General features: G+C 41.2%; 4 protein-coding genes and 1 non-coding gene across 7 annotated transcripts; 2 read left to right on the top strand and 3 right to left on the bottom strand.

Moving 5' to 3' along the window:
* Nucleotides 1-5,595: 5,595 nt before the first annotated feature.
* On the top strand, nt 5,596-16,801 carry LOC106676827 (GTPase IMAP family member 8-like). Of its 3 annotated transcripts, none has more exons than XM_076891301.1 (4): nt 5,596-5,722; nt 7,231-7,328; nt 13,344-13,397; nt 14,084-16,801. In XM_076891301.1, exons 2-4 carry the CDS (start codon nt 7,310-7,312, stop codon nt 15,922-15,924), a joined length of 1,914 nt encoding a protein of 637 aa, XP_076747416.1. In that variant the 5' UTR covers nt 5,596-5,722; nt 7,231-7,309; the 3' UTR covers nt 15,925-16,801. The 3 variants fall into 3 exon arrangements, with proteins under 3 accessions (XP_076747416.1, XP_076747417.1, XP_076747418.1); XM_076891302.1 differs by having other exon boundaries at nt 5,718-5,824; XM_076891303.1 differs by lacking the exon at nt 5,596-5,722 and adding an exon at nt 6,338-6,705.
* A 5,801-nt stretch (nt 16,802-22,602) lies between these two features.
* LOC105940583 (phospholipase A and acyltransferase 3) lies at nt 22,603-28,090 on the bottom strand. Its single transcript, XM_076891304.1, has 6 exons — nt 28,035-28,090; nt 26,112-26,202; nt 25,033-25,085; nt 24,787-24,895; nt 24,375-24,622; nt 22,603-23,125 (listed from the first exon to the last, which is right to left on the bottom strand). The coding sequence occupies exons 2-6, from the start codon at nt 26,146-26,148 to the stop codon at nt 22,958-22,960; spliced, it is 615 nt and encodes a 204-aa protein (XP_076747419.1). The 5' UTR covers nt 26,149-26,202; nt 28,035-28,090; the 3' UTR covers nt 22,603-22,957.
* A 9,539-nt stretch (nt 28,091-37,629) lies between these two features.
* LOC101476622 (actin, cytoplasmic) lies at nt 37,630-42,485 on the bottom strand. Its single transcript, XM_014414224.3, has 9 exons — nt 42,328-42,485; nt 40,235-40,359; nt 40,034-40,162; nt 39,645-39,755; nt 39,389-39,473; nt 39,020-39,181; nt 38,698-38,889; nt 38,405-38,586; nt 37,630-38,104 (listed from the first exon to the last, which is right to left on the bottom strand). The coding sequence occupies exons 2-9, from the start codon at nt 40,355-40,357 to the stop codon at nt 37,961-37,963; spliced, it is 1,128 nt and encodes a 375-aa protein (XP_014269710.2). The 5' UTR covers nt 40,358-40,359; nt 42,328-42,485; the 3' UTR covers nt 37,630-37,960.
* A 13,957-nt stretch (nt 42,486-56,442) lies between these two features.
* LOC101466893 (GTPase IMAP family member 4) lies at nt 56,443-58,006 on the top strand. Its single transcript, XR_013100935.1, has 3 exons — nt 56,443-56,677; nt 57,029-57,755; nt 57,859-58,006. It is a non-coding gene; the product is annotated as a GTPase IMAP family member 4 (transcript).
* A 21,812-nt stretch (nt 58,007-79,818) lies between these two features.
* Nucleotides 79,819-82,330, bottom strand: LOC101475749 (GTPase IMAP family member 8). The gene is made up of 3 exons (XM_076890449.1): nt 81,652-82,330; nt 80,789-81,528; nt 79,819-79,824 (listed from the first exon to the last, which is right to left on the bottom strand). Exons 1-3 carry the CDS (start codon nt 82,328-82,330, stop codon nt 79,819-79,821), a joined length of 1,425 nt encoding a protein of 474 aa, XP_076746564.1.
* Nucleotides 82,331-103,262: the final 20,932 nt, after the last annotated feature.

Raw genomic sequence — 103,262 nt, 5'->3', positions numbered from 1 at the left:
GATTTAACATTAATTACATTTTATTATAAGATAAGATAAGATAAGATAACCTTTATTAGTCCCACACGTGGGAAATTTGTTTTGTCACAGCAGGAAGTGGACAGTGCAAAAGTTATGACGCAAAAATTAGAATACAATAAGAATAAATACAGTACACAGCTGTACAGAATAGAATAAAATAATATACTATATACAGTAGAATAAAATAGAATAAAAATATACAATAAGATAAAAATAGAATACGAATGCTATATACAACTGAGTAAAAATACAACGATGCCAGAAAAGATTATTGCACTTAGTGTTATTGCACATGTGTGGATGTGTGTGTTTGTTCAGTTAAAGTCTTTGTTGTGGAGTCTGACAGCAGTGGGGAGGAAAGACCTGCGAAATCTCTCCGTCCCACACCGTGGGTGCCGCAGTCTCCCACTGAAGGAGCTGCTCAGTGCTGTCACAGTCTGCTGCATGGGGTGGGAGACGTTGTCCAACAGGGATGACAGCTTAGCCGCCGTTCTCCTGTCACTCACCACCTCCACTGGGTCCAGAGGGCATCCTAGAACAGAGCTGGCCCTTCGGATCAGCCTGTTCAGTCTCTTCCTGTCCCCAGCAGAGATGCTGCCGCCCCAGCAGACCACGCCATAAAATATAGCAGAAGCCACAACAGAGTCATAGAAGGTCTTCAGGAGTGGGCCCTCCACTCCAAATGACCTGAGTCTCCGCAGCAGGTACAACCTGCTCTGCCCTTTCCTGTAGAGGGCGTCTGAGTTATGAGTCCAGTCCAGTCTGTTGTTCAGATGAACACCAAGGTACCTGTAGCTGTCCACAGCCTCAATGTCCATACCTTGGATGTTCAGTGGTTGCAGTGGAGAATGCTTGTGCCTGCGGAAGTCTACCACCAGCTCCTTGGTTTTACTGGCATTGATCTGGAGGTAGTTCAGCTGGCACCAGTCCACAAAGTCTTGAGTCAGTCCTCTGTACTCCTTGTCGTCCCCATCAGTGATGAGGCCGACTATTGCAGAGTCATCAGAGAACTTCTGCAGGAAGCACTGGGTGGAATTGTGGGAGAAGTCTGCAGTGTAGATGGTGAAGAGGAACGGAGCCAGAACCGTTCCCTGTGGGGCCCCCGTACTGCAGACGACCCTGTCCGACACACAGCCCTGAGTCCTCACATACTGTGGTCGGTCGGTGAGGTAGTCCAGGATCCAGGTAGTGAGGTGATGGTCCACTCCAGAGTTCACCAGCTTGTCCTTTAGAACCGAGGGAAGAATAGTGTTGAAGGCACTGGAGAAATCAAAGAACATGATTCTCACAGTGCTTCCAGCGGTCTCCAGGTGAGCGAGGGAACGATGTAGGAGGTGAATGACGGCATCATCCGCTCCAATGCCAGGCTGGTAGGCAAACTGAAGTGGGTCCAGTGATGAGCTTATTAGGCGCCGAAGCTGAGCCAGGACCAACCGCTCCAGGGTCTTCATCAGGTGGGATGTCAGAGCCACCGGCCTGTAGCTGTTGAGGTCCTTGGGGCGTGAAGTCTTTGGCACTGGTACAACACAGGAGGTTTTCCAGAGCTGTGGGACTCTTCCCAACCTCAGGCTCAGGTTGAAGAGGTGCTCCATCACCCCACACAGTTGGTCCGCGCAGGACCTGACGACCCTCGAGCTGATGCCATCTGGGCCCGCTGCCTTCTTGCCATTAATCCTCATTATCCTGTTTGTACGGTTTTCACCTCATCTGTTGAATGATCCAGAAAAATGTAGTTTTGGCTTTTTTCTGCATTGATAAATACTGACTGAATACTGTGTTCCGTTTGTGTTTACACAATAAAAACAAAGAAAATGAAAACTGAGGATATGTTTTTCAGAATGAAAGTAATGAAATGAAAATAAAGGACAGAAAATATTCAAAAACTATTTAGCAGAGAAAATAGATTGTGGATGATCGTGATCAGCTGAAGAAACACTTTGGGAAGCGTCGTGGGCAGATGTTGTTGCTTTCAGGATTTTACTGCTAGCACACACTAATACCATATAGTAAACAACACAACTACACCCAAACAGGTCTAAATAAAACAGCTAACTGAGGCTTAACAGTGTTGGAATATAACTGGAATAAACCCCCAAATAACAATGTTCATTATTAGAGTCAGGTCTATGAAACAGAAACAAATGGAGTATAGTTTACACTAGGATGTGCCAGAGGGTCAGAGAATATCCATCAGTGTGCAACCATCAAAGGCCCTTATTACAGAAACCGTAGACTAATGAGTCAGTTATGTTACAGTGTGACCAGCTGATGCTGTTAAAATGATCACGATATGTAGGAATGTGACTCAGACATGAAGCTCACATACTGTATGCTCTCTGACTCTCCCACCATCAGAGCCATAAATCCTTTTTTAGACATACTTGTTGGGATCTACTTGCAAAGTTACGCTGTGTGTGATCATGAGCTCAGCTCCAACACAGGCAGTGGAAAAGATTAAAACAGCTGCATTTAGTAGTCATATTGTTGACATATTAATCTAAATATTATCGATTGTAGGATTACTACTGATATATCACACCTACAGAAACAGCCAGATTAAAAATGGTGTGTCAGTCTTTTGGCTCGCAGGCTGCAGAAACTTGTTTCTACTGGAAACTTGGTGGTTTTTGTCTGTTTTTCAGACGTGTATGATTTGACTCACTGTAAGAAAACCTTTGCTAAATGTTTCTGTTTACATGAAGATGCCATTCCAGACCTCAGAAGATGAGGCACATAATAATTCATTTATAAGTGTAATACAGGTAAATAAACTGGTATTTGTGTGTTTGTACGAACTAAGCATTAAGAAGACTTTTACACTGCAAATCTGTTGGTTTCTCTGTGAGTGACATTTAAACTTGGAGCCTTGTGGGCACTGTTCATAGACTGTATATAAAGGATGGACACAGCCACCGTGAACAATGGGTTTCTGAACTCAGAGGCGTTTTAGAACGCATGGCTGCTGCCATGTTGGATTTTTGGATGAGTCAGTGAAGTGCCAAGCTATCAGCAACAGCTGGCAAGCTTAGACCTCATTAGAGCAAAAGATAAAAATAAAATCACAAAATTTCACTCGCCAAAATTAAAGCGCAGACTTTTTAATGACATTTTAATGTTGTAATGAATGAAATCCTGAAACCAAACTAAAGAGAATAAAACTTGAAAGGTGACAAGTTATCAACATTTTATTGTTCATATAATTCTGAATATATAATATCTGACTGTTTCACTGACAGAAAGCTTCAGTATGTACCTCGGTACATTTCTGTGTAGAGTCCCATAAAGAACAAGAAGAAGAAGGGAGAGAGAGCCGCTGTGAGGAGAAGAAGCTCGAGCTGAATGATATTCATGATGAATGAACTGTAAACTGGTTTAACCGATGGACTCAACACCCTCACTTCCTGTTTTCTCTTCTTTCACTTTTATCAGACATGTTGTGTTTTGTCTTTAATAAGATGACCTTTGAACACAGAATACTGACAGCAGGAAGAATTATCAACATGATGATATTTAGTCATTTTTCAGCAACTCTGGATTACTGGGTTTGTTGTATAAAAGACCAGAAACACGTCGTAACTTTGGACATCCAATGCACACATAATTACAAACTATTTCAACACACGTTAAACTATTTTACAAATGCATAACCCAACACTAATCCAATTCAGGGTTGCTGGAGGCTATCCCACGTGTTACACCTATGGTCACTTTAGTAAAACACATGAAGAAAGAAGCAGTGATGAATCTTCATGCACAATAAAGTCCAACACACACGGTTAGTGCAATAATTTACATGCAAGGATGTAAATTGTTTGTAGGATGGATGCTTGTCTGTTTTGAAGAGACTGATCAGTGTCCATTAGTCAAGTTTCATGCTTATTGTGTATTTCTTTCATGGACAGCCAGGCCGACCACATAAAGGGAAAAGACCACCTGCAGTCTCTGGGCAGGTATAAAGCAGTGAGATGTGTGGGTCACACTGTGAAAAGTGGAGAACAAGGCAAAATGTAGGTCTTTGAAATTGATGCGACTGGTGTATCTACGAGGAGGCTGAGGGGTACCAAGGCTGCTGCCAGTATTTTTATATTTACACTTTTCAGCCAAGTAAACAGCTGTTGATATGCTGTATGTACGACCTTCTTCTTCTTCTTTCCCTTTAAAGCTCGCCACAGCAGATCATCTTCCTCTCTCTCCTCCTCTGTCACACCAACACTCTGTTCTTCTTCACTACATCCATGAATCTTCTCTGAGGTCTTCCTCTTTTCCTCCTGGCAGCTCTGCCTTCACATCCTTTCCCAGTCTATCCTCTATCCCTCCTCTGCACACGTGCAGCTTTGTCTCCAAACTGCTGAACCTGAGCTGTCCCTGTGATGCAGTCCTCTCTAATCCTGTCCATCCTGATCATTCCCAGTAAAAATCCTCCCGTCCTCTGCCATCTCCAGCTCAGCCTCCTGTCTTTTTGCATCACAGCAGCTCTCACAGGAGACCATTCTCAAAGTCATCTTGTAAATTTTTCCAATTAAATTTATCAAGAGGTGTAAGACCTTTAGGGTGCTCTGCTTCACACATCTTCACTTGTATTCCTTTCTTCTCCAGTAGCTCCCAACATGTACTCTGAGTGATACAGGTCCTTTTGTGGGCCTCAGCTCCACAGTTATGTCTTCTCTTTGGAGGAAGCTGGGATCCTCAGTTCAGGATTATGCAACCTAAATGATTCTGTTAACGTTACACCTCCTGTGCTGAGAGAGTCCAAAAATCCACTTTGTTCAGTCACGTGTTTGTGGGATCTTCCTGCCAGTTTCGTGTTTCATTGTATAGCAATGTTTGTGTTTCAAGTATGTTTGTGTTCTTGCTTTCAGGTCCTTTCAGTGAACATTTCAAAGCAGTCAATAATACAGACACATCTATGATGGGCACTGACACAAGTCTTCAGTGGTGCTCCTGGAACTGAGATCTTAAACAAAAAACAATCAGGGATGAAGAAGATTCATTTCAGTCTCACAAGCAGTTTTTTAAAGGAATCAGGTTTGTTCCAGTTTGCAGAAAAGACACCAAACATGTTAAAACTACTTGTAATGATGTGGGCACTCCTATCACTGCCTCGACTTCATCTTCATCCTTTTCAAATGCAGATTCATCAAATGTTCCTGATCTAACGGTTTCTTTAAGCTCACGGTTCTCCTCACTTCACTGCATTTCTTTGGTAAACTTTCACTCGTGTCTTTTTTGTTTTGCTCATCATCAACACCTGGAAGTGTCACAGATGATTTAAATCTGAGAGCCGCTGCATCCTGCTACATCTTTTCCTCCATCCTCTTTTCCTGCAGCCTGCTGTGCTGCTCACACCTCCGCACGTCTTCCTCCCTCTTCCTCTTGTTGGTGGCTGTTGTGCTTGAGGAGATGGAAGGAGCTCAGACAGAGGACACATCAGGTGTGTCACCTAAAAAAAACAAAACGCTTTCTGTTCAGTAAATGCTGAAGTATGAACATGTGTGACAGATTTCCTGAACATCTGTTCTCCATCAGAGAGAAATCATCTGATGGAGAGTTTTTACACGGAGTAAGCGCACATCTGAGCGCGCAGTGACGCACTTCTCTTTTTTCTCCTGCGGGTGGGCGTGTCCTCTGACGTCACATGAACCTGAACCGTAGAAACTTCAATCCTGCAGCTCTGAACCTGCGTGACAGCGTCTTCATCCAGGTAACATTTATCACAGACAGCACAGAGAAGCAGGCTCAGACCCGCCGTCAGACTTTAACTGTGAGAAACTTTCTGTGACCTCGAGGTGAATTTTCGGTTCAGGTAATAAACGCGGAACATTTGGACCGGAAGTAAACGATATAGTTCATGTCGTATTTTTGTCTGTAAATCTGTGTGAAAGTAAGATTGAACCGGTGACTTAATTAAAAAACGGGATAAAATACAGAAAAACTGCTCACCTCATGATTACATCATATCTCTGTGACAGTAACGCAGCCGAGGTGCGATGGGAAAACGCGGAAATGGAGCGCCATAACACAAGAACACTTGCTTTCACTTCTCTGCTCGCTCTTCGTCGTTTAAACCTGGTTAAAGTTAAAGCTGAGGAGTGCAGTGCTGTTGTGAAAGGTTTGATCAGGAATCAGGAAAAGTAAAGTCTGTCACTGTGTCCTGATACAGGCCTGTTCTGTGGGCTGTGTTCTTTGGATCAGAGGCTGTAGAACCAGCTTGGACCGTGTTTGGTGGTCCTGATGTGATTCATGGACCTTAATCTGCTCTCTCTATAATCTGCTGTATAATCTCTCTGAAATGATGCGACTCAAGGATTAAACTGAGATAAATATCTCTGTTAACTAGGCCTCCGACACCATTTTAGGTATTAGAGTAGGAGGAGCCAAGGCTTTTTTTTTCTTGAACTTTATTAACATGTATACTTAAACATTATTGTCCATTTTTACCTGCGATAATCAATTTATTATTTATTTTTTCTATATAACTAAGTTCTGTTTTACTTTTGTCTGTTAATATATTTTTCAAATGTGACTACTGAATAAAATAAACAGACTGATGAAGCTCTGACTGTAAACAGCTGCTTTTGGCTCAGTGGGGTCACCACAGGGTCGCTCCACCTGTTTGGCTTGGCAGATCGTGGGGTTGTCCAATGCCTCCCCACAGGAATCACATCAGGCAGGGCTCACACACAGGTTAGAAATAAAGTTTCAGAGAAAAAATAAATGTTCATATAAAAGAGTACTATGAGAAGCAGTCCTGTATAATTATAACCTGTAAGCACACTTGGCCACCTTTACATGATATAAAAGTACAAGTGAAAACAACCTGCTTTAAAACACATCATGAAGCAATATGCATAATTACACAACAATAAGCTCACACTACTCTCACAGAACAACAGTTATAAACTGGTGCTTCAGGGTCTGTCCTTAACAATGATGCTGTGTTTGTGTGAAGGCTGCTTGTGTGCAGCAGCATCTATATTTGAAGCACCATCTGCTGTGATTTCTACAACCTGGTGTTCAGATTCACTTTTACAGCTCAGATGTAAATAGACTTTATACCTTGTGAATAAATTACTTCAAGTTTTCACTCCATATGATACAGAGGTGGAAGTCACCTGCAGCTCGACTGCTTTCTGAAGATACAACATGAGGTGTTGTGTTTGTGAGTTCGACGCATTAACAAATTAACATTTTGAACTTTTCTCTCCTCAGGTTCTTAAACCCGACAGTTTGTCTCCAGATGAGGTAATAAATATCTGCTCATCTCGTCTGTTTCCAGCAGAGCGGCAAAATGGCAACTGCAGAAACAGGTGAGTGAGTGAGTGAGTGAGTGAGTGATGCAGACCCATCCAGAGTCAGCCTGGATGATGTAATGTTTCTCACTGTGCGTATATTCACCGCATCAGTGTCTGATGTTGTGTTCGTTACCTCTAATCACATGTGTAGGCCTTGTTTCTCAGTAGGAAAGTGTTCTTTTACTCTATAATAAATACATCTGGCTTTCTCCAGCTCTCAGCTTCAGTGGCGTGTATTTCAAAATGAAGGAACTGCATATTTGATTTGGCATCGATTTTTGCATCAGATGAAACCTACCTGTGTAACCAGACTTTAGAGCAACAGGGACAGCGTACTAGCTTGTGCACTGCACAAGGTTGGGATTGTGTTGCCTCCTTGTTGGAACTGGGACCTTTTGTAAGGTGTGCATGCTAAACCTACAGTATAGAAATGAACAGTGCATCAGCTAACCTTGAGCTGTGTCCTCTTCTTTTTATTTATCCAGCATTCCTTTGATACTTGCTTTGTAAAAACAAAGTTAAATTTTTCTTTCCATAGTGTAGGGTTAGAATGATTGCCTAACACATGAAAGGTCTCCAGTTTGTATTATTATAGGATCTTTACCTTACACTATAGAGCGTCTTGAGGTGACTGTTGTTGTGATTTGGTGCTATTTAAATTGAATTAAATTGAAAAGTCTGAAATAAACGCTTTATTTTTGAAAGCGTGCCTCTGGGGCAACAATTTTATTGTCAATGTCAATATTGTAGTTAAGTGAACACGAAAATCTAAGTTCCCAGAACTCTGGATCTTAATAAAGTTAACAACAGTCACAAGTGTTGTAGTTGGGAAGAACTATGACCCCAGTGCAGACTGACAGGCAGACTTGAAGCTTAAAACAACCTTTCATTAAAGGTGTAAAAAATTCATGGAACACAAGGGACTAAGATCATGGCAGCAGGCAAACAGTTTGATGTGGCCAAGGGTTAAGGAGAGATAAGGGCTATAAACACACTAAGAGTAATTAGGGAGGTTGGACAAGCCAAGTGAGCACAACTAAAACTCAAAGGAGAACAAGACTGAGGGAAATAAAACTGGACACTAAACACATGAAGCAGGAATTACCAAAATAAAACAGGAAATAAATATTGAAGCAAGGACTCAGCATATGAACTTGACAGAAGGAAAACCATGAAGACGGAGGGCACAGAAAGGAAACACTAAGAAGTCTATCAAACCAAGGTCATCAGTAACTAAAGATTAAAGACCCCAATACTAGGCCATAGAACACCAATATTAAAGGAGCATGCTATAATAATAATAAGTAAGTAAGTAAGTAAAATTTTATTTATATAGCACATTTCTAGATAGAGATCACAAAGTGCTTTACAAGATATAACAGATTAAAAAGACAAAATACAAATAAAGTTAGCAAAAAGCAGTTTTAAAAAGATGTGTTTTTAGCTGTTTTTTAAAAGTAATCAATGAATCAGCGGATCGTAAGTCCTGAGGAAGGGAATTCCACAGTCTGGCAGCCACAGTAGCAAAAGCTCTATCACCCCTAGTTTTCAGTCTCGTATACTGAATGACAAGTAGGCCCTGACTACTCGACCTCAGAGACCTACTAGGGGCATAGGGCTGTAAAAGTTCAATAATATATGGTGGTGCTTGTTGTTGAAGAGCCTTAAAAGTTAAAACCAAAATCTTAAAATGGACTCTAAATTCGACAGGAAGCCAATGTAACTGCATAAGCAACGGTGTTATATGTGAATATTTAGAAGCTTTCGTCAAAAGTCTTGCTGCAGCATTCTGAACGATCTGCAGACGCTCCAAAGAACCTTTGTTTAGACAAGTAAACAGGGAATTGCAATAGTCCAGTCGTGAAGAGATAAAAGCATGAATAACAATCTCCAGTTCGGTATAGGATATTATAGAGCTCAATTTAGAAATATTTCTTAAATGATAAAAGCAAGACCGAACAAGAGATTTAACAAGACTATCTAACGTAAGAGCAGGATCAAGGATAATCCCTAAGTTCCTGACAGATGGTTTTACAAACGCTGAAAGAGGACCAAGAGCATTTATTATACTGGGTATATGTCTATCTGGGGCACATAAGAGGACTTCGGTTTTATTTTCATTTAGTTGGAGGAAGTTTTCAGCCATCCAGCCTTTAATGGTTTCCAAGCACACATTTAAAAGCCGCAGCTTAGAAGCCTCTTCCGGTTTAAAAGATATATAGAGTTGGATATCGTCTGCATAACAATGGTAACAAATATCCTCAAAAGGGCTCAAAATGTGCTGGAGAGGGAGTAAATAAACTAGAAACAGTAATGGCCCTAGCACAGAGCCTTGTGGTACACCAAAAGACAGGGACGCAGAAGATGATCTATACTTAGAAACTGCCACAGAAGAATATCGTTCAGAGAGATACGAGGAGAACCATTTCAATGCAGTCCCAGAGACACCGACCCAGTGTTTCAGCCTGTTAAGTAAAATATAGTGGTCAACAGTATCAAAGGCCGACGTAAGATCCAACATTAAGAGAACAGAACATTTACCTGCATCGCTTTGTAACAAAATGTAATTAGAAACTCTAAGAAGTGCTGTTTCAGTGGAATGAACTTTACGAAAGCCAGATTGAAATTTGTCGAAAATACTATATTTATCTAAAACTGCTGTAAGCTGCTTAGCCACGATCTTCTCTAGAATCTTAGCAATTAACGGAATTTTTGAGATCGGTCTATAATTGCTAGTGAGAGATGGGTCCAGCATAGGCTTTTTTAACAAGGGATGTATAACAGCAGTTTTAAAATAGGCAGGGACTATGCCCGAGGCCAAGGAGGTATTAATTATAGTAAGAATACAGGGACCAGTAGAGTAAAAGACATTTTTGAATAATGATGCAGGTAAAAAATCAAGAGAGCAAGAGGATAATTTTGTTGCACTAACTATTTTTCCCAGCTCTGGTAGTGAAACGGGTGAAAAACCTTCTAAAACAACAGGCCGAGCTGGCGTGGGAACTGACAGCGCAGACGCTGAAAAAGACAGGTTTTTCCTTATGTTGCTAATTTTTTCTAAAAAGAAAGCAAGAAAAGTTTCACAATCTTCAACAGAAGAAATAATAGCAGCAGGTGGAGCAGGAGTAATAATATTAGTAATAGTATCAAATAAAACTTTAGGATTACCTCTGCTCTTTGCAACCAACTGAGAAAAGTAAGCAGCCCTCGCAACTCTAATAGCATTGTTAAAGGAGGCTAAAAGATCCTTTAAATAAAGGAGATGAACATTTAAGTGGGTTTTCCTCCATAACCGCTCAGCTTTACGACAATTACATTTTATAAGACGAATGTTGTCATTTAACCAGGGTACAGACTTGGAAACAGGCACAGGTCTCATTTTAATCGGACAGATTTCATCTAAGATCGAAAGACAATGATAATTGAATAGATCTATAGAAAAATCAACATCGTTTTGTGGGGATAATGTTAAATTAAAAACATCAGAGAACTTCTGTGCTGTGGAGGAGTTTAAAGTGTGGGAAATAACTGTCCGATGAACAGGAGACATAGGCTCATAGAAAGACATATTAAAAAAGACACAATAATGGTCAGAAATAAAAATGTCCTTAGAACAAATATAATCAATATTCAGACCCAAAGAAAAAACAAGGTCCAGTGTATGGCCTTTGTTATGTGTGGGGCCAGATACATGTTGGATAAAATGAAAAGAGTCCATGATGCTGGTAAAACCCCTAGCAAAGAGGTCAGACTCATCATCAACATGTATATTAAAATCTCCCACAAGAAGCAATTTAGACAACCTCATAGTAGAGGACAGAAAATCACTAAACTCGGCTAAAAACGAGCTGTTTGGGCCAGGAGGGCGATAAACCAACGCACAGTAAAAAGGATCCTTCTTTCCGATTTTGATGAGCACATTTCAATAGTCAAAGTCAAGAACACAGGGAAGCATGATTTACCATTTTAAGAAATTAACCATTTTAGGAAAATAAAATGCCCGAGGGCCCGCATCTGGTAGCCGGACCTTAGTCCAGGGGCTCGGCCGGGCACAGCCTGAAAAAGGGACTTGGGCCCATTCTCCTGTAGGCTCAACACCTGCAGGGGGCGCCATAGTGGTTGGGTGCAATGTGTGTCAGGCAGAAGCCAGGAGTGGAGGAACTGGCAGACCGATCCCGGCTACCATGACTAGCAATTGGGACATGGAATGTCACCTCCCTGGTGGGAAAGGAGCCTGAGTTAGTGCGTGAGGTTGAGAGGTATCGTCTAAATATAGTCGGGCTCACCTCAACACACGGCTTGGACTCTGGAACCAGTCTCCTGGAGAGGGGTTGGACTTTGTCTCAGTCTGGAGTTGGCCCTGGTGAGAGGCGGCGGGCTGTGGTGGGTATTCTAGTATCCCCTCAGCTTGCTGCCTGTGCATTGGGGTTGTTCCCAGTGGATGAGAGGGTTTGTTCCCTGCGCCTTCGGGTCAGGGAATGTGTCCGGACTGTCGTCTGCGCTTATGCGACGCTTCAGAGTTGCTTGGGCAGAGTGCTTGAGGGTGCTCCATGTGGGGACTCTGTTGTCTTACTGGGAGACTTTAACGCTCACATGGGCAACAACAGTGAAACCTGGAGGGCCCTGATTGGGAGGAACGGCTTCCCGGATCTGAACCCGAGTGTTTTTTTGTTGTTGGAATTCTGTGCAAATCACATTTTGTCCATATTTAACACCATGTACGAACATAAGGGTGTCAATAAGCACGTGGCACCAGGATACCCTAGGTCACAGGTCGATGAACGATTTTGTAATTGTATCACCAGACCTGTGACCATATATTCTGTACACTCGGGTAAAGAGAGGGGCTGAGCTGTCAACTGATCACCACCTGGTGGTGAGTCGGATCAGGTGGCGGGGGAAGATGCTGGACAGAACTGGCGGACCCTCACTATACATTTATTGTGAGGGTGGTGGTTCCCATCTTTTAGAAGGGGAACAGATGGTGTGTTCCAACTATAGGGGGAATCACACTCCTCAGCATCCCCGGGAACCTAGGGACCAATAAAGTATTCTTAAAGTCTATGCCAGGGTGCTTTAAAGGAGAATTTGTCTGTTAGTTGAACCTTGGATACAGGAGGAACAATGCAGTTTTTGTCCTGGTGGTTGAACACTGGATTAGCTCTTTACCCTCTCGAGAATACTCGAGGGTGCATGGGAGTTTTCCCAACCAGTCTAAATGTGTTTTGTGGATCCGGAGAAGGCATTTGACCGTGTCCCTCGGAGTGTCCTGTGTGAGGTTTTTCGGGAGTATGGGGTGTCTGGCCCATTTCTACGGGCCACTCGATCCTTATACAACCATTGCAAGAGCTTGGTCCACATAGCCAGCAATAAGTCAGACTCATTTTCGGTGGGTGATGGACTCCGCCAGGGCTGCCCTTTGTCACCGATTCTGTTCATAATTCTTATGGACAGAATTGCTAGGGGTAGCCACATCATCTGCAGATGAGAGATTATATCTCTCGGCTGGCCTGGGAACGCCTTGGTGTTCCCCCAGATAAGCTGGAGGAGGTGGCTGGGGAGAGGGAGGTCTGGGCTTCTCTGCTTAGGCTGCTGCCCCCGCAACCCAGCCCCGGATAAAGCGGAAGAAGATGGATGGATGGACAAAAATAACATTGTCAAATCCACAAGAACTATGATTCCACAAAAACTCAAAACTCTGGATCAACAACCGAGGGACCCTGATACAGTAACAAGTTGGGAAAGTTTAAATGTGTTCATTCATATTGCTTTGATAATTAGAATGTTTTTTTTTAGCTGGAGAAAGCCTAAATGTTTGAGACCAAATGTAAGCGATTTACAGAGCACTGCTAACATCTACTACTGAGAAAGAAAAAAAGCCACCACATATGAGTCAAGGCACCAAACACAGGATCAAATACTGACACAAAGAAAAGCTTCACTAGAAAGAGGTCTGATGTGACGATGGTAGTTATTTATGAACCAGTGTGTCTGTGTGTGTGACATCATCATTGTTTTGTTTTATTACAGGAAACCTTCAACCCCTCAGACACAGCAGCAGCAATCCCACCATAAAACCGTCCAGTGAGTTAAGCTGCAGTTATGGTGTTTACGGTTATTTTACCATTCAGGATGCAAAGTTCAGACTCTCACATTGACTTCTTTCTATCCGTGCCCCCTGCTCTGTTAGATCCGTAGAATTTTCCAAACTTTCTCCATCATCTGATCTTCATCTGTCCAAATCATGTTCCTCACACAGTCCTGTATCTGCCTGGCTGACCCCCACAATCAGGTGTCAGTGTAGCTTTAGCCTTTAGTCTTTGTGATCCAGCTTTTTCCATTTGAACCTTTTTCTGAATCTGTTGCTGCATTGTTGCAGCTTTTTCCTGTCACGTTCCAACATAATCAGTGGACTCTACGTAGTCTCATAAATTTTAGAGTTACCATGTAACTGGAACTCATGACATCGATAATGCCTGACACATTCTGTAGAAAATTCACTTTGTCTTTAGCCTCTGCACTAGCACACAAGCCACTCAGAGAAACACCTCATGAAACGTCAGCTTCATTAAACAGGAATCATAGCATTACGAAAGGAAAGGAGGAACACCTGACTCAGGCCATGCATTAGTTTAGATGTAGACTGAAGTTAAGTGTCCCCATCCTCACAGGAGAAAGCATAAAAACCTCTGTTTTCCTCACTGCATGTCAACAATTTAATTTCTGTGAATGCCTGATGTGTAGATCTAATTTAGTTTTTATCTTTTCAGTGTCTGAGCTGAGGGTTGTTCTGCTGGGGAACAGCTGGTCTTTGAGGAGAGACGTGGGGAACTTCATACTGGGAGAGACTGAGTTCAGCACCGAGGAGCCGGACTGCTGTGAGACAAGTAGACTACTGAAGGAGAAGAACCTAGTTCTCATCAACACTCCAGATCTGCTGCTTCCAAACATCTCTGAGGACAAATTGAAGGAACATGTAGAAACGTGTGTGAGGCTCTCTGATCCTGGACCTCATGTGTTCCTGCTGCTTCTACAGCCTGAAGACTTCACTGAGGAGCAAAAACAGAGGCTCTGCAGAGTCCTTCAACTCTTCAGTGATCGATCATTTGACCATTCACTAATTTTCATGTCAACATCCAGAGAAGAGAGTTCATTTGAAAACTGTGTGACTCATCCACCGCTAAAAGAAATGATCAGAATGTGCAGCTACAGATACCTGTGGCAGAAGAGCTTTGAACGTTCAGAGCTGTTAACACGTTTGGTTCAAACAGCAAAGGAGATAAATGAAGATCGTCTGAGCTGTGATGTATTTGAGGATGAGGATGGCGGATTATTCATGAGACCAAAGTGTGTTTTAAACCTGGTTCTGTGTGGGAGGAGAGGAGCAGGGAAGACGTCAGCAGCCAAGGCCATTTTAGGTCAGACTGAGCTTCATTCAGTCTCCAACTCATCAGAGTGTGTTAAACATCAGGGAGAGGTGTGTGGACGTTGGGTTTCCCTGGTGGAGCTGCCTGCCTTGTATGGAAAACCTCAGGAGGCAGTGATGGAGGAATCACTCAGGTGTATCTCCCTCTGTGATCCTGAGGGTGTCCATGCCTTCATCCTGGTCCTACCTGTAGATTCCCTCACTGATGAAGACAAGGGAGAGTTAGAGACCATCCAGGACACATTCAGCTCTCGGGTCAATGACTCCACCGTGATTCTGTTCACCGTGGACTCAGATCCTACAGATCCAGCTGTTGGTAACTTTGTAAAAGAAAACAAGGACATCCAGGAGCTCTGTGAGAGATTTGGAGGAAGATCAGTTGTTCTCAACATCAAAGACAAACAGCAGATCCCACAGCTGTTAGATACTGTGGAAAAGATGACAGTTAAAGAGTTCGGGTGCTTCTCCAAGGACACAGTCATCAAGGGTCTGACTGAGATGGTGAGGAAGCTTCCAGCTGAACAGAGGAGTGAGGTGGAAGGTGCTGATGGAAAACAGAGCAGAGCGAGAGAACGTAAAATCAGTGAGATGAGTGACGACACAAAGGAAGTCCCACAGATAGACGTGGAGAGAGTTTTGAAAGAGAAGGATGAAGAGATGAAGAGGAGAGACGAGGACCTCAAGAAAAAAGAGAAAGAGTTAAAAGGTCTGCGCATGAAAATCAGTGAGCAGACAGGACAGATTGAAGAGGAGAGAAAACTGAGAGCAAAGCAGCTGAAGGATAAAGACGAATCCATCAACAAGGAGCGCAAAGAGAGAAAGAGAGAACGAGAGGAGGAGACGAGGAGACAGAAAAAACAAGAAGAAGTGAGAGTTCAGTCAGAAAGAGAACAAAAGGAAGCAGCTGAGAGGAAGCTGGAGCAGCACAGGAGAGAGATGAAGAAAGAGCGAGAGGCTTGGGGTAAAGAAAGAAAGGAGATCTTGGAGCGATTTCATCAGGAGCAAAAACAGAACCTGGAGGAGGTGAAAGCAAACCACAGAAAGCTGCAGGAAGAGTATCAGTGGAAGAGGAGGAAGTGGACATATTCATTAATTGCTGCCTTATTGTCATTAATAATCTATTTATTATATTATATCTTTACCACAAACACTACAGAGAGCGCAAAGGCAGAGAAGGGTCTGTGAGCTTGTAGCGTTTGCTAAGATGTAAACTACCCTGATGGAGTTTGTTCAAGCTACTTTAAATTAGAGTGAAATTACTCATTTACACTTCAAATGGAATCATGAACTATAATAAAAAAAGTCACATCCTGCTGCCACTCAACGAAACAACAAACATCAAGCTGTAATTACAAAAAGTGAACGTCTCACTTTTTACAGGAATGTGCAGAACTAACAAAAGTCTTGGTTTGTGTTCAGTGTCATCAGCAGGACACCTGCCAGGGTTCATGTGGGTGTCTTACTGTATGACTGCTTAGTTACACAGGTTACTCCTAAAACAGCGCACAGTAAATGTGAACAGCTATTAATATACAGCAGTAATGAGAGGTTTCAGGAGGTGTATCTGTGTAGACTGTCCCTGTTTCACTGTGGTCAAACTCGTGTCTGACAATAACAGCAGAGTCATCTTATGTTCAGTTGCATAAATGCCATGAGCTGCCATGTGATTGGCTGATGAGAGACTTGCATTGATGAGAAGTGGAACAGGTGTACCTAAAGAAGTGGCCAGTGAGTTTGTGTCATTGTGTAGGTTGGAGGACTTTTTGAATGTGATCGCTTTACTGTGCTGTTAACCTGAGCAGTCACTAGATGGCGCTGTTGCATTGTTTTTGCCTGCTAGAGTTTTGGCTTTCCAAACTATCACTATCAAACAATTTTATGTTAAATTACTCAACAGATGTTTACTTCATCCCAATCACAAGCCATATGAACAGCAAACAGTTAATTTTTTCCCTTTACCTTTGTTAGATCACATTTATGAATTAATGTGCTCGTTTTTTGTTTTGTTTTTTTGTTTTTAAATAAAATGTTATAATAAAAAAAATAAATCAGTTATAATCAAGTGGAGTGAGTGGAAAGACACAACACATTTACACGTGAAACAATATGTTTCACAACTAAATGGGATCAGGTGCTCATCAATGGTGACATTGGGCCCAGGGTTGTAAAACAGGGGGAGGTGGTGCACCCACTTATCCCACACTGTCCTGATGGCAGCTAGCTTGTCTCTCTGCCGTCGAGCTGGTCTGTCGTCTCGGTTATCAAAACGGATAATCCTGGAAATTTTGTGGAAGTTTTCCAGAGACATTGATGCACGGAAAGGTTCTTGCCGGTTTCTGCATCCCACAGGGATTCTGTCGATTCCCCTTTGGACCTGAAAACTCCTGCAAGGATAAGAACCCCAAAGTAGGCCTTTGGAGTTCTTAGATGGATTTGATCCATCTCCTTCCACCTCTCTCCAAAAACACACCTTCCTTCTAGATTACTGCAATCCAGAATAATTTTCTGGATGGAATCTGGGATGAAAAGCTCAAATGAAGACTTGATGTCCTGCACATGAGTACCTGTCAGCCGTGTTGGCCCTGGCTTATCACAGTAACAGCTCTGCAGGGTGGCTCATTTCTTGGGCAAGAAGACCATTCAATTTCACCAGTTACTGACATCCATATTTCTTCACTTGCTGTCTGGTGGGCTTGTTCTGGTCCTGGAGCTGGCAGCAGATGGGGTACTCGTCTTCGTTTTGTTACTAAATGGTGCTCAACCTCATCCTCTTCTTCAAAGTCACTGTCAGACTCTGAATTTTCAGAAATGTGAAATATTCTGAAACCTCTTTGTCAACATCATCATCCGAAGCCCCTCTCTCTTCCAAAATCAGTTGGATGGCCCTCGCAGCAGATAATCTTTTGCCATCTTGATCAGTTGTGATAAAGAACCACACTGGCAAAGTCTTATTTATAGTATTATGCCCCTAATTTGCAGGTCGGACAGGGTATGAGAAAATAAAATTTGGATTCCTCAAGAAAGAGGGTAAAATGTGCGGGAATGTCAGAGCAGACGGTGTTGATGGTTGAATTTTCAACAATGGTGCAACTTTGTGCGGAGCAGGAGGGGAAGAAAACACTATCAGCAGCACCAGAAAGGAGGAAGACAGAGTGTGGGAACACAGGACCTGCACTCTCAACACTTTTATTAGACCTGGGTCCAGTGGACCCGAACACCTTGTGTGTAATGTAAATGTGTGGGGGGAGGTACAGTATGAGGTCATTGAAAATGAGTTTGGATTTATGTTCTTCACAGAAAATAAGCCAAAGCCAATGAATTTCAGGTTGAAAAAATAATTAATTGTTTAATTTTTCTTTAGAAAAAAACTGAAAACGGGTCTCACAGACCTGAACACCATACAAGGGTTAAAAAGTATTAAAGTAAAGCAGTTTCTGTTCTTTCATCTCGGAAAACAAGAAGCCACTCAGCTGTTTGGACCCATGCTTTACATTACTGCCATCTTGTGGTTGCAGTTGGCTATTGTTGCTGGAAGGTCCACGTACCGTTGAACTCATTAGAAACTGTAGTGTGCCTCTATCTCACAGCTGTGTTTGCCATGTGCGAGTAAAAGAGATGGACATCAGAGGGACGGCTCAGGCTGGGTGATTTGGAGATAAAGTTAAGAGCCTTGGCTGAGATTGTACACGTTCAGAGAAGGTACAGTGGATATATTGGACAAAGAATGATGGATCTGGAGCTGACAGGCAGGAGGAAAAGAGGAACATTTTGGATGACGTTGTTGAATGTAGTAAAGAAAGACATGCAGTAGAGTTGGTGTGACAGATACTGGGGTGACATGGAGACAGATGATCTGCTGTGGCTACACCTACAACCTGAATAACAGAAAAGTTGAGATGTTTTTATTTTTATTTTAACAAAATGAAAAATAAAAGACTTTCAAATAACATCAGAACATAAATAACATGACAAATGTTTAAACTGAGAAATTTTACAATTTCACGCCCAAAATGAGTTCATATCAAATGTGATGCTTGCTACAAGTCTCTGAATAGTTGGTAAACGGGCATGTTTGTCACGGTGTAGCTCCTCCTTTTTTTTTCAAAACAGTTTGAAGACATCTGGGTATCGAGGTTACAAGTATCTGGAGATTTGTCTTGATGCATCCTCAATCATCCAGGAAAATAAATCTCCAAAGGTTGATTCTGTTCATCTGGACGTAGCCTTTTGTGGGAGAAACGTTTCGTCATCATCCAAGTGACTTCTTCAGTCTCAGCTGACTGCAGGTTTCCCCAGTCTTATAAACACAACATTAGTTTACGCTGTACTGTCAACCTTTGGAGATATCTGGAGTTTTGTTGTTGGGATTTGGGCCCATTCATGCCTGATATAGGTATCAAGCTGCTGAAGAGTTTAACATGTCTTTAGCATGTTTTCCATTTAATGATGCACCAAATGTTCTCTATAGGTGAAACATCTGGACTCCAGGCAGGCCAGTTCAGCTCCTGCACTCTTCTCCAACTGTTGTAGTAGCTGTAGTTTCACCTCTGATCTGAGAAGCTTCTTCAGTTCTAAGATCAATACATGGAGATTTTAGGCCCTAAGAGGGCCAAGGTGTAAAAACGGGCGTGAGTCCCTATCAGCAGAGGTTTCGGGGGAAACCATTGAGAGACCTTGCCTCATCCTGTCATGTGACTTATTGAGATTGACTGACAAGAGATGTGAGTGGGCGTTAAGGCGTCTGGGAAGGGATCTCAAAACTGGGTTATAGATGGCAGACAGTTGGTGTCATAAGCCCCGCCCTCTGCTCAAACCATCTGTCCAAAATGTGAACATTGGCATCCTCGAAAGAGTGACCTGTTTGTAAGTCAACACTGACCTTGGAATCACTGAAGTACAAAAAAGGCTCCTAACTGAAGAGACCAACCAGTGTTTTGTCTCCACATCACAGACAAGATTAAACTCGTCTGTGATGTTTCAACACTTTGTTACGAGCAGCCTGTCACAAAAACACAGAACATGTTTGAATCTATGAAAAATGCCAATGAAAACAGTTTGACAGGAATAAAAACGTATTTTGAACCATTAAGGTGACTCCCGAAGAGCTTTCAGGGGAAAACGTGAAATATAGACTTGCGCAGCACTCTGCACACCTCCTCTTTCATTCCACACTTCTCTCACAGCAACAAGTTCAGCTCACGAGTCAGATCCAACAAACCGTTAGAAACAGTGCGTCCATGATCGATCGGCAGACTGATCAGGAGAAGTAGTGATTGATCGCATGCATCACAGATAAAACTGACATGAGGTGAGTGTCTGTGTTTCGTAATTATTTTGGTGACACTTCACAGACGAAGCTGGATCCAGTTTTCTGTTCACTTCAAACAAAAACTGAGCGTCAGCTTTAAAGAACTACACACTGAGTTTTATTACGGATGAAATTCAGATCATTTGAGGAGGAATTAGAAGCAGCTCATCAGCTGATTCTGTATTTATTGATTTATTCATTAAGCAAAGACAGTCAGTGGATTTTCATTCAGACTGGTTTCAGCTGGAAAATGTCACCAAATATTTAAGTTGAAATTTTTCATAGTTTTATTTCAGACTGATGACGTAACGGCGATTCCTCTGTTACAGATTCTGTGGTCACAACAAAGCAGAGCAGCAGAGGACAGCAAAGTGTGTTTGAGTCCAGCTTCATGAGCATTTAATGTGCTGGTCACAAAAAGTTCCAGTGTTATAAAGTTACTGTTATGTTGTGCTGCTTCCTCACTTGTCTGAGGTGGTCAGTTGCTGCATTCACAGGATGCAAACACAGTCTCTGATCTCTGGCTGAAGTTTCTTCCTCCCACCTGAGCCCACCACAGTGTGAAGGTCATATCAGGTCAGGTCTAGATTGTTGCTCTTTAAAGTTCAAACTATAAAGGTAAAATAATTATAGCAGACACCTGCTCGTTCTTCTGTAGTTCACAAAAGTCTCTTTTTTCTTCCTTCCAGCTGAATGTGTCTGATGATTTCAGCAGTGATATTATGGCCAGTGCAGCAGCTGGTGAGTCTTTATTACTCCTCTCTCAGTGGGCACACATCACTCAGATGTTCAGGCCTTCAAACCCAATCTGAGGCTCTACTGGAAAAGACAAAGCAGAGTCAGGTCGGATTATAGCAGTTTATTTTTCATATAACATTATAATACAACATGTCACATCACCTGTAATTTTAATGACCTAAAATTACCCACCAGCACTTCCATCAGAATGAAGGAGTAAGAATTTAAATTGTTACAGGCCTGAAGAAACAAGTCACACTGTAGGTTTTCATCAAGTAATCAGGTATTAAGAGTATTTTAGAAGAAATGAGACACAAAGCACAGTGTAGGTCATTTTAAATAGTTGGTTACAGTACACATCAAACTGAGATAAGAGCCGTTTTTTCTTTGTTATTACCTGGAAAAATGAAGTCTGTGAAACATCATCGGCTGAATGATGTGCAAGTTTGCAAAGTACATTTCTCACTGCTGTGCACAAAAATACATCAGCTTCAGAAAAACCTGTGAAACAAGTTTTGACTCAAGTGAAATTCTTGTCCATTAAGTCATTGTGATATCAAATCCCAAAGAGGAGGGCTCATCTGAGGACTACACCAAGCGTCCACCCTTAGAAGCTGTGGTCAGACTGTGCAGAGACAGATACTCGTGGAAGATGAAACTTGATCACGCAGAGATGTTAAAGCACTCGTGTCAGATTGTAAAGGAGAACAATGGAGAACAAGTGAGCTGTGACAGATTTGAGACTGAGGATCCTGCTTTAACCAAGACGTCCGAACAATTCAAAGTTTCTGATGAAAGTCGTCTTCAACCCTTTAAATTGAACATGAACACGTGTATTAGGTCTTTTTGAATAAGTGAACTGAGCTGAATCTGCCACAGTCATGCAGACGGCCCTCGTTTTACTTCATTGAAACACTTTATAAAAATCTGAATAATTCAGGTTTAATAAAGAGAACCAAAGGAATACATTTCTCACTTGTTGTAGAAGAGACGATTATCATTATTACATCATTACAAAAATGACGGAACCAGTGAAAGTGGAACTGATGTGCTTTGTTGTTTTGCAGGAAAGTATCAGAACTGTTTTTCATTTTGTTTTAAAGATCCTGCAACAAAAGTCAAAATTCGTGGAGAGAAACAGTTTTGTCTTCTTTCCCCTGAAAGTTTCTCCTGATTTTCAGAAACCTGAATGAAAACAATTTGTTGTTGTAGTGTTACTAAAGTAGTACTTTTACAAAATCTGTCAGCTGCAGATTTTTCTTTTTATAAGTTTTATATTCAGATAAATTATCTGACATCATTACATTTCTGATGAATCTTGTATTTTTTCAAAGACTTCAGAGAAATTCAAATTAAGCAAACAGCTGATTGACCCGTTTCACATGTCATCAGTTAAATAGCAGCTGCTCTCTGTGGGGCTGATTACTGCTAATTAAAACGATTGAATGACTGGTTGATGACACTATTCTGTCAATTCTGTGACTGAAAGCGTGTCAGTATGAGTATAAACACATGAGGAAAAGACGTTTTAGAGTCTGTGCCTAATATCACTTGTTTGAAATAGACCTCAAAATGAGTTTTGTCCATATTCTGCATGAATCAAAGAAAGTTTGAAAGTTTCCCTTTAATTTTTGCTCGATGACACAATGACAGCGCAGTCAATGCATCTCACCATGAAACTGTTTTTTTGTATAGTTTCAGTCATTATGCAAACGTCCTGGTTATAAGACCTGACCTGCAGTCAGCTGAGACTGAAGATGAGTGACGAAGTTTTTTTCCTTCAAAAAATGTCCAGATGAACAGAATCAACTTTTGGGGAAATTTTTTTTTATTATTTGTTTGTGATAAAATGTAAGAATGACAATAAACTCTGTGAAGATGCAGTATTTGTATACTGTGGGCCAGTGGATGAAGTGATGTAAGGAAGCACATCATGATTAAAAGCACTGTGGAGTAATCTAATCGTAGCTCTGGCTTTGCAGCCGTTACAGAGGAACCACATTTATCTTCCACTTACTGTATTTTAAAATAAAGTCAGAGGTTTCCTGATGATTCTTCTGTCCATCTCTTTGTGGACACTAACGTAGGCGTGTGGATTCAGTGATCAGAACTGTGTGATTTTATGGTAATGACACGAATGTTTTAGCGTCTCACACAAAGTTTGCTTTAGGCCTACCAAAATCGTCTCAGGCCTGCAGTAACTGTAGCAGGATTAGTAACAGCATGAATAACTGTAGCAGCATTAGTAACAGCATTATTAACTGTATCAGTAACTGTATCAGTAACTGTATCAGTAACTGTATCCCACGCTCTGGCAAAGTCTTCCACTCCTTGAGGCACCTGCAGGGAGAAAACATCACAGGAAGTGAGCAGACATCCTGATGAACAGAAGACTGCCATGATTCAAAACTCCATTCAGACCTAGTTTCTTATCAGATAGAGAAATAAAATGAGTGTAAAAGCAAAATTCCTCCGCCTGGGCTGCCGTGCACCTCAGCATATCTGCTTCAACGTGTGACCCCACCCCTCCCCGGGCAGTCGAGGATGAGTGCACTAACAGCCTGCAGCCTGACGTTTTAATGAGTGTTTGATGGAAAATGACAATAGCAGAGTTTGTGCTCTCTCGTCCAGTCAGTGCCGTTCTTCACGCCTGTCTCATCAGCACAAACACTTTAAAGGGGACAATCTAGGCCTTCAGCAATAATACAGACGGCAATGTATTTAAAAATCTGACCTTCAAGATCTTAACTTAAAAAAACCAAACAAACATCTGTCACATAGGAAAGAAGCATCAATATCTGATGAGCAGACGTATTAACTTGGCCTTAATGTGTTTTATTTGGTGGTGTTTGGTGCAGTTTTCTTGTTTTGTGGGGTTTTTCAACAGGAGATGGGGAACTCTAACATGTTGTTTTGTTCACGTTTGTACATCTTAATTTTGAAGTGAAATGTGCTTTATACACTACATGCATATAAGGCACCCTTTTCCTTTGTGTGATGCATTTTTCTCTGTTTTTACAAAAAGGGAACAAAGATGTTTAACTCAACCTTGGATGATCCGACTTGTTCTTACTGAGGTGATGTGAAACATGCATTCTTTTTTTGGTAATGTGCTGGAAAAGCTTGAAAGCTTGAGCTTTTTTTTTTACATGCATATCTGATTAAATGAGGTTTTTATAATGAGTTTTTGATCCAATTTTCAAAACACTTTAAATGTGACCTGTTCATTTAAAAACTCCTCTTTAACAGGAAGAAACCTCCAACAGAACCAGGCTGAGGGAGGGGCGGGGCCATCTGCCACCACGAGGGGAGTAGGAGACACAACATCCACATGAAGATCTCCTGTTTACATTCACAGTGCTGAATATGTTTTAAAGCTAAAGTTTAGTCAGTAGGAGATAGATGATGTTTTTACATTATGTTTCTGCAAATGCATTCTCTGTTAATCTGAATCCAGTCAAAACCTGCTGAAATGGGATTCATCAGTAGAATTCAAATAAAGGGTCAAACAGGAAATGAGCTTCCAGCATCACAGATCTTGTTCTTTGCAAACAGATTCTGTATTTTCTGTCTACATGGTTCCACCCACCTGCTGCGACGCAGACACACCATATCGTCGCTCTGTGGCAAAGTGCTCACAGTTACTCCTGATGCTGTGGTACGTTATCTCTCTGCCCACCCAGCTCCTGGCCTCTGTAACAATGACGTCAGCTGGGCGGGGATTATGGGTGGAGTCCAGGCTGTTGTTGATTTGCCACTGGTCATTTCCCACCACAACCCTCAGATTCTCCTCCCTCACAACCCCCCTCTGAGTTATGACAGTGATGCTGTTGAAACCTGCAAACACATGAAGGATAAACTGGGATCAGAAGTAAAGGCTTCATGATTTCATCCTTTATGCTATGAATCAGTTTCATGTGTGATGTCATTTAAGCTTCTGCTTCCAGACTGGGAGGAGTTAAGCTGTGGGGGGTGTTGTGACAGGTGTGTGCGGGACTTACTGGGCACGACCAAGTGAACCACAGAGCCATCACCAACATACACAGCCCAGTGCTGATAGCTGCCACGGAAGATCTCTATCAAGTCCCCGCGCTGTGGCCTCCGACCATTCTGTGATTTACAGACAGAGAAAATGTTTGAAGCTGACTGTGCTCAGTAACTGCAGCACATTGATGAGAGACTTCCAATTAAACAAATCAATCAATCAAAGCACAGCCACAGACACCAGAAGCAAACGGTTTTCTTACCATGTCAGTGGGTACTTCGTCCACAGACCTCGAGCTGCTTTGATGTTCAGAACCTGCAGGAAAAGATCATTTTATAAACCAAATCCATCCACAGACAGTATCAACCTAATAACACACACGGTGTTAACACGATCAATCTCCTCTGAGTATTTACAGTCAGTGATGATGTTTGGGGTTACTGCCCTCACATGTGGGTGAAATCACTGAGACATAATATGTCAGCACTGACTTGGCTGAAGGTTAATCGAGCATCCTTAAAAATGATGATGATAATAAAACAGTCTTCTTATATGTGGCATCTTTCTTCAGAGCTTTAATGTTCACCTTCTGTTAAAACTGAATCAAACAGGTGTTTCTGGTATTTAGCTTTATCACTGATATGTGGACATCAAAGATCAGTGTTAGCAGAATATTTTAACTCAAAATTAAACATTTTGAATTTGTGGTGCACTTTACATGCAGTATAAAAGATGGATGTAGCCACTGATGTCACTCGTTGGCTCTTGTTTTGAAGCCTGGAGTGATTTTACTGTATGATCTGTGTGTTTCATAACCAGGTATGAAGAACATGGATCTGACTGTGAACCTGACTTTTGATGGCTTGTAGTCAAACAACAGCTACCTGGTTTTTTATCCATTACAATCCTCTAAAATTATTATAATTTACAAAAACCTCATAAACCCGTCACAAATGTGTTTCTTGAAGTCAACATCAAAGGAGCTGAGGCCTTTTTCTCCTACACTTTAATGCAACTGTAAGTCTTAACACAACGTGATGTGTCACGATATTTCTACAGTTGCTTCTCTTTTTACACAGAAAGCTAAAACCAGCCTTTCATGGCTGTTATAAATATTTAACATCCTTTATTAAAAACATAATTACACCCTCATAGATGAAGAAGACATTGGCATCTCTTATTTTGAAAATCTGCTTCATGTTTTAGCAATCTGCCATTTGACTGGACAGTTTGACTGTGTTTGTAATCGGACTGTGACTGACCAATAAGAATCAGTCATAGGTCAGAGCTCCTCCCCTCTGCCTCCAGCAGAGTTTCAGGGTTAAAGTGTGAAGGACTCACGAGATGCTGATGTCGATGTTGATGCTGTGCTTCCCATCACCAACTGAACTTGAGCAACGTGAACTACAGATGAGAGGAGCTGCTGGGCTTTCTGGAAGAATTAAAATTCAGTTACACAAACACAAACTTTATTAATGACTCTGTTTATCTTCACAGCAGGATTTTTATGACCAATGAAGCTGAATTTACATTTCAGGAAAGGTTAAACTGTGAATGTCCTCAGACTTATATAAGAAACCTCTGCAATGTTAAATCAGGTGAGTCAGTAAATTATGTGACGTCAACAGTGACATAAGATAAGAAATGACATCTTTACAGTGCTTTTTACTTTAAACACCAATGAAGGTAAAGATCAAAGCTGACGGGTTAAAATAAACCAGAATAAATTATTTAAATAAAACTAAACTCATCTTTAGAGAAATATCCTTAGTTTATCAAAGGAGCTTGCAAAGAAAAGCGTCTGGACTTCTTTAAGTTACTTGAAGACGTTTCACCTCTCATCCAAGAAGCTTCTTCAGTTCTAAGGTCAAATGGTGGAGAGTCCCAGATATAAACCTAGTGGGAGTGACCCCCCACAGAGGGACAAAAGGACCCCTGATGATCCTCTAATCGCCTGAGACAAGGTGTGAAACTGGGTGTGGGTCCCAATCAGCCAGGGTTTCGGGTGAGTTCATTGTGAAACCTGGCCCCACCTTATAAGGTGGGGCCAGGTTTCACAATGACCTGGATGACTGAGAACCTTCACAGAAATATCCTTAGTTTGGTTATATGCAGTGTATAAACCGAGAAGACCTGCACTGTCTCGGGTTACTTTCAGTTTTGTGTGACCCAGCGTGAACTGTGTCTGTTTCCTCTGTGGTTATGAAACGTGTCTTAAAAACACGCAGCTGCTGTACGAAGGTCACGTTCTGTGCATGTCAAGAAATGTTGGGGAATTTTAGCAGCATGGAGGCCGTCGGCTTAAATCACAGTATAATTTAGCATGCCAGGCCAAAGGCACATGGTAAAAGTATTAATCAATATGATCTAATATGGAAAAGTAAAATCAGCCTTTCTTTAACAGCACTGAGCTCTCCACCAATCACAGACACGGGGACTGCAGACAAACTCCATCTCTGATGAAAAGGATTATTGTTGAGGTCACAGGAATCAAACCTGCACCCTTGTTTTGGTGGCAGCTGCTCTTTGGCTGAGTCGGAGACACCCTGTAGTGTGTTTGACACCAGCGGCAGTGTTCGTGTCAAACACCTCTGAGCTCTTTCAGGATAACTGACCAGATACCACGCAGTTTAATAAAGAACAAATCTGATGGTTGCTCCAGGTGACAGTTAGATGACAAAGAAGGAAGCTGTCACATTATTTTCTCTTTCTTTATTGGAGCTTCGCTCCTGTGGTTGGCGGTTATGATGTCGGCGCTGCTGTGTTTGCTGCTCAGCACCGGGTCAGTAAAGAGGACCCGTCTCACTGTTCCTCCGCGCGCACACGTTACCGGCCACTCGTTTACGGAACATGAACACGCCTACGTCATTCTCGCGCTCCAGGTTTAAATCCTGTCTCACTGAGCGTTTCATGATAAACAAACAGAAAAGTCTGCAGAGCCTCTGTTTTATGAGCTTCTTCGTTTTTCCATAGCTGAGATTTTTTTTTATTTCTTTAATTTTTTTGTTTTATTTTCTTCTCACTGACAAAAATATTAACAATAAAACTTTCACTCGCGCAAACCTCACCTCGGTGCAAGATGCAAACATTCAAAATCGAGTTTGATTTTGGAAAATATCTTATATTTCTATACGCCGGTCAGACCTCGTGCAGCTGATCTAATGATTAATGATTATTGTCAATTTGAAGTCAATCACGTGCCCGCTTTAAATGATAATAATAGGAACTGAAAAAACAATAAAGAGTAAAGTTTAGTTCACTGACCTGTTGACGCTGCAGTTGAAACCGAGAGTCAGAGTAACGTTTCGAGGAGAGGAGGATGAGGCAGTACCGGAAGTCTGTAGGAAAGCGCGCGTGTCCGTGTAATGAGCAATAACTGTGCCACGCTATAATATGTAAAACAGACCTACACAAACACAAAACATTCATCCATGCAAACAATGTTTCAGTGTCTCTTTTGTCTCTTTTTCTGTCACTCAGGATTTTTTTTCTAGTTTAATCTGCACAAAAACGGTGAAACATTCGAGCTGAAACATCGGGCTCCGTGTCTCCATCCACGTGATGTCACGCATTTCACCAGTCACTGTGTCCGTGGACTTGGAGGCAGCTCGTGCTCCAGGTTCAAACACCTTCATTAAAAATCTTGTGTTTAAGGCTTTGAAACATTTAAAAGACCAAAATGTTTAAGACAAATAAATATTTCATATCTGAGGCGCATGCATGAAACACGCTGTTGTACTCAGAGTTAAATCCCTCAGCTTTCAGGTTTGATCATTTTTATTGTATAAAAGTCAAACTCAGACTGTTACTGGCAGCACAGAGGGGGTTTCTGTGGAGCAGATCCACAGACTGACTGTGAAACTTGAAGTGAAACTCAGCTTTTATTACTTTTCTTTCTAACGTTAAAGAATCATTTACACAAACTGGAGGAGATGACAGAAACAGCAGGCAGGTGTGGGAACAGCTGTGTCCACATGGTTTATGTCCATGCAGACGGTTAAAGACACTGAGACACTTCCTCTTCTTCACTTCACCCACTCACTGCATCTGTGTTTTTGCCCCTGAGGTGTGTCTCTGACGTCTTGTGTGCAGCACAGTTTTGCTCTCCTGCATCCATGTTTCTAAGAGTCACGTCTCTATATAACACATCTCTGATCGAATGATAGATCTGAGCAGTTTCCTCTGAACAACACATCTGCTGAAATCTGACGAGATGATGCTGAACATGCAGAAATCTCATGCGGCTTCATTGTGGAGTTGGACAAGTGCAGTCATAACACCGTCTCAGCCTTTAACCCTTTAAATCTGGTTAATGTGTTTATTTTACACAGTTTGAGACCTCAGTGTTCCCCACTAACAAAATGGAGCATGAAACTACGTGAAACACAGATAAGATTAGATTTCTTTGCACTTCCCATTCTCAGCTGTAGCAGGAGACTCATCCCGGTGCATCAGTGCCAGTATTTCTGTTGTTGGTATAAGTGATTGACCATCTTGCCAAGACTTTATTGGCTGTGGCCTGACCAAAGAGAACCCCAAAGTCTTCAATCTTCAAAACACAAAGGCCCAAACTTTATTTATTCATGTCACCCTCAAAGACAGCACATGCTATCGATGCACCATCGAGAGTATTCAGTCTGTCTGTGGTTCTGCCAGCCATCCAGGACCTCTGCAGGTAGACAGGCCTGAAGATCCTCTCTGGTTCCATCCACCACAGCCATACACTTCACAGAAGCATCAACAGCAGCAGATGGAGGAAGAATTTCTAGCCACAAGCCATCACTGAGCTGCTGAAATATTGGACTGTTTACACCAGGGGTGGGCAGCTCCAGGCCTCGAGGGCCTGCAGCTTTTAGATCTCACCCTGGATCAACACAAATGGATCAAATGATTAGTTCATTTCCAGGCGTCTGGAGAACTTCAAGACATGTTGAGGAGTCATTTAGCCGTTTAAATCAGCTGTGTTGGATCAAGGATCATCTAAAACCTGCAGGACACCGGCCCTCGAGGCCTGGAGTTCCCCACCCCTGGTTTACACAATCACTGTACACACTGTATGTATGTACCACTACCTCTGCACTACAGCTGCTACAGTATTTTTTAGGAATCTGTATTTATTTATTCTTATTCTTTATTCATATATGTTATTTTTTATTTATATAGTTTATCTTATTTTTTATCTAATTCTTACTTATGTGCAGTTTTCTGTGTGCAATATTGAGGAGGCTGAGTATTTCATTGCTGGCAGTGATGTGCCATTGTTGCCTGTTTATGACAAACAACAACTTGAAACTTGATCTCTCAGATAATGGAGAGGATGTAACTCATCTGTGAAATAACATTTGTGCAAAATCAAATAACACTTAGGTGTATTTTTCTAAATGTTAAATAAAGAATAGAAAACACCTTCAGCTACTGTGGCAAATTAATTATCTCAACATCAGGCTGTCTGTCCTCTGCTGCTGAACATGATCAAATATATTAGCATACACACAGGTGGGAGCAGTGGCGGTCCTAGCCTGTTTGGTTTGGTGCCCCGGGCGAACACACACACACACACACACACACACACCCCATATTAAGGATTGCACATTAACATAAAACTGTTGTGGGAACCACACTGAATTTCACCAGAGAAACATAGACACACACACACACACATATGAAGAGAGAGAGAGTATGCATACTATGCAAACAGCTACCAGACAGCCATCATCATTCGTCACACAATGAGAACAGGACAAATCAACAACTGACAATTAATATTAGAATCTGTAACATAATGTATTGTTTGGAGTTTAGTCTGTTACTGTTGCAATTTTTACCATTTCTTCTTGGAGCAACTGTAACCCACATAATTTCCTTTAATTAATAAAGTATTCTGATTCTGATTGTTTCAGGATGAGCTGCCATTATCCAATCACACATCTGCTTACCTGCATCTTTTGTTTCTCCTCTTCTTTTCTATTTTTTCTAAACTGAGCACCTGATGGCTTTGAACTTTTCTTGTCCATCTTTTAATGTTGCACTCCAGTATGAACACAAATCCCCCAACTCGAGGATCACCACAACATAACCTAACACACCTACACCTTAGTTCACAGATTCACTTTGTCTAAGGTTTATTTCTGAGATTTCGCACAACCCAGGATTCAAATCATGAATACATGATGGGTTTGGATTTACATCATTATGAATGAAATGTGCTCTATTTGGAAGCAGCCGGCCCCTCCCCTTTCGACGGGTTGTGTGTGAGACTTTAAATCATCAAACTGTAAATTTTAAATTGTTATTGATCCTTTACCCCAAGTCCTAAAGTGTAGATTTATTTTCTTACTCTTCTTATTTTTATTGTTTGTTTACTTGCACTGCTGTAACTGCAGCCTCGTCGTCTCGTCTCTCTATACTGGACTGTCTGTAGCGGAGATGACAATAAAGTTTACTTTGACTTCAGCAGCGCGCACGCTCACTGAGGGCTCTCGCGCTCACTTTTCGTGTGTAGAATTTTGAAAAAACATTGGTGCAAATTATAAGTCTGCATCATGATGTCTGGTGTTTTTGTGTTTGTTGGTTTGTTTTTATTTTGTTTTATTTTGTGAGTTGGTTATTAGATGCTGCTCCCCGCCGCCCCGCGCTCTTCTCTCTGCGCCGCAAGCAGCAGGTGCACCTCGCAAAAGGAGGGCGCCCCAATGGGCGATAGAAAACCCATCGGTGCCTGTGGCATTTCCAATATGCGCTGATGTCGGGCAGCATGAGTACGAGCAAAAAACAGTTCAACAAGTTCAAGTTTTTATTTTTACAGGTAACAATGGCATATTACTACCAGCAGTTAAATTCTTAGGCTCAGAGACCCTCAATATTGCACACGAGTAACACATACTGAATTGACTGGGATGGGTGTGGATGCTTCTGTGCCACATGATGAGTGTGTGGCTGTGGTCACTGAGGATCCTCAGGCAAAAAAAATTAAAGGTGTCTGTGAAGAAATCTGCCAGTTTGAGAGCAGGACTGGGATGTTATCTGGTCTGTGTGTAACTGTAAGTGACTAAAAGTGAACAAAGTGTCGGCAGTAAAAAAAAAGAGTGTAGAGTAGTTTCTGTTTCTGCTGTGGAAATGTTCTTATCGGCTGGAGCTAAAAAGCAGAGTGGCTTTGGGGACAAAGGTGGCGCTCCTCCTCCTCAGTCCTGCAGGAAATGCAGCAGAGGCGCCGCCCAGAGGGGAGCCATTGAAATGCAGGGTGAACAATGTGAGAGGGGTCACCACCATCTCTTTGGTGTTGCTCACGTTCAGTTCAAGTGTGGAGCTGTCACATCACAAACTCCTGCAGAGCGGCCCGTGGTGCTGTGAGGGCCTGACAGCAGTGACAGAACTGTGTCGTCAGCACATTTAACCAGGTGACAGTTGGGCTTTTTCACCCATGGCTTCTGCTTAGAGTGAGTCTGTACAGTAACCTGTGGTACGATGTCATCAGTGTATTCACTGATGCATTGTGTGCAATCATTCACACTATTGTTGGCAACAGCTTGAAAAAACTTACCACTCAGCAGTGCAGAAGCAGTGACGCAAGACGATGGCGGTCCAGCATTGAACCGAGCACATGATTGGCTGCTCACGCCTCAGCTTCTGTTTATAAGCTGGTAGCAGGACGACCGTGGGGAGATCTGATTTGCTGAAGGCTGGTTGGGGGCGGGCACATGTGAACGAGGTACTTTTGTTCTCACAGGAACACCAGCCAAGCCGGGAACTGAGGAGGAATTCAGCCATTTCTCCGTATAGTATCCTGATGGAAAGTCATCCTGGTCAGCAGTTCATCCAGCTTGTTTTCCAAAGTTAGGATTTTAGCTAGAACAATGGTGGGAAGTGAGGAATGGTGCTGTCTGTTCATCAGCTGGACCATGACCCCGGCTCCTTTCCTCCGGCGTAGTTTCTGCTCAGGGGCATTTGTGTGGTCGAAGGTGATCTGTGCCATTTAAACAGCACGTTTCCAACAGCTCATGCTGCACAAAGTACTTTACACACTAAAATGCAACTAAAATAAGTAAAATGCACAACAATCATGCAATACAATTTAAAAGAGAAATAATAATACTATAAGAAAATAAAAAACAACAGCGACTAATCTGTTTAAACAAAAAGTGTTCGGGTCAATGTGTGCTAAGAGACAGTCCATAAAAATGTGTCCAGTGTTTGTGCAGATTGAATATTTAGACACAGACTGTTGCAGAATCTGCAAGTGTTAAAAACACGAGGAAAACTCGTGAAACTGAGTATGATGGCGATCATGGCAGCCATCCTCATCGGCGCCATCTGATAATCTAAAACACTGCATTAACCATGAAAAACCCCACTGCCATCTTTACACACAGCCCCCTGTTTTACTCCCCAATTATGCAAATGAACACAGTTTTAAAAACAAACATTTTGATTGACTTTCTCAATCAAACTTTACAGGCAGCTGAAATCTGGAACTCATCCGCGACTCATCTTCATCCTGCCCCAAGTGGAGGAGTTCAAGTATCTCGGGGTCTTGTTCGCGAGTGATGGGAGAAGGGAGCCGGAGATCGACAGACGGATTGGGGCTGCAGCTGCAGTAATGCGGACGCTGCACCGGTCCGTCGTGGTGAAGAGGGAGCTGAGTGTAAAAGTGAAGCTCTCAATTTACCGGTCGATCTACGTCCCTACCCTCACCTATGGCCACGAGCTGTGGGTAGTGACCGAAAGAACGAGATCGCGGATACAAGCGGCAGAAATGAGCTTCCTCCGAAGGGTGGCTGGCCTCTCCCTTAGAGATAGGGTGAGAAGTTCGGCCATCCGGGAGGGGCTCAGAGTAGAGCAGCTGTTGCTCCACATCGAAAGGAGCCAGCCGAGGTGTTCCGGGCATCTGACAAGGATGCCCCCTGGGCGCCTCCTGGGTGAGGTGTTCCAGGCATGTCCCATCGGGAGGAGGCCCCGGGGCAGACCCAGGACACGCTGGAGAGATTATATCTCTCGGCTGGCCTGGGAACGCCTTGGTGTTCCCCCGGATAAGCTGGAGGAGGTGGCTGGGGAGAGGGAGGTCTGGGCCTCTTTGCTTAGGCTGCTGCCCCCACGACCCGGCCTCGGATAAAGCGGATGAAGATGGATGGATGGAATCTGGAACCTGCATTTTATCTGCATTTTAATTTTTTCATTTCTAAATGTGGAAATTGTCGTGATGCACAAACAAAATTTATGACATTATCTTATTGTATTATTTTTGTATAATAAAAAAATGTATTATACAAATCTATAGAAATTCAAATGTATTATTTAAAAACACATGTTGCAATAAAAGATTACATTTGTAGATTCTGTGCTAACTTTTAACATTTTTGTTACCATTTCAGTGTCGGAGACGAGGGCTGTTCTGCTGGGGAGCAGCTGGTCTGAGTGGGAAACTTCTTACTGGGAGAGACAAATTTAACAGAGTGGACGAAAAGTGGACTCAAAGCAAAGAAACAGTTCTCATCAACACAGATCTGCTTCATTCCAGCATCTCTGAAGACAAACTAAAAGGGCTCTCATGTGTTCCTGCTGGTCATACAGTCTGAGGACTTGACACAGCAACACAAACTGAGGCTCTCTGTAATTCTGAACATCTTCAGTGATTATTCTTTTGACCATTCACTGGTCCTGACATCAACACCCAGAGCTGATGGAGAGACCTTTGCAGGTCTTGATCAGATTTCAGTCTCGGAGACAGAAATTCTTCAAGTTCAGGAGTTGCAGACAAAAATGGATCCAAGTGTAGAGCGTAATGATGGGAGGCATGTGATCTGTCATCCTAGCAGAGCTGGAGCTCCTGTTAACTTTGTGCTCTATGGTTACGTTTACAAGAATATTCACATTGGTTGCAAGTTTTTATTTTAATACATTTGTAGAAATTTCAAGCTGTTTTTCACGTTGTCATTATGGATCATTGTGCTGAATTTTGAGAAGAAAAATGATTTTAATAAATTGTGGAATAAAGCTGTAACATGACAAAATGTGGAAGTGAAGTGCTGTTAAAACCTTCAGCATGCTGTGTAGTTAGTAAATAATATAAAGGTTTCATTTGGAAATCGAGTCAGTGCCAATAACTACACCACCTTCACTGTGACACGCAGGTTTCTCACTGGAAATACAGCACACACAGAGCTGTTACATAAAAGACACTGTCCACAAAACGTGTCCAACACCAGCTTCATCTTTTCTGAACATAAGTTAGGATATTGTCTTTTTGAATTAATGGAACTAAAACAACATTTCACCGTTATATGTATACAGTTATAATTTACTGGAAATCACTAAGTAAACCTGGACAACCTGTCAAATAACAATCAAACCTCTTCTCAAACATAATCAGTGTGGAGAACATCTGTTCTCATCACTGGTTTTGTTTTTCCATCTCATAGATTAGAAAAGCTTCATGAAGCAGAGATTAATTTAATGCTGTAATAGAAAGACATGAAAACATACAAGAGAATAAAGGAAGCAATCATAGTAAAAGTAAGTAAATGTCATGAACCGAAGCAAAAGTTTATTTATATCGCACTCTTCACAGACAGACAGGTGAAGAAACATCGAGACGCTTGGGATAAAGAAAGAACGGCGATCTGGGAGCGAATGCATGAGGAGGATAAACTGAACCAGGAGGAGGTGAAAGCAAGTAACAGAAAGCTGCAGTAGGATGAAACACTGCATCTATTCATGGATTATTCTGCTGCTGTCATTGCTTTTATTTTTATGTAACACACTGATGCAAAGACCACAGAAAAAACACACGTGAAGTATTAAAACATGCATGTGTGTTTGCAGAAAAAGGAAACAAGTGTGTATTTAGGAGGTGAAGAACAAAAATCTGAATCAAAAGCTGACGAGTCAGTAACAGCTTGGATGCAGGTGCATCACCAGGAAGGTGACCTACCCACTGAATGTAAGCTTTTAACTGTCCAAAGTTACTTTACTTACGTCTGTGCTTCAGTGGTGAAACGTCATCGTTTTATTGTTGTGATTTTCTTTTCTAATTTTAGACAAATGTCCTCCTGACATGTGTGCGTTCGTCTGAGGCCTTTTTAATTTCTCTCATCTGTGAGATTAGCTGAAACACAAACACTGAAACAATAAAGCTGCTGCTGATTCCTAAGCCTGTTCCCATGTCGGCAGATCGTAATATTGACATTATTTTGAAATGTACATGTTCATTTGTGTAAGTTACTCAGATGAAAGTTGAGCCTTGGGGAACAGATTTAAACTCTTTTAATGATGGAGCAAAAAAAAAATTACCCTGAAAATCTGCTCAAATTAAAAACAGTCGTGCTTTTAAATGTGATGAGGTTGTTTGTTAGTGATGAATGTTTCATACATCTTTTTACATTTTTAGTGTGATGGTTGATCCTTTGTTTGCTAGTGTTTTTTATTTCTTTATCTTTGTTGCAGTTTGAGTGTGTAGTTAATGTTGAAAACTTCTGGCTTAGCTGCAGATGAAACGTCTACACAAAGCTGAAACATTTTGCAGCAACGTGTTCACTCTGTGTGAGAGACGATTTAAACCCGTGTTCACAATAAAACATCAACTGTGTCCATTGTGAGTTATTCTGTAACCAGGAGACATACAAGGCATTATGTCATCGCCTTCAAAGGTGGTTCAGATGCTTTTAGCAATTTTTTTATTATTATTATTTTTTTTAAACTTGTGCTGAAGCTCAGGAAACACAAAGAAATGCCATAAAAAAAAAAAAATACAGCTCACAGTACAGAGCAGTGTTCCTGTTGTGGAGCTACCGCAAGTTTGCAGAATGCAGCAGTCGCAGTTATGTGTAACATGTTTAATGTCAATTATACACTAAAATGTTTGTGCAAACAGAAGTCAACAGGTGTGTTAATATATTATTAATTCAAGTAATAGTCACACCCAAGCTTTGCTGCCCCCTGCTGGCAAGACCTATGTTGGTAATAATGTTAATCGACATGCACATAAGAGAGGAAGTCACCCTACTGCCTCAAATATATTAAGTTCAAACATTAATATATTCGTTCCTGCAGACACAATGTTTGTCGCTCTGTACATTCCTCAAGAGTTCCAATCACCTCTGCTCCGTTTGTATCCTACCACAATATTTTTAGTGGCTCTTATATAGCCACCACATATTGGCCCATTTTATTCACACACACACGAAGAAAAAAAAAAAGATAAAATGAAGGTCAAACAGGGAAAACAATGTCAGAATGAAGCTTATTTATATTCCTTTCCGGTACATTTGACTAAAGACCGTCATCAGGTAAAACTGTCAGCTCAGCCACAGCAGTGAGCTTCAGGTGTGCAGGTCAGTCCGGAGATGGCATTGTATCCTGGGTGAACGTCAGCTGAGCTGAGAGGACAGATCCTTCTGAAATTCTTAATGTTCAACAAATTCTGTATTCAGCAATTAAGCGGGTGACGGTGGGATGACCAACATTATGCACTCACTTGATCAGCCAATCCACAAAGTGGTGAAATATAGTGAAACTGACAAACTGTAGCACAACACCTCAGTGTTTGCAGGTTTAACAAGACCAAATGTAAACTTACAGAAACTATTTTATAAATCAAATTTTCAAAACCATTTCCTGCATTTGCTCCAGAAATGTGCTTTTAGAGGGTTTGGGTGAGTTTAAGAATTGCAGGTACCAATACTTCAGATGATGGCAGCCACTAGTCATTGTTTAAAGTTAGCACAAAGCTAAACTGCATTTAGCGAGAACGGACCATTAACTTTGCTAATCAGCATAAAATGTGGGATTAGACCAGAGTTCAATGTTTGCATTCAAATGCAAACATTGGTGCGGGGGCTGATAGCAATAAACTCAAACCACTCAGTGATTAAGTAAATAAATGATATTTTATTGAAAGATTTACCTGAACAGTTTGTAGAGTTTCATGACAGGTTATTTGACCAGAGAGATGCAGTGGAACTTAATGTCTAACAGTTTGCAACAGCTCAAACCAACTTTCCTCAAACTGGACTAGAATTGCTAAGTGTGTTTTAAATGCTGTTTAAGTGAAACTTGTACTGTAACACTAAAACCCGAGTCCTCATATTCACAGCATCTTCAGGCGTGTCCATGCGAGACAAACCAGACGCACATCTAGCTGGGACAGTGGAAGTACGGCGAATCTTGCAAGGGCGGAGGGGGAGGAGCATGGAAGCATTTTAGAAGCACTTGCGGTGAACAATGGCGGGGCCGGACTCATCGTACTCCTGCTTGCTGATCCACATCTGCTGGAAAGTCGAGAGAGAGGCCAGGATGGAGCCGCCGATCCAGACGGAGTACTTCCTCTCGGGGGGAGCGATAATCTGGAGACGAGAACAGATTAGACACGAGGCAGGTAAGTACCTGTAGGCCAGTCTAGAGATGCACAGCAGCAGGTAGTTAAGTTTGAAAAAGTGTACACTAGAGGGCAGCAAAACTAGCTTCAGATAGATTTATATAGTGGTGCCAAATGCCAGAGGAGGAGGAGGGTGTAAGTGGCACCGTTAAAGTGCAACACAGCCTCCCGTCATGCATGGGCAGAAGTTGATGACAGATTTAAAGTTTGCAGTTTTTAAAGTGCAACACTGCACAAGTTTACAGCTCAAGAGATCCAAGTAACAAACCTTAATTTTCATGGTGGGCGGGGCCAGGGCAGTGATCTCTTTCTGCATGCGGTCGGCGATGCCGGGGTACATGGTGGTGCCACCGGACAGCACAGTGTTGGCGTACAGGTCCTTACGGATGTCCACGTCACACTTCATGATGCTGTTGTAGGTCGTCTCGTGGATACCAGCCGACTCCATACCTGAATGAAGTTTTAGTGCAGAAGTGAGAGACCTGATGCACCAAGGCTTCAGCACCTTTCAGAAAAATTCAACAACAGGCGTCTCTGGAGGGTAACTGACGATTTACAAACCAAGGAACGAAGGCTGGAAGAGCGCCTCGGGACAGCGGAACCGCTCATTGCCGATGGTGATGACTTGTCCATCAGGAAGCTCGTAGCTCTTTTCCAGGGAGGAAGAGGAAGCTGCTGTCTGCATCTCCTGCTCAAAGTCAAGAGCCACGTAACAGAGCTTCTCCTTGATGTCACGCACGATCTCACGCTCGGCTGGAGGTCAGAGTTGACAGTTAAATGGACACTTAGACGGACGTGCGCATCATGGTCACGGTTTGTAACTGCAGTAGCTGCAGATTATGGCTTTACATCAGCATGCTTGAAGGTAAAACTGCACACATACCAGTGGTGGTGAAGCTGTAGCCTCGCTCGGTCAGGATCTTCATCAGGTAGTCTGTCAGATCTCTGCCAGCCAGATCCAGACGGAGGATGGCGTGAGGCAGAGCGTAGCCCTCGTAGATGGGCACAGTGTGGCTGACACCGTCACCAGAGTCCATCACAATACCTGCAGGACAGAACACTCGGGTCACTCTGGAACCACTGAGCTTTGTGCTTCCTCTAATGGTCACTAGCTGCTGCTCTGAGCAGGGCCAGAGAATACTCAGAGCAGCAGCTCTAACCCCCAACTGAAGAAACGAGCCCCAAGCTAAACAAGGAAGTTTATCTGAAGCAGAACTCTGCACAGCAAGATCCTGAAATGCTGGAGACCCACCTGTGGTACGACCAGAAGCATACAGCGACAGCACGGCCTGGATGGCCACGTACATGGCAGGAGTGTTGAAGGTCTCGAACATGATCTGCACCAGAGAAAGACTTTAATGTACAAGTGCTATAATTACACCATTAGCCTGGAAATTAACTTCTTTTTCTACAAGTGCAAAATGCATCCAGGCTAGAAAACCTTCACAGGTACAGGATCAACAGGTTCAGCGTATCAGCGCTTTAATCAGAGATGGTCCTTCACACACCTGCGTCATCTTCTCCCTGTTGGCTTTGGGGTTGAGAGGAGCCTCAGTCAGCAGCACTGGATGCTCCTCAGGAGCAACACGGAGCTCGTTGTAGAAGGTGTGATGCCAGATCTGCACGACAAAGGCAGCTCGCAAGTTAAGTACAAGTGTGATTAAATCAGAAGGTATTCAGTCTGAACTCTGATTCTCAGGTGATGAAATCAAAGTGGAAAATGGCATCTTTCAGCAGCAAGACAAGAGCAAACCAAACAAATAAACCCCTCCCCCCCCACAAAAGAAATAAAACCAGTTTAGATTGTTGTGGTTTTCTGTTTAAACTGGTCAGATTTCATTCAGGGGTTTAAAGACAACCTGTAGTGAGAGATGTCAGCTTTGATAAAGTCCTTCACCTTCTCCATGTCGTCCCAGTTTGTGACGATGCCGTGCTCGATGGGGTACTTCAGGGTCAGGATGCCCCTCTTGCTCTGAGCCTCGTCTCCCACGTAGCTGTCCTTCTGTCCCATTCCCACCATCACACCCTGCAGACACAGTTACACGCGTCAGGCTTATGCGCAGGGTTGCAGTCGAATTCCTGAGAGTGACGTTCGTACCTGGTGCCTCGGGCGACCGACGATAGAGGGGAAGACAGCTCGGGGGGCGTCGTCTCCAGCGAAACCCGCTTTGCACATACCGGAGCCATTATCAACAACGAGGGCAGAGATTTCTTCATCCATGTCTGAAAGAACACAGTCATTCACATAATCAGAGGGTAAATCTCTTAAAGTAAATACTTTAATAATTCTGTTCTGCAGTGTTAGTCAGTGACTGGCTGCTCCCGAATGGGATCAGAACGATGCCACCTTATCCCACAGTCCAGCCAACGCAGCTAATCCATGTGGCTGACAGGCTCTGACAGCGTCCTTATGTGCCGGTGTTTTAGCAAAGCGGCTGATGTGGAGTGAAGCCACGTTAATGACAACGTGTACAACCATCGGAGATGTGATCAGGACAGACGGAACAACTGATGGAGAAAGTGTGGACTTTATACCAGTTTTTATAAAAGTTTGATAAAAATATCTGCAATGTTTGGTTTTCTTCCTGAATACTGTCGTTGTTTATATTTACTGCAGGAAGAAACTGTAAAAACGGTGTTTTATAAGGAAAACACTCTCCGCCTGTGAGCAAACCCCTGCCCCCAGCCTTATGGGGACCAATCAAAAAAATTATATGGGAACATGGCATTTATTGTTGTGGCACAAAATTTGTGTTGTATCAGATTTGATGCAGAACAGCTGATTGTTCTGTAAATAGTTTGAAATGTTGATTTAAAAAAAACAAAAACGAACAAAACAAAAAAGCAAAAAACAAAAAAAACAAAACACTTTGTTGTCTGCAAAAAACTCAGTAACTTTTTTGAAGAACTAAATAATTAATTGCCCAACATTTGTCATTATTTACTATATTTCAGCCACAGGACTCTACTTATAATTATGACAATGAGTCATAATTATAAGTCAGAGCAAAAATAAATAAATAAATAAAAAAAGTTTTCAAAATTGGAGTTAGTTATTTTTCCTTCCAATAGCGTTAACATACTGCACAGGTCAGGAACAAGATTTTTTTAAAACTTTCATTGTAAGTGGGCTAAAGCAGTTAATTTAAAGTAGTCTAACATAAATGCTGTAATTTGATTATTTTAATAAACATGTAACTTGGATGGATTCGATGCTGGCGTGACCACAGTGCACACGTCTGCTGTCGCTCACAGTGATCCAGGGACGCTCAGGGAGTTTGTGTGTTCGCTCAGACACGTGAAACATTAGAGGGAACATTGATGGTGGGTGGGGCTTCTGGCTAAACTGAGTTGTTTTGTCACATTTTCCAGTCAAGAACATTTCAACAAGTTCAGACAGAACAAACTCATCTGCTCTGCAAACCCAGATTCTCATCTGGCTCAGTCCATTAGGAACAAGGTTTGTAGTTTCTATGCACGTGTCCAGGTCACACATCTTTTTAAGTTGGCTGAACAGAAAACTACAGCAGGAGGTCTGATTATGTAAGAGTTAGAAACAGGAAGCGCAGAGGAGCAGCCCTTCCCTCGGGTCATCACTCATTCACTGAAGATGGATTTTGACACAGTTTTTAAACGTGAATAAATCTCATGCAGTCGTGAACATTAAAGAAATCATCACATTTTTCACTTTACGTTTCAGAAGAAACATGACCTGCACATTTTACAAAACAGTGAGATGTTAGCCGACTTTGGCATTTTTTCTCTTTAACGTCACTCAGTTTGTTGTATATTTTCCTCCAGTTTTACTTAAAGATCTCAGCATCAAGTCAGCTTTTATCGTGCAGCCTGGTTTCAACTAGCATCCTCCGGCCTCACAGAGGGTCTCCTCCGGCCTCACAGAGGGTCTCCTCCGGCCTCACAGAGGGTCTCCTCCGGCCTCACAGAGGGTCTCCTCCGGCCTCACAGAGGGTCTCCTCCGGCCCCTGTGAGCTCAGTCAGATCAGAGTTAGCGGTTTGAGAACCGGTTTGTTCTTTAGCGCCTCTCTAATGAAACCGCAGCTCAGAGTAACATCGTGTTTCAGCTGCGGCAGCTTTATCTTTAAATCTGAGCTCTTTAATTAAACCCAGCTGCAGCCTCATTGTTCCACTTTGACCTCCGAACTACATGAGAAACTGTACTCTGAGTGTTACCTGTGCAGGTGAGTCAGGCGCGTCTGTGGTGAAGTCTCGCGGATGCTTCTCTGGCCCAGCTGTGCGGTTACTGCAGCAACATTAGCGCGAGCGCACCGGTTTTATCCGCGCTCGCGGGACAGCTGGCGTTTCCCATAAAAGGTAACGTTCTGACAGCCGCGCTCTAATTGGTCCAGGTGACCAGGACCTCGCAGGTGCTCTCAGCTGGCGCGCTGATTGGCTGTAGGAGGCATCCGTCAAAGGGGAGGGGCCAGCACCAGAGACGGAATCCTGATTTCTCCTCCGCCACAAAAATCCTGCAAAGGTTTTAATCTAATATGGAGTCCGCCTGAGAACGAGGACGCTGATTGGCCAGGAGCACCGGAAGTAAGCTCTGGATTAAATGTAGTTTATTCTCTGCGCTGATGAATGTTAAAGAAAGCCCCAGTAAACCAAAGATAGCTGAGTATAAATCACACAAATCACCCAGAAGGTCAAACAGGAGGAAATAATAATACAAAAAAACTTTATTTATTTATTCAAGTTCAAATGTTTGGTCACATGATTGCAATCAGGAACCACTGACTTGGAAAACTGTGACTGGAGTGAAGCGAGAGCATGAGGGGTGAAAGCAAACATCCCTTCATCATTCTCCTCTCTGAGACAGAAACGTGAAAGGAAGCAGTTTAGTAGTTGTAGCTGCTCATGTAACAAAACTCCAGGAAACTGTCGAGGAACTCGGTGTGACTTTGTGGCTCTGCAGAGCTGCTATCAGCCTGATGATCCACAGGTCTGTGCAGGTACAGATAAACGCTCCACCTGAGGCAAGAATAAGCGTTGGCGTCCTGTTCCTGCCTCTGTGAGCCGGACTGACACAGAGAGAAACAGGCTGAAACACTCAGGTCATGGTCTGAATGTAGTTTTCCTCTTCTAACACACAGAAGGTCTTTCAAAACTCAAGGTTAGTATTTTAACATTCATGGGAAAAAACAGAGTTTCACAAGCCTGTGAGCTGAGTCAGATCACTGTGGGTGTAGAATTAATCTGACTCTAACGATCAGTGGCTGTTCTGGGATGTCGGCTGTGCAGCATCTGAGGTTTATAAGCTGTGAACAAATATTTAGTGACCTGAGCTTCATGAAATCACTGAGGTTCCCTCAGAGACAGAACACCTGCACAAACATCTGTAATCAGATATTTGAAATCTACATTGGATGATACAAATAAGCTGTTTCCAGCTCAGTGTTTTCTGCTGCACTCTGGACTCTATCAGATGACTCCAGGACATGCAGATTTTTATCACACAGCAGTTGGTGTCACTCCATGCTGGCTATGAATCCCTGCGGCGGCACGTTTCTGTAATCGTGCTTCTCTGATGTTGTTTTGTGCAGGAGCACATGGAGCGTACCATGGAGCGACCGGCCGGGGTCCCTGCAGACTGCAAGAATCATTTACTGCAGTAAGCAAACATAACAGCAAATTAAAAACAACAACAATCTGTATTTCTTCTCAAAGCATCATTTGTTATTGACTATGTAAAAAGAATATTACATATTCATAATGTAAATAAACTCCTGAGGGCGTCCTGCTCCTGCCTGACCCACCTCAGCGGCTCCTCCACCCTGTCTCTAAGGAAGAGACGGACACGGGACACAAGAAGCTCATTTCTGTTGTTTGTATCCATGATTCACTCCTCAGAGGTCATGACCACAGGTGAGAGTAAACCTGTGGGGTTGACCTACAACTGATCAGCTTCAGGGTCAGCTCTGTCTTCACCACAACACACTTGTGCAGCATCCACTCCTCCCCTCAAACATGAGGACGACCTCGAGACACTGGAGAAACTCTTCCACTTGGGGAGCCAGTTGTCCCACAGTGGCTCTGCAGCTCCGGACCTTCTCCACCTGAGACCATGGCCTCGATTAAGAGCAGCTGATTATTGGGGGTTTCTGCCTTTGATGCATGTGTACAGTCATCATGTGAGAGAGGATGAGTGGAGAGAGAATTTCATACGGATGCAGATTTCTAAAAGTTTCTGATCTGGTGTAAAAGAAAGTGAGTTTTGGTTTTGTGTTAGTTTCAGTCTGCAGCTCCGCTGGATGAGGCGGCTGTGAGTTTACAAGAACAAAGTCATGCTCGCTGTCATCGACGTCCTCTTCTGCTGCGCTTTCTTTCCCTTTGTAAATATAATGAAACTGTGCAGTGTGTTTTTTAAAAGTTATCACAGATTGAAAATGTTTGACTGAACATCAAAAATTTGTCAAGTTTGACAAATTTTGGTGGAAAAAATCAAATCATAAGATCAACAAATGTATTTTGTGCACAGTTTAAGGAATAGTCGTCTAAGATATGTATATTTCCATTCGCACACTCTAACATTGTAAATGTGTTCAGCATATGAAACAAACAGAAACCTGCTGAAGCAGAAATGCTAAAAGCTGCAGTTCCTCTAACGTCCACCAGGGGCTCCAGCACAGAGCCAGTCCCCGTAGGCTCCCGTGTTTAAACTTTACAGTAGAAATAAACATGTTTACATCCTGATATAAAAATGTTTTGGTCTCTGTACCTAATGTCCCCCATCATACATCATACATTGTATGGGAGGTTTTTATTATTATTATTAACTCATTTGTTTAAATTACCTAGCTTAAAGTTGGGGGCGTGGCCTCTTGGACTGACAGGTAGGTCTGGACTTTGTTTCTTATGTTTGTGGCTTTTGGAGAATTTGAATCCAGTTTTATGACAAATGATACGATTTCTGTGCCGTTAGCTGCTGTTAACTGTTAACTGTGCCTCGAGGTGACTGTTGCTGTGATGTGCTGTCTAAATAAAACTGAACTGAAATGCTTTGCATTATAAAAAGTTGTTTAGTAAACAAAGTATTCACTGTTTCCTCTCTCAGCCGCAGCATGACATTTTTACATGGAAAACAAGCTGATTGGTTTCTGTTGTTACCAAATCTAAAGATTCATTTGCTCGATTTATGATCACAGAATAAAATGTGCAAAACTGAAATCTTTGTACGTTTGACTTTTTCAGATCATCTCAGTCAGAAACAGAAATCCAAACTTCACTAGGATTGTGTGACGTGATGAAAATGTTGTATAAATCCCACTAACACAGCTGCTGGGCTCGTTCAGGTTTATCATGCTGAGTCCTTTTCTGTTTGAATGTGCGCACATTCACAGACCATCACAGTGCAGTGAAGCCGTTTTAGAGCAGCTGAGTCAGATCACTGGTTCAAAAATCAAACAAACATGGATGTGCATCACACACAGTCATACAGCTTTCAGATGAATTTGTCCTTATCTGCAGCTTCCAGTTTCACAGCAGCACAATGAGTCAAACTGTGAAGGTGGATCTGTGACTGATGCACAGCAGCAGAATCACACTGAGTCAAAGTCAGGCCTTATCTGTGTTCACAGCCTCACATGCTCTCATTTTGTAACTAGATAAACTTTCTTTGTTCTGATATGACACGCTGTCAGTTTCCTGGTACGGAGGTGAAACGTCTCTGCAGCTGCATCACAGACGCTGAACTGTCAGCTGTTGTTAGTTGGTTGTAAATTCAGATCTCAGATGATTTTTCACAGAAAGGTGAAGTTTTTGTGGTTTCAGTGTTGTCTTCATGCCTCTCAGACATGTTTTAATGTTCAGCCTTCATCCTCTTCCTCTCAGTCCTCTGAATCAGTGACATGTCCATTAGAACGACACACAGTGCTGCACCTGTGCTCTCGTGGTGCACACGGGTCACTCAAGTCAGTTTATTTCTGTTTTTTTGCCTCTGTTATTTTTTTACATTTGATTTCAATCTTGATTTTCTGGTTTCCTCGTGTCGTACTCATTTTCACAGTTCAGTAAAACTGCTGTTGTGTTGTGTTGATCATTTATTGTCTTTCACAGTGTGAGGAAGCACCCGCCTGTGCTCGTATCCCCTTTTAATGCAGTCAAAACAAAGGATGAACCTTCCTGCTTCACAGTTGCTGCACATTTGTATGTTTTAGCTGCGCAGACGTGTTCCTGCTTCTGTGACGCGCCCTGAACCTGCACAGACGTGTTTGTGCGTTCAACCGCAAAATACAACAATCAAAAGGCTTCATGTATTTATTTATGTACGTGAGAAACTCTGAGACTCTTCTTGTTTTACATTTCAGGATGTGATTTACAGGATTCCTGGGTGATACCTGAGAGTCTGTCCTCCCCCCGACCCACCCCATCTGTCACTCAGTCTGTCCTTGTATGGACTTCACTACAGCTGCATCCTCCAGCTGACACACCTACTGCAGAGAGGAGGGAGGACGTTTAACAACATGTGGCGTTTCATACTTTCACAGATTTATCTGAACGCTGCAGAAACTTAAATTATACACATGCAGGACTCACAGCAGAGATTCAGAACCTGGGATTCAAATATTTAAATATTTAGAGATGGAAGCAGATTTCAAAGCTTTATTGATCATTGAACACAGTTGTACACATCTGTTAACTCTGCTGCTTCCTTATATGGACGTACCTGACAGCAGAGCAGCCCGACTCTGCTGTCAGGTACGTCACTGTGCAGCAACACGGGACAGAGTCTAAGTTTCACTGAGAAAATCAATGTGAAGCTGACAGCCTGTGAAGCAGAGAGATCATCTGTGGTGAAAATCAAAAATACCTGTTTTTGTTGTTTCACACACAAACTGCCCAGAAATATTCACACACATCATTCTGACTGTAGCTAGTTTGTAGAGTCAGTCACACTTAAATGAACACATCTTTTTATCACCGTGGATGTTACACCATAACCAGATCATCCAATCTCAAGAGACTGCACGAGATTTGGGGAGACCTAAAAGGAAGTGAACCACGTTGCATTAAAATAAGGGGAAACGTTGAGTTCTTCCTCCCTGTTACTGTTCGGATCGTGTCGCCTGGCTGCAGAGCACCGACCTGTCTGCAGGGAGGCGATGCACCGGTCTGCCTCGGCACGCTGATTTAGATCTCCTGTTTGTCGCCCTGCAGTCAGGCAGAGCCGACATTGTCCACATTCTCCGGCTGGTTCGGGCCTGTTCAGGGAGACGGAGGCGTGTCTGTGAAACCAGGCAGGCTCCTCCCTCTCAAGCTGATTAACATGGAACCACACAGAGACCAAAAAAGGCCTGAAAGCTGCAGCAGAAACTTCCTGGACTGGTCGGAAAACGCAGTCTCCCTGAGAGTCATGCGTGTTCTTCATGAAGCCAAACTGCTTTTCATGAAACTCGGCATGCAGAGACTTGAAGATCGTTCCACACAGTGTCTGTCAGAGATGCAGCTCCGTCCTGTGCATCGAAGAATTAGCCGTCAGGAAACGAAGACTTGCTGACTGACACAGATTATTACTTCAAGGCTCTGCAGGCTGATTGCAGTTAAGTCTCAAGTATTGACAAGAGTGCATCTAAAAACATTGTTAGTGAATAAGCACAGAAGATCGTTATATTCACTGATTTATGTTTTTAATATTGGAAAATAGTACAAACGCACAGTTTTCTTCAAACTGAGGAGATGTCTTTGCACCAGCCATCAAAACATATTCTCATGATTTCTTCTCAAATAAAAAAAAAACATGAAATCAGAGACGCTGAGTACAAAGAGAAACCTGCAAACATGTTTACAGCGTTTACCTCAGCAAAGTGAAAATCAGAGTTTTGCACATGTTAGCCTGAAAAATCAGCATTCAGCATAAAACTGATGTAAAAGTTTTATGCTGAATGCTGATTATGAAAAATTCAGATATAAAAATATTTAACAGGACGTAACTGGAAGTATTTAAATGTTTCTTTATTCAGGATTAACTGAGCATTTACACTGTGCAGCATGTGTGAGCTCAATGTGTGAAAATTCATTCAATTATTAATCAATATTTTAATTTCATGAGCGACTAACAGTGAGATTTCTGTGGGAGTTCCATGAGTGGGACGGGTCATCAGCAGATGGAGCATCTCTTTGTGGATTTCTCCATTAAAGCCTTTATTTCTTCTTTCTTCTTCTTTAAGTCCAGCAGTGAATGCAGTTTTTCTTTTTTCTCCTTGTGTTGTCTTTCAGCTCATTCTCTTTATTTCATGACGTTTCATGCAACAGGTTGTATTTTTTGCTGCGTTGCTTCTCTTTTACTTTCAGAATCTGAATTTAAAAACCTACATGCTGCCAAAAGAGAGATGCCAAAATGTGTTTCATTGTTTTAGTAACAGTGATGAAGATCTATCTTATCTTCTCTTTCTGTTGGATTTAACTCCTGTGTTTGTCCCACTTTTCTTGTTTTGCTTCTACCAGGCTTCTTCTTGTTCTTTCATTTCTTTCCTGTTCTGGATTTTCTTTTCTCTTGATTCTGACTTGATTTTTTCTCCAGACCTTCTCGTTCTCACTGCTGTCGCTTATGTTCTTCCTGCTCTCTCCTTTTCCTGTGTTCTTCTTCTCTAATTTCATGCTCTTTCTTTCTCCACTCACACTCTTTTTGAATAATTTCCTCCAGTTCATCGAGTTGTTTCGCTCTCTTTTTTTATCTCCTGTTCAGTTTCCTCTCTCTCTCTTTCAATTCTCTTTTTCATTGCTTACAATTCTTCTTTGTACTTTCTTTGAAGTTCTTCCTCCTTCTTCTTCATCTCTTCTTCCTTCTTCAGGATCTTCTGCACTTCCTTCTGTATCACTGCCTTGGGCTCTTGGATAACATCTCACTGTTGAAGCAGCTGCCTCCATTCTCCTTCACCATGTTATCAGCCTTTGTCAGCAGCTCTCTGACTTCTGTGCGATCTGTCTGATTGTTGCTGATATCTTCCTCCACAGTCGTGTAGCAGTTTCTTCACTATCACTACAAAAACATGTAGGGTCCTTTAAAGTCTCAAATGCAAAAAAACCCAAAATATTTCCAAGCCTTTCTAACATGCTGGCTGGTGAACAGTGTTCTGGAGAACAGTTTATGTGTACCGGCGTTATGTATTTAAAATACAAAATATGAGCGACTGATTCCGTTACAGTTACTGTTTAAAAAGCTGATGTTCAGAATACAGTTACTTTGATGAAATAAATACACCGCGGTCCTTTTCCTGTTTCTCTATTTTTTAGTAATTTCATGTCAATTTCAACCCAAACAAAACACAAATTAAGAGGCTCTAATGTCTGTGTCTCAATCTCACAGCTCATGTCACCTCTACTTGCGACCTGCATAATGAAAAATTATTGTTCAAAAAATGATTTAATATGAGGGCAACAGGCAGAGTGATACAGGCATCGCCCTAAAGAATGTAGCCTCAGGGGCAGTGTAGACCAGCTGTAAGTAAGCTATTAAGACTCGACTGTGTTCGTGTTTCCTCTGAAACAATAAGTTCCATTGAAGCCTTTCAATGCCTCTCTCTGTCTCTCGCTAGCAAAGTTGACCCAGACAATAAAGTAAAGCTAGTTTTCAGCTACGAGCCCGATGATGATCTGGCTAGAGTACAGCTGGTAAAACACACAGAAAACACTACTCAAAATTTGTATTTATTGTTAACCTAAAAATTTAAAATTATATTTTATATTTTATTAATTGAGCTTTACTCAAAAAGACTGTATACTTTAATTTCAATATTTTTGTGTTTCTTGTAGTTTATTATTTTAATGCAACACAATGCAATTATATTAGAACCTAAACTCAAATTATCTGATTGTTAATTAAAAGATATTTATGTTTCAATGTTTGAGTGTAGACTACTAAAAAAAAAAAAAAAACGTACGGAAATTCAGTTACTTTACATTTTGTTTATTTAACATTTTTTCATGAAAATTTAAAAACATCACAAATGATTTTATAAAACCACTAACATGGACATCGGCACCATAAAGTGAGCATTATAAATTCTGTGTAGAACATTTATCTTTTTATAAAATCACAAAGGACGACATCAGTCCTAATTGCATCTTTCTCAAAATACACAAAAATGCAAAACAAAAAGTCAAATACTAATCACTTTTTTTTAAATAGAAATGAAAAACAATTTTTTAAAATGGGTACAAAGACGATCAGCTTCCAAATAACCAGATAAGGCAGTCAAGTATAGGAAAATTAGGTAAACTGATGGAGTTAAATCCACCCAAAGCCTGTGGTAAACTTAAAGTGCTTAAAGTGCTTCAAACAAAGTGCTCAGTAACAGAGTGCGTGTCCTAACAAACATTGCCTTATATTCCTTAAGAGCATGTAGGCAGGGGTTTCAGGGGTTTGCCATCATCAAGCCCCATGAAGATATTTTGGACAAAGGCAAATGTGTGAACCAGCTTCCTGGGGTAGTCTAAATGCAGAGCATCAAGCCAAACAATAAAGCAAATGCATCTGCAAATCTGGGAATATCACGCATCACCTAGTCGCCTTTCACCACAACAGTCATGGTTGAGGAAGTAAAATGGACTGGACTGGGAAGCGCCGTCGGTAACCACTGTGAGAAGGGCAACTGGAGTGTCAATGAGGGTCGACTCATCCAATGCGTCCGCCCGGAATAGACACAATATCAATGGTAAATGGCCTGTATTTGTATAGCGCTTTACACATTCAGTCATCCAGACATTCACACACTGGTGATGGCAGCTACATTGTAGCCACAGCCACCCTGGGGCGCACTGACAGAGGCGAGGCTGCCGGACACTGGCGCCACCGGGCCCTCTGACCACCACCAGTAGGCAACGGGTGAAGTGTCTTGCCCAAGGACACAACGACCGAGACTGTCGGAGCCGGGGCTCGAACCGCCAACCTTCTGATTACAAGACAAACTGCCAGCTCTTGAGCCACGATCGCCCCAATTAAATAAGTAAGGTTGGTTTGAGAGAATGTGACAAGCATGACCTGTAATCTAGCAAAGCATTCAGCAGTGTAGTGGGTTACTTTGTAACAAAAAATGTACATTAACGTGTTAGCTTCTTGCATTACATAATTTGTATTTTTTTTATTTTTCTAAAAAAAAGTATTTTTTTATTTCATGGCCTGGCCTGCATTTGTATAGCGCTTTTCTAGTCCCTAAGGACCCCAAAGCGCTTCACACTACATTCAGTCATTCACCCATTCACACACACATTCACACACTGGCGATGGCAGCTACATTGTAGCCACAGCTGCTCTGGGGCGCACTGACCTAGTGGGTCTATATCTGGGACTCTCCACCATTTGACCTTAGAACTGAAGAAGCTTCTTGGATGAAGGTGAAACGTCTTCAAGTAACTTAAAGAAGTCCAGACGCTTTTCTTTGCAAGCTCCTTTGACTGTGTGTTTATCAGTGAAACTTTTAATTTGTGTTAAATTTATCATGATCAATATATGAAATCTTCACCTTAAGGGACTTAATGAATGGTTTCTTCTAAAAATTAGAAATTATTGAGTCATTTCACATCATATGAAAATATTAATTTTTAATACAAATTTGGCCCTACAAAAATGGAAACTCAGTAACAAAGATAATGGAGATTCTCCAAACACGAGCGAATATCACAGTAAAATTGTTGATTGTGATTTACACATTGGATGTATCCTCAGTGATTTGGTACAATTATACAACATTTTATAAGAACTGAACAGCTGATGAAACAACTTACTTATGTGACCACATATGAAGTGTTATAACTTACCACAAAAGGTGAACTGTGCCACTGACCCTTGGTAGATCTGCACATGATAAAAAAAAAATGCATTATAAATACTAACACAGCTATTAATAATTAGGGGTACATTTAAGATGTTAATGTCACAAAATAAAATAGACTGGTAGAAAGAAGTACAAGGAAATGGTAATGGGGGGAGCCATGAAAATAGATCTTTTCAACATGATTCAGTGTGACAAAGCCAGGGCATGATTAAAAAAAAACAGGTTGTCACGGTCCTGGGTCAGTGACCCAGTGTTCTGAGTTTCTTGTGCCTCTGAGTTTTTTGTATTATGTTCTTAGTTCTCTTTGTTGTCCCAGCGTATTCTTTAGTGTAGTGTCTTAGTTTGGTGTTCTTGTATTCTGTTTAGTTCTGAGTATTTGGTAGCTGCCCTCTGTGTTTCTTAGTTGCTCTGTCTCCCCTAGTCTAGTTTGCATCTGTGCTAATTCCTGTTTTACTTTGAAGGTCTGTGTCTCATGTGAGTGTATCCTACTTTGCTCCCTTGTCTCGTCAGTTCTGATTTCTCCCAGCTGCGCTCTCCTTCTGTGTCTCATTCCCATTGTATTTAAACCCTGTGTTTCTCTGAGTCAGTGTCGCGTTGTCCCTCAAGCTGTGTGTTTCCTCGTGTGCCGCTCTGCAAGGTGTGAGTTTATATTTTCCCAGTTTAGTTTTGTATGCTCGTTTTCTGTGACCAGCAATTAAAGCTGTGATTTTGAGTTCATCCCCTGAGTCTGAGTTCTGCATTTTGGGTCCAACTCCTGCCTGCCGCACAGCGATTCATGACACAGGTCTTTTAACCTAAAAATGTTTTAATGGCCATGAAGAAAGGACTCTTCAATAGATCTTTCAACTCACCTGTGTTTACTGTCTCCACCTGAAATCAATTGCAGTCTGAATTTTTTTTCTTCTGTCTTTTTGTCTTCGGTCTTCAGCCTTGGAAGAAAAAATAAAAATATTGATAACCTTATTAGTAGGGGTGCAACGATACTCGTATCGATATTGAACCATTCGATACAGTGCTTTCGGTTCGGTACGCATATGTATCGAACAATACAACATTTTTAATTTATTTTATCAACTTTCCTTCTGACGATGCTGTCTGTGTGGAGCGCTCAGTGAATCTGTGTTCGACTACTCCGCCTAGGCTGCACTGTCGAGCGCAGATCCACTGAGCGCTCCACACAGACAGCATCGTCAGAAGGAAGAGCGCAGGGCAAGCTAGCGAGACAGAAGTTAAGCTCTCCTGGCAACATGGACCTCCCCCACCCTCATTCAGATCTGGCGTTTGGAATTATTTTGGTTTTCATGTGACGTATGACCCTGAAGGTAAGCGAGTCATGGACTAAAGTAAAACAGTATGTTGGATGTGCCACGCAATGCTCAATTACATGGGTGGGAGCTAGTGTGTTAGCGCAGTTAGCTCGTTAACGTGTTGGCCCTCTAGCCCCGTGCACGGGGCGATCAGTGGTAGCTCGTCAACGGAGATTTGCCGTGTTGTGGCGTTAACGTCATTTCAACGAGATTAACCTGAAAGCACTAGTGGGAACACAACGAATATGACTGCACATTTACGCCGACATCATCGCTAGCCCGACGTCCTGGGGCTAGGACGCTAGCGATTTTTCCAGTCGGGCTACCAAAATCTATCTCTGCCCTGCCCGTCGGGCTATTGTACGAAAAATATATGTCAATGCTTTTGCATTCTTTCAGAAATGTAGCTGGGTAATTATGTCATTGGCATCGGTGAGCCACTGTCAATATGTGACATATTGAAATCGCGTTTGAATTTGCGCTTGTTTTTTTGCTTTCACTTTGCAATCGTGCGAACTGTGTATAGAGAGCGACAGCACTGATCTGTGAGTGATGATAATTTGTGCACCAATTCCTCTGACATCGTCTTATTAATCGTTAGCTTACTATGCAAACATGACAAGTGAAATCTCCCGCAGCTTAAACATGTGAGAGGTTGATCGCGCAGAGAATCGCTGAGCTTATGTGAGTGCGTGTGTAAAAGCATTTCAGTTCTGCTGAGCCAAATAAGACAGGTCAGGGTGAAGAAGTGACAGCCAAAGAAAAGCTTACCACAAAACGGAGAAGTTATGACAAATCAGACTATAAGGCAAAAAGAAAGTGCAGCTTTATGGTTTCATGGACAAAAGAATTCCTGTGGCTGCAATATGACGAGCTAAATAACCAGGGCTGCACATAAGTGGTCCGCAGGTGCGCATTCGCTGTCAAAATAAAAAAAACACGCACAAGGGTTAGGGTTAAATTTAAAAACTGTACTTTTGAGTTAAAATATATATTTATAATTTTAATAAATGACAAATTAAAAAGGCATGAACATTTTATTTTGTATCGAAAAAATATCGAACCGTGACACCAAAGTATCGAACCGAACCAAACCGTGAATTTTGTGTATCGTTGCACCCCTACTTATTAGCACACTAAATATACAAAACCTTGCTATATTTCAATTGTTTTAGATAGAAGTTGCCACTGCTAGCTAAGTCACTTTTGAATGATGCTAATGAGAAGAGAAAAAAAAAGCCTGCCGAACAATGAGGCTGTTGTTGTAAAAACGCCAACTTTCTTGCGTTGGCAAGGGGTCGTTAAAATATCACTAAGACCCTTTGTGTGTGATTCTTAGTAAAACTGTGTTTTAATCGGGTAAAACTGTAAAACTGACGACATAATCTATGTTTGGAAAAGAGCGCGAACAACAGCGAACAACTATTCACCACCTGGGTCTGTGCTTTTTAACACAACAGCGCATTCGAAAAGAAGTTCTTGCCTGCAACATATTAATATACTTGCTTTTTTACGGAAAAAATAAACATAACGAAGGTTCCGTTTTACTTACAAGTTTCTCCAAATGTGCTCTCCAGTCGCTCGAGAAGGGCAGCCATATTGAACAGAATTTTCTGTCAACGTCGTTCAGGTTAGAGAGAAGACGTCATGACGTCATGACGTACACATGCAGAGCTCGGAAAAAAACATTTACTCAAAAATCATAATTAAGAAAGCAGTATTTACTCTTAACTTCTAAGCCATGTACAATTTTATAACTGTTTGAATCGTTAACCGAACAGAAAAGTTTTAAGTTGTTTCAACTTTGTGAGGAATTTCAATTGTTATAGCCACAAACTTTATAAGTCAGGTAGACTGTTGGGGTTTACAGTGTAAACAATAAGCACACTAATAATCAAAAAGGAAAATATTTAATAATAAAAAGAACTTTAATATCCAAATACAAAATTCTGGGTCAATGACTATTGACCACGATAATCGTCATGTGCGAATCGCTTTAGTTTGTAGCCAGTTCCAAGTTAAATCCATTTTAACAATTGGAGTTTGTTGGGTGTAGAAAGCACATCTTTAGTGCTGAGGGAAATTGCCAAGAAAATGTTTGTTTTAACCTCTGGACAGAAGAAAGAGGACAAGGAGACCTTGTGGTAGAATGAAGAAGCACAGGAAAGAATTCAAAGGAAGAGGTTAGTTACATGTGTGTGAATGAGAGGGAGACAGGTGTAGCAGTGAAGCTGCAAAGAGTAGCGATAGTGAGGGTATAAGTGTTTAAAGAGGAGCAGAAAGAAGAAGAAAAAAGAAGTTACGAAAGTAAATGTTTTCTAGTAGCAGCAATTCCAGCAGACTTAACTACAGATTCATACCAAACATAAGAATAAATTGTATGTTATGTAAATTCCAGTGGAAGTATAATGATTTATTTAAGATCTTTATTTATTTACAATATGATTTATTTGATCTTTTTTTACAGGATGTGCACTGAGGATCGTATTGTTTGGAAAGAGTGATGACAAAAAAATAGCACTGGAAAATATCATCACTGGAAAAAGAGAGAGCAATGTTAGTCTTAAACCTTCAACCAAACACTGTGTGGCAGCCAGTGGCGAGTGGAACAAGAACCCAACAACAGTAGTGAGAATGCCAGACTTGTTCAATCTGTCTGTGCAAAGAGTGAGACAAGAGCTGAAGAGGTGTGTGAAGCTCTGTCATCCTGGACCAAATGTTCTGCTGTTAGTGAAACCTTCTGATTTCACTGAGGAGAACAGGAAAATTCTGAAATTCATCTTGAATCTGTTTGGTCAAGAGGCTTTTAAACACTCAATGTTTTCTATGACATACAATGAGAAAAGGGATAACTCAGTGGAAAAACTCATCCAGGACTGCCAAGAAAGGGTGCATAGATTTAGTATTGATAAAAACGATTTCAAACAAGAATTGATGGAGAAAATTAAAAAAATTCTGGGGGAGACTAAAGAAGGATATTTGACTTTAAATGAAGAAGCAGATTTTGTGGCAATGTTTAACAGATCAAAACCTCTTCTGAACCTGGAGGAGCAGGGAAGGCCTCAGCAGTTAATGCTATTCTGGGACAAAAGAGGTTTGATCCACCTAGCAACTCATCAGAGTGTGTTAAACATCAGGGAGAGGTGTGTGGACGTTGGGTTTCCCTGGTGGAGCTGCCTGCCTTGTATGGAAAACCTCAGGAGGCAGTGATGGAGGAATCACTCAGGTGTATCTCCCTCTGTGATCCTGAGGGTGTCCATGCCTTCATCCTGGTCCTACCTGTGGCTCCCCTCACTGATGAAGACAAGAGAGAGTTAGAGACACAGGACACATTCGGCTCTCGAGTCAATGACTTCACCATGATTCTGTTCACTGTGGACTCAGATCCTACACATCCAGCTGTTGGTAAATTTATAAAGGGAAACAAGAACATCCAGCAGCTCTGTGAGAGCTGTGGAGGAAGATCAGTTGTCGTCAACATCAAGGACAAACAAGAGGTCTTCAAGATTTTCATCATTTTGGAAAAAATTACTCTAAAATCTAAAGAGAGCAAATTATGCAGCTACACAACTGAAACCTTTGCAAATGCACAAATAGAAAATATATTAGAAAAAGAGAAATGTATCACTGAATTGCAGGCTGAACTTAAGGACCTGAAAACAAAAGGTACAGTCAGCTGTAATTAATGCACATTTTTATAAATGCCATTATGTTTATGTTGTAAACATTTCCCTTTTAATTAATAATATTCAAACTGTCAGTATCCAATTTAACTCATTCCAACTCATTTTATAGGTAATGAACAGATGCAGAGCCCAGAAAGTCTCAGGATTGTGCTCATTGGAAAGACTGGCTGTGGAAAGAGCTCTTCAGGAAACACCATTCTAGGACGAGATATATTTTTATCTAGCCCTTTCCAAAAGTCGGTCACCAAACGTTGTCAAAAAGAACAGGGCGATGTGAACGGTTATCCTGTTGTTGTGGTCGACACTCCTGGACTGTTTGACAACAGTTTAACACATGAAGAGATCAATGAGGAGATGGTGAAATGCATCAGCCTCCTGGCTCCAGGACCACATGTCTTCCTGCTGGTGTTACAGATTGGGAGACTCACAGCAGAGGAGAAGGAGACATTGGAACTGATCAAGAAAGTCTTTGGGAAGAACTCCGAGAAGTTCACCATTGTTCTTTTCACAAAAGGAGATACACTGGAACATGCAAAGGTGTCTGTTGAAGAATACATTGAAAACTCTGATGATTCCTTTAAGAAGCTGATCTCCGACTGTGGAGGGAGATACCATGTGTTCAATAACTATAAGCAGAACTGCACACAAGTGACTGAGCTGATAACAAAGATTAACACCATGGTGAAGGAAAATGGAGGAAACTGCTTCACCAATGAGATGCTGCAAGAGGCTGAAACTGCGATACAGAAAGAAATGCAGAGAATCCTGAAGGAGAAGGAAGAAGAAATGAAGAGACAGAAGGAGGAGCTTGAAAGAACATATGAGGAAAAAATACAGTTGATGAAAAAAACAATGCAACAACAGAAAGCAGAAATTGATCACGAAAGAAATCTGAGAGAGAAACAACTTAAAGAACTTCAGGACAACATCCACATTCAGTCCAAAGAGAGGAAGAAAGAACAAAAACTCAGAGAAGAAGAAGACAGGAGGAAGAGAGAACAGGAAGAACTTCAAAGACGAGAATGGGAACAAACAATACAAGAACTTGAGGAAAAACTACGATCAGAGTCAGAATCAAGGGAAATAATCGATAAAGAGTGTGAACATTACAGAGAAAGAACAAGAGAGCAGCAAAAGACTTGGGAGAAGGAAATAAAGGAATTGGAGGAAAAACGAAAACAAGAAGATAAAGAGAAAGAACAGAAAATCAGGGAGCTTCAAGAAAAATATGATCAAGTAAAAGAAAAGTTGAAACATGAAAGAAAAGAAAAAGAGGAAAGAATAAAAAAGAGAACAGGAAGAGAAGCTGAAAGAGTTAGAGGAGAACTATCAGAAACAAACTGAGAACATGCAGGAAGACATGGGGAAGTTTAAAGAAGAAGCCAGAAAAAAAAAGCTGAAGAATTCAATGAATTTAGAGAGAAAAAGGAGAAGGGTTTTGCAGAACTGATTCAAAAACACATTGACTGAAGCAGCAACTGAAGCAGCAACATGAGAAAGACATGCAAGACAAGAAGGGAGAATACGAAAGATTAAAGGATCTGTCAGACCACAAAGAAAATAGTCTGAAGAAAGAAATGGATGAACTGCAGGATAAACATAAATCAGAAATAACGGAATGAATCCTCATGTTTCTAACTCAGAAGAAAGAAAACAAGACTGAAATAAAAACAATGCAGGAATCATATAGATCGAAGGTGGAAAGGTGTGAAAAAAGACTTTTAAAGGATAACAAAGAAGAGGAAAAGGAAGAAATTGGTAAATTAAAGAAGAAACAAAAAGAGGAAATGAAAAACTTAAAGGAGGAACTAGGATCTTGTGGAGCAGGGAAATTATTTTACTGCTATTGTTAAATAATTGTCATCATTACCATTGCATTAATAATATAATCTGGAGTTTATATTGCATTCAGGGGTTGAACAGTGTGTGTCTTTCAGAAAGGCTAAAAGTCACAGGCTGACAGGAAACAGGCTTGCAGAGAGTTTGCAGAAGCAGGAAGTTATTTTGAGCAGCAGGCTAAGACGAGGCTTTAACAATGTAACAGATAGCTTTAAGATGGCCTTAAGATGTTTATGATGATGTTAATTTTGTATTTCAGGTGCAGTTATGACTATTTTATACACAATGCATATCTGTGCTTATTAAAGAGTTGGAGCTCGGTCAATTAATTGGGGGTCGGAAGCTTTGTTCGGCGCGATGTCCGGACAATCTATTGTGCAAGTGACTTGGAGCCATAGAAGGAATTGCAGTACATGCTTACAAAACACTTATATATCAGGTCATTTCATATTAAGGTTTTAGTAGAAGTTCTTGGTTAAAACATTTATTTAGTAGAAGACATACACATAGTCTCAGTGAGCCTCTGGTCTGGTGAAAGGTCAGAAGTGCAACAGGTGAATTGAGAAAGAGCATGTGAGGTCGTGACACACACACATGAGTTAAATTTATTTAGAGGAGAGATTAGTCATGTCTGGTTGTAACTGCAAAAGTGTCTCGGTAAAAGAGGAACCGTCCTTGTTGTCTCGGCAAGAAAGAGGAACAATTTACTTTAAGACAAGAACGGAAAGTACCAGCCATGAAAATAGAAGATGATCTTCTGGGTTAAAAGCCATTGTGGTGTTGATCTGATCTATGTATAAAATGTATCTGTGACGCATGAAGGGGCATCAGTAAACAAGCCCTGACGGTATAAAATCTGTGTATGCTTTGAGGAAGTCGGAGATCACTTGCTGTCGGCGTACAGAGTGTTCTTCCCACACGTGTGTAGTCATTAAAATCATTGTTTGACCAAGAGCTCCTGGACCAAGGGTGGTTTGTACTCTCCTTCCTCAATTTTGAACCTTAACATTTGGGGGCTTCGTCCGGTGGTTGAGGAGGGAGGATTGGAGGTTTAGATGGAGAAATTTGGTGGTCTCTGAGGTGGTCTGACGGGCAGACATGAATTCCAGTGGTCGAAGTGAGTGGGCATAAGCCGGCTTATCCAAAAGGTAAGGCACTACCTGTTGAATTATTTCCAAAGTGTGCCAAATTGGACATGATAAGATTTAAGTCTACTCACTGAAATTACTGGTGGATGTCTGTTTTGATTTTGATGAAAATCTCATGAGTTGAAGCAGTTAGAGTTCTGCTAAGAAGAAAGAAGAAATGAAAGCAGTAAAGTCTGCTAAAGCAGTTAGAGTCTGCCAGGAAAAGTTTAAATACTGGGTTGAAGTCCCAAAGAAATTGAGTTAGAGTCTCAAGTAGTTTGGTAGGGTATTTGGTCATTTTGTGGGTTAAAGTCCTGGTTGGTCATTAGGTCAGACCTTGGTTGGTCATTTTGTGGGTTAGAGTCCCCATTGTCCATCAGGGTAGATCTGCCTCAGTTATACACTTGTTTTGGGTGTTGATTGTTGTTTCAAAGTATTATAAATTATTCTAGGACGGCAGTTCGAGTCTGCTAGGAAGCGCAGTTCTCGGAGGTAATGCTCTCTCCCGGCCAAGGACGCTTGGCCCTGACCTATCGGCGAATAGGGTTAGTACGGTTGGCAACCGGGGAGAACTTGGGAACCTCCAAAATAGCTAGGAGTTAGAGTCTCCTTACCGTTTGGAACGGTAGTCTGCGCTTTTTTTGGTCAGAAGAAGTTGGACTTCGGGCGTGTAACTTTAACTTAAAACTTCAGGGTAAGCCTTGGCTGGGAAACGCCAAAAAATAGAGCTTCAGGCAAAGTTTGGGTTGGTTGACGCTTTTAAATTGAGTTAGGGATTTTAGAGATGAGGCCAGAAACAGTAGAGTCTGATACTGGTTAATTGGTCGCAAAAAACTCAGGGAGTTTATCCGCTGGGCGGTTATTTTAAATTTGTCGAAATTGTGTAGGCGCTAAAGCTGACAGATCTGACAGTGGTTGTAAATATAAGACGTCGTTGTAATATAAAATAAGAGATCTCTGTGTGAAAGGAGTCTGAGGCAATGCTGGAGCTATTTTTAGACGGTGTGTGTGTGAGTGAAAATGCAAATGAGTAAGCAGTGAACTGTTTAAACCACAGTTGGTTTTACAAATACTGCTGCAAACATTGTTGAGTGTGTGTTTCAAATGCCATTTATGTTTATTAGAGGACTATAAATAAAGTTTTGAGTTGCCGTAGTGGATGTATAGTAATTGACTGAGTTTGGATGCAGATATATAAATATATTGAGTGCACTGTATATACTTAAGACTAACACATTACTTGCAGTAGTAACTTTTCTCCAACATTAGTTGCTGGTGTGGTTTATTTTTAATTTCTTGTGTGTGCGGTGAGAATTAATGGAGGTTTCAATTTTTTGTTTGTTTGTTTTTTACTTGCTCTTTTTGATTATGACAAGCATGTCTAAAATACTCTTAGGAAAGTGTGTTTTGAGTTATATTCCTCAACTCTGGTCACACTTTAAGTGTGTGAATGCGGTGACTAGAAGGTTTTGAATGATGAATAAAGGTGTGAGAGGTATTTCTTTGGTGATGTAAAGTAGGATGTTTTAAAGTTTGAAAGTGTTTTTAATTTAAGAGATGCATGAGTGATGTTATAAGAGTTTAGTTTATTTAAAAGGTGTGTGTGTGAGAGGATTATGAAATCATTGTGTGAATGATGCTACATTTTAGATCAAAAGTTAGTAGAATTACAGAGGGTTTGTAGATTGTAAATACAAAATAAGTTTGATTAGCCTGCAGAAACAGAAAAGCAGCTTGAGCTGCTCTGAGGAGCTGTGTGTGTGTGACAGGAAGTTACATGCGCATAAAAGGAAGTGACTGTGACGAGTGAGCACCCAGAGAGAGAAACAGATGAGTTAAACTCTAGGCAGATAAAGCGAATGGAGGTTTTGAGAAAAGAAATGAAAAGGATATTAATTGTATGTTTTAGTGTGTCAACACAGATTACAGATAAATAAAGGTGGACTTCTCTCAACCTGGAATTTTGAGTACGGCGCCAAAACCACTAGAGTAGCATAATTGGGAGAAAACAGGCCAGATTTTGGCTTAAAATTTTACAGCTTGACCTCGCACTTGTCCCCATCCTGAGAAGAAGCTCAAAGGACAGTTAATCTCCTGATGAAGACCGACAGAACATCGTGGACTTCAAGAATTAACAGCAGCCAAAAGACAGTGCAACTGACTCGTTAACACTGAAACCAAACTGACGGGACCAGCAGCAGCATGGAAAAGCACACGGTGCAACATGTACTGTAAATTACAGGCGGGGCAGTTGAACAGTGGGATAATGAGCTGTGGAAAGCACTGGACATTGATTGTCCGATTTGCCATGCTTGGAGTAATCTTGAAAGAGATGACTGAGAGGATCAACAGAAAAGAAGAAACCACGTGATGAAACATGCACGGTGGACAGCAGGCTGGTAAGAACAGTGTGACATGACTGTTTAAAGGCACTGAATGTGGTATTTTGCCAGGCTGGGACTTGATCCAAAAGGAAAATACTGAAGAGAAACAGAGAAGAAACAGACTGTGTTTGCTGGAATTCAAGACAACAAAAGGACACTGAGAGAAGAGGACAGTGACCAGTGAGAGGCGAAGCCGGACGAGTTCGACTGTGAGAATAGAGGGTGTAATTGGATTGAAATGAAAGCCTGAACTCATGATGGTTTAGAGATGTCCACCGTCACAAACAAAGAGGTAAACAAGAATAGAAAACATACATAGACAAAGTGTTACATGTGAAATTATTTCTGGAAAGGATCAGAAGTGAGATAGTTTTGAATTAAGAAATCAGGGAAAAGATGCATGAATTAAACCTGACTATAACATATAGAGGCAATAAAGAAAGCAGCTTACACTCACTGAACATTAACAAAATACATAGGAAAAGCAATGAAGACCTGCTTACACGTATATACATGACATAAGTTGGGATTTCTGACCAGAGAGAGGGAAACAGGTAGTTTAAGTACTTATGATAATAATGAAAATGTCTCAGTTGTGTTTCTTTGGGGGCGAAAGAGACCTGGATCAATTCTCCCCATGCAGCGGTCGGAAGAAACCTGTAGGTTAACTTGACTGGACATGCCAAGGCAAGTTTCTGGTTGAATTGTTCACAGCGCCATGTCTCCATAAACCTGACAAGTGGGCCCTAACTTCTGGCTGAGGAGCAGGAAGGGTGTTAATAAGGTGGGAATTTAGAATTTGGGTTAGCAGATTTGGGAAAGAAACTGACGGCTTGAGTGGAGAATTGTGCAGGAGTCTGACACACTGCAAAAGCAACATATGCAAATTCACATACACAAACAGAAAATGCATTAACCTTATAAAGACAAGACAAGCTCATGGAGTTTAATGCATAGACACTGATTAAACCTGGCTAAGAACACAAACATATGCAATGAAGAACAGCTTGCTATTTTGTATGAATGATACAATGGTGTGAATGTTTAATAAAATGCATTTGAGTTTGTAATTGAGGAATAGAAGAAGCCATATGACAAAGGGAGTGAGTTATGTAAACAAAAAGTGATTAAAGTAGTTTTAAAAGAGTGACTTAGGAGTGCTCTCTCGTACTGAGTGATCAAAACCAGTGATCACTGTAGAAAGAAATAAAATGATTTAATGAGTTGGTGATGTTTAAACATATGTTTCTGTTGTTACAGCAACTCATTGAGAGATGACTCAGTATGCAAATTAGTTGGAGTGAGTGGTGACGAAGGAACTTCCTGTGTGTGTGTGTGTGTGTGTGTGTGTGTGTGTGTGTGACTGAGGAAGTGACTTTCAGAAGAGGAAGCATGGCAGACAAGAGAAGTACAGAGTTGGGTAGGACATTTATAGTTTAGTGATATGTTGTTGTAAGGGGGGTTATGTTTTATGCTGAATTGAAGTATGTTACAGAGCATAAGGGGGTGATTTTTGTGTGCAAATTGTGTGGTTTTAATGAGACTTTCGGTGTATTGAGGAGGTGAAATTATGTGGTGGCAAGACATAATTTCTTGCCACCACATAAGGTTGTTGAGGTTGTTGTGGTGATGGGTTGATTTTGTCAGTTAGGTTCGGGTTGTTGTTGTTTTTGTTTTTAATAGAGGGAGTTTTGGGAAACATGGACATGTCTAAAATTGGGCCCATTATTTTGTAACAGTGCACTTAAAGAAAACCTGTCAGGTGATTTTGATTTTGTTCTCATGAGCTAATAATCAGCTCTATTTTTTCATTTCTGTTTTAAGCAGGCCTGCAACAGTGAATAACGGCGCTGAAAATTCTCGGGAAGAGCAAATATAAGGGGGCTTTCCAGATTACAATTGGCTGAGGAGAAAGCTACCTGTGGGGGACTATTCAGGTCGTAAGTCCCTGTAAAAAGGATTTTATGCGAGTCAATCCAGTCCAAAAGCATAAAGAAATATTTTCCTATGGAAAATAAAAAATGACTGAGCTCATTTTGCTGAGGGTGGAGAATCTGACGCGGGAAGCTCCACTATTAGCAAAAATATGGAGTGAATGTGTGAGTGAATGTGAGGATGAATAAATGTGGACAAACAATTTGTTTTTACCAGAGAAAATTTCTGTTTTGTTTTGTTGACTGGGGTTAGATTATGGGATTATAGTATATTGTTGGGAGAATGCCAAATGTTAAAGGGGAAACATTTTGATGAAACTCAGTTATCATTAATTGAAGAAACACATGACTGATAACTGTTCTGTTTTAAGTTTATTTTTATGACATAGATTGGATCATGAGTGGGGAAACTGAGCATTTTTAAGTTTTGTATAGTATCTTGACACATGAAATGTATCAAGATAAAGGGGGGTTTAGGGTTTAATAATTTAATTGTTTAATAATTTAGGATCATTTTAGGACCTTTTGGGTTTTTGATCATTTGGATATGGTAAAACTGAAACTGTTATTTTTAAGTTAAGGTTAAAGGATTAAAGTGAACTTGTCACGGTTTGCGGGGCAAGCCGTGTGGAGTTGTAGAAAAGGACCCAAAAGGCGGCAGCTCTGGTGCAGGTGAATATTTATTTACAACGGTGGGCACAAAACAGCACTGGTGGAAAAACAAGAAACCGGAAACCTAAACTGGGTAAGCTAATAACACAAACCAGAGAGCACGGGGAGAACACAGACATAACAGGCTGGGGGAAACATGGAATAAACACAAAGAGAGACGAGAGCTCATAAATACACAGAGGGGCACAAGGGGGTAAGAGTCACAAAGGGAAAAACACTTAGGGAACACCACAACAGGACACCTCAGAAAACCTGGCCTAAATAAGGAGCGAAAATACAAGGAACCAAGAATACTGGGCCAACATGGCCCAGGACCATGACAGAACTGAATCCTGTTTAGAAGATACAATGCCGGGTTTTCAAAGCTGTGAATAAATCTTAGAGGGAAAATTAGTGAGGGTTGAAGGAGTAGAACAGGTTTGATTTCTTTTTGATTTCTAGAAGTAGTGGTTATAATGTAAGCTTACACATACAGATATTACATAGAAGGTATTTTTAGGATAAAGGGGAGAGCTTATAAATAGAAATGATTTTTATACATATTGCATTTTTTGATATGAGTTATTGAAGTTATTGAAGGATTGCACGCGTTTACAGACACAGAGTCCATAAACACACATAACAGTATTGATTCCAGGCAAAAGGCCTCAAATTCATTTAGCTTTTTGACTGAACTTAAAGAAGGACCAAAGAGGAAGGAAAGCATATATTTTGGTTAAGTCTGATAAATTAGAATTAGAAGGTATTGTTACATTAAAAGGAGCAAATGAAATAAAAAGGCTATACCAAAAACAGGTGATAACATAGGAAATGTGAGGTTTTAAAATGAAGTTAGTGTTAACACACAGGAGTTGTTTCAAGGCAGCATTTAGCTATGATGAAATGTATACAGGAGTAATTGCTTATATGCTTAAACTTAATTGATTAAAGTGGTTGTTTTCTTTTGGATCTTTTAGAGTAGAGGAACTTGCAGCAGCGACAATTTGTGCACAGGATGTTGATGATCAGATAGGGAAAAATAGAGCGAGCAACCGGACGTGAAAGCAGGGCTTAAAGAGTTTTAAAGTGATGAGTAACGTTGAAGAATATACATAAATACAAGTCAATAAGTTAAGAGCGTAATTAGGATCATGCTTTTGATTACAGAGTCCCAAAAAGGATAAGTTAGGGAGGTGCAGGAAAAGGTGTTTTGTTTCCTTTGCAGAAGATCTCAGCGACCACAGGAAGGGCGAGGATCCTGGAGATCTCGAGGCCTGCTGAACCACCAGAGAGGGACCGAGAAAACCTAAGCTTACACATGGAGTGTTCTCGAATGGGAGCTGGTTGAGCCAGAGGACGGCTAGAGAGGGTCTGAGCGAGGACACAATGTATTGCGACCTCTGGTGTTCCAGAGGTCGAGAGAGGGAGTGTGGAGCAGGGAAATTATTTTACTGCTATTGTTAAATAATTGTCATCATTACCATTGCATTAATAATATAATCTGGAGTTTATATTGCATTCAGGGGTTGAACAGTGTGTGTCTTTCAGAAAGGCTAAAAGTCACAGGCTGACAGGAAACAGGCTTGCAGAGAGTTTGCAGAAGCAGGAAGTTATTTTGAGCAGCAGGCTAAGACGAGGCTTTAACAATGTAACAGATAGCTTTAAGATGGCCTTAAGATGTTTATGATGATGTTAATTTTGTATTTCAGGTGCAGTTATGACTATTTTATACACAATGCATATCTGTGCTTATTAAAGAGTTGGAGCTCGGTCAATTAATTGGGGGTCGGAAGCTTTGTTCGGCGCGATGTCCGGACAATCTATTGTGCAAGTGACTTGGAGCCATAGAAGGAATTGCAGTACATGCTTACAAAACACTTATATATCAGGTCATTTCATATTAAGGTTTTAGTAGAAGTTCTTGGTTAAAACATTTATTTAGTAGAAGACATACATATAGTCTCAGTGAGCCTCTGGTCTGGTGAAAGGTCAGAAGTGCAACAGGTGAATTGAGAAAGAGCATGTGAGGTCGTGACACACACACATGAGTTAAATTTATTTAGAGGAGAGATTAGTCATGTCTGGTTGTAACTGCAAAAGTGTCTCGGTAAAAGAGGAACCGTCCTTGTTGTCTCGGCAAGAAAGAGGAACAATTTACTTTAAGACAAGAACGGAAAGTACCAGCCATGAAAATAGAAGATGATCTTCTGGGTTAAAAGCCATTGTGGTGTTGATCTGATCTATGTATAAAATGTATCTGTGACGCATGAAGGGGCATCAGTAAACAAGCCCTGACGGTATAAAATCTGTGTATGCTTTGAGGAAGTCGGAGATCACTTGCTGTCGGCGTACAGAGTGTTCTTCCCACACGTGTGTAGTCATTAAAATCATTGTTTGACCAAGAGCTCCTGGACCAAGGGTGGTTTGTACTCTCCTTCCTCAATTTTGAACCTTAACAATCTAAAAAAACAGAGGAACAGAAAGCAGAAAGAAACAGGCTGTCCATCAAACATGAACAAGAAATGTCAGATTTGAAACAAACTTTTAGACCAACATCAGCAAAAACAGAAGGGTGAACTGGATAACTTACAAAAACAACATGAGCAAAACCTGAAGGCATTCAAACAAGAGCTTCTAAAATAAAGTGGAACAAATGAGAGAGAAAAACTTGATGAACTGCAGAAGAAGCATGAAAAAGAAATGAATGGATTGAAACGGAAACTTGGAACGTAAGATGAAGACGGTACCAGGCAAGAACTAGATGAAATACAGAAAAAACATGCTAAAGAGATGAGTGAGTTGAAAGAGAGACTATGAACTTCAGAGGAGGAAAAGTCGTGCTTTGTCTCATGAGCAAAACTGGTAAGTCACAAAGAGATATTTCATCTACACACATTAATAATGTAACTTTAATCATCTTTACTGTTGTCCACAATTTGTTGTGGTTGCTACTTCTTGTCTCAACCCATAGATAAGAAACTTATAAAACTTTTTTCCATTTTGTAACATCACAATAATAGACATCAGCCAACTGTCACATTATGTCCTGTTGAAGAAACATCGTGACTGAGTTCCAGCGCTACACGAGGGACCTGCTGCAAACATACCACCATGCCAATCAGATTACTTCTTCCATGTGAGGGTGAAGAGGTGACCCTTCTGGATAAGATGGTGAAGGTTTGCTGCGTTTGGTGAACAGTGTGATAATAAAACCAGGGAAAATGAAACCTGCTCCTGTTAAATATTCTTAAGTCTTTTGCTGTATAAATGGCGGTATTTTTTCAAAAGATACAGTAAATAATGTTAGTAGTGGATGATATCATGTAAACACTGTCATGATTTTATGTAAACATTTTATCATTTGTAAACTATAAAGGACATGGATTCTACATTGTAACTGATGTGATGTTCTATAAAGTGGTTTTAATAAAAAAAAAAAAAAAAAAAAAAAAAGAGGCAAAAATTAGTTTGTTTCTTTATTCAACTTTTGAACAGTGGGACTCAGTCAGTACATATCCAGTAAATGCAAATTATTTACACGGCAGTGCACTGCAGGCATAAATCTAGACCCCTAGATAAAACATTATGGGTCATTCCCACAACCCACAGCTTTACTGTGTTCCAGCAAACTATCCAATAGCAGTGACGACTCCTCCACAGTAGCAGGTGGGATTTTTCTTTTTTGAGGACGGCTCCTTTTACCTTTCAATACGGATGGTCTGTTTATGTTTTGATCGAGAGCCTTTTTTTGGGCAGCTGGAGAGGAGAAGTCCATCTTATGGCCAACCTCTGGCTGTATCTTGGTCACATTACCCAGCAAAACCCAGTATGCAGGTTCATCTGTAACAGTCCTTGTGCCACGGATCAACACTGTTGCTTCTACATTAAACAGAAGAGCAGCGACATGGCTGCAGGTCTCCGCGACTCCGGCCATGCAGGTGCAGTGGGCGGCTTCAACCTTCCCTGTGATGCTCACAGTGACCCATGGCTGCAATGCTGGTTCATTCAGTCTTTGAGAGTGCAGCACCTGAAACACACACAGACAAAGTTCATTTAAAGACAAGAACTATGAGCCAAGGCCGACACAAATGTGTTTTATCTACTTTATCATAAATGTAACAAAGTGTTTAGAAAGTTAGCACATACATGTAATTTTTCATTTCTTTATGTGTCCATCGCATGTTATAGTGTAAATCTGTCTGTTCTCTGTCAGAAACCTGCCTGCAGAAAATGAACCTAAAGTATGTAATGCAAGGATGTCATCACTGTAGAGATGGAGAAAGCATAAAGTGACAATTATGAATCACTTAATATGATAATGAGATTCTGCAGGTGTATAATGTATAAAACTAAAACAAAATGTATTTTTAGTGACACAGGATACAAACATGGAAGCAAGATGTATAATTAGAATTGTTTATAATAAATATGAATAAATCATTGCAATTTCTTTAACCATAAAGAATAACTAAATCCTTCAGGACAGTGTCACATCAATGCACTGAACTCACTATGTTATCCCTCTAACAGCCTCCACATGTTCTCACTGTCATTTCCCCTCATGAATGAATGTTTGCAGGGAAATCAAACGCATTTCACACGCAGTACTCGAGCTGACTTACCTTTGTTTGAATGATGACTTGTACGCACTGACTCCACAGATAAGGTACGAAAATATGTCAGGCTACGTCAATAGCGGTTGGTCTTCAGGGCTCCTACTCCACGGCCGTATTTCATACGGGTCCACATTTCCGATGCACGCTATTTTCTGCAAGTACAGCCGCTTCGCCTCTGAACGAAATCGATCTCTACACAGTCCATTCTCTTTTGAGCTGCTTTTAAGCATCTTGTAATCGTCGTTCCAACACAGTGTGTTTGTTTTGATTCGTAGACCCCGAAAATGGTGCCGCGCTCCCACAATGGATTGCGGCGTGACGTCAACTCCAAAGCCCTATATTAAATAAATCATAATAATATAAATCAAACAAATTATTTTCTTAATTATTTTTTCCTTGTAAACTGGGATTACAGATGTTAAAGTTGTAGGTTTCAGCTTTACACAGTGAACTTGTTTTTATTAAACCACCCCTTTTCTGGATTACTGATAAACATGAAAATAAACCAAGGGGAGAAACGAACTAGGGACACTAAAATGAGGTGACTATGGTAAAACAGAAAACTATGAACAAACTGTGACTAGACTTATGACAACTACGAATACTATGAACACTAAGGACACTATACATGATCTGTAAGAATAACAAGAAATACTGTGACTTGATGTGGGGTAAGTAGCACAGACGACACAATGCTGAACACAGGAAGACAGAGGACTTAAATACACACTTGAGGTGATTAGGGGAAGTGGGGAACATGGAGGAAAAGCTGACTAGAATGAACCAAATGACACCACAGTGGAAGTTAAACTAAAGCAGTGAACATTGAACACAAGTACCCTTCAAAGTAAAAGAGAAACCATAAATATGATGCAGACGTGACATGGGTTAGACAGACAGGACACATAACAGACGAGACTCAATGAACAGACCCATCACAAAAAAAAAAAAATGTTTGTTGGCGGCGAACGTCACCTGGCAGGCGCAGGGAGTGCTGGAACTGGAGGTGATCTGGCAGGCACCAGGTACTCTGCACGTGGACGTAACCTGGCATGGCATTGACCTCTGGCTGGGTCGAAGCTGGACCAGACAGCGGTATGTCAACCACAGGTGATGGAGCTGGACCAGATGGTTGCATGGCAACCGCAGGTGGTGGAGCAGGTGGTGGCACTGCAGACGACAGAGTAGATGCCACTGGCAATGGCGCTGCAGGCGACGGGATTGTAGCCGAAGGTGGTTTGATTGATTGATATACCTTTATTAGTCCCACAAGGGGAAAGTTCATGTTAAGGCTGCCGACCTATTGCACGCAATGGCGGCGCCATCTTACCCATCTCCCCATACATGGGGAAGACAGGTCAGAGAGGTATAACATGGAAAAGCACAACATGAGGAAAGATAAGGAGAAAAAAATAACTCCCCCCAGACTGAGCTCCAACAGGGAGATCAGTTTGAGAACAGAAAAAACACCTCTGCACATGAAAAAACTCTTAATACACCAAAGAAACACATGACAAGCAACAGGGGGCGGTAAAGGGTGAGAGACAGCCGATGTAGACAGCACATCCGGGCCTGCAGCATAAGCGCTGGTCTCCTTGATCCCCGTCAGCATCGGAAGGGAATAAGCATCGAAGGCGTTTGGAGGGGGAGGGGGGATGAGTGTATATCTGCATGTGTATATATGTCTGTGTGTGTGTGTCCAGAGTTCAGCTGAGACTGTGTCCTTCGCCCTGCCAGGCTAAGTAAACAGTCTTCCAGCCAACCCAGGTGGCCTTGCATGGAATGGGAAGAACAGTCTAAACACAGTCGTTATCAGGGTGTTGTTGTTCGGCTCCAACCTTGAGCCCACAGCTGGCGCCGAAGGGGTAGCCGCATTATGATGGTGATTTTTCTTTTACAAACAACTCATGAGAATTTTGAGCTGTTTTTAACACTCCGACACTGGTCTCTCAATCTCCTGTTGGATAGCTGCGAGTTTCTCCATGATCTTATTTACCTTCAGTTCCGTGGTCTTGTCACTCTTTTGATCACAGAGCAGATTCTGAGACCTCACGACCACAGCCAACTGATCCGTGATGTATTCCAGCTTCTGTCCATAGGTGTTGTTCTGAGCGGATTCTTCCCTGATGTATCCCAATATCCGCTCAGAGATGTTATTCTGAGTATTCACTGCAGCCCCAAGCGCCTCCATGCTCTTAACCATGCTGCCTTCCGTGAGCCCATTCTGAGAAGTCGTTTCGATCCCAGCGGGCAGCCTTGGGGGGGTTTGAACAGCTGGTTCCGCTTTCTTAATTCTCCGATAAGCCAGGGCCAAGCCAGCTCCGATCAGCAAGGACCCTGTTATCATGGTTCCGAATAGGTAGATATCTTCAGCGTCCTCGATCGACAGTCCCGCCAGGCACACGATCCTCCATTTCTGCCACCCGTCCATCGTGTATCCGGCAGGGAAAGTCCCTCCAGGGCACTCGGGCTCTCCCGAGCCCAGACTTCTCGTTGAGAAAAGGGTGTCAATAGCATTCAGAGACCAGTTGATCAAATCCATAATTTTAGGTTTTAGACACAGACTGTGAGAGAGTGTTCCAGGGAAAGTAATACAAAGAACACGAGACTAGACAAGGACATAAGAAGCTAAGCAGGGAAGATAAGGGAAAAGAGAGGAGAAAAATGCGACCGCCTTCGCTGAGAGCCAAAGAGACAGCTGGAGTGGTTCTCCTCAGCAGCCAGCTGACGAGACGTAATGGGCTGGCTCTCCAGAACCCCCAGCCGATTTGGCGTGATGCTCAATGGGTACTCCTGAACCCCCAGCTGATGTGACGTGAGGCTTGATGGATTCTTCTGAAACCCGAGCTGGCGAGATGGACGCAGATCCACCAGGTGCAGAGACCTCTGACTGGGATGAAGCAGAGGGTGCCGGGCCTGGGGTTGCACAGTGCAGACAGCCTGTTGAGCCAGTGACAATAATCCAAAGTTTATAGTGGACTGGATGAGCTCAAATGAGCTCTTAGTTGCAGATGGAAGGTCCTGCACTGGCTCCATAGCCTCTAGGGGTCCAGAGTTTGCTGAGGCCTGAAGCTCAGCATCTGGGGAAGCCCTGGAAAGAGTTTTAATCTCTGAAGTGGCTGGTTCGGCCCCACACAAAACATCGTTAGCATGACAGTCTGTCACCCCCAGAGGCCAGTAGGGGGAAACAGACTCTAAGGCAGACAACACTCGGAGACGCAGGGACCGAGGGTGACCAAGCTTTATTTACAGTAGTGTAATTGATTCAAACAGCGAACAATGGTGAGAGATGCTTAAGGTGCTTACCATAACCTTGTCACGATGAGTTGTGTGGCTGTCAGTGGCTGGACCCACGTGCAGGACTCGGAGACAAAACATTAACTTAAACAACGGCTTTATTTGCTGGAGAGTCACCCTTAGACGATACATAAACAACAACTTAAACTAACTAGACAGGAGATGCTGAAAGTAGACGACCATGGATACACACACAACAAACGTGGAGGACGCAACAACTGGCAGGGAAAAACACAGGGCTTAAATACATACTGAGGTGATTAGGGAATGTGAAACAGGAGGAGAGCACAGCTGGGACTCATCAGACATGACAAGACAAGGGGAGGCAAAACACAACACATTGACATAGTACACAGACTTTCAAAGTAAAACAGGAAACTGAACAGACGTGGACTAAACTAGTGGATACAGTGACATAACAAGAGACACACTGACAGAGATGACTGAATACTAACAGAAGTAACACAGAACCACGACCTAAGAAGGAGAACACAAGAAATGCCAAGGACCTAGGGAGTTAGGAATACTAGCGACAGAAATCAAACCCAAGAGAATCAAAACACATCATGAAATCAAAGATAACTAATACAACACAGAAAAACACTGAGTCCACAGCCTCAGGGCCGTGACAAACCTAGAATTGCTCAAAGTAATCACGGAATAACTCAAAAACACTCTTTGGAACTGAGGGCCAGCGGCAACTGAATGTAAACTTAAAACACGCTAGAAACTTGACTCTGGAACATGAACTTAGAATATGATTGGAAATAACATTAACTTTGAGGCACACTATAATTCGTAATTCTTCACTTAGAGACACACTGGTTTAACTCAATGATTCAAAACCTTTCACTGTGAAACTGTCACCGTGGGGATGAGGAAAGTAGGACCCAAAACGCAGGACTCTGCATACAAACGTGGACAGAACAGTAGATGACACAGACCCCAAATAGTAATATTATTATTATTTTTATTATTATTATTATTATTATTATTATTATTAGCTCTCTGTTGCTTTTCCTTTGATTCTGTTTTTTTTCTCAGGAGATTTCAGTTTTTCTTCCCACTCATGCTGTTGGCGTTCTCCGTCATTTTTCCTTTTCCTGTCTTCTTCTTGTTCTCTCATTTTCTGCTCTTTCTTTCTCTGCTCATGTTCTTTTTAATGTTTTCTTACTTTTTTTAGTGTTTTCAATCTGTTTTCTCTCCTGTTCAGTTCCCTCTTTTTCTCTTTCAGTTCTTCTTTTCATTACTTCCATTTCTTCCTTGTGCTTTCTTTGAGGTTCTTCCTCCTTCCTCTTCATCTCTTCTTCTTGTCCACTTCTCTCATTACCTTCTCTGTATTTGCATCGTACCTCAGTGTTATGTGCTCGTCCCCATGTTTTCCCTGTGTCTCTTTGTGAGATTAGCTTTTCCAGTTTAATTTTTGTATCCCCTTTGCCTTTCCATGAATAAAGCCTTATTTGAAGTTTTTCCCCATGTGTGTTTAGTCCTGCGTTTGGGCCCACTCCTGCCTGCACACAGCTGCTCCCTGGCACCTTCTGTATGGCTGCCTTGGCCTCGGCACATCTCCCCGTTGAAGCAGCTGCCTCCATTCTCCTTCACCATGCTATCAGCCTTTGTCAGCAGCTCTCTGACCTTGATCTGTCTGATTTTTGCTGTTGAAGACCTGATATCTCTCTCCACAGTTGTGTAGCAGTTTCTTCACAAAGTCATCAGAGTCTTCTATCTAACTCTCAATTGTTTCATTTTCTATGGAAAAGTCCTTCAACAGCTCAGCTTCCAATGGAATACCCTCCCAAACACCAAGAACGCTGACTCTCCACTTACAAGTCTCATATCAAATCACATATTTTTTAAACCAGTTTTCTCACTCTGATTGTGTTTAAGCATTAATATTCAAGGGGTTTATTCTATATATTCACACTTTAATTCAATATTTTCAAGGTTCACTCTAAAAATTCAAGGCTCATTCCATACATTTGAGTTTTATTCAATATGAACAAGCACTTTTGAAATCATGAACCTCCCACCACTAATAGGAGCTGTGATGTTTAGGCTGTTATTTAATCAGTGACATTAGCAGACAGAATCTGGCAGTAGAGAGACAGAGCCAAAGATTTTTCACCTGCTGTGTTATGGATTGAATCATTTGGAGTTTGTCAACTCTGAGTTTGTTTACCTGAAAGAAATGTTAAATCATATTTGAAACAGTGGACATCTTTTGTTGCTTTTGGTCATTTCATTTCATTGCATGTGTCGAGACAAATGCTCTGCTGTGACAACCTCAAACTGGTAGATAACTATGTCATTACACTCAGTGTTTATCAGCCTTTAAAGCTCATTTTATTTGTTGAGACTTTATTCCTCCAGCATCATGCTCGTCCTCTCTTGGCTGACAAATACTTATTCTTATATAACGAAAGAAAGAAAGGATGAAAATTTTCAATTGCCTAGATAGAACAACAGGAACACATGGAGAAATACATTTCCACTGTTTTTCTTTAATCATCAAGAAGAACAGCATAAAGGATATTCATATATATTTCATACATATAAGTTGTGTTTTTAAATGCTGTCTGTATAATTGTTCCTCATTTTTCCACTTCCTGTTCTCTTCTTCTCTCGCTTCCTGTTCTTTCTTCCTCTCCTCACGCTCCTTCTTTATATTTTCCTCCATCTCCTTGAGTTTCTGGTCTCTTTCCTGCTGAAGTTTTTTCTTCTCTTCTTCCATTCTTTTTGTCATGGCGTTCTTTTCTTCCTCATGTTTTCTTTCCAGCTCCTCTCTCTCTCTCTTCATCTCTTCTTCCTTCTCCTTCAGGATTCTCTCCATTTCCTTCTTTATTGCTGCTTCAGCTTCTTCCAGCATCTCATTGGTGAAGCAGTTTCCTCCATTGTCCTTCACCATGGTGTCAATCTTTGTTATCAGCTCACTGACTTGTTGGCGGTTTTGTGTCTCAGAGTTTTCAAACACATGGTATCTTCCTCCACAGTCAGCAATCAGCTTCTTAAAGGAATCATCACATTCGCTTTCAATATAATCTTTAATAGACATTTTGCATTTTTTAAGCTTATCTCCCTCAGTAAAAAGAACAGTGGTGAACTTTTCTGAATTCGGCCCAAAACCTTCCTTTATGAGTTTTAATGTCTCCTTCTCCTCTGGTGTGAGACGACCAATTTTTAACACCAGCAGGAAGACATGTGGTCCTGGAGCCAGGAGACTGATGCATTTCACCATCTCCTCCTGAACTTCTTCATGTGACAGAGTTGTGTCAAACAGACCAGGAGTGTCGACCACAACAACAGGACGCAAACAGACCAGGGGCCCGTTCTTCGTACCGCGCTAAGTGAGTTAGCTGGATGAGATTGTTGACGATTTCGCGTGATCCTGGATCGTTCGGTTCCCCGAAGCCCATCCGGGACTTGCTGTCATAGCAACAGAGCCGTAAGCGTAAACCTGCTGGGGAGCAGGCTCACTTTATGTAAACAGGATTAGATCGCGGCCACGCAGGTATGCCCGCGTCATTCATACGAAAGCAACAGCGATATTCCACCACTGTTTCACCATAAATAAATAACATCAATGTAACTAAAGATAATGCAGCACTTGATCCTTTTATTGATGTCACACAGATACATACAGGTCATTTCCTAAAAAAGGGAAATGTACTATTAACATTCTATTACATGTATGTGATTATTACAGATGTAATTCATATTTTAGAGTAGTAATTGTAAATTACTTCATGTAATCAAGATGAGAGACCACGGCTATAAAAGCGAAGGTGGATTTGGGAAGTCTGTCGCAGCCATGTCCTGTCCGTTTACGCGAGCCACCCATTGTGGAAGGTGCAAGATTGATAAGGAGAGTCCTCAGAATTCAGCGTATATTGCGGGACAGACAGGATCCTTTAGCTCAGCGCGACAGTGTGCTCATAGAGAGATATCGATTTTCCCGTGAGGGTATTATTTACTTAACCAACTTGTTGACGAGGGGGTGCAGGACCACCACCTGTCTTTTTTTGCTCTGCCCTTTTCTTGGTTGCTGTTATAAACAAACAGATTATTCCAGGGTCTCTTTCCAAGAGACGACAAGCAATATAAGTGATAAATATTACCATTCTGTAGAATATTCTTATATTTCACTTTTACCTGTTCTCATGTTCTAGTGGGTCCTGTTGTGGCTCTAATGTGAAAGAGGATAAAATATAACATATTATAATATAATGTAATATAATATTGAATAATATAGTGTAATATAATAAATTTACCCTACCGCCTACTGGTGTTGGCCAGAGGGGCCGATGGTGCGATATGGCAGCCTGGCTTCTGTCAGTCTGCCCCAGGGCAGCTGTGGCTACAACTGTAGCTGCCTCCACCAGTGTGTGAATGTGAGAGTGACTGAATAGTGGCATTGTAAAGCGCTTTGGGTGCCTTGAAAAGCGCTATATAAATCCACTCCATTATTATTGTTATTATTAAATTACTTACGAGTTTAATTTGTCAGCAACTTCCTGCCAGCCCTCGCTCCTTGCTTTTGCAGCCTTTGCAGTGTTCCCTTGCGTTCTGATTAAACTCTGAAACTCCTGAAATCCCTCACTCAAGAGTTCTTGCTCTGCTGCCGAAAAATACCGAGCCGAGCGCGCTCCGTCGACATTTTCGCCGACCAATCAGAGGGTTGCCGATCAATGTTTCTACTATCAATGCGTAGCCCCTTTTACGACACCCAGTGATGTCACATTACTGCGTCCAGCTGTACTAATCGTCAACAGCAGGTGTGTTCGGGGAACCGGATTAGCGCGCTCACGGTTAGCGCGATGGTTTGGTCTTGGATGTTTCATTTGATCTTGGATGTAGTAAGCGACGTACGAAGCACAGGGCCCTGAGTGGCCGCGATCTAATCCTGTTTACATAAAGTAAGCCTTTGTCTTCATTCCTTACGGCTCTGTTGCTATGACAGCAAGTCCCGGATGAGCTTCGGAGAACCGAACGATCCAAGATCACGCGAAATCATCCCCTGAGGTCCGTTCTTCGTACCTCGCTAAGTAAGTTAGCTGGATTTGATTGTTGACGATTTCGCGTGATCTTGGATCAGCCCACAGTCCACAGACATGCATGAGTTACATTACTTGGCAATTCTAAATTGTCCGTAGGTGTGAATATGATGACTGGTTATCTGTCTGTGTAACCCCTACAACTGATTGGCGACTCTTCTAGGGTCTACCTGCACAGTGATTAACTTGCAAAAATGTATTTCATTACAATGTTTGGATACAGTTTTTCTCCTTTCATATATCATAAAATAGATTTGCAAAATATTTCTCTGGAAAAGACAAAATCTCAAACACTCAAACAGAGCGTGATCACTGAAAACAAAGATGGTGTGGTACAGACCCAGGTCATATAACCAATATCACAGTTCTCTGGTAATTAAGTCCTAACACAAAGTCAGTGTCAGTGTTAAGGTGCTGGGACAGCAGCTTTGGAAAAAAACTGAATTTTTTCTTCCAAACATACGAGTGTTTTAAGTTACATGTAAGTAGAAAGACCGATACAGAAAACTGTTCCCAAAACAAGGAAATTTAGGTTCAAGTGACAAATTCTTTAGTGCCAAAAGATTTATGTTAACAATGCATTAGATCCCAAAATCTCTGGCTTGGCCACGAACAAACTCGTGTTTGGCTCTGGATTCATTGAGACTGATGGTAGCAGGAGAAATAAGACGTCTGGAACCAACCACCAGTAAAGGAAGTCAGTTGTCACAGAGGAATCTGGATTTTCCAGTATGATGGTGCCTGTGTTTGGCTTTGCCGCTGCCGGCTGTAGTTTGTCTCACTCTAATTTAGTGCTGTTCTTTCCAGTCTTTTTGCTTTCGCTTTTTGTCGCTGATGTGTTGGCTGCCCTACTCTATGATCGCCTGACGCTGTTATCCATCCAATCCTCTATGTTGGGTCAAGATACCTCATCCTTCTGTGATGGTATTTTCGATCACCGGTATCTGGATCTTCGTCAGGTGTCATCAGTGGTGCTTTTCTGGATCCACGCAAATCACGGAGGAGGAGAGGAAAAAGAGCAGGTGTCCAGGTGAAACTCAGACTACCGTAATATGAGTGACATGTATAAAAGAGGATTTACTGTTTATGGTATTTGAGTTCCTGTTGCCTTCCTATCAGCTTGAGGTAATCTGGCCATTGTCCTCTGACATCAACAAGGCATTTTCACCCAGAGAAGTGCTGCTCACTGGATATCACCGGATATCCAGTGCAGTACAGCATCCTTAGAGTTTCTTGAAAGGAATATTTGGATGAGCGGCTGTGACTGAAAGTATGTATTTCTATTTGTTACAAGTAAGCCTCGGCCTTGTGTTACTGCTATTGCTCGTCTCCTCTTCGAGCTTTTTCCAAGCCAATGTTGTCTTGGCCAATACAGACCAGTCTGTATACAATGGAAGGGAATATATGAAAAAGTTCATAACCCTGATTCTTATATATATATATATTCACTGAAGGTTTTATATGAACAACTTAAAATGACGAGGTTTTTGTGGCTCAGAGTGAGGCTTTGGTAGATGATTGCACTCATGCAAAAAAGAGACAAAACTGAGTTTTTATCATCTCACATTCAAAATATGCATTTTTTAAAACCTGTAAATAAACAAAGAAACCAAAGTTAAAAAAAAAAAAAAAAGTCAAACTGACTTCTTAAAACCTCTTTTTGGTCAGCAACAATTCCTCTATGAAGGAAACCCTGAGCTAACAGAAACAAAATAAACAAGAGAAACGTTCTGAAATAGCTCAGATGAGACATTTTCTTCTGTTTCCTAAAGTGATAATGTTCATTAATATAATGGAAGAATTTATTAGAGATCAAAGAATTTATTTTTTAAAACCACGTTATCACAGATCCTGCAAAAATAGTAATTAAAGTTGTTGATTCTCTTTTTACATCTAATACAAAAATAAAAACACAAATGATGCAGAAAATAATAATATCATCATATTTTCACATGTACAGGTATTTAACATTCGGTTTAAATGACAAATCAATGAATGTACTAGCTCTGTGTGAGATAAACAGCAGAATATAAAGTTTAAATCATGATCACATACACTTAACGAGAGTGATGGACATTTACACAACAGAACAACAAAAATTAAACTCACGAAGGGAAAATAAAGCGTCCGACTTTATGGTTTTTTAAAAAAAAGTTTTGATATAATTTGGTTAAATCTGCTTCATGAATGTAAAAGAAACAAAACATTTTTTGTAATATAGAGAGAAAAGCAGAGGAAATAAAAATAAAAGCTGCATCGTTTCCTAATAATTAATGATTAGCTCATCTACATCAATAAAATGACCCAACTTAACTATTCATAAATCATCATCAGTTTTTTAGTCTCCTCGTGTCAGTGTGTGTTTCCAGTTACAGAGGATTGTTACAGGATCGCGCAGGTTTTAGGAAAATCTTCAGCTGCTGGTTGTAAAGGAACAGCTCCGCTGTATTTCTTTATGAATTCACTGAATTCTTCAGCTTTTCTTCTCGCTTCCTCTTCATATTTCCTCTTAATGTCTTCCATCTCTCTCTTGTACTTTACCTCTAATTCTTTTTTCTCTTTTTTGTATAGTTTTTTCCTCGTTTTATATTTTCTCCTCTCTTGTTTATACTCTTCTTGAAGCTTTTTATGTCTCCTTTCTTCCTCTTGACGTCTCTGTTCATTTTCTTCATGCCGTTTTTCCCACCACTCCTTTCTTTCCTTCTCCCAGGATTTGCGTTTTTCTTCCATTTCTTTTCTAATCTTTTCCAGTTTCTGATCAGATGCCAGCCTGTTCGTTGGTGACCTGATTCGTTCCTCCAAAGCTTCCCGTTCTTGTTCCCATTTCTTTTGTTGAAGTTTTTCCTCCTCTTTCTTTTTCCTCTCCTCTTCTTCTCTCATTTCATTTTCTTTCTTTCTCTGTGGATCATCTTTTTTAATCTTCCCCTTCATTTCACGAAGTTGTTTTTCTGTCAGTTCTGTGTCATTTACAGTTTCTGTCTTTATTTCTTCCTCTTGTTTTCTTTCAAGCTCCTGCATTTCTCTCTTCATCGCTTCTTCGTTCTCTTTCAGGATCGTCTCCTGTTGTTTCTGTATCGCCGCTTCAGCCTCCTGCAGCATCTCGTTGGTGAAGCAGCTGCCTCCATTTTCTTTCACCATGGTGTCAATCTTTGTTATCAGCTCATTGATTTGTGTTTGGCTTTTTTTATCATGGTTATTGAACACATGGTATCTTCCTCCACAGTCCAAGATCAGCTTCTTAAAATAATCATCACACCCCTTTTCAATGTACTCTTCAATGGACTGCTCTTCATGTTCCAGTGTATCTCCTCCTGTGAAGAGAAAGATGGTGAACTTCTCAGAATCTTTTCCAAAGAATTTCTTGATCAGTTCGAGTGTCTCCTTCTCTTCTGGTGTGAATCTGCCAATTTGCATCACCAAAAGGAAGACATGTGGTCCTGGAGCCAGGAGGCTGATGCATTTCACCAACTCCTTATGAACTTCATCATGAGACAAAGTTGAGTCAAACAGTCCAGGAGTGTCGACCACAGCAACAGGACGACCGTCCACTTCAGCATGTTCTTTCTGACAGCGTTTGGTGAGTGACATCTGGATTGCTTTGGCTTCAAAGGCCTTTCTTCCTAGAATGACATTTCCTGTAGAGCTCTTTCCACTACCCGTCTTCCCAATCAGCACAATCCTGAGAGGGTCTCTGCTCTGTTTATCCTCATCTACAAAATAAGAACAGCTGGATTTAGAAGCTAGTTTTAAAGAAGAAAGAAAAAACAGAACATTATAATATAAGTGAATCATTATATATGGCATAAACAGGTATTTAGTCTAAGTGTACTTACAGGATTTAAGTTCAGCTTTTAGTGCTTTATTCTCCTTCTGAGCAGTTATAACTTGAGCTATTGTGGCATTTCCAAAAGTTTCTTTTGTATAGGAGCTTGCTTTATCTTTACGCAGTTTCATCTTTTCTGCAGTCTCCAACAATTCTGGGATCTTCTGTTTGTCCTTCATGTTGAGAACAAAATACCGTCCCCCACAGCTCTCACAGAGTTCCTGGATTTCCTTGTTTTCTTTTAGAAAGCTAAGAACAGCTGGATCTGTAAAATCTGACAATACAGTGAACAGAATCATGGTGAAGTCATTGACTCGAGAGCTGAATGTGTTCTGGATGGTCTTCAACTCTTCCTTGTCTTCATCAGTGAGGTGACCTGCAGGTAGGACCAGGATGAAGGCATGGACACCCTCAGGATCACAGAGGGAGATACACCTGAGTGATTCCTCCATCACTGCCTCCTGAGGTTTTCCATACAAGGCAGGCAGCTCCACCAGGGAAACCCAACGTCCACACACCTCTCCCTGATGTTTAACACACTCTGATGAGTTGGAGGCTGAATGAAGCTCAGTCTGACCTAAAATGGCCTTGGCTGCTGACGTCTTCCCTGCTCCTCTCCTCCCACACAGAACCAGGTTTAAAGATGGTTCTCGTTTCTGCTGGGGAGGTTCACTGGATTCATTTACCATCTTTTGAACCTTCTTCATTAATGATCTACAGTTACCTTTGTACATGTTGTAGTGTCTTCCTCCACATTCTCTAAGGAGTTCATTTACACATTTGCTATTTTCATCCCTGTTGGTTATGACGGCAATGGAGTGTTTAAAGGAATCTTCACCAAACAAACTCAAGATGAACTTCAGAGTTTCTCTGTTCTCCTCAGTGAAATCAGAAGGTTTCACTAACAGCAGCAGAACGTTTGGTCCAGGAGGACAGAGACTCACACAGCTCTTCACTTCTCGGCTTATTTTTTCCTCAGACAGACCGAACATGTCGGGAGTTTTCACCACTCTTAATGATTTTCCTCTCCACTCTCCACAGGAGGCCACACATTGCATTTTTAGGGATTGTTTTTGGTGTTGAAAACTTTCACAACCAGTAATGATGTTACCAAGTTTGGTCTTCTTGTCCTCACTTTTCCCCAACAACACAATCCTGAAATCAGACACTGGAACAGAGAGAAAGAAAAGTAAAACAAATGCATCGGAGGCTGACGTCATCTGTGTTTTCATACTTTGGTTAAAATGTGATGTGATTATTTTATTTACTTATGTGTGATGTAAATTGTGTTCATATACAGCTGAATATAAAAATGGTATTTCCTCGATCCAGAAAAGTGGATATGGAGGATGGTGTGGTGGATTTTTCTGAGAAACTGGTGGCACAACAGATTTAAATTGAACAGATTTAAGATTTAAATGTCTCCTAACAGCTGTTCCCCAGCAGAACAACCTTCAACTCAGGTTTAGAAATGACAGCTAAACACATATTAAATATATTCAGGCATTTCAGTTTCCTATAGTGTATCAACTAAAGAGCACAACCTCCAGAATAACACAGTTTGACTCACAGTCTGGTGGAATGAAATCAAAGCTACTGCTGCGTCCCCGGGGAGGATGAGTATCTGAGAAGATAAAGATGAACAAATTTAAACAGCATTAGCTGGCATATTTACTAGAGATGGACCGATCCGATATTACGTATCGGTATCGGTCCGATACTGACCCAAATTACTGGATCGGATATCGGCGAGAAACAAAAAATGTAATCCGATCCATTAAATATCAAAAAAGCACCTCACAAAACTTGCTACACGGCGTAACTCGGCTCATAACCGTAGCACTCGCAGCAGTATGCATCACGTGATAGAGCGGCTGTGTGTATTTGTAGCCTCACCAGCATTTCATCTCCGAGGAAATTATCCCCGAGAGAAGTAAAGCAAGTGTGTAAGTTCATCTCTGAATGTCTGTAAAGCATTCCTGCGTTAAGCTTAACAAGCGACTGCCTCTTCTTGCTGCTACTTCAATTGTGAAACTGCTTAATGATCAGCTGATCGGCTTTTCTGTCGCGAGTCCGTCTCTCTGGTTTGTTTTTGGCCCACTTTGCACCAGAAAGAGGAAACCAGCGGCTGAACAACAGCAGCACGTTTAAGCTTGATCAGCTGTTGTTAGAATTTATTTATTATTACTTTCTACTCGAGGATCTTTTTCTACGTAGCTGACGCTGGTAACTGTGCAGGGGCGGATCTAGCAAAGTTTAGCCAGGGGGGCCGATAGGGCATGAACAGGGAAAAGGGGGCACAAAGACATACTTTTCTTTCTTATTCTCATTTAAAATGTCTAGCTTTTAATAAATAATTATCTGAATCTTATAACCAAAGTTTTAATCTGATGTAAAATATATAGAAGTCCATTACTGTATATAGTAACTTTTAAGTCTAATATACCCTAGTAAGCTATAGTACTTTTTCCTTTGGGAAGGTACCATCTGTGCAGTCTGCAGTTCTGTTGAAGAAAGATGTTGAATCTATTTAATTATTCTTGAAAAATAATTGATTTCTGTGCATTTTTTTTTCACACTGCATCAAATTAAAGTTGATTACGTCGATTAAGCATCATGAGGTGGAGGGTGGGGGGTGGTTCCCTATTTTTTTTTGCTGGGAGTTTGCAACTCTATTAGTTAGGTTGCTTAATATTTCTGCTAAGTACTCTTTAAAATACCAGAATAGGGAGGATGGAGCAGGTTTACGTTTATTAGATTGATCAGTTTTGCTGAACTATGAAATATTTTGGGCGCAGTGTATTTTTTACATGCAGGTATAACAGAATAGCTTTAGTGCTGTTTATTTAAACTTGAGTATGAACTTATACAAAATGCAGCAAGATATTAAAAAAACGTTTTATTGATTAAAAAACACACTATATCGGATTCATATCGGTATCGGCAGATATCCAAATTTATGATATCGGTATCGGTATCGGACATAAGCCCTGTTCTGAGATCTCTGCATTGGCTACCTTGTCAGGTTCGAGCAGATTTTAAGGTCCTGCTGCTCACCTACAAGGCTTTAAATGGACTGGCACCTTCATACCTCTCTGACCTTTTACATCTTTACGTTCCATCCCGTGCTCTCCGATCTCAGGACTCTGGCCTTCTAAAGGTTCCTAGAGCCAGAAAAAAGACAATTGGAGAGCGTGCTTTTTCTTTTCGTGCCCCGTTTCTGTGGAACACCCTCCCTCAAGATGTTAGGCAGGCATGCTCCGTGGAGGTTTTTAAAACTAAGCTGAAGACACATTTGTTCACCTTATCTTACAAGTCTTAATTCTATGGCTTTTAGTTTTTAAATTCTTACTGTTTTTAACTTCTATTGTGTCTTTTACGTGTATTGCTATGTATCGCTTTTTTTTATCTCTTTAGTTTTAAACAGTTGTACAGCACTTTGTTTGAAAGCGCTTTATAAATAAAGTTATTATTATTATTATTATTATTATTATAAAAAAGTGGTATCGTGCCATCTCTAATATTTACATGTAATCTGAACATTGCTGGTCTTTAGGCACAGCCTACTACTTTTCTTGCAATTCTCAAAACAGCACAGAACAAAAACAGTTTATAGACACTGACACAGAGTTAGGTATGCAGGGAATTTGTATAATAAGTTATTGAATAATATTTATCAAACATGCAGTACACACTATCCAGTTCAGTGTCGGAGCTTCTTTCCAAAACCTGAGAATCTGTCTGATACAAGACTCTAAAGCAGCCATCAGTACTCCCATTACAGACTTATTCAGCTACAGTAGGACCCAAGGAGACACAGTTCCTAATCAATAACAACCCCAGGTTTCTCTTCAGCACTGTAGCCAGGCTGAAAAAAAGTCAGAGCAATGTTGAGCCAACCATCCCTTTAATGTTAACTAGTAATGACTTCATGAACTTCAAGTTCAAGTTCAAGTTCAAATTTTATTCGCCACATGCAGTGGCAGGTTGCCCTGCAGTAGAATGAACCCGCCCCCCGACCTTACACACACAACACAGACATCACATGGGGATACAAGTCAGAGAACGGTTGCATTACAGAAAAACACTGAAATGTACACTACAATGGGAAAATACAAGAGGAAAAAAAGAGACCTCTACTCATGCTGGGCTACAGGAGGACAGCATGAGAACAGGAAACAAAATAACTCCTCCGCACAGAAAAGCACATAAATGTCCACAGTACAACAATATGGAGCACGTGACCAGCAACAGGGTTGGGTAGGGGGTGAGGAGTAATCCCAGGCAACACAGCAGCCATCCTGCCACTGCGCCGACTCTCCAGCGCGGGCTCAGACCCGCCTCGTGTTCCCAGGAGGCAACAAGCATCGAAGGCATTGGAAGGGGACGGGGGATGTGTGAATGATCAGTGTAAGTGTATGTGTGTGCGTGTCCATAGTTCAGCTGAGACAGTGTCCTTCACCCTATCAGGCTAAGTAAACAGTCTGCTAGCCAACCCAGGTGGCCTTGCATGGGATGGGAAGAATAGTCAACACACAGTCATTATCAGGGAGTTGTTGTTCGGCTCCAGCCTTGGGCCCGTGCAGCTGGCGCCGTGATGTCCGCATGTTGATGTTGTTGATTTTTCTTTTATGCGAGCAGCTCAGGAGAATTTCAAGCTGTTCTTTAACACTCTGACACTGGTCTCTCAATCTCCCGTTGGAGAGCCGCGAGCCTCCCCATGATGGTATCAAACTTCTGTTCCGTGGTCTTGTCATTCTTTTGATTTTGAGACCTCACAACTGCAGTGAGCCGTTCTGAGATGTGATCCAACTTTCGCTCAAGGGTCTCATTTTGAGCAGGCCTCTCTCTGATGTATCCCAACATAGGTTCAATGGTGTTGTTTTGAGTCTTCACGGCAGCTGTAAGCATCTCCAAGGTGTTAACCATGCTGCGGTCGTTGTGAGAGGTCACAGAGCGGGCAGCCTTGGGGGGGTTTGAACAGCTGGTTCCGCTCTCTTATTTCTCCAATAAGCCAGTGCCAAGACAGCTCCGATCAGCAAGAACCCTGTTATCATGGTTCCGAATAGGTAGATATCTTCAGCGTCCTCGATCGACAGTCCCACCAGGCACATGACCCTCCAGTTCTGCCACCCGTCCATCGTGTATCCGGCAGGGAAAGTCTCTCCAGGGCACTCGGGCTCTCCTGAGCCGGGGCTTCTCGTTGAGAACTTCTTTACAAATAAATTTTTTATCATTAGAGAAAAAAATTACTCATAATATACCACAGGCCTTCAAGCTGGCTGTAGTTAAACCTTTACTCAAAAGGCATCTCTAGACCCAGCAGTCTTAGCTAATTATAGGCCGATCTCCAACCTTCCTTTCATATCAAACATCCTTGAAAGAGTAGTTGTCAAACAGCTAACAGATCATCTGCAGAGGAATGGCTTTCTTAATTCAGATCAAACTGCACTGTTAGAAAAAACATCTTAAAAAAACAGTAATATTCCAGCAGCTGGGGCGCCATAATAATACCTTAAAATAACAGAGAATAACTTTCTCATAAAAATACGGTTATTTCCAGTAATGAAAATAGAAAAAAAAAGAAAAGAAAATACAATTTATTGCCCTAATTTTACATGGGATTTTGCCTTTTTCAGGTGCTTTTAAACATCAAATTAGGAACAATTTAATTTGATTAAACAATGAAATTACCTATAAACAAGGTCAATGAATGCGGCAATATGAATAATAATACTTAATTGTACAGAAATATACAGTTAACTTAAATAATAATGGATTGCATTCATATAGCGCTTTATGAGACCCTCAAAGCGCTTTACAATTCCACTTTATAATTCCCCTCTGACCATCACCAGTATGCGGTAGGTGAAGTGTCTTGCCCAAGTACACAACGACTGAGTGTCCGAGCCGGGGCTCGAACCGGCAACCTTCTGATTACAAGGCAAACTGCCAACTCTTGAGCCACGATCGCCCTAAATAACAATAATAATAATTATTTGATGTAAAAAAAGTTTATACGAATCATTTTATTTATTTTTCCATAGCATTACATTTGAATTTAACACTTCAATCTTTCAAATAACGGACAAATATTTGTGAAATTTATGATACATTTGTGAAAGTATTTTAACCATCTAAATATGCATATGTACAGACAAATACATTTAAAAAACAAGAACATATTAAACAAATATGTAAGACTGCTTTCTTCCATTTGTGCAACATCTCTAAAGTTAGAAATATCCTGTCTCAGAGTGACGCTGAAAAACTAGTTCATGCATTTATTACTTCCAGGCTGGACGACTGTAATTCATTATTATCAGGAAGTAGAGATGGACCGATCCGATATTACGTATCGGTATCGGTCCGATACTGACCTAAATTACTGGATCAGATATCGGAGAAAAATAAAAAATGTAATCTGATCCATTAAATATCACGAAAGCACCTCACAAAACTTGCAACACGCCGTAACTCACCTCAGAACGTTAGCACGTCGGAGCAGTATGCATCACATGATAGAGCGGCTGTGGCATGCGGGACCTGTCGGTGGTCTGGATAGCATTTGGAGCTTCGCTAGCAACCCAGCATTTCATCTCCGACAAAGTTATCCCGAGAGAAGTAAAGCAAGTGTGTAAGTCCATCTCTGAATGTTTGTAAAGCATTCCTGCGTTAAGCTTAACAAGCGACTGCCTCTTCTTGCTGCTACTTCAATCGTGAAACTGCTTAATGATCAGCTGATCGTCTCTCTTGTTTGTTTTTCGCCCACTTTGCACCAGAAAGAGGAAACCAGCGGCTGAACAACAGCAGCACGTTTAAGCTTGATCAGCTGTTGTTAGAATTTATTTAATATTACTTTCTACACCAGGATCTTTTTCTACATAGCTGACGTAGCTGACGCTGGTAACTGTGCAGGGGCGGATCTAGCAAAGTTTAGCCAGGGGGCCGATAGGGCATTAACAGGGAAAAGGGGGCACAAAGACATACTTTTCTTTCTTATTCTCATTTAAAATGTCTAGCTTTTAATAAATAATTATCTGACACCCAAAGTTTTAATTTGATGTAAAATGAATAGAAGTCAATTACTGTATATAGTGACTATTAAGTCTAATATATATACCCTAGTAAGCTATAGTACTTTTTCCTTTGGGAAGGTACCATCTGTGCAGTCTGCAATTTTGTTGAAGAAAGATGTTGAATCTATTTAATATTTCTTGAAAAATAATTGATTTCTGTGCATTTTTTTCACACTTCATCAAATTAAGGTTGATTACGTCGATTAAGCATCATGAGGTGGAGCGTGAGGGGTGGTTCCCTATTTTTTATTTATTTATTTTTATTGTTGCTGGGAGTTGGAACCCTATTAGTTAGGTTGCTTAATATTTACGCTAAGTACTCTTTAAAATACCAGAATAGTGAGGATGGTGTAGGTTTAAGTTTATTAGATTGATCAGTATTGCTGAACTATGAAATATTTTTTTTGTATACAGGTATAACAGAATAGCTTTAGTGTAGTTGTTGTTTTAAACTTGAGTATGAACTTGCAGACTTGCAAAATGCAGCAAGATATTTTAAAAAACAGTTTTGTTGATTAAAACACTATATCGGATTCATATCGGTATCGGCAGATATCCAAATTTATGATATCGGTATCGGTATCGGACATAAAAAAGTGGTATCGTGCCATCTCTATCAGGAAGTCCTAAAAACTCCCTGAAAAGCCTTCAGTTAATCCAAAATGTCTCGGTCGTTGTGTCCTTGGGCAAGACACTTCACCCGTTGCCTACTGGTGGTGGTCAGAGGGCCCGGTGGCGCCAGTGTCCGGCAGCCTCGCCTCTGTCAGTGCGCCCCAGGGTGGCTGTGGCTACAATGTAGCTGCCATCACCAGTGTGTGAATGGGTGGATGACTGAATGTGTAAAGTGCTTTGGGATCCTTAGGGACTAGTAAAGCGCTATACAAATACAGGCCATTTACCATTTAGTTTCACAAGCATCATTTTGTGTTTCTTGATTTAAGCAGTTTTGTAACAAAAAAAATCCTCCACATTTTAACAATTTATACTCTACATTAGAGATGGTCTTTCCCTTTTCACGTAAATGGCCTCCTTGACTCCGCCCTCAAACCAGCGTTCCTCCCTGTCCAGGATGTTACATCTTCATCACTGAAAGAGTGTCCACTGGCCTGTAGGTGTGAATAGACTGCAGAGTCCTGGCCTGACGAGGCGGCTCTTCTGTGCTGTAGCCAGAGGTTGTTTGGTTTCCCCGATGTATAAATCCTGCCAATTCTCCTGCACTTAACAGCGTACACTATGTTACTCTGTTTGTGTCGGGGACCCGATCCTTGGGGTGGACCAATTTTTGGCGCAGCGTGTTTGGGGTTTAAAAGCCGCAGAGACCCGGTGTTTAGAAAAAATGTGTCTCAACTGCTCCGATACTCCTGACACGTACGGGATCACTACAGGTTTTTGCTAAGGCAGCGGTTGTCCTTCTCTCCTGGATCGGCTGGAGCTTTCTTTAGGAGCCTTTCCAGCTTTGACAAAAGTCCAGCTGTGATAACCACATTTACTCAGGGCCTTCTTGATGTTTTTCTGCCTACCTGGCTGCTGTGTCTGTGGGGATGATGTTCGCTCTGTGTTGTAGCGTCCTGATGACACCCAGTTTGTGCTCCAGTGGATGATGAGAGTCAAACCTTAGATACTGATCCGTATGTGTAGGTTTACGGTACACGTCAGCTTTTAGATGTCCCCCATTACTGATGGAAATCTCACAGTCTAAGAAGGCTAACCTGCCACTTTTCATATCCTCCCTGGTGAATTTGATGTGTCGGTCCACCGAGTTAATGTGATCTGTGAAATGTGGAACGTCATGAGATTTGATTTTCACCCAGGTGTCATCCACATACCTGAACCTATGACTCGGTGGTGTTCCAGGGTAGGATAGCAAAGTCCTCTTTTCCACTTTTTCCATGTACAAATTGGCCACGATGGGTGAAACTGGGGAGCCCACGGCACACCCATGTTTCTGCCTGTAGTACTGACCTTTTATGTGAAGTAGGTGGAATGAAGACACAGTTCAAACACACTTGGTCGATGCTGAGACTGGTCCTGTTGCTGAGGTTGGGGTCATCCTGTAATCTCTTACGAACTACCTCCAACGCTTCAGTGACTGGGATGCAAATGAAGAGAGATGTAACGTCGTACGAGACAATGTTTTCATCTGCCTCCATAATGACATCTCTTTGATCAGGGCTTTGAAATGTACAGTCAGCTGAGACTGAAGAAGTCACCTGGATGAGTGACGAAATGTTTCTCCCACAAAATGCTACGTCCAGATGAACAAAATCAACTTTTGGAGATTTACTTACCTGGATGATTGAGAATGCATCAAGACATAGAAAGTGATACATTTTCCAGACTTCTCTAAGCGTGTAGTTATGGCAAAAACAAAAAAAAATTAAATTGTGAAGTTATATATTTAGTAAACATTGGGCCACAAAAATACTCTCTATGCTAATTATATCAACAGTGCGAAGAGACAGGATTTTAGTCAGAGTAATAGAATTTGCTCACCAGATGCTGCAGTTGCCATAGTGTCAATCAGCTGGAAACATCAGAGACACTACAGGCAGAAGATACAGAAGTCTCATTGCCTTGAAATATGCACTATTTGAAATAACATCCACTTAGGTCCATTTAGGTAACATAACATGTTATAATATATATAGGCATTTACATATAAATTGCACATATGCATGCATATGAATTTCATTTTGACTGTGGTTATCCATGGCTGAAATTTTGTTTTAGATTTGTTAAATCTAAAACAAATATCTAAGTTTTATTTTCTGAATGCCCCAATCCGGTTTGCATGATGCCTTTGAAAAGTTGCAGATTTCTTTTTTAAATATTAAAAACTAAAATAAAAATAAATAAATAAAAAAACTATGTTATTCCTGATCTGTCCTCTGGGTGTCTCACTATCCTATTAAAAGTATCAAGCTCGTTGAAGCTATAGAAACACATGCAGCTTGAAAGTCAAGTGCATGGTGCTGTTCATGGAAACCTTTCATAAACATCTTCATCAAAAAGGAGAAAAGTGAACGAGTGTTGAGTATTTCAACAAAAATGGACCAGTTCCTATTTATTCTCAGAGGTAAATGGGAAACCTGTGTGTTTGGTGTGTTCACAGAACAGAAAAATATAATATTAAGCAGCACTATAAGATTTATCATAGTACAAGACAATACAATATAACAAAAGAACAACTGAGAACAGAGAAGATAAACGAGTTGCTGGTAGGTTTGAGGAAACAACAATCACTTTTCACTCATAGCTGAGAGATCAGTGAAGCAGCAGTGAAAGCTATTTACTCGATTTTTAGCAAAACAGCATCAGGTTCAAAGCCGTGCTTTGATGGTGAGTTTGAAGATGTGCTTGCTGTGTAGAACTGGGGTGCTCCGACAAGCCACAGGCTTTTGCAAACATCAGCCTGTGGCAGATAGAATTTCAGATCTTGCTGAAGATTTGGTCATCAAATTAAGCACAAAGTCATTTGTTGCATTTTCAGTTGCGATTGATGAGCACACAGATATTACAGATGTTGCTTAACTTGCCATATTCATTCGTGGTGTTGACGAGACACTGACTGTCACAGAGGAATTCATTGAGTTGGTGCCGATGACATTTATAACTGTCTTAACTGGACAAGGTCGGGGTGGACTGGGCCCGTGCTATCTCTTACCATACTACTCCAAAATGACAGGATTGTTGCATTTTTGGAACTAATTCCCTTTGTGAGCAAGCCTTTTCTGTAATGAACAGCAACAAAACAAATATGTGTTCCAGGCTCACACAAAAACACCTAAATGAAATTCTGAAACTGGCAACTGCACAGAATTTGACTCCTAATGTCACGGGCTGTTGTGGCAGACCGTGTGTGAGTGAATGAGGACCCAGGCGTGGGCACAGACGAAACTGGGTTTAAACGCCTTTATTATGGCTGATGTCATTGAGTTTAAACAAGGCAAAAGCACAGTGGCGAAACAAACTATAAGTAAACTGGGAAACCAATACTGAGATACAAGTATAAAAACTCAGAAAACTATGACTATGAATCAAAGGAGCTTGCAAAGAAAAGCGTCTGGACTTCTTTAAGTTACTTGAAGACGTTTCACCTCTCATCCGAGAAGCTTCTTCAGTTCTAAGGTCAAATGGTGGAGAGTCCCAGATATGAACCTAGTGGGAGTTTCCCCCCACAGAGGGACAAAACTGGATTATAGATGGCAGAGAGTTGGTGTCGTAAACCCCCGCCTCTGAGATCCCTTCCCAGACGCCTTAACGCCCACTCACATCCTGGGCCATCTGATCTCAGGAATTCGCATGATAAGGTGGGGCCAGGTTTCACAATGAACTCACCCAAAACTCTGGCTGATTGGGACCCACGCCCAGTTTCACACCTTGGCTCAGACGATTAGAGGATCATCAGGGGTCCTTTTGTCCCTCTGTGGGGGGAAACTCCCACTAGGTTTATATTGGGACTCTCCACCATTTGACCTTAGAACTGAAGAAGCTTCTCGGATGAGAGGTGAAACGTCTTCAAGTAACTTAAACTGTGTATAGAGAGCGACAGCACTGATTGGTGAGTGATGATAATTTGCACACCAATTCCTCTGACATCGTCTTATCAATCGTTAGCTTACTATGCAAACATGACAAGTGAAATCTCCCGCAGCTTAAACATGTGAGAGGTTGATCGCGCAGAGAATCGCTGAGCGTTATGTGAGTGCGCGTGTAAAAGCAGCAGGATATATATTTTAGTTCTGCTGAGCCAAATAAGACAGGTCAGGGTGAAGAAGTGACAGCCAAAGAAAAGCTTACCGCAAGATGGAGAAGTTATGACAAATCAGACTATAAGGCAAAAAGGAAGTGCAGCTTTATGTTTTCATGGACAAAAGAATTTCTGTGGCTGCAATATGATGAGCTAAATAATAACCAGGGGTGCACATAAGTGGTCCACAGGTGCGCTTTCGCTGTCAAAATAAAAAAGATAAGAAGTTGCAACGCGTGTTTGCGTACATAAGATTTTCTGGAGGAGGACAGACATTTATTTAGAACTTTTAAAGATGTCAAAGAAGCTCCTTTAAGCAGTTACTGTGATGTTCCTCCACCTCCAAATAAATGTCAGAAGGAGTCCGAACCACAAAAGAAGCACGTATTCTCGGAAAAGTGGTTGCAGGAGGTGAGCTGGCTTCAAACAAATGATGAACGCACAGAGATGTGGTGCAGAATGTGCCGTGAAAATCCCACTCCAGCGGACAAAAACAGTGCCTTTTATATGGATGCAAACGCGCGTTGCAACTTCTTATCTGGTGCGCGTCTTTTATTTTGACAGCGAATGCGCACATGCGGACCACTTACATGCACCCGTGTAAATAACATAATGTTCTGCCGGGTGTGTTGTTGGTTTTCTCTCGATTTCTGAGCCGACAAGCGCCTTTGTTACTGGGACCAGTCATTTTAAGAAAGCCCCCCATTAGAACCCATGAGAAATGCAAGAAATGCATTATTGCTCAGTCTGCAATATCTTTCCCAGAACAAACACCAATTGTAAATAACATACTAAAAATAAACCTGAAAATCAGTTTAAAACAGCTACTATGTTGCAAAGAGTGAACTACCACTGGCAAAATGTAGCAGTCTTTGCAAACTTCAAAAAGAAAATGGCCTAGATCTTGGTTCCACTTGCCTCTTACCCGTGACTTCAGTGGAAATTTCAAATTCTGGATCTGACACAGACTGATTCATGTCCTACACAGTTCTTGTCATGGTCCTGGGTCGGTGACCCAGAGCTTTTAGTTATCATTTTCTAGTTTATGATGATGATGATGATGATGATTATTATTGTTTGAGTTCTATGTGTTATATTCGGTCTGCCTTTGAGTCTGTGTCTGTGGCTCTGTCTGTCTATGGTGTCACCCCGTCTGTTTGTGAAGCTGTCTGTTTAGTTCTGTGTCTTGTTTGGTTCCCCGTGTTTGAGTTTCCTGCTTTATTGTGAAGGTCTCTGTCTGATGTGAGTGTGTTCAGTTTACATTTCCCCTGTCCCGTCAGCTCTGATTCCTCCCAGCTGTGTTGCCCTCCTGTCTCTCATCCCCTGATTACTGGTGTGTGTATTTAAGCCCTGTGTGTTCTCCTGCCTGTTGCTGGTTCGTCTGTGTTACTCGGTGTCCTGCTCGTTGTCACTCGGTGTCCTGCTCGTTGTCGTCTGCCTCTCTGCTTCTCATCCCTTTGTCGTATGCTCCCAGGTCTGTTATTTTTAGTTCTCCCAGTTTAGGTGTCTTCAGTTATTTGTCATGCCCCACTACTTGTTTGCCACTACACCTTTGTAAATAAACCTCACTAGCATTTCATCCACTGCCTGCATCTTGGGTCCTTCTTCCAACTCCACACGGCTCGCCTCGGCAGCCGTGACAGTTCTTACAAGTTCATAGAAATTTCTGTTCAATTAGAACCAAGTATTTGAGTTGATGATTGTAATTTTTATACAATGTTGTAATTTGTGTTTCAACAATTTTTTTGATTGTTTTGTTTCCGTTACAATATTATACTTTAATGTATAATATTGTAACGGAAACAAAACAGGAAACAAAACATCAATCAAAAAAATTGCTCTCTTTTTTATTCGGGCTACTTAAATTTATTTTGGGCTACCAAAAACTGAAGAGTCCCTGCCCAAAGGGCTACCAGGGACTTTGAAATTTTGCGAGCCCTGACAATGAACAAAGAACACTGGACTCTTTCAAAATAAAACAGGAAACATGGAGACGTAGACAAGACACAAGGGGAACCTGATAAACCATGAACTAAACTGCAAACTAGGCCTGACTGAATAAATAAGAAACTGGAATACAGATGGAATAAAAAAGTAACATGAAACTCAGAAACACTGGGTCGCATGACCCAGGACCATGACACCTAATACTAATAAAAAAGTTTCCAGGTTTCAGGAGCAGTGAGTACTGTTTCAGTGTATTCTTCCCTGACCAGAATATAATTCTCTAGAAACTGTTGAAGACTGTCAATCAGAAGATTTAGTAAATATCTGTGTCAGCCTTTTTAAAATTCTTTACAAAATGTTTGTAAAGCACAAATAACCAAAGTTGTTTGTACATTTCACTTTAATTGTTATGGCATGATGATGACAGTTATTAAGTTAATAAAGAAATTAACTTTTTCATTTTCAAAATACTGTAAGCTGTGAACATTTTGTGGAATTGAAGCTCTACTGGGATCTATAAATTGTATGCAGTGTTGGGTAAGTTACTTTAAAAAAGTAATTAATTACTATTACTAATTACTTAATCAATTACTTAATCAATATTGCATTTAAAATACTTATCTAATTACTGTGTCTGAAAAGTAACTTAATTACTCAATAAGTAATTTAACTAAATACTTATTTAAATCCCCATAAACCTTGAGTGGACAAACAATAGAAATTAAACTCTTTAAATAATAAATAATTAAAAAAAAAAAAATACGAGTCAACATGAAATAGTTTTGCCTTTTTGCTTCCTGAATCATCTTTATTACATTCTATTAAAAAAACATTCTTTAATAATTACATTTTAGTAAGGAATGTGACTTTCTTTAGCTAAGAAACACAATTCCAGAATAACAAATATATTTTTCTGCAACATATCTGAATAACAAAAAAGCTTAACTTAAGAAATGTTAAACATGACATATTTCACGCAGTAAACATTAAAATTTTTACATTTTCAAAGCAATGAGTAACATTCATACATAACGTATGTAATCATGTCATGTGATTCAACAAAGTGAAGTTACCTCTGAACTTTGGTTAACAAACAGAATTCCTCTGAAACTTCCTCAAACCAATGAGCTCCATATTTCCTGCATGCTGTATGCACTCATGTTTTCCAAAACATTTTTTGTACTACTTAGCTGTGTTGTTTTTGAAAAAGTAGTTGTATCTCATTAATGTAAGTCTCTCAAAGCGTTCACTTGACAGTCTGTTCCTTCTGGGTGTAAGCACAAGATTGCCGAGGCTAAAGAGCCTTTCGACTGGTGCGCTTGATGGTGTGGCTGTGTTGTACCTCAGTGAAATGGCCTTAATCCTGGGAAACTGGCTAAGAACACCCAGCTCAGACCCGGAAGATTTCAAATATTCCACCTCTGTTTCAGCAGAGTAGGTACAGTCGTCCTCCTTAAATGAAAAAAAGTCATCAGTGGAGTTAGCAGGGTTCTTGTGATCTTGAGCAGGTTGTTGGTCTTCAAGAGACAACCCACGGCACTCTGTAGTAAGCATTGCCCTAACCATGTCTTTTTTTCTCTTCTTCCCTGATCCAGCGTAACTTAAATTTAGGCAAAGTGACTGCAGCCAGGAGAGCTTCTTTATTGTCCATCATTGAGGAAAAGTGCACCTTGATCGCCTATGACATGGCTATTCAACTACGAAGTTAGTTGGGCCAGATTTTCAAACCGAGGAATTTATCTGGGCCAGATATTTTTTTGAAGCCAGTAAGCAGCAGATCATGATCAATTTCAAACCCACACAACTGTACTGAAAAACAAGTAATTTTTTTATTCCTATTCCCCTGTAAATCTGGTGACCTCTCACAAATGCACACCAAAAGGTCCATTTAAAAAAAGGGAGCTATAACTAAACTATTTTTTGCACATTTGAAATAATAATAATAATAATAACAAAAAAACATTTTGATACTTCCCTTTCAAATTAAAATAAATATTTCGCTGACCACTCGCTTTTCCTGCCATGGATGGAGCCCCATCCGTCACAAGTATACAGACACGCTTCATATCCAGACCATTTTCCTCAAAAAGAGCTGAAATCTTCTCAAACATTATTTCGCCAGCTGTGTGTCCCTCTAACGGTAGTAAGCCGAGCAATTTCCCATCCAAAAAACGGACATATACGCACAACTGTGCATTATCAGTTCTGTCTGTGATCTCCTGCTATAGACATTACATCAGTTTTCTTCAGGTCATCTAACAGCATTTCAAACTCGTCTGACGCCAGAACTTGAACTCTACGAATATTTGAACTGTCCTACAGGGGTACGTTTTTAATAGCAGATGTCACACTTACTTTAATTTTTTCATCACTTTTCACCGCATCCACCACGACCAGCATGCAGTATTTCGCTGTTTCAGAATCTGTGAAAGGCCTTTTCTTCTTCGCCAAGAAGCAAACACGAAGGGAAGCTGCTGCAGCTCTCTCTTGGGCTGTACAGGACCCTCACCATGGTAGTACAACTCCGGTTGTAAGATTATTAAACTCGGTAAAATGAATAAGTATTTGTCAGTCCAGGCAGGGTTAAACCGACAGTTTTCATTGTCAATTTTGCGCTTTTGGAGTGAGAAAGACATGCTGTTGTCGCATCATATATTACGATGTAGGGCTGGGCCATATTATACCGTTCACGGTAATACCGGTATAATGTTAGGCAACGATAGGAAAATGAAATATCGCGATAGAATGGGAGTAAAACGCGCATGCGCAGTGCCTTTGTTTTCATACGCACATGGCCGATTGTTGAGTGAAACAGATGAACCAGAATTGGTTTGTAAAAATGGTGCAACTTCCGTGATGTGGAACTGGTTTGGTGTTTGTCCGTCAGATACACAACAAAGCACATTTTTTTGCAGAACATGCAAGCGGCCGTTGTCATTGTCATATTTGTCGGACTAAGATGCTCTTAAATCTGGGAGTAATCTGGGTCCTAAACTCCGTATGCTTCAGGTCAAACAACACTGCAGCATCACTTAGAGTTAAAAACTGTCTAAATTCTTTCATCTTTAATAAAACGATCAGCATTGCTGCTTTACCAGGTGTAACTATAAAGTTTAACTTCCAGGCATCCATGAAAACAAAAGTTATTACATTTAACGGAGTTAGAAGTTAGCAGGAAGCTAGCGGAAGTTAGCTCGCTAGTTTCGCTAGTTACCTAAGCATGATATTGCATGTTCTCAGAGGTGGGACCAAGTCATTGTTTTGCAAGTCTCAAGTAAGTCTCAAGTCTTTATCCTCAAGTCTCAAGTCAAGTCTCAAGTAATGTCAGGCAAGTCAGAGTCGAGTCTCAAGTCACTGGTGTAAAAGTCCGAGTCAAGTCTCAAGTCTGAAACTTTGAATTTCAAGTCCTTTCGAGTCTTTAAAAAAAAAAAATGAAAAAATAATGTTGCAGTTATGCTAAATGTAAATATTAGACCATGTAATTTTAAAATCTGTGTTTTTCTCAACACATGACAAAATAGTGAACTTAGAAAATATACACAAATTGTGAAATTGCACCTCTTTAAAATGCAGCTCAATTAAACCTAGCTCCAAGAATAATTTTCACCGACGGTTCTGAGATAAGATGCATGTTATTCTTGGATGCGGTTGTAGGACCGGCTTTAAAATCGCATGACAAAAATATCATACACATTAAAAAAAACTGTATCACCAACGTAGCCTGGACAACATTTGCTAGTTAGATGAAGTCAGCTATCTCATCTTAGCATATTTATATGCATATTTATAATTATACGGTTCTTGGAGTGAGTGCATACACTCATGAAGTTTAGTAACTTCAGGTCACTGCAACAAGCCCAGGTACAGTTTACCGACGGATGGGTGCAGGGACCTTGAAATGCACCGTGTAGAACGAAAGACCATCGTACATATCATAAGTTTACCAGTCTCACAAATCGTCGTCATAAATACACATTCCTTAACCGTTTATTAATAGGACCTTTGAGCTCAACGGTAATTAATTAGTAGTGGAAATAATTTCTGGTACCCATCACAGAAATGTAGCAGTGACAATAATACTGTATGCTGTAATCGTACTGGGCAATTAGTGATACAAAACAACTGTTTTATCCTGTGAATAAAAGTATATGTTTTTGTCAATGTACCATAATAACAGAAGCGAAACACAATATTGTGTCAGGATAATTTACTATTTATGCACAATAAACAAAGGAGCATAGCGCGACCATTTCTGTTCAGCGCCAGACTTGCTTGTAACCTATATCACCAATTATGTTATGAAAAATGACGTATTAACTACTAAAAAACACTGACCTTCGTGTAAATGCTTGGAGCAGACTAACCTGTGAGCTGGAGGGTTCTGGGATGTTATATTTGACCTTTGAATGGCTGCAATCCAGTCGCGTCTTTGTTACTTCGGAAACATGGCTCGAACAATTTCTCTTCCACGACGTAATCCGATAACAACCGATCTCTTTACCCGTCGGCTTCCCGTGGCTGTCATGCGACCGGCTATTGCAGTTAATAATACAACAGCTTCTTGTGTTTCTTTTTATCACTGTATAACTGATTTTAATTGAAAGCCTGCGTGCGCTACTACCGCTTGCCACGAGTTCCCAGAATCCTTTGCGGTTCTACCCGTGAATGACGTCACATTTTCAATCTCTATATAATATGCATGTTAAATTTTATATTTGGGGTAAAATATCAAGTCTTTTCAAGTGAACCGGTTCAAGTCCAATTCAAGTCCCAGGTCATTGGTGTAAAAGTCCAAGTCAAGTCACAAGTCTTAGAACATTTTTTCAAGTCAAGTCTAAAGTCATAAAATTAATGACTCGAGTCTGACTCGAGTCCAAGTCATGTGACTTGAGTCCACACCTCTGCATGTTCTGACTGAGAGATTTCTGAAAAAATTCAAACGTACAGCTCTGCTATCACTTCCAACATAAATGAAGACAGGAAACTAAACAGCAGTGACGTTTGTAGGGTTACTGAAGTTGGGCTAGCTGGTATATAATGATGTGCTACGTGATCGCTAGCGACACAGCTATGTTAGCATAACATAAACAGTGAAGCTGGAGGACGAACGCTAACACTTTTCCACTCGATAAAAGTTAACGTGAAGGTTCTTCATGGTTAGAGACAAATGCAATCGCATGGCAGGATGCTGTAAACGGACCAAACTTCAGTCAGGAGAACAACTGAGATAATCCATCCACAATACGAGGTTAGTGATTAATATACTGCAACAACATGGGAATAGAGCAGCTGCCAGAGAATTCAACATTAATGAATCAATGGTACAGAAATGGAGGAAGCAAGAAGAATGAGTTTAATAAAGTTTGATTTATCTGACTGCTTTGTTTCGCTTAATGTGCCTTATAGATTATGGTCCGAAAAATGCGTACTGCACACTGCAGTTTAATGTTGCAAAGCACCTATTTTTAACTTCAGTGGATATTATATATGGTTATGCTCAGGATATGTCAGCCCATTTCTACTGGAAATGCCTTTTGGTTAAACTTTCAGCAAGGAATTTGCATTTGCACTGTTACATTTTTATAAAGCTTTAATGTACATAAAAACCAGCTTCTTGTTTAAGTGAAAATAAATGGAAGGTTGTCTTTTTGCGCTAGTAATGTTGTGGAGTTGTATTTTGTCTCGCATCAATTATATCGTCGGTTATATCGTTATCGCAAATTTTCAAATATATATCGTGATAAATATTTTTGGCCATATCGCCCTGCTCTATTACGATGATTGTTTAATATGTTTACATCACGGTGCATTGTGGGTTAAATATTGCTAGGCTACTAGGAGTGTTGCATTCACAGTCTACACTACGCTGTAGGAATTTTTAATTTTTTTTAAATTAATTAATGAATTAATTTTTTGCGTTTTCTCTGTGTTTCTGCCAGGACCACAGGCAGGGCCACTCGTAGGTTGCTTCTGGACTGCATTTGGCCCGCGGGCCGCCATTTGAATAGGCTTGGCCTATGAGAAAAAAATACATCAGACACTTCACATAAGAGCATGATAAATAAAGCAAAAATTTATTTTAAGGTAAGGCTATATATAGATTACCTTAACAATGATATCAGGGAGGGATGCTGTCAGCTTAAGCTCGTCCTGCAGTGCCAGCGTCCTGGACATTAGAATCTCCAGAGTTGGAAGAAGGATTCCAAAATAGCAGTTCTCTTCTCCTTGCAATATGTCTAGTGCAACAGTGAGTGGCTTCAACACGATACAATACTCCTTTAGGAACAGATACTCCCGATCAGTAAAGCATTTGATTCCAAACTGAGTGCAGACAGTATTTAATTCAGCAAGGGGAATGTCAGTGATCCTGGACAGAGCGTCGTGAAATGAATTCCATCGTGTTGAAACAGGTACTATGAGTTTTTTCTTGAAAAAATGATCTACCACTTCTGAAGCAACAGAAGAACGGTTTGCTTTTGTCCACATTGCAGAACACTTTGAAGTTGGACTTCTGTAGATAAATTTTGCCTCATTTGCTTGAAGCCATTTCTCAACATCATGAAAAATTAAGTTCAGTGTGTGTGATGCACACCTTAAGTGTGGAGGGAGAGAAAACTGTCCTTCAGATTCTGTGGAGAGGGTCTGCTCAACATCAGTAAATGTCCCCTCTTCATCATCTTCTGATTCCTCATCAGAGTCTGATTTTCGGAACATTCTAAAAGCTTTGATAAAATTGGACCCGTTGTCTGTCACGGTGGCTGTCACTTTAGAGTTCAGTCCATAAGCTGAATGTACTTGCTTGATTTCATTGCCGATGACATCATATGTGTGTCTCCCTCGAACTCTTTTACATGCTAGCGCTGCATGTCCTCGTACAAAAGTAGAAGGATCAATCCAGTGTGCCGTCGTTCCGAGAAAACTTTTGTTATGGCTGGTCCAAATGTCAGCAGTCGTGGAAATATATTCCAAACTCTCGAATGTCTCTTTAAGCTCCATTTCCATGTCAGCATAACACTTATCTAAGTAAGTAGAAAACGTTTTTCGATCATGCAGTGCTGCTTTTTTTGCCACACACAGGTATTTTGTTTAATACGCACCTAAAAGACGGAGACTCTACAGTACGCAGCGGTAGCATCTCTTCCACAACGTAGCCTGCAATCATTTTCTTAAGCTCACCTTCAGACACTTTCTGTGTTGCTGAAGTGAAATCAAGTTTCGTCTGCCTAGCAGGAGTTGCCGCGGTGTTATCCATGGATGATGAAGATGGCTCACTCAGAAGGCTTTGTCTGTGCTGCCGTGTCAGGTGCTTCAGCAGATTACTCGTGCTATTGACAGCGGCCGATAATTTTTTCTCCCCAGGACATAGCTTACATATTACCGTAATGTTCTTGTCTGCTTGTTTTAGAAAAGTGAAGTGACGGGAATATTTCCATTTCATAAAACAGGCCCTCGCTTCAGCCGAGTCCGACATCTTCCGCTGTAGAATACGACTATGCGGCAAACTGGCGCGAAATGACGCACAGCTGTACTACAGCGATGTTAAAGCGGCAGAGTTTATTTTTACCTTTAGAAGACAAATTGTTGAAATTAAATAATGATTTTCAGTGAGTTTAGTTATTTTACAATGTAACGCAAGGACATTGTAAGTAACTGTATTTAAAATACCTAAAAATGAACAGTAATTAGTTACTCTACTTTTTCAGTGGAAAAGTAATTTAAATACAGTAACGCGTTACACCCAACACTGATTGTATGTAATGTCAATAGACTGAGTAAAACCTGAGGTATCGTAAAAACTGCACATTTTTCTGAAGATATGATGTTTGATAACTGGTTTGCAAAAGC

Source organism: Maylandia zebra, linkage group LG12, assembly GCF_041146795.1.
Source record: "Maylandia zebra isolate NMK-2024a linkage group LG12, Mzebra_GT3a, whole genome shotgun sequence".
Classification (NCBI taxonomy): Eukaryota; Metazoa; Chordata; class Actinopteri; order Cichliformes; family Cichlidae; genus Maylandia; species Maylandia zebra.
Note: the sequence above shows the minus strand (reverse complement) of the source record. Positions and strands in the feature narration are given on the sequence as shown.

What these genes read in the sequence shown, in the direction of transcription:
- LOC101475749 (XM_076890449.1), bottom strand. Translation starts at nt 82,330, where the DNA reads ATGGTAAATGAATCCAGTGAACCTCCCCAGCAGAAACGAGAACCATCT. An exon ending in AAAAGCTGAACTTAAATCCT is followed by an intron (nt 81,529 to 81,651) that starts GTAAGTACACTT and finishes CTTATTTTGTAG; the next exon opens with ATGAGGATAAACAGAGCAGA.
- LOC101476622 (XM_014414224.3), bottom strand. Translation starts at nt 40,357, where the DNA reads ATGGATGAAGAAATCTCTGCCCTCGTTGTTGATAATGGCTCCGGTATG. An exon ending in TCGGTCGCCCGAGGCACCAG is followed by an intron (nt 40,163 to 40,234) that starts GTACGAACGTCA and finishes CTGTGTCTGCAG; the next exon opens with GGTGTGATGGTGGGAATGGG. An exon ending in ACAGGGAGAAGATGACGCAG is followed by an intron (nt 39,474 to 39,644) that starts GTGTGTGAAGGA and finishes TCTCTGGTGCAG; the next exon opens with ATCATGTTCGAGACCTTCAA.
- LOC106676827 (XM_076891301.1), top strand. An exon ending in TCCCACCATAAAACCGTCCA is followed by an intron (nt 13,398 to 14,083) that starts GTGAGTTAAGCT and finishes TTATCTTTTCAG; the next exon opens with TGTCTGAGCTGAGGGTTGTT.
- LOC105940583 (XM_076891304.1), bottom strand. Translation starts at nt 26,148, where the DNA reads ATGGGAAGCACAGCATCAACATCGACATCAGCATCTC. An exon ending in AACATCGACATCAGCATCTC is followed by an intron (nt 25,086 to 26,111) that starts GTGAGTCCTTCA and finishes CTTTTCCTGCAG; the next exon opens with GTTCTGAACATCAAAGCAGC. An exon ending in GGTTCACTTGGTCGTGCCCA is followed by an intron (nt 24,623 to 24,786) that starts GTAAGTCCCGCA and finishes ATGTGTTTGCAG; the next exon opens with GTTTCAACAGCATCACTGTC.